Here is a 121896-nt window from a genome sequence, read left to right as displayed (position 1 = left end):
GAGAAGAATACACTATCACCTCCAGGGTCTTCCTTTCCCAACAATGCACACCGATATGGATCACTGGGAAACAGAGAAACCCAAATTGAGGGATATTGCACAAAATAACTGGCCAATATTGAAAAATGTCGATGTCATGAAAGTCAAAGAAAGACTGAGGAACTATTCCAGAGTAAAGGAAACTAAAGAGACATGATCCAAATAAAGTCTTTTTTTGATATAGTGAACATTGAGCAATAGGCAAAATCTAGATAATGTCTGTATTAAATTATACTACTGCATAAATACTAGTTTTGATAACTGTACCATGGTTAAGAAAATGTTCTTACATTTCCATTGTATCCACAGCTTATTCTCAAACAGTTCAGGAAGAAACATGAACACACATGCACAGAAAATGCAAATGTGGTAAGATACTAATATTTGCTGGATAAAGGATACAGGACAGTTCTTTGTCCTGTTCTCATGTATTTTCTGTAACTCTGAAATGATGTCAGAATTAGTTAGAAGTGATGCATGTACAATTAACAGTTGCTTATTAACATATTAATATACAGCCATGTGAGTACAAATAAACACAAACAGTTATGATGAGAATATGGGGGAAATAACTTTTTGAAAATGAAGATTTTTTTTTTTAATTAAGATATGATTCAAAGAGTACCCATACTGGAAACACATGGAGAATAAACACAAAGCAATTGTAAAACACCATCTTATGTTCAGTCATAAAAATTAAATAAAATACTATACTCTAAGGGTGTAATGAAATTTGTATACACCTTATTGTTCTTATTGATGTCAAGTAGCACAAAGTATTTAAAGAGTATTGTACTTTCGTTTCTAAGCACTAGTTTTGGAGGGTGCACCCGGTCTTGGTTATGGCACATGGGATCTAGTTCCATAACCAGGGATCGAACCTGTGCCCCCTGCACTGGAAGCACAGACCAACAGAGAAGCACTGGACCGCCAGGAAGTTCCCTCTAAGCACTAGCTTTTGGTAACAGCAGTGAGGACATATGAAGACATTCTTTGTACCATACACTGACAGCAATAAGAACAAATGTCAAAAAAATGTTTAATAAGTTTTAGCCCATCAACACAGTACCATGTTGTCTTTAAATCATGAAAACTACAGAAACAAAAAATATATACATTGTATGCAAAAGAAACCATGTCTGATAACAGTATAATTTTTAACAAAGAAATCCTTTAATGTCTGAAAAATGAAAACCAGTGGTATAAGGCGGCAGGAAAAGCTGGAGGTGATAGATGTGTTTATAGCATAGACTGTGGTGATGGTTTCATAGGTGTATGCTTATCTTCAAATCATCAAGCTGTATGCACTAAATATGTAGTTTTTTGTATGTTACTCCGTCAAAGTGGGTTTTTTTTTAAACCAATTGTATTAGGCAGTGAATGCAATTAATTATGTATAATTATAATCCTTCAGTGCTCTGATTTCTCCCCAAATTTATAGTAATCCTTAGCTTTGACTCTGGCATTCTAGAATCTACTCCAAGAGGCATCATAAAAATTCTAGTTCTCAAAACAGTTGTGAATGTTTTAAATTTCATTACTTTTATTGAAAACAATTCATGGAGGGTGTATTTCAGCTGTAACATTTAGGAGAGATTTAGGAAATCAAGTGAACGATGGATAGCAAGACACAGGGCAGAGGTTGGAAGGTTTGCTCCAAGACCGAAAGATACTCAAAGTCCTGAAAACCTTTTGTTCTGCAAAATATTCTTGACACCAGTTGTGCTCACAGACTGCCCTGGTGCCGGCTTTGGGGAGGATCTCCCCCTGGGAATCTGGAACCAGGAGAGGGATGAGAAACAGACAGGTTAAACTCTCACGGGGAATTTGAGCTGAGGAACAGGCTGGCCCAACTCCCTAAGCAGGGAAAGGTTTCCACGGCAGTGCCAAATCATATATCCTCAGGTTTGGCTCACAAGGCAAATTTTCAAACAAATCAGAGGACTCAGCTGCCAAGAAAGTCTGTCCCCAGCTCATTAGACTGATAGCAAGTAAGTCTACCAACACCAGTGCACCCGTCCGTGGGCAAAGGTTCACTCCGGACCAACACTCTGGATAATCTCCTACGTGTCTTTCTTCAAGACCTCCCTCATTTTGTCACAATCCTTTCCATCTATTTGTTCTTATTCCCCTTCCCCTATCTGATGTCCAAAGACATCTGAGGGTTTGAAGGGGAAAGGCTATGTGATAAATTTCACTTTCAGGATTCTGGAACTCTATAGTTGTGAGGGAAGGCCTTTCTGTTCCCTCAGGCTTCTAAACTGCTTTTGCAAGGGTAATCTGATCTGGGACAGGTAGCTACCATTATCTGGGAGTTTGTTACAAATGCAAGCTCCTGGACCCCTACTAGGTCAGAATCGACTGCCGGGCCCTACTCCCAACTGTGTTAGCAAGCCCTCCAGCTGATTCTGATGTTTGCAAAAGTACAAAAAGCACTTGGATACATCCTGTTAATATTAGACAACCATGCAGGAAAGTAACTTAGCTATGTTGTCAAAGTGCTTTCAAAGACCCCCTAAAATCCAAGTATTTTCCTATTTCTTCCAAAAGGCACAAGATTCCTTTCGTATGGATGGCAGACCCCTGGCAGACCATGCTAGTTCAAGGCTCTCCTGCTGCTGCTAAGTCACTTCAGTCGTATCCGACTGCATGTGACCCCATAGATGGCAGCCCACCAGGCTCCCTTGTCCCTGGGATTCTCCTAGGGCAAGCTTTTCTGTAAACAGCCACATTTTTCTGTAGATACAATCCATATCATTTCTGTCAATATTCAACTCTGCCACTGCAACAACAGCCACAGACAATACACAAAGCAATGGGTATGGCTGTGTTCCAGTAAAGCTTTAATAATTAGAGGCAGCAGGCTGGATTCTGCTAAGAGCCTGAGGTGTGCTAACTCATCCTCGGGTTCTAACCTGATGCGGGAACCCTGGGGTCACTGTAGACACTCCCCTGAAAAGTCCCAGTTGGGCTGCATCTACAGGCATGCAAGCTTTGCAGTTGCCGAGTCAGTCCATAAGAGGGAGTCCGGAAACAGCGTCGCAGCTATCAATGGTTTAATAGATGGGGGAGCTTACACACCTGAAGAAAACTCCTGGAGCAACAATCCATCATCTGTAGCAGACAAACAAGGTGGCGAGCAGGACACAGTGGTGGCAGTGGTCTTCACTGCGGGGGAGGGGGCAAGACTACCTTTTAAGAGGTGGTTGGAGACTATATTTTACAGGGAGAATTGACCTCACGTTGGCTCAGTTACCAGGGAAACCAGCAGCTGAGACCCATCCCGTACAGCCCCTCAGGTTAACCACCATGAGGGCAGATGTTTCCCTTTAATAAACTAGCAGGTGGAGGCATTCTGGCTCAAGGATTAGAACACTCACTGGCTGGGGCAAGGGCGAGCACATTTGTTCCAACACAGTGTCGGTGCAGCAGGGACTCGCTCATCAAGCAGAGGATGTACAGACAGCAAGAGCAGCCGTCTTGAGTGGCCTGACCATACACTCCACAACCCTTACCCCCTTAAGTCTGCCCCTCTTATATGTGATATTCCTGGGGTCAGGTATGCAGAGGTGCACCTCCACCCAATAAAACAAGTGCAACACAGACAACAGCAGCTGAAGAGGATCAAAAGTATAAGACGTGGGTAAATTTGGAAGCAGGCACTTACTGGGTCCATTTTTCATGGAAGTCCCGAGAAGGACATCTTGCTGTAGACCCAGCAGAGGCCACTGATATCTCCCAATCTGTGAGCAGCTCCCTCTGCTCAGACAGGTGAAATGCCAAGATGTTTAGCAGGCACGATACAGGGGAGATCACGACCATTAGCCAAATCTACCCTCATCCCGCCCAGCTACCCTCAGTCCCCAGACTGTGCCAAATACAGGCAAAGTGGTAGAATAGATTGTAAGGTTAATGTAATAAATGGTGCCTCCCTCCAGTAAATGCCTGCCTTCTCAGGCGAGCCAGGTATAAGACAGGTGAAATTTGTCCCTTTCTAATCCTATTCCCCACAGGGGACTTACCTGTCAATTCCAGAGCCATTTCTTTTATAATACGTTCCCAAGGGCAGAAATTGTGGCGAGGGCAGAAATTGTGGCAAGGGCAAAAGTGAGTTATTGTCCTGACCGGTAGTTGACAACGGTCCCTTTGGGGGTAAACAGTTGAACTCGGATGGTGTTGACTAGTTGCCTCTGGGTTAACATGGCATAAGCACTGGGACAACTAACTGTTCCTGGGATGTTGCGTTATAGTTCCTAGGCTGGAGTTAGCCTCCTGGGCCCACAGGTAGAGAAATTTTCCTATCTTGGTTATTGAAGTAATCCACTCATCCTTTCAACTAACCTGGCAGCCATGGGTGGGTAGAAATGCCCGTGTGTCATCTCCACTGGCTCATATCTGAACTTTATGGCCAGTGAAGTGGATTTCTCGGCCACTATTATGTCCACAGGGCATAATAGATGCCAAATAGTGGTTTTTGCATTGCTCGACAACTTGAGTAGGCCTTTTATAATGTCCCTCATCTGTTATAATACTTTATAGACTACATATAATTGCTGTTCCAGCACACTGCATCACTGCTCTGTCCCTTTCCATAGCTGGGAACAGAAGCTCAAGGGGACTCCAATTATTTTGCCATTGCACAGACCTGTACCAGACTCTTCCAGGTAACTGGCCATGTCCAATTCCAATTCATGTCCTAAGTTAATATCCCTAAAGCCTGTATTGTTCAGAGGTGGTGGGTTAGGGGTATGCTTGTCCTTTGTAGGTAGTTCAGATCCCTTGTGTTATGTTTGTGTTCACCAGCCATCCCCCTGCAGTTAGTCAGATGAGCCACAGGCATGGGGCTGCTCTATAAACTGGTAAGAGACTAGGTTTAACAGGATATCATCAATGCAATAAAAGACAGAAACCATCTTTCATGGCTAGTCAACTGCCACAGGGCTCCACACACTAGTGGACGGCCACCCTGAGATTCCTCCCAACCCCCCACAACTTTTCATTCCCCGTCCTTACATCTCAATGGTCACAGGAGTACCCTTAGCCTCCTGGCTATTTTGTGAATTGTTGGGCTACTAGCCTTGTGGATGCCCAGCCTTGGGACCAGAAAGAGCCCAGAGACAGCAACAAAGACATTTAAAGCTTATTGGACACAGGGATCTTACATGTCCGAAGCAAGGTCCTAGAGCAACACCTCCACCATGTGTGGCGGATAGTGGGCATAACCTGGTGGCAGCCCTCACTTACCCAGCAGGGAGGAGGCTACCATTTATTCAAGAATTGATGTCAGGTTGCCTCATCGGTTACCAGGGAAACCAGCAGCTAGACTGGTCCCTTATAGCCCCTCAGCAGCCAGAATACTTGTCACACTTACCTTTTTCCTCAGATATATTAGCCAGTGTTCACTTTTAAGGCTTTGAGATTTATAAGGCTTATATGTTAAGGTTTTACCAAAACTTTAAGTTTCAACCAAAAAAGCATATATTCTGAATCAAAAGCTATTTCATCATTACACTAAAAAAAATTTTTTTTAATAGACATTTAAAAAAAAGAGACATCTAGGGACTTCCCTAGTGGTCCAGTGGTTAAGATTCCACACTTCCAATGCAGGGGGTGAGAGTTCAATCCCTGGTTGGGGAACTAAGATCCCACATGTCATGCAACCACCAAAAAAAACAAAAAACAAAAAAACTCTATGCCTGTGGTGATAGTTGCACAACACTAAATACATCAAAAGTCACTGAACTGTGCAAGGAAAGCTACTGAATTATATGGTATGTAAACTATAACTCAATAAAAATTTAAAGACACATCTAGTTAGAATAAGCAGTGTTAACAAGACTGTGATTTTACCTTAGCATTTTATATCGAATCTAACATGTTGCATGTTTTCCAAATACATTTCTTGCCTAATAGAAATGGAGGTGTATTCCGATCAAAAGAAGAGATTCTTGTAATCCTGTCCCCAAGTTAGTTTTGTTTGAGATGTCATCCTTGCCCAGTTCACTTATTAGTACCGATAATCCCCATCTTTGATTTTACCTAAAACAACAAAGAACTTTCAAAAATATGAAATCTTATTTCAATCAGTGCATCCATAGTTCTTAGCCTCTCATTGGGAAGCTTCAAGATGTCCTTGAATAAGATCCTGAACACGGGACAAAATAATCTCATTAGAACTGTTGCAATTTTCTGGACCATATGGTGGGTCTATAGTCAAGACCCCAGCCACACAAAGAGTCTTTTGTGAATCTCTCTGTTCGGTGATGGGGATGTGATTCTTCTCCAGCCATTTCTTCAGGCTGTTCTTCCTCTTTTCCAGATCCTCAGGGCTGTATGCTTTGCAGTCTCCGGACATGAACAAATGCATCAGCTTCTCTCTCATGCTATGGTCCCCTTCATTCACAATTTCAACAGTCTGTACAGCATGTCCCATAATTCCAGTCACAGACATGCTGCCGTCTTCAAGGAAGTTCACGAGGACAATACTTTGGAGGAAAAATAAGTTCAGACCACAGTTGCAAAAGAAAAACGTAAAGGCCCATAAAACTAGAGAAGCAATGAAATGAGAGCATCAACCCCAACAGGTCATTAGAACAATAGGGAATGTTCTCTCTGTTTTAAATTAATATTCTCACCACCAAATGTTTTCACTTGTTCAGTATGAATTCTCTGAGGGTCCTAAACATCTAAACCTTTTGTCCAGCTAATCATTGTGCTGCTGCTGCTAAGTCGCTTCAGTCGTATCCGACTCTGTGTGACCCCACAGATGGCAGCCCACCAGGCTCTGCAGTCCCTGGATTCTCCAGGCAAGAACACTAGAGTGGGTTGCCATTTCCTTCTCCAATCCATGAAAGTGAAAAGTGAAAGTGAAGTCCATGTCCGACTCTTCGCAACCCCATGGACTGCAGCCTACCAGGCTCCTCCGTTCATGGGATTTTCCAGGCAAGAATACTGGAGTGGGTTGCCATCATTGTGGGATGTAGTTAAAGCATTACTTTAAAAGTTATGAATGTTTTAATATGTATTAGGAAAGAAGAGAGTACAGATTTAACTTTTAGAGTTCGGAAACAACTGAATAACTCCCCTTCAGAGCAGACCAAAGAAAATAACACAGCACAAAATTAATGAAACAGAAAGCAGAAGAGTCAAGTCAGTAACAGGATCATCAAAGCCAAAAGCTGGTTCTTTGAAAAGGGTATGTAAGTTTTACAAAACTCAGGCAAGATTAATAAAGAGAGAAAGAAGGCACACATAAATAGTATTAGGAATAAGGCAGCAAAAATTAATAGTATAAAACATTAAAAACACATTTAAACCAGTAATTTTGACACTTAGAAAACTTCCTAGAAAATATGAATTTCTACTACTGACTCAAAAAGAGAAAGAGAGAATGTAAATAGTCCTATAACTTTTAAAAAAAGAAACCTGAAATAACCAGTTTAAAATCTTCCCATGGTGGGGGGTGAGGCTGGCAGGGGTTGAGAGGGGGAAAGGCCCAGACAATTTTACCACAAAATTCTATAAAACTGTCAAGAATCAAACATTTCCAATCCAACCAATCCAATTCTCCTAAGGACTATAAAAGGGAGATTATGCCATAACTCATTTAATGAGGTTAATATAACCTTGATACCAAAAGCAGAGGACAGGATTAAAAAATAAAATTATAAACTAATCTCACTTATGAATACAAATGCAAAAATCCTAACTAAAATACAATATATATATGATATGATATGATGCAATGTGACATGATAGAATTTCATTTCTGTGGTACTGTCCCCCCAAACCTCTAATCCCAGTCCATACAAACCCAAATTGAGAGATATTCTATTAAACACCTCACCAAAACTCTTCAAGAGTGTCAGGGTCATGAAAAACAAGTAAATTTAAAAAGGACTGAGAAACTGTCACATATCAGAGGAGACTAAGGAGACACGGTGATTAAATGTAATGTGGGACCTTGGACTGAATTCTAGAATAGAAAATCCTTGGCTTGGAATCCATAAAAAGGCCACCAGTGGAAAAACTGATAAAATCCAAATGATTGTAGTTTACTTAGGGAAAATTTTTAGTTCTGACAAATGTTTGATGGTTGTGTAAACTGTTAATATTAGGGGAATTTAGATACACAGGTACTCTCTGTACTTTCCTTGCAATTTTTTTGTAAATCTAAAATCATTCCAAAATAAAGTGCGAGTGTATCACTACCTTTAAAGTAGCCTTGCAAAAAATAATTCTGATCCTAATCAAACCTCTAGATATGAATAACAGTTTATAAGAAATACAAACGATAAAAGAACATGTTAAACTACACCATGATAATGCAATGAGCTAAATTCAGAGTGTGTTCAATTTGAAGACAAATGACTCCATTTCTTCAACAAAAAAGAACATGGAAAACCAAAGGGAAAGTACAGAGTTACAGATTAAGATTCTTAAGAGACATATCAACAAGCTGACAGGCCAACATTAAAGAGATGCTTTGGAAACAATCAGGAAAACCTGAACTCAAACTAGGAATTAGCTAATATTAAAGTTACTATTACTTTTGTTAGGTGGTTATAATGGTATGTGGTTACATTTATTAAAGAGTCCTAATCTGTTAAGGAGCTCAGCCCTGGGATTTCTTTGGAAGGAATGATGCTAAAGCTGAAACTCCAGTACTTTGGCCACCTCATGCGAAGAGTTGACTCACTGGAAAAGACTCTGATGCTGGGAGGGATTGGGGGCAGGAGGAGAAGGGGACGGCAGAGGATGAGATGGCTGGATGGCATCACTGACTCGATGGACGTGAGTCTGAGTGAACTCTGGGAGTTGGTGATGGACAGGGAGGCCTGGCGTGCTGCGATTCATGGGGTCACAAAGAGTCAGACACAGCTGAGCGACTGAACTGAATCTGCTAAGAGGTATATTTAAGGATTTATGAACAAAATTTAGTCAGTAATAGGCTTTAAAATATTTGGAAGGCGGAATAAGATTAATGTTTATTATATTACTCTCTTCACAATTGTGTATATTTGAAATTCTCCAACAAAATGTGATTAAAAGAAGTGTCCCATTTCTACAAACTTGGCTGGTCTGACAGAAATCTACAGTTTGACAGTATTTAGGTTCAAAGGAAATTAAGCACTTATATGAGAATAAGCAGTCTTTATTTATCGGCTTTGTATGGATAGGGCTTCCCCGGTGGCTCAGACGGTAAAGCGTCTCTGCCTGCAATGCGGGAGACCTGGGTTCCATCCCTGGGTGGGGAAGATCCCCTGGAGAAGGAAATGGAAACCTACTCCAGTACTCTTGCCTAGAGAAGTCCATGGACTGAGGAGCCTGATAGGCTACAGTCCATGGGGTCGCAAAGAGTCAGACATGACTGAGTGACTTCATTTTTCTTTTTAGTATGGATATAACATATAGGCAGTGCAAAGGGGTGATTTCAGGGAAGCAGGACTCGTACTCACTTGGCAGAGACTGGGTCTGTGGTTAAAACCCATCCTTTATACTCCTTGTCACTGGCTGTTATGCTGACCGCTTTGTAAGTGTAATCTTGCCATTCTAACGGGCCTTTCTTCATCCATTCATTCATGGCTGCCAGCTGGCTAGATCTAAAACAACCACCAGTTAGGATTAAGATATATGTTCCCCCCAAGGAAATGTCTTACCCGGAATCTCCATTCTAGAGGTAGAGAACACTAGCGATTTGCATCATCTTCCATATCAGAAGAAGTTAAATTTTACTGTTCAGTCTGAAAGCCACGGGACCACGAGTTGCCGCGGGGACGCGTCTGGAGTAATTTATCTGGCACACTTGTATCTCAACTCCCAATCTCAGTTCCAGACCGTCTTGACGTTAGCTTCGACCTCTAGTCCGCAGATGCTCAAACCCTTTAACTCAGCTCTCCTTTCATCAAAAGAGCTCACTCCACACCACTATTAACCAAAACTGAAAAAAGGAAACTCTAATATCCACCCAGTCCCTCTAAGTTTTCGCTGGATACCGCCAAGGAGAGGCCCCCAGATCTGTGACAATTTCATCTAAAAACTTGTTCAGAGATGCGTAAACGAAGCGAGAGCAGCCGAGACCCACAGCCGCATGATACTAAGAACTGTACTCAAACCAGGGAATACTTAACGTGTAATCCTGACAAATGAGAAAAATACCAGTTAAAACTCCTAGCACCGCCCGATTCTCTTAAACCACGCTGGGAGGAAGGAATCGCTAGGGCTGAACCCGCCCGAGCCCAGCGTGCTTTGCTCCATGTCGTCACTTCCTTCCCCCAGAATTCTCTGTTTTGTAGTCCGTGCCCTTATCACACCTCTAAGTCTGAGTTCGCAGACCTGGGATGATAAAAGTAGGGTGCAGGGTGTGGGCGGGGGATAAGATTTTTTTTCCTGTAATAACAAGAAGCTTGTTTGCGAGGGTCCCCCCATTCACTGCCATTACTGATGGACATTTTAAAATAAAAATTTTAAGACTTGTGCCACTTCCTCCTCTGGAGTAGAAATGGAATTCCAATTTTGTCATGAATCAATCTTTCATGTATATCCTAAAACTCTAGAAGTGTGAGGTGACATTGCCTTGGGGCAGAGATATAGAACCAATATATTTCCTGTTTGCCCTGTTGTAAGCCAGTTAAGATGCTTACTCTTTGATGTGTCTTTGCTACAGTCCTGATGCCAAAGCCTTTGGCTGTGCGGATCACAATAAACTGGAAAATTCTTCAAGAGGTGGGAATACCAAACCAACTAACCTGCATCTTGAGAAACCTGTATACAGGTCAGGAAGCAACAGTTAGAATTGGATATGGAACAAGAGAATGGTTCCAGATAGGAAAAGGAGTACATCAAGGCTGTATATTGTCACACCACTTATTTAACTTATATACAGAGTACATCATGAGAAATGCTGGGCTGGAGGAAGCACAAGCTGGAATCTAGATTGCCAGGAGAAATAGCAATAACCTCAGATATGCATATGACACCACCATTATGGCAGAAAGTGAAGAGGAACTAAAAAGCCTCTTGATGAAAGTGAAAGAGGAGAGTGAAAAAGTTGGCTTAAAGCTCAACATTCAGAAAATGAAGATCATGGCATCTAGTCCCATCACTTCACGGGAAATAGATGGGGAAACAGTGGAAACAGTGTCAGACTTTATTTTTGGGGGTTCCAAAATCTCTGCAGATGGTGACTGCAGCCATGCAATTAAGATGCTTGTTCCTTGGAAGGAAAGGTATGACCAACCTAGAAAGAAAGAAGAAAGAAAGTGAAGTCGCTCAGTCATGCCTGACTCTGTGACCCCATGGACAGTAGCCTGCACCAAGCTCCTCCATCCATGGGATTTTCTAGGCAAGAGTACTGGAGTGGGTTGCCATTTATGACCAACCTAGACAGCATATTAAAAAGCAGAGATATTACTTTGCCAACAAAGGTCCGTCTAGTCAAGGCTATGGTTTTTCCTGTGGTCATATATGGATGTGAGAGTTGGACTATAAAGCTGAGCGCCGAAGAATTGATGCTTTTCAAATGTGGTGTTGGATAAGACTCTTGAGAGTCCCTTGGACTGCAAGGAGATCCAACCAGTCCATTCTAAAGGAGATCAGTCCTGGGTGTTCATTGGAGGGACTGATGTTGAAGCTGAAACTTAGAGCTTTCCTGATGGCTCAGATGGTAAAGCGTCTGCCTGCAATATGGGAGACCGGGGTTTGATTCCTGGGTTGGGAAGATCTCCTGGAGAAGGAAATGGCAACCCACTCCAGTATTCCTGCCTGGGTAATCCCAGGAACAGAGGAGCCTGGTAGGCTACAGTCCATGGGGTCGCAGAGTCGGACACGACTGAACAACTTCACTTCACTTCAGTTCACCTGATGCGAAGAGCTGACTCATTGGAAAAGACCCTGATGCTGGGAAAGACTGAGGGCAGGAGAAGAAGGGGATGACAGAGGATGAGATGGTTAGATTCCATCACCGACAATGGACATGGGTTTGGGTGGACTCCAGGAGTTGCTGATGGACAGGGAGGCCTGGCATGCTGCAGTTCATGGGGTCACAAAGAGTTGGACATGACTGAGCAATTGAACTGAACTGAGTGGGGTACAGAAGCTGGAAAGAAAAGCCTAGGATAGGGCTGAATTAACGCCCACATAGAAAAGAGCAAGGGACTTGCTTCCATCACAAATCTGTGGTCATGTACTTAGCTGGCTTCTGGAATGGTCCAGAATTTTTCCAGACTATGATCCTGAAAAATGGTGCAAGGTGGTAAATTTTGAGCTCCAAATCTGCAAATGCAGATTAAAAAAAACTGAGTTAGAGGACTATCAAACAATACAGGAAACACCAACAGTTAACCAGTTTTTCCCTCACAACTTAGGATTTGAGTTCCATATAATCCTTGAAGTGTACTGTTTCTAATGTTATCATGTCAAATAATCCTTACCCAAACCTTCACTCAGGTTTCCCTGGTGCCTCAGACGGTAAGCGCCTGCCTGCAATGCAGGAGTCCTGGGTTTGATTCCTGGGTCAGGAAGATCCCGTGGAGAAGGAAATGGCAACCGACTCCAGTACTCTTGCCTGGAAAATCCCATGGACAGAGAAGCCGGGTAGACCATGGGATCGCAAGGAGTCGGACACACTGAGCAACTTCACTTCAACCTTCACTCATTGAATGATTGGCTTATGATATTAAGGTAGCTTTTGTAGATAAGATTTTGCCATCTAATCTATAAAATTTAATCTAACCTCTAAAGTGAGAGTGAAGTCGCTCAGTCGTGTCCGACTCTTTGCGACCCCACGGACTATAGCCTATCAGGTTCCTCCGTCCATGGGGTTTTCTAGGCAAGAGTGCTGGAGTGGATTGTCATTTCCTTCTCCAGGGGATCTTCCCGAACCAGGAATCGAACCCGGGTCTCCTGCATTGCAGGCAGACGCTTTACCATCCCTTTTTCAGGAGATCTTCAGGAATCTAACCTCCAAGTCCTCTATAAATCTACAAAGAACTAATATAAATAGCAATTATTATTGTTATTGTAATGTGAAGGAGAATATTTGAATTCATAAAAACTCAGCCCCAAAGAGATATTTGTGACAATGGGTCATGTGCATTTTAAGCCTACTGTCTATACTGCAGAATGAAAGACTTTGGCCTCTATTTTATATATATAAAATTCTACAGGCAGTTGCTAGCCTCAAGCTTAGCCATCAAGTTAGCCCCTTTAAAGCCATGAGACAGGGCCACTTCCCTCCCTTCTCTCCCCTCTCCCTTTAGTCTCCTAACTAAAGGCTCATTACCAGATTTGCTGATACAAATCACTGACTTCTAGCAAACTGAACCCAGCCCATTACCTACAGTTCAGTTCAGTTCAGTCACTCAGTCGTGTCTGACTCTTTGAGACCCCATGAATCACAGCACGCCAGGCCTCCCTGTCCATCACCAACTCCCGGAGTCCACTCAGACTCACGTTCATCGAGTCAGTGATGCCATCCAGCCATCTGTGGTCCCTTTCTCCTCCTGCCCCCAATCCCTCCCAGCCTCAGAGTCTTTTCCAATGAGTCAACTCTTCGCATGAGGTGGCCAAAGTACTGGAGTTTCAGCTTTAGCACCAGTCCTTCCAAAGAAATCCCAGGGTTGATCTCCTTCAGAATGGACTGGTTGGATCTCCTTGCAGTCCAAGGGACTCTCAAGAGTCGTCTCCATCACGACAGTTCAAAAGCATCAATTCTTCAGTGCTCAGCCTTCTTCACAGTCCAACTCTCACATCCATACATGACCACAGGAAAAACGATACCCTTGACCAGACGGACCTTAGTCGGCAAAGTAATGTCTCTGCTTTTGAATATGCTTTGTAGGTTGGCCATAACTTTTCTTCCAAGGAGTAAGAGTCTTTTAATTTCATGAGGGCAATCACCATCTGCAGTGATTTTGGAGCCCCCAAAAATAAAGTCTGACACTGTTTCCACTGTTTCCCCATCTATTTCCCATGAAGTGATGGGACCGGATGCCATGATCTTCATTTTCTGAATGTTGAGCTTTAAGCCAACTTTTTCACTCTCCTCTTTCACTTTCATCAAGAGGCTTTTTAGTTCCTCTTCACTTTCTGCCATAATGGTGGTGTCATCTGCATATCTGAGGTTATTGATATTTCTCCCGGCAATCTTGATTCCAGCTTGTGTTTCTTCCAGTCCAGCGTTTCTCATGATGTACTCTGCATAGAAGTTAAATAAGCACAGTGACAATATACAGCTTTGACGTACTCCTTTTCCTATCTGGAACCAGTCTGTTGTTCCATGTCCAGTTCTAACTGTTGCTTCCTGACCTGCATACAGATTTCTCAAGAGGCAGGTCAGGTGGTCTGGTATTCCCATCTCTTTCAGAATTTTCCACAGTTTACTGTGATCCACATGGTCAAAGGCTTTGGCATAGTCAATAAAGCAGAAAAAGATGTTTTTCTGGAATTCTCTTGCTTTTTTGATGATCCAGCGGATGTTGGCAATTTGATCTCTGGTTCCTCTGCCTTTTCTAAAACCAACTTGAACGTCAATAACCTCAGATATGCAGATGACACCACCCTTATGGCAGAAAGTGAAGAGGAACTAAAAAGCCTCTTGATGAAAGTGAAAGAGGAGAGTGAAAATGTTGGCTTAAAGCTCAACATTCAGAAAACGAAGATCATGGCATCCAGTCCCATCACTTCATGGGAAACAGATGGAGAAACAATGGAAACAGTGTCAGACTTTGTTTTGGGGGGCTCCAAAATCACTGCAGATGGTGACTGCAGCCATGAAATTAAAAGATGCTTACTCCTTGGAAGAAAAGTTATGACCAACCTACAAAGCATATTCAAAAGCAGAGACATTACTTTGCAAACTAAGGTCCATCTAGTCAAGGCTATGGTTTTTCCTGTGGTCATGTATGGATGTGAGAGCTGGACTGTGAAGGCTGAGCACCGAAGAATTGATGCTTTTGAACTGTGGTGTTGGAGAAGACTCTTGAGAGTCCCTTGGACTGCAAGGAGATCCAACCAATCCATTCTGAAGGAGATCAGCCCTGGGACTTCTTTGGAGGGAATGATGCTAAAGCTGAAACTCCAGTACTTTGGCCACCTCATGCGAAGAGTTGACTCATTGGAAAAGACTCTGATGCTGGGAGGGATTGGTGGCAGGAGAAGGGGATGACAGAGGATGAGATGGCTGGATGGCATCACTGACTTGATGGACGTGAGTCTGAGTGGACTCTGGGAGTTGGTGATGGACAGGGAGGCCTGGCGTGTTGCGATTCATGGGGTCGCAGAGTCGGACACGACTGAGCGACTGAACTGAACTGAACTTGAGCATTCTTTGGCATTGCCTTTCTTTGGGATTGGAATGAAAACTGACCTTTTCCAGTCCTGTGGCCACTGCTGAGTTTTCCCAATTTGCTAGCATATTGAGTGCAGCATTTTGACAGCATCATCTTTCAGGATTTGAAATAGCTCAACTGGAATTCCATCACCTCCACTAGCTTTGTTCGTAGTGATGCTTTCTAAGGCCCACTTGACTTCACATTCCAGGATGTCTGGCCAAGGGGCAACCCATTACCTAGACAAGTTCTCAAACAGGCCCTCTCCTGTATCTTGTCCTCAGTGAGTTCAGAGGGTGTGGCTTTTCCTTTCCCTGGTCAACTCTTGCCCTTGTTCCCCCTGGAGCCTCTCATCCCCAGTTGATATCCCTTCTCTCACATTCTCTGCTCCTTTGGCCGTGCCATGTGGCACATGGGAACTTACTTCCTTGGCCAGGGATTAAACCCATGCCCTCTGCACTGGAAATGTGGCAGTCTTAACCACTGGATCACCAGGGAGGTCCCTAAATTTTGTCTTTTAATTTGAAAGCCTTCAGATAGGTTTTCTCTCTTCTTTATAACTAGTTTCCACCAGTTTTACTATTTTACACACTTGGCTGATTCGTATGTTTAACATTTCCTGCCTAATTCCTATGGGAAATTTGAGTTTTTGACTCTGGAATAGTCCCTCCTGGTAAATGAATAAATTAGCAGAGTAAATTATACCTTAATCTCGTGCGAGTTTGGTGAGAATCAGTCTCAGTGTGTCTAGTCAACTGCTGGGCCAGTTAAAGGCCAGAACCAGGACTGTGGGTAGCAATGTCAAGGAAATGCCAGTTGCAGGATTTCTAGTTGGATCTCCATACAGACTTCTCCAGGTGATTTCAAGAGCTCATTGTCATCTGCCCCCTTTTCAACCGTGTCCTCTGATACCATTTTATAGCTTGTTGTTATTCACATTTATATTTTGGCAGTTACTGTAGGCTGGCTCATTTAACAATCCTTTCCCACAACCTCCTAATGAGGCTTGAAAGCTAAAAATCTTCAGCTTCCCATGACAGTAAAAGTGACCACAGGAATACTTCTGGCCAGTGAGACATACATGGAAGTACCTAAGAAAGCTGTCCCTTCCAAAATAAAACAGAAAATTATCCTAAGGAAGCGAAAACCTTTTTGATCCTTTGATCATTTCTCCTCCAGCCCGCCTGCACATGCGGTAGCCACTTTGCACCAAGGAGATATACATAAGAGCCTCATGCCACACAGAAAGATAAAAGAAAGAAAAAGATCCACAGCAGACCTGAACTACCTACCTTTCTATTTATTTTATTTGGGACAAATAAACTCCTTTCTGTTTAAACAAAATCATTTTCTAGTTTATCTCCCTAATCAAATCCCCAAGAGAGAGAGCCTGTTTTATCTTTATATTCTCAGTACCTTGTTCAATGCCTGCATATAACAGGCATTCAGCATAGATTTGTTTAGCCAATTAATAAATTTGCTGTTCTTTGGGAAAAGCTGGGACAAAACAGAACACCATAATTTAAGCAAAGAGTTACTTACTTCATAAGAGACTAAGATAACTAAGAACAGAAAAAGCAAATTGACAGGTCAAATTTTAAATTGGCAAAGCAGTTAACAAAGGGACCTTTGCTTTTTTCAAGAAAGTAATTTAAATCCACTGCACTGAAGACTACAGTATATTACTATCCTTACTAATAGTAGCAGTAGTAACAATAAAAATGCTATTAACTCAATTTTAATGAACATATAAATCATTATCCTTATTTTATAGCTAATGAAACTGAGGCACAAAAGCTCAAGGTCACATAGCTAGTTAGTGACAGAGCTAGAATACAAACCCAGGCAGTCAGGTCGAAGCCTGCCCTCTTAACCACTGTATCATACTAATTAAATAATAGGGAATAACTCAAGTATAATTTGTCACTTAAAAGCCTATTTTTAGTTAGTGAGGAACATGCTTTTCAAAGTAAGTGTTCTAAAATATCAGTTTCCCATTGTGCTCCAGTTGGTTGTCTGGATACCCAAAGTACTAAGTTAATGTGTTTCACCCACGTGTTCTAGCAAACTAAACTCTCCCAGCAAATTCTGTCTCCAAGGGTAACTGCAAGAAGGATATACTCAGTCAGATATAATATTTTGGAAGTTAGGATTTTATCCTTAAAGCAGGTAAAACCATAAGAAGCCCCATTCCTACAGCTGCTGTTTACTCTCAGTGTAGCTTATGAACAGTGACAACAGCTTAGAATCAAGTGGCTTAATGACGTGGAAAAGCTGACCTTCAGAGGAATTATACCTTATGGATGGCAACTAAAGAGAGGCTATGCAGTAACCAAACTCTTCCTCAGACAACCTAGTCTTTTCTTTTTTTCTATCCAGTGAATTTATCCTCTTGTCCTCCTTCAATTATTTTCAGAAGATTTATGTGTGTGTGGAAGGGAGGCCTCTTTCTTCCCTATTTTGTGGCAATTATAGGCCCATATTCGAGCTTCCTAATGAAAAAGGATAAAATACAGCACTGATCACACAGGGGAAGATACTGTCTCTGGTATAAAAAACCAACAAAAAGAATTGTGTACATGGGAAAACCATTCAAGAGTCTATGCTATTCAGTACATCATTGTTTTGAAATGTCAGTAAGATCTTAAAGTCTTTTTTCTTTCTTTAATAATTAAATAAAAACATTTACAGGGCACTGGGATTCCTGGTATAGCTACTTCCCCTATTTTATTTGAGAGCTATCTACATTATTCAGTGAGATGTTTAAAAAATATTTTTTTTTTCAAAAATGTTGCCTAATTTAATTGGTAAATTCATTACTTATAAGAGAGCCAGTATGTTTTAAAATGTACATCATGGAGTTAGAAGATGGCGGAGGAATAGGTCAGGGAGACCACTTTCTCCCCCACAAATTCATCAAAAGATCATTTGAACACTGAGCAAATATCACAAAACAACTTCTGAATGTTGGCGGAGGACACCAGGCACCCAGAAAGGCAGCCTATTGTCTTCAAAAGGAGGTAGGACAAAATATAAAAGATAAAAAAAGAGACAAAAGAGTTAGGGACAGATACCCATCCTGGGGAGGGAGACTTAAAAGAGGGGAAGTTTCCAAACACCAGGAAAAACAGCGGGTCTGTGGGTAGTTTTGGAATCTCAGAGGGCAACATAACCGGGAGGAAAAAAAAAATAAATAAAACCTACAGATTACGCGCCTAACTGTAACTCCCAGAGGAGAAATAGCCCAGACACTCACTTCCCGCCACCAGCAAGCAGGGGCTGAACAGGGAGGCACAGGCTGCACTGCTTAGGACTGGGCCTGAATGCCTTGAGGGCAATCTGAGGGAGCTAATGTGAGATAGCAACCCAAACTGTGGGATAGCCAGAGAGAGAGAGGAAAAAAAAAAGAGAGAGAACTTTCCCATGAAAAGCTCTAACCTAAGGCACTGTCAGCCCTGCTCATAGAACAAAGGACTGAGCAAATACCAGAGGAGAGCTAGCTGGCAGCAGACCGGCCCATCCCCCGCCGGAGGCAGGGAGGCAGGTGGGTCACAGCCAGAGCCAGAAGGCAAGGGGCAAAGTCGGTCCCAGAGATGGCATCCTCTACCAAACTGCAAGCAGGCTCCCAGTTAAGTCTTCCTGGGATCCTGGACGGTTGACATCCACCAGGAGGGTTGCAGCCAGAGATCAAATCCCCAGAGGAGACACACGGCACACCTGAGACAGCGCTCCCGCTGCACACGCAGAAAACCCAGCAACTGGGACCGGGGAGGTGATAAGACACACCACCCGACCTGGGGAGAGTGTGCTCACCAAGCACCTGGTCGCCTGAGCTGCTCAGACCTGGGAAGGGCACAAAACGAAGGCCCAACCAAGTCTGTGCCTTTGTGGAGTACCCGAGAAAACCTGAACCTGGGCAGCTTAGACCTGGGAAGTGCATGCAACCTAGGGCTCGCTTAGACAGTTCCCCTGCAGAGTAACCTGGAGCCTGAGCAGTGTAGACCAGGAAAGCACACACGCCGTGAGCGGGGGCAAACCCAGTGTGCCCCAGATACTGTGAGCACTCCCCACACATGCCAGTGATATTTGTTTGCAGTGTTCCTCCCTCCCTGCAGCACAACTGAACAAGTGAGCCTAAATAAATGACCACCTCCATCCCCTTGTGTCAGGCGGAAGTGAGACACTGAAGAGACTTGCAAACAGAGGAAGCCAAAGTACACCAAGAGGGAACGGTTTTGGAAGGGGCAGGTGCAACAGACTAAAACCCTACATTAAACCCTGGGTTTTATGTAGCCTTCCACTGGCTACATTGGAAGGGACCTATAGACCTTGAGAAGTAGAAGAAGGTGGAACAAGGAACTAGCTGAAACTGAACTGACCATACACTGCCCTCAACAGCTCCAGAGAAATTCCTAGATATATTTTACTATTATAATTTTTTAATTTTTAAGTTCTTTATTACTCCTTTTTCATTTTTAAAACCTACGATTACCTTGAGAAAAAAGACCCTATTTTTAAAGCAAATTTCATATTTTTGTACATAACTTGTGATTGTTTTGTTTTGTTAATATTGTATTTTTGAGAGTCTAACCTCTACTCTAGATTTTTAATCTTTCCTTTTTGGTATTTGTTATCAATTCTGTACCTTTAAGAATCCAATCTTCAGTATCCATTTTTACTTAGGAGTGTGATTACTGTGTTGATTGCTCTCTCCCTTTTTGACTCTCCTTTTCCTCCCCCAGATCACCTCTACCTCCTCCCTCCCCCTTCTCTTCTCTACTTAACTCTGTGACTCTCTTTGGGTGTTCTAAGCTGTGGAGAAAACTTAGGTAACTGATCCCAGGCTAGATTGGTTTCTCTCCTTTTGACTCTTCCTCCTCTCCTCCTGGTCACCGCTATCTCCTTCCTTCCTCTTTTCTACTCTGAAGAACTCTGTGAACCTCTCTGAGTGTTCCAGACTGTGGAGAGCAAGTAGGGAATTGACTACTGGCTAGACTGCTCTCTCCCCTTTTGATTCTGGTCACCTCTATCTCCCACCTCCCTCTTTTCTTCTTCATGTAACTCTGTGAACCTCTCTGGGATTCCATCACTGAGAATCTTTTCACCATTAACCTAGATGTTTTATCATCAGTGCTGTATGGATGGAGAAGTCTTAAGGCTACTACAAGAATAAGACTGAAAGCCAGAGGCAGGAGGCCTAAATCCAAAACTTGAGAACACCAGAAAACTCCTGACTCCAGGGACCAACAATTGACAAGAGCTCATCCAAAAGCCTCCATACCTACACAGAAACCAAGCTCCACCCAAGTTTAAGAGCAAGACATACCAAGCTAGTTCTCCAACAAAAAAGGAACATAACCCTGAGCACAAAAATACAGGTGGCCAAAAGTCACACCAAACCCACAGACACCTCAAAACTCACTGCTGGACACTTCATTTCACTCCAGAGAGAAGAGATCCAGCTCCACCCACCAGAACACTGACACAAGCATCCCTAACCATGAAACCTTGAAAGCCACTTGGCCAACCCCACCCACAAGGAGGAATGTGCACAATAAAGAGGAACCACAAACTTCCAGCATATAGAAAGGCCACCCCAAACACAGCAACCTAAATAAGATGAAAAGGCAGAGAAATATTCAGCAGGTAAAGGAACATGATAAAAGCACACCAAACCAAACAAAAGAGAAGGAGATAGGGAGTCTACCTGACAAAGAATTCAGAATAATGATAGTAAAAATGATCCAAAAAATTGGAAACAAAATGGAGTTACAGATAAATAGTCTGGAGACAAGGATTGAGAATATCCAAGAAAAGTTTAACAAGGACCTAGAAAAAATAAAAAAGAGTCAATCAATAATGAATAATGCAATAACTGAGATCAAAAGCACTCTGGAGGGAACCAACAGTAGAATAACTGAGGCAGAAGATAGGATAAGTGAGGTAGAAGAGAGAATGGTGGAAATAAATGAAGCAGAGAGGAAAAAAGAAATGAGACAACCTCAGAGACCTCTGGGACAATGGTAAACACCCCAACATTCGAATCATAGGAGTCCCAGAAAAAGAAGACAAAAAGAAAGGCCATGAGAAAATACTTGAGGAGATAATAGTTGAAAACATCCCTAAAATGGGGAAGAAATAGCTACCAAGGTCCAAGAAACCCAGAGAGTCTCAAACAGGATAAACCCAAGGCGAAACACCCCAAGACACATATTAATCAAATTAACAAAGATCAAACACAAAGAACAAATATTAAAAGCAGCAAGGGAAAAACAACAAATAACCCACAAGGGGATCTCCATAAGGATAACAGCTTATCTTTCAATAATAACTCTTCAAGCCAGAAAGGCATGGCAGGACATACTTAAAGTGATGAAAAAGAAAAATCTACAACCCAGATTACTGTACCCAGCAAGGATCTCATTCAAATATGAAGGAAAAATCAGAAGCTTTACAAACAAGCAAAAGCTGAGAGAATTCAGCACCACCAAACCAGCTCTTCAACAAATGCTGAAGGATCTTCTCTAGACAGGAAACACAGAAAAGGTTTATAAAATCAAACCCAAAACAATAAAGTAAATGGCAATGGGATCATACTTATCAATAATTACCTTAAAATGTAAATGAGTTGAATGCCCCAACCAAAAGACAAAGATTGGTTGAATGGATACAAAAACAAGACCCCTATATATGCTGTCTACAAGAGACCCACCTCAAACCTAGGGACATATACAGATTGAAAGTGAAGGGCTGCAAAAAGATATTTCACTCAAATGGAGACCAAAAGAAAGCAGGCGTAGCAATACTCATATCAGATAAAATAGACTTTGAAATAAAGTCCGTGAAAAAAGACAAAGAAGGACACTACATAATGATCAAAGGATCCATCTAAGAAAAAGCTATAACAACTATAAATATATATGCACCCAACATAGGAGCACTGCAATATGTAAGCAAATGCTAACAAATATGAAAGGGGAAATTAACAGTAACACAATAATACTGGGAGACTTTAATACCCCACTCACATCTGTGGATAGATCAACTAAACAGAAAATTAGCAAGGAAACACAAACTTTAAATGGTACAATGGACCAATTAGACCTAATTGATATCTATAGGACATTTCACCCTAAAACAACAATGAATTTCACCTTTTTCTCAAGTGCACACGGAATCTTCTCCAAGATAGATCACATCCTGGGCCATAAATCTAGCCTTGGTATATTTTTAAAAAATGAAATCATCTCAAGCATCTTTTCTGATCACAATGTGATAAGATTAGATGTCAACTACACGAAAAAAACTATTAAAAATACAAACATATGGAGGCTAAACAACACACTTCTGAATAACCAACAAATCACAGAAGAAATCAAAATATGCATAGAAACGAATGAAAATGAAAACACAACAACCCAAAACCTATAGGATTCAGTAAAAGCAGTGCTAAGGGGAAGGTTCATAGCAATACAAACCTACCTCAAGAAACAGGAGAGAAATCAAATAAATAACCTAACTCTACACCTAAAGCAACTAGAAAAGGAAGAAATGAAGAACCCCAGGGTTAGTAGAAGGAAAGAAATCACAAAAATTAGGGCAGAAAAAAATGCAAAAGAAACAATGGAGACTGTAGCAAAAATCAACAAAGCTAAAAGCTGGTTCTTTGAGAAGATAAATAAAATAGACAAACCATTAGCCAGACACATCAAGAAACAAAGGGAGAAGAATCAAATCAACAAAATTAGAAATGAAAATGGAGAAATCACAACAGACAACACAGAGATACAAAGGATCATAAGAGACTACTATCAGCAACTATATGCCAATAAAATGGACAACTTGGAAGAAATGGACAAATTCTTAGAAAAGTGTAACTTTCCAAAACTGAACCAGGAAGAAATAGAAAATCTTAACAGATATATCACAAGCACAGAAATAAAAACCATAATCAGAAATCTTCCAACAAACAAAAGCCCAGGACCAGACGGCTTCACAGCTGAATTCTACCAAAAAATTTAGAGAAGAGCTAACTATCTTACTCAAACTCATCCAGAAAATTGCAGAGGAAGGTAAACTTCCAAACTCATTCTATGAGGCCACTATCACCCTAATATCAAAATCAGACAAAGATGCCACACAAAAAGAAAACTACAGGCCAGTATCACTGATGAACATAGATGCAAAAACCCTAAAAAAAATTCTAGCAAACAGAACCCAACAACATGTTAAAAAGATCATACATCATGAACAAGTGGGCTTTATCCCAGGGATGCAAGGATTCTTCAATATCCGCAAATCAATCAATGTAATGTACCACATTAACAAATTGAAAAATAAAAGCCATATGATTATCTCAATAGACGCAGAGAAAGCCTTTGACAAAATTCAACATCCATTTATGATAAAAACTCTCCAGAAAGCAGGAATAGAAGGAACATACCTCAACATAATAAAAGCTATATACAAGAAACCCACAGCAAACATTATCCTCAATGGTGAAAAACTGAAAGCATTTCCCCTAAAGTCAGGAACAAGACAAGGGTGCCCACTCTCACCACTGCTATTCAACATAGTTTTGGAAGTTTTGGCCATGGCAATCAGAGCAGAAAAAGAAATAAAAGGAATCCAAATTGGAAAAGAAGAAGTAAAGCTCTCACTGTTTGCAGATGGCATGATCCTCTACATAGAAAACCCTAAAGACTCCATCAGAAAGTTGCTAGAGCTGATCAATGAATATAGTAAAGTTGCAGGATATAAAATCAACACACAGAAATCCCTTGCATTCCTACACATTAATAATGAGAAAATAGAGAAATTAAGGAAACAATTCCATTCACCATTGCAATGAAAAGAATAAAATACTTAGGAATATATCTACCTAAAGAAACTAAATACCTATATATAGAAAACTATAAAATGCTAGTGAAAGAAATCAAAGAGGACACTAATGGATGGAGAAATATACCATGTTCATGGATCGGAAGAATCAATATAGTGAAAATGAGTATACTACCCAAAGCAATTTACAAATTCAATGCAATCCCTATCAAGCTACCAACGGTACTTTTCACAGAGCTAGAACAAATAATTTCACAATTTGTATTTGTAAAAAACCTCGAATAGCCAAAGCAATCTTGAGAAAGAAGAATGGAACTGGAGGAATCAACCTGCCTGACTTCAGGCTCTATGACAAAGCTACAGTCATCAAGACAGTATGGTACTGGCACAAAGACAGAAATATAGATCAATGGAACAAAATAGAAAGCCCAGAGATAAATCCACACACCTATGGACACCTTATGTTTGACAAAGGAGGCAAGAATATAATAGAGAAAAGACAATCTCTTTAACAAATGGTGCTGGGAAAACTGGTCAACCACTTGTAAAAGAATGAAACTAGAACACTTTCTAACACCATACACAAAAATAAACTCAAAATGGATTAAAGATCTAAACGTAAGACCAGAAACTATAAAACTCCTAGAGGAGAACATAGGCAAAACACTCTCCGACATAAATCACAACAGGATCCTCTATGACCCACCTCCCAGAATATTGGAAATAAAAGCAAAAATAAACAAATGGGACCTAATTAAAATTAAAAGCTTCTGCACAACAAAGGAAAGTATAAGCAAGGTGAAAAGACAGCCTTCAGAATGGGAGAAAATAATAGCAAATGAAGCAACTGACAAACAACTAATCTCAAAAATATACAAGCAACTCCTGCAGCTCAATTCCAGAAAAATAATCGACCCAATCAAAAAAACGGGCCAAAGAAGTAAACAGACATTTCTCCAAAGAAAACATATAGATGGCTAACAAACACATGAAAAGATGCTCAACATCACTCATTATCAGAGAAATGCAAATCAAAACCACAAGGAGGTAACATTTTATGCCTGTCAGAATGACTGCTATCAAAAAGTCTACAAGCAATAAATGCTGGAAAGGGTGTGGAGAAAAGGGGACCCTCTTACACTGTTAGTGGGAATGCAAACTAATATAGCCACTGTAGAACAGTGTGGAGATTCCTTAAAAAACTGGAAATAGAACTGCCGTATGACCCAGCAATCCCACTGCTGGGCATACACAATGAGGAAACCAGAATTGAAAGAGACACATGTACCCCAATGTCCATTGCAGCACTGTTTACAATAGCTAGAACATGAAAGCAACCTATATGTCCTCTGGCAGACGAATGGATAAGAAAGCTGTGGTACATATACACAATGGAATATTACTCAGCTATTAAAGAGAACACATTTGGATCAGTTCTAATGAGGTGGATGAAACTGGAGCCTACTATACAGAGTGAAGTCAAAAAGAAAAACACGAATACAGCATACTAACGCATATATATGGAATTTAGAAAGATGGTAATGATGACCCTATATGCAAGACAGCAAAAGAGACACAGATGTAAAGAACAGACTTTTGGACTCTAGGAGAAGGTGAGGGAGGGATGATTTGAGAGAATAGTGTATACTGAAACGTGTATATTACCATATGTGAAACAGATTGCCAGTCTAGGTTCAATGCATGAGACGGGACACTCAGGGCTGGTGCACTGGGATGACCCTGAGGGATGGGATGGGGAGGGAGGTGGGAGGGGGCTTCAGGATGGGGGACACATATACACCCATGGCTGATTCATGTCAGTGTATGGCAAAAACCACTACAATATTGTAAAGTAATTAGCCTCCAATTAAAATTAAAAAAATAAAAATAAATGTACATCATTTACCTTTCCTTTGTCAAGAATATGCATCACTCCATTTGCCAGTCTAAAACATTCCATTTTATAGGTATGGAGGAGGGAAGAGGAAAAAGTAATGGCCAATTCCTTTCTTCCTTGTTACTGGTCAGATTCTTAGCAGTTGCCTCTTCTTGGATTTCTTCCACAAAGAAATTGTTTTTCTACTTGTTAATTACCAAGCTGATAGCAGACACTTCACTCATAAAAAAACAAAACCACACTTGTGTTTAAATCACTTTTTCTTTAGCTATTTGTTCAAGGGCTATGTGAGCCCTAAACTGTAATCGGGCTTCCATGGAATAGTCTTTGTAATTTTTTATGTTTTCTAGGGTTTTTATTGCACTGGCATAATCTCCTTTTAGATAGTATAGAATTCCCAGTTCATAGTAAGAATACGGCACCAAATAGTGGTCATATTTTAACAATTTCTCCTTTTGAATGACATGACTAAAGCAGTACTCAGCCATTGAATATTTGCCTAAGTACTTCAGACACAGACCTTTCAGTAAATTTAATAAACTTATGTCATCTACGACATACTCTTTATTTGGAGTTTCTTGTAAAAGTTGTTCTCCTTTGTCAATGATTGATAGCCAGGTTGAAATAAGCTCTAGTTTTTTGCCTATGACTCGGAAACCACTCCAGGCATACATAAATTCCAGAATGGGCTGTGCTGTAAACCAGCCTGCAGTTGTCGCATAGCGCTGACCCTTCTCAGCAACAAACTTTTCTATTGGCACAGAAGTTCCTAAAATTCTGATTCTCAGGCTATCCACACTTAGGAAGAGAGAGCTCATGTCCTCACTTACTGATTTTGCAAAATCAGGAGGAAGCACGGCCAGTAGGGAAGCTTTAGCGAAAGAATATACTGACTTGGACCACCTGCTGTTTTGAACCAGCACATGAGCATAGTGGTAAGCCTGCTTCCATTCCAGCAGAAAAATGTGGCACCACATAAGTTCCCAGTAACAGAGGTGATGAAGCTGCTTCCATTCATCCTGAATAAAAATGCACTCCTCTAATGTTAACTGGGCATGTTTAAAATATCCTTTCAGCATACTAAAACGTGCATGAAAAAATTTAAGTATGACACAGTTTGGAAATTTCTGAAGGTAGATTAGGAAGAGATTCTCCACAGCAGAACTATGGTTCTTTTCAACACTAAAAGCTATGGAGAGATAATTGTAATAAAACAGTAGAATCAAAACACTAAAGATATTATTTATATGGGATTCAGATGCACTCTCATGAAGCAAAGTCAAGCCTACTTCTCTATCACCAGAATATCCAACAACATTGAGTAGTTTAAGTGTCCTTGGTGGCACAAGTGATAATAACAAGTTGAATACTCCAAGTCCAAATTTTATGCCTCCAACCAGGTGTCTGTAGGTTTTGCTTTGGTAATCAGGTATCTGTGTTAATATTTGTTGACAGTCTTTGTATATTTGGTAACTTAACCCAATGTTGATCCCACTTTTAAGAAAACTAAGCGTACTGTCATCTTGTATAAACATTACAGTTGATTTCAAGATCAAACACTCAGCATAACAGACTTCTGCATGCAATTCCTCTTCTTTAATAGCCTTTACTCCCTGCCTGCTAACTAGACGAGAAAAACTTATCATCCTAGATTTCCTTCGGAAATTGTTACAGACTCTCAAAGCTTCCTTTGTGGCAGTCATCCCAATCTCTATATCCTGCGGATCAAAAGTCAAAAAGGCCTTGACAACCATAAGGATGCTATAGATTAGAGCATGGTATATGCTGTTTTTTGACCATGGATAAATGAGATGTATGGCATCAGAGAATCTGTTATTTAGAAATAAATACAATCCTGTTGTGCATTCTTCCAAAGAAGATACTACATCCATTGTTGCTGCTGCAGGGATAATTTCATAGGCGTCTTCAAACTTGTCCTCCTTATTTTCTTCCTTACTAAATGATGTCAACCCATGCTCCATATCATCTCTCTTATTCAGAGTAAACGACATATTCGTTTCTTTACTTTAGAGATGTGAAGTATCTGAAGTATAGAGATGTGGCCTCAGTGAGGGTAGTTCCTGATCTCCTACCTGGGGTCACTTCTTCCACGGCCTGAAGTCTTGCTGTTATAATGGAGGCAGACTTAGAGCTGTGAGGTTCAGTATCAAGATATTCTCATCTATGTCAGACAAAGGGGGGGAAAAAGATAATTTTATTTACCTAGAAGATGAATTTCTGAAAAGTTAAAATCATTTGGAACATACTAAAGAAAACATGCTCTTTTAGAACACTGAAGCATATCCTTTGTAAACCAAAGAGGTCCTTTGTGAACCATCCCTCCAATCTATCGTTTTCATAAGATCATTCTTTTGTGTATTTTTGTTGTAGAAATGTACAATGACTGCTGAACAAAGGTAATTAATTCTCTGTAGGAAGACCTTGGGAGCAAGAATCTGGCTGAAAAGAGAAATATATTTGCATATGTTTCTAGTTAAGACTAGAGGAAAGGGTAAGCTGTCCAGACCAAAGAATACAGATTATGAGAATTAAAAATCCAACACCTGTTATTCTTAGTACCACTACTGTACTTGCATATATTTTCACAGAAAACTAGGTCTTGATAAAATATTATGGTTAGTTATAGAAGACTTTGGAATGGAAAGTGCTGTGTAAATTAGAAAGATTTCCTTGCATTGTTGCAATTAGGAAAAAAACTCAAATGAAACAGTTTTTATCACAACATTACTATAATATCTTGGTCAGAAGGTGGGGTGGATGTGGGCACAATGGAAAACCAATTCCAAACAACAAGCTACTTAATATATTCATAATAATAGGTCCAATTAATCTATTCTTAAAAATAGAAACGGCCAAAAAAAAAGAAACCGCAAGCAAAATGCTTCAATAGTAATTTTCACAATGTTTTACAACAATTAGAAACATAGATTAAAATGTACTTTAATTTTGTATTTTTATATGTTAAATGACAGGAGGGGAAAATGAAACAAAGGAGAATAATCAAAGGAAAAGAAAGAGAAAAGCAGAAGGGATACAGATTTTTATACAGTGGGAAGAGAAAACAGAGGGAAAATATGTTATATATTTAAAAAATAAATAAAGGGAGATGACAGCCTCAAAGATACTACTCTACTTAAATTGCTTGTTTTTAAACCTTAAGGTTTAGTTATGCTTCAGTATTAGCAACTATCATCACTATTCATTGTAAAGCTAAGTTAATTACACATTTATCTAAAAGGCTCGGCTCTGAGCACATCTTTCACGTCTGTCTTCATCACAGAGTACAATGCCTGCCTCTTACTCATTAAACTAAATGAATATCATATGACTATGACAGTTTTTGATTTACTAAGATAAATTCAGAATGAAATAATCAATTGCTGTTAAGACTGTAAGAGTCTTCACAGACATACAGAAGAGACTGAGAAGATGGGAAGTGGGGGGAATGGACTGGAAGTCTGGGGTTTGCACATGTATAGGCTTCCCAAGTGGTACCAGTGGTAAAGAACCCACCTGCCAATGCAGGAGACATAAGAGACTTGGGTTCAGTCCCTGGGTTGGGAAGACACCCTGGAGGAGAGCACAGCAATCCACTCCAGTATTCTTGCCTGGAGAATCCCATGGACAGAGGAGACTGATGGGCTACAAGCCATATACATATACACATATATAAACACACACACACATATATGCTGTGTGCATGCATGCTAAATTGCTTCAGTTGCATCTGACTCTTCGTAACCCTATGGACTGAATTCCTTTGGTGCATAACAGAAATTAACATAACACTGTAAATACTTCATTTAAAAACTTTTTTATAAAAAGCAAAAGCTAAACTTGCAGCAACAGAGAATAGAATGGTGGTTATCAGAGGCTGCGAGATAGGGAAACTGGAGAACTGTCTAAGAGTATAAACTTGTAACTAGTAGATAAATAAATCCTGGAAATCTAGTGCACAGCATAGTGATTACAGTCAACAATATTGTATTATAAACTTCTAAGTGTCTGAGAGACTAGATTTTAATTGTTCTCACTACAAAATAGAAATGATAATTATGTAACATGATAGACGTGTTAGCTAACTCTACAGTGGTAATCATACTGCAATATCCAAATATATCAGATCAACTTGTTGTAAACCATAAACTTACACAATGTTTTATGTCAAGAATATATCAATTAAAAATGTATGGTTCTGAAAAAAATCTATAAGAGTCTGAAAAATTTAACAGTGAATACAAATAACTGAAGTTCTTAATATAGTAAGAATTGCCATGAATCAGTTAGATAGAAGAAACACTCCAACAGAAAAATCAGCAAAGGACAGAAACAAATTGCCAGTGAGCATAATGTTCAATTTCACTGTAAATCAACAAAATACAAAAGAAAAAAAAAATCCATAAAAAAACACAAACTTGGTAGGTTAAAAATATGATAACATCCAATATTAATGAAAGTAGAGAATCAAATACCCTTGTAGGTTAATTAAGGAGGTGTATAAATGGCCATAACCCTTTTGGAGAGTTATTTGGCAACATGCTTTAAAACTTTTATATTTGTTAATATTCTGACTCTAATTTCATCTATGGAATTATTCTAAAGAAACAGTCAAGATGGGATGGTGGGATGATTTGGGAGAATGGCATTGAACCATGTATAATATCACATATGAAATGAGTCGCCAGCCCAGGTTCAATGCATGATACTGGATGCTTGGGGCTGGTGCACTGGGACGATCCAGAGGGATGGTACAGGGAGGGAGGAAGGAGGGGAGCTCAGGATGGGGAACACGTGTATACCTGTGGTAGATACATGTTGATGTATGGCAAAACCAATAGAATTTTAGAATTAAAGAATTTTTGAATAAAAAATTTAGAAAAAAAAAAAGAAGGAATAGTCAGGGATGTGCATCTATGCAAGTTGTATACACTTCAGCATTATTTGTAATATGAAAATGAAAATAATCTAAATTTCTTACAACAGAAGATACTCATACAATTGAAATCTATGCAAATACTATAAGATTATACAATATTTAATGACTTGGAAAATTGTTTATGTATAATACACTATATTAGTTCTCCAAAGAAACAAATCCAATACCAGATATCTGGCAATAGCATAAACATATAAAGGCCATTATGACAAATCTACAGCTAACATCATCCTCCATGGTGACAAGCTGAAAGCATTTACTCTATGATCAGGAACAAGACAAGGATGCCCAGTCTCACCACTTTTATTCAACATAATTTTGGAAATCCTAGCCATAGCAATCAGAGAAGAAAAAGAAATAAAAGGAATTCAAATCGGAAAGGAAGAAGTAAAACTGTCACTGTCTGCAGATGACATAATACTAGACATAGAAAATCTTAAAGATGCCACCAGAAAATTACCAAAGATCATCAATGAATTCAGTAAAGCTGAAGGATACAAAATTAATATACAGTAATCTGCTGCATTTCTGAATAGTAACAATGAACTGTCAGAAAGAGAAATTAAAAAAAATTCCCATTTACCATTGCATTAAAAAGAACAAAATACCTAGGAATAAATCTACCTGAGAAGGGCATATTTATATCTCTATACTCAGAAAACTGTAAGACACTGATGGAAAAATTGAAGACAACACAAACTGATGGAAAGATATACAGTGTTCTTGGATTGGAAGAATTAATACTGTTAAAATGACCACACTACTCAAGGCAATCTATAGATTCAAGTACTATCCCTATCAAAATACTTATGGCATTTTTCACAGAAATAGAACAAAAGAATTTTTTAGAACAAATAATTTTAAAATTTGAATGGAGACACAAAAGACCCCAAATAGCCAAAACAATCTTAAGAACGAAGCTGGAAGAATCACACCCTGACTTCAGACTATACTACAAAGATACAGTTATCAAAACAGTATGGTACTGTATCTCCCTTGTGGTCCAGTGGTTAAGAATCTGCCTGCCAATGCAGGGGACATGCATTCGATCCCTGGTCCAGGAAGACTCCACCTGCTGTGGGGCAACTAAGCCCATGCACCACAACTACTAAGCCCACACTCTAGAGCCCATGCTTTGCAACAAGAGAAGCCACTGCAATGAAAAGCCCATGAACCACAAACTAGAGAGCAGCCCCTGCTCGCCACAACTAGAGAAAGTCCATGTGCAGCAATGAGTGCAGCCAAAGCTAAATAAATAAACAAATAATAAAATTTAAAAAGAAAATAGTATGGCACTGTCTCAAAAACAGATACATAGATCAGTGGAGAATAGAATAGAGAACACAGAAATAAACCTGTGGACTTACTGTCAATTAATCTATGACAAAGGAGGAAGAATATACAAAGGAGAAAAGGCAGTCTGTTCAATAAGTGGTGCTGGAAAAACTGGACAGCCACATGTAAAAGAATGAAATTAGAATATTCTCTTACATCATACATAAAAATAAACTGAAAATGGATTAAAGACCTAAATACCTGAATATAAGTCCAGATACCATAAAACTCCTAGAAGAAAACATTGGCAGAACACTCTTTGACATAAATTGTAGCAGTATTTTTTTTGAGCTATCTCCAAGAGCAAAAGAAACAAAAGCAAAAATAAACAAATGGAACCTAATTAAATGTAAAAGCTTTTGCACAACATAGGAAATCACTGACAATACTAAAAGACAACTTACTGAATGGCAGAAAATATTTGCAAGTGATATGACTGATAAGGGGTTAATATCCCACATATATAAACAGTTCATACAGCTCAACATCAAAACAACAACAACAACAACAAACAAACTCAAAAAACCTAATTTTATAAATGGACAGAAGATATGAATAGACATTTTTCCAGAGAGGAAATGCAGATGGCCAACACACACACATGAAAAGATGCTCAACATCATTAGCCATCAGGGAAATGCAAATCAAAACCACATTTGATTTGTCAGAATGTCTATCATCAAAAAGTACATAAATGAGAAATGTTGGTGAGGATGTAAAGAAAAGGGAACCCTGTTCAAGTTGGTGGAGTTGAAGGATGTGCACTCATCTTCTCCTGCAAGAGCACCAAAATTGCACCTAGCTATTGAATAACCATTGACAGAAGGGTGCTGGAACCCATCAAAAAAAGATACCCCATGTCCAAAGACAAAGAAGCCTCAGTGAGATGATAGGAGGGACACAATCACCATAAAATCAAAATTTCAAACCCACCAGGTGAGTGAGCCACCAACTGGAAAACAAGAGTACCAAGGAAATCCTCCTACTGTTGTGAAGGTTCTGAACCCCACATCAGCCTTCCCAGCCAAGGGATCCAAAAATGGGACTGGGAATTCCCAAGGAATCTGACCTTGAAGGCCAACAGGCTTTGATTATAGGACTTGCACAGGACTGGGGGAAACAGAGACTCCAGCCTTGGAAGCCACAAACAAAATCTTGCCCACACCAAGACCCAGAGGAAAGGAGCAGTGACCTCACAGGAGACTGAACCAAAACTACCTGATAGTGTTGGAGGGTCTCCTGCGGAGGCATGAATTGGCAGGGGCTCATCACAGGGATGGGGGCACTGGTAGCAGCAGTCTGGGAAGGTCCCCCTTGGCATAAGCCCTGTTGGAGGTGGCCACTAACCCAACCATAGAGCTCCTAGACCCCAGGGCTGGGTAGCCTCAGGCCAAACAACTAACAGGGAGGGAGTGAAACCTAACCCATCACCAGATAATTTGATTAAAGCTACGTTCAAGCTGGTTTTAGAAAAGGCAGAGGAACCAGAGATCAAATTGCCAACATCCGCTAGATCATCAAAAAAGCAAGAGAGTTCCAGAAAAACATCTATTTCTGCTTTATTGACTATGCCAAAGCCTTTGACCATGTGGATCACAATAAACTGTGGAGAATTTTGAAAGAGATAGGAATACCAGACCACCTGACCTGCCTCTTGAGAAATCTGTATGCAGGTCAGGAAGCAAGTTAGAACTGGACATGGAACAACAGACTGGTTTCAAATAGGAAAAGGAGTACATCAAGGCTGTATATTGTCACCCTATTTATTTAACTTCTATGCAGAGTACATCATGAGAAACGCTGGGCTGGAGGAAGCACAAGCTGGAATCAAGATTGCTGGGAGAAATATCAGTAACCTCAGATATGCAGATGACACCACCCTTATGGCAGAAAGTGAAGAACTAAAGAGCCTCTTGATGAAAGTGAAAGTGGAGAGTGAAAAAGTTGGCTTAAAGCTCAACATTCAGAAAACGAAGATCATGGCATCCGATCCCATCACTTCTTGGCAAATACATCGGGAAACAGTGGCTGACTTTATTTTGGGGGGTTCCAAAATCACTGCAGATGGTGCTTGCACCCATGAAATTAAAAGATGCTTACTCCTTGGAAGGAAAGTTATGACCAACCTAGATAGCATATTCAAAAGCAGAGACATTACTTTGCTAACAAAGGTCCGTCTAGTCAAGGCTATGGTTTTTCCAGTGGTCATGTATGGATGTGAGAGTTGGATGATAAAGAAAGCTGAGCGCAGAAGAATTGATGCTTTTGAACTGTGGTGTTGGAGAAGACTCTTGAGAGTCCCTTGGACTGCAAGGAGATCCAACCAGCCCATCCTAAAGGAGATCAGTCCTGGGTGTTCATTGGAAGGACTGATATTGAAACTGAAAATCCCAATACTTTGGCCATCTGATGCTAAGAGCTGACTCACTGGAAAAGACCCTGATGCTGGGAAAGATTGAGGGCAGGAGGAAAAGGGGACAACAGAGGATGTGATGGTTGGATGGCATCACCGACTCAATGGACATGGGTTTGGGTGGACTCCGGGAGTTGGTGATGGATAGGGAATCCTGGCATGCTGCAGGTCACAGGGATGCAAAGAGTCGGCCATGATTGAGCGACTGAACTGAACTGAACTGAGCAAGGCCCTGCCCACCACAGCAAGACCCAGTTTTCCCATCAGTCCCTACCATCAGGAAGCTTACCAAGTCTCTTAGCCTCCTCCATCAGAGGGCAGACAGAAAAAGCAAGAAGAACCACAATGCCAAAGCGGCTAGAACAAAAACCACATTACAGGAAGATAATCGAGATGAAAAAGCAGAAAGTTATGTCCCACATGAAGGGACAAGACAAACCCCCAGAAAAACAACTAAATGAAGTGGAGATAGGCAACCCTCCAGAAAAAGAATTCAGAATAATGATAGTGAAGATGATCCAGGATCTTGGGAAAATAATGGAGAAGATGCAAGAAATGCTTATAAAAGACCTAGAAGAACTAAAGACTAGATAAACAGAGATGAATACTATACTAGAAGGAATCAATAGCAGAATAACAGAGGCAGAAGAATGGATAAATGACCTGGAGAACAGAACGGTGGAAATCACTGCCACAGAACCGAACATAGGAAAAAGAACAACAACAAAAAAATGAAGACAGCCTTAGAGACTTCCGGGACAACATTAAGCACACCAACATTCGCATTATAGGAGTTCCAGAAGGAGAAGAGAGTGAGAAAGGACCTGAGAAAATATTTTTATAATAGCTGAAAACTTCCCTCACATGGCAAAGGAAATAGTCAACTAAGTCCAAGAAGCACAGAGAATCCCAGGCAGGATAAACCCAAGGAGGAACACACTGAAACACATAATAATCAAACAGACAAAAGTTAAAGATAAAGATAAAATATTAAAAGCGACAAGGGAAAAATGACAAATAACATACAAAGGAACTCCCATCAGGTTATCAGCTGATTTCTCAACAAACTCTACAAACCAGAAGGGAATGGCACAATATATTTAAAGTGATGAAAGGGAAGAGCCTACAACCAAGAATACTCTACCCAGCAAGACTTGGCTGGGTAGAGTCTGGCTCTACTCTTTTTGTCTGGCTATTCTCCATTCAGATTTGATGGAGAAATCAAAAGCTTTCTAAACAAGCAAAAATTAAGAAATTCCGCATCACCAAACCAGCTTTACGACAAATGCTAAAGCAGGAAGCACAAGAGAAGAGAAAGACCTATATAAAATAAACCCAATTAGAAGAGTAATAGGATCATACATATCGATAATTACCTTAAGTGTAAATGGATTAAATGTACCAACCAAAAGACACAGACTGGCTGGGTGGATGAAAACATGTGCATGCATGCACTTCCACTTACTACATCACTCTGCTTGACACCTCCCCCCAGTTGTATATAATTATTTTATATTGTTAGGTTAACCATGCCCCCATTATGGCTTGCAATTATAATCATCCTTTTTGATTGTGAAAGCTGGTAAACATCATTCTATATCACCAAAACTACCATTTGACAGAAAAACCTGTAATCACTTTTTAAAATCCAGATGTATATCAGAATTATCTTTGAATTTTTTGAAAAATACAAATGCCCACATATTGCTTTCTTTTCCTCCAAAGCTCCAAATATATTTCTAAAGAGCTGCCATGTTTAAAAACAACTGGACTATATGATGATACTTTACTTTTATCTAGCTTCACCTTTTCTATTTCCTATTCAGTGCTCCCATTTCATTTAGTTTAAGTTTTCCAATTTCTCCATCTCTTGTTTTCTTTGATGTTATTTCTCAAGCCTTTATCAAGCACAGTAGAAAAATACTTGTATACATATATATATAAATATGTATAATATATATATTTTAGAAAACTTGTGAGTTTTTGCCTAAAAAATTTATGACATCTTGATTCCACTTGGTTGACTTAGTATGAATAGAATGATAAATTCTAATTAAAAAATATATATGCAACAAGCAACAAAAGTTTAGTGTTCAGCTCAGGAAACTACAGTCAATATCTTATAATAACCTATAATGGAAAATAATTTGAAAAATAATATATGTTTATATGTACAACTGAATCACCTTGCTGTGTACCTGAAACACTGTAAGTTAACTATATTCAATAAAATACATATATGTTAAGGAAAAAAGAAAAGGGAACCCTGGTGGGAATGTAAATTAGTGCAGCCACTATGGAAAACAGCCTGGAGGTTTCCACAAAAAAATAAAAATAGAACTACCATATGATCCACTCCTGGGTATACACTAGAAAAAACCAAAAGTACTAATTCAAAAAGATACATGCACCCCAATTTTCAAACCAGCATTATTTACAATTGCCAAGATATAGAAGCAACGTAACTGTCCATCAATAGATGAATGGATAAAGAAGATGTGATATATATGTATGTATATATAGGCTTCCTTGATGGCTCAGACGGTAAAGAATCTGCCTGCAAGGTAGGAGACCTGGGTTTGATCCCTGGGTAGGAAAGATCCCTTGGAGTAGTAAATGGAAACCGACTCCAGTATTCTTGCCTGGAAAATTCCATGGACAGAGAAACCTGGTGGGCTACACTCCATGGGGTCACAAAAAGCTGGACACAAATGAGCAACTGAGCATGCACACATATGTATATACATATATTTATACACACTGGACTACTACTAGCCATAAAAAGAATGAAATTTTGCATCTGCAGCAACATGGATGGACTTGGAGGGCACAATGCTAAGTGAAATGTCAGACATGGCAAGACAAATACTGTATGCTATCACTTATATGTGGAATCTAAAAAATATAACAAGCAAGAAGTAGATTCATAGATACTGAGAACAAACTAGTAGTTACCAGTGAAGAGAGAAAAGGCGGGGCAGCGTTATAGGAGTAGGAGATTAAGAAGTATAAACTATAAGGTATAAAATAAACTACAAGGATGTACTGTACAACATGGGAAATATACATACAATACAGTTTTACAATAACTATAAATGAAGCTTAACCTTTAAATATTGTGAATCACTACACTGTACACCTTTTCCCTATATAATATTGTATATCAACTATACTTCAATTTAAAAATGATTTTAAAAAAAGAACCATTCTAGAATATAGTAATTTTTATTGTTGTTGTTGCTTTAAATACCAACAGTGTCCCACAGGAAAATGGTAGTAACCTGCAGGTTTCACAGGCAGATTTTTATAATGTAAAACAAATGTTTCACTACAACTCTCAAAGAGTTGAGAAAAAGCCAAAACAAGTTACTTCTAGGAAGGCAGTGTGGTGCAAAAGAAATCTCTATGGACTGAGAATCAGAGGTTCAGATTTGGAACCTAAATATCTATCTATGCAATGTGATAATGCAATGTGAAAGTCTCTCAGTCATGTCCAACTCTTTGTGACCCCATGGAATATACAGTCCATGGAATTCTCCAGGCCAGAATATTGGGATGGGTAAGCCTTTCCCTTCTCCAGGGGATCTTCCCAACCCAGGGATCAAACCCAGGTCTCCCACATTGCAGGAGGATTCTTTACCAGCTGAGCCACAAGGGAAATGCTTTGTAAATATTAAATGAGCAACAACCATGTGAAATAGTTTCTTAGTAGAATTAATTAATTCTACAAATATTGAGAATGTAGTGCTGTGCAAGCCAGGCACAATGCCAGACAACAGGAATGCATCAGAGAGTAAAACAAAGTCCCTGCCCTTGAGGATCTCACACTGTATCACAGAGTAAATGAAGAGGTTAGAGGTGAGAAGAGCTATGAAGGAAGATAAAGTTGAGTAAACTGTGTAGAGATTGCGGGAGAAGGGCACATTATAATGTTGAAGCATTATTACAAAAGTACTATATTTGTTTATAAAGACACAAAACCTGCAAACAACACAGAAGACCTCATTGTACAGTTAAATGATGAAGGCCCTTTTCTATCTTCAACCAAATTTCACTTCCCAGAGGCAACCACTTCTCCCTAGATTAACTATCCTATTTAATTCCTCCATTATGACTTCCACTTAAAATATTTATATTTATTTATTTTTAGATCATATTCAATTTTTTACTAGAAGCAATTCAGGTCGTAACAGAAAAAGTTTTTTAAATAACCAAAACCATGGAAACTACATTCATGATACCACTCACCCACAGACAGTATCATTAAAACCCATGTTTTCTTTTGCAAAATCTTGAACCTAGAATGACAAGTAGAGCCACATGTTCCAATTAACACAACTACTAAACAGTGATTCTCAGTTCAAACTTGGAACTCCTTTGTCTCCAAGCCTCTCAATTTAAAAAGAAAAATTATAAGACATTGTAAAATACAGAAAAACAAAACAAGAAAACTTAAATTATTTTATTAATATAATTTATTTTTACAAAACCAGAATTACTGTGCATGCATATCATTTTAAAATCTGCTTTCTTAATTACATAACATTAACATTTTTCTGACATTGAAGAATTCTACAATGTGGTTCTTAATGGTCATAATATATGTAACCAATTTATGTGCCATAACATTTAATTACCCCTTCATGGATCACAGCCTTGTTGTGGTGAACTGGTTGGCATAACTCAATGAAGTTATGAGCCATGCCATACAGGGCCACCCAAGATGGACACGTCATAGTAGGGAGTTCTGACAAAACGTGGTCCACTGGAGGAGGGAATGGCAAAACACTCCAGTATTCTTGCCACTAAAACCCCATCAACAGTACGATAAGGAAGAAAGATATGACACCAAAAGATGAGCCCCCAGATTGGAAGGTGTCCCACATGCTACTAGAGAAGAGCAGAGGGCAATTACTAATAGCTTCAGAAAGAATGAAGGAGATGGGCCAAAGTGGATACGATGTTCAGTTGTGGATGTGTCTGGTAGTGAAAGTAAAGTACAATGCTGTCAAGAACAATACCGCACAGAAACCTGGAATGTTAGGTCTATGAATCAAGGTATATTGGACATGGTCAAGCAGGAGATGGCAAAAGTGAAACATTGACATCTTAGGAATCAGTGAACTAAAATGGACGGGAATGGGAGAATTTAATACAGATGACCATTGTATCTATTACGGTGAGCAAGAATCCCTTTGAAGAAATGGAGTAGCCCTCGTAGTCAACAAGAGTCTGAAATGCAGTACCTAGGTACAATCTCAAAAACAACAGAATGATCTCTGTTCATTTCCAAGGCAAACCATCAATATTACAGTAATCCAAGTCTATGCCTCAACCACTAATGATGAAAAAAACTCAAGTTGAACAGAGAAGCTGTTGCAATGAGAAGCCTGCACACTGCAACTAGAGAGTAGACCTCACTTATGGCAACTCGAGAAAGTCCTTGCACAGCAACAAAGACCTAGCACAGCCAATAAACAAAACAAAACAAAAACCAGAAAACCAGAAAGATTGCCAGGAGAAATGTCAACAACCTCAGATACACAGATGACACCACTCTAATGGCACCAGGTGAAAAAGAACTAAAAAATCTCTTGATGAAAATGAAAGAGGAGAGTGAAAAAGCTCACCTAAAACTCAACATTCAGAAAACTAAGATCATGGAATCTGGTCATATTAACTTCATAACAGACAGATGGGGGGAAAGTGGAAGCAGTGACAGATTTTATTTTCCTGGGCTCCAAAATCACTGCAGACAGTGATGGCGGCCATGAAATTAAGACACTTGCTCCTTGGAAGAAAAGCCACGATAAATCTAGACAGTGTATTAAAAAAGCAAAGGTATCACTTTGCCGACAAAGGTGCATCTAGTCTAAGTTATGGTTTTTCCAGCAGTCATGTACGGATGTGAGAGTTGGACCACAAAGAAGGCTGAGTGCTGAAGAACTGATGCTTTCAAACTGTAGTACTGGAGAAGACCCCTGAGAGTCCCTTGGACTGCAAGATTAAAGCAGTCAATCCTAAAGGAAATCAATCTTAAATATTCACTGGAAAGACTGATGCTAAAGCTGAAGCTCTAATATTTTGGCCACCTGATGCAAAGAGCTGACACACTGGCAAAGATCTGGATGCTGGGAAAGAACTGAAGGCAAAAGGAGAAGCGGGCAACAAAGGATGAGATGGTTAGATAGCATCACCAACTCAATGAACATGAATCTGAGCACATTGTGGGAGATGGTGAAGGACAGGGAAGCCTGCTGTCCTGGGGGTCACAAAGAGTCAGACAAGACTTAGCAACTGAACAACAACAACATTTAACCAATGCTTTATGTTTGATTTTCAAATTATTTCCAACTTTTGAAAAGATAATATCTTACCAACCTTTTTCCAGATAAATCTTTATGTGCATCTATGGTTAATTCCAGGAAGATTACTAGTCCAAAATATACATGTAACTTAATAATTTTAAAACACATCGCCAAATTGACCTCCTCAAACGTATTATTTCATATTCCCATTAGTGTGTGTAAGTGGCAATTTCCCTGCACTCCTATTAGAAATAGCATGCTGTTTTAATTTGCATTTTTATTAAGGACAGACATTTTTCCTGCTTCTACTTTGATTTCTTACTGTTTGATTTTTTCTCTATTTTTTATTGGGTCAAGTCATGCTTTGTTCTTTTCTAGATTCTGGATCCTTGAATTTGGAGAACTAGCTAGGTCTGAAAAAATTGAGGGACAGAGAGGACACACTTTTTGTATCAAGAAAACACATGAGTTTTTTTTTTTTAAGTTCTTAGCATTCTTGGGAGGGATATTTTAACAGAAAAAAAGACATAATAAATAAAGGATGGTTTTCCCCAAGAAAGAGCGTTGGCAATAGTTTATATTTTTCTGAGACTGGAGAAATTTTCATTCAAGCTTAGACAGACTGACTGTCTTTGTAGTAGGATTTGGGAACCACTGCACTCATCATGCTGCAATTCTAGGTTTAGTCTCATTTGAAAAATGAGGTGGTTAGACTAGTGATCTGGTAGAGAAGTCCTCTTATCTCTGAATTTCAAGGCATTTCTTTCATATACAATCTTACTTTAATTATCTATTTGAGAGTTATACCATATGTATTCACTCGTCAGAAGCTTTGAAATAGATTTTATCCATTTTAAAAAGTTTAAAAAATTTATTTCACTGCACCTAGATGCAGCATGCAGAATCTTTTAGTTGTGGCATTTGAACACTAAACTGAGGCAAGTGGGATATAGTTCCCTGACCAGGGATCCAACTGGGCCCCCTGCAATGGGAGTGAGGAGTCTTAGCCACTGGAACACCAGGGAAGTCTCTAAAACTTTTTTTTTTAATGTTTCATTTTATGTTTTTGACTGTGCTGCTTGCAGGATCTTGGTTCCCCAATCAGAGATTGAACCCACCAATGGAAGAGAAAGTCCTAACCAGAGGACCAGCTGATAATTCCCTATATATACGGATTTTTTTACGGTATACCTAATCTCATAGAAATTAGCCTCCAAGGCTAAATTTGGTAATAAAAGTGACAATTTCCACACTGCTCACAAACATCTATCTCCCCATTCCACAGGCAAATACCTTTGTATAGAACCTTTAAGAAGGTTTCAGGGTGTGATTTTGGGATTCCTGGGATTACTTTTCATGAAAAACCTTTGAGTTTTTTCATGTTATATGCGTCAGATGATTTTTCTCTATGTGCATTTAGTCAAAGAAGTGACAACTGTTCCTCCTGCAGTCATTGAGTGAAGAAAGACATCTTAGGAGTGGCCACTGAAGGATGGTCATCACCATGTTTCAGAGTTTTGTCCCCAACTTTGCAGAAATTTCAATTTTGTCCAAGTGCCCAGATCATATCAAATTTTTAGATAGTGTTAAGTGCTAAACTCTAAGCTAGCCTAGCTCTAGTTATGACATTAAGCTGATCAAGTCACTTTCATTAATAGTCTTCCTTAAAGAAGGAACAACACAAGTGATTGGTTTAGGGCTTGATGACAGTTAATAGTTTCATACTTTTTAACACAAAAGGCATTCCTCAGAAAGCCTCACTATTCCTGGATTGCTCCAAATGCCTAAATCATCAATTTAGGTAGTATTTGTATCAGTGGGGCACTCTTGAATCACAACTTCCCTCTTCCGAGTTTACTCCTTCAGTTCAGTTCAGTCGCTCAGTCGTGTCCGACTCTTTGTGACCCCATGAAGCACAGCACGCCAGGCCTCCCTGTCCATCATCATCTCCCGGAGTTCACTCAAACTCACATCCATCAAGTCGGTGATGCCATCCAGCCATCTCATCCTCTGTCATCCCCTTCTCCTCCTGCCCCCAATTCCTCCCAGCATCAGAGTCTTTTCCAATGAGTCAACTCTTCGCATGAGGTAGCCAAAGTATTGGAGTTTCAGCTTTAGCATCAGTCCTTCCAATGAATATTCAAGACTAATTTCCTTTAGGATGGACTGGTTGGATCTCCTTGCAGTCCAAGGGACTCTCAAGAGTCTTCTCCAACACCACAGTTCAAAGCATCAATTCCTTGGCGCTCAGTTTTCTTCACAGTCCAACTCTCACATCCATACGTGACCACTGGAAAAACCATAGCCTTGACTAGACGGACCTTAGTCAGCAAAGTAACGTCTCTGCTTTTGAATATGCTATCTAGGTTGGTCATAACTTTCCTTCCAAGGAGTAAGCGTCTTTTAATTTCATGAGGGCAATCACCATCTGCAGTGATTTTGGAGCCCCCAAAAATAAAGTCTGATACTGTTTCCACTGTTTTCCCATCTATTTCCCATGAAGTGATGGGACCAGATGCCATGATCTTCGTTTTCTGAATGTTGAGCTTTAAGCCAACTTTTTCACTCTCCACTTTCACTTTCATCAAGAGGCTTTTTAGTTCCTCTTCACTTTCTGCCATAATAGTGGTATCATCTGCATATCTGAGGTTATTGATATTGATACTGATATTCTCCTGGCAATCTTGATTCCAGCTTGTGCTTCTTCCAGCCCAGCGTTTCTCATGATGTACTCTGCATATAAGTTAAATAAATAGGGTGACAATATACAGCTTTGACGTACTTCTCTTCCTATTTGGAACCAGTCTGTTGTTCCATGTCCAGTTCTAACTGTTGCTTCCTGACCTGCATATAGGTTTCTCAAGAGGCAGGTCAGGTGGTCTGGTATTCCCTTCTCTTTCAGAATTTTCCATAGTTTATTGTGATCCACACAAAGGCTTTGGCATAGTCAATAAAGCAGAAAAAGATGTTTTTCTGGAACTCTCTTCCTTTTTCCATGATTCAGTGGATGTTGACAATTTGATCTCTGGTTCCTCTGCCTTTTCTAAAACCATCTTGAACATCTGGAAGTTCACGGTTCACATATTGCTGAAGCCTGGCTGTTCTGTTGTTCTCCTCTCCCTCCTATATGCTTCAGTACTAACTGCAGTCCAGTACTTAGCTAATGAGAAGTTAATTTCTTTATACAGTATGAAAGACTTATAAACCTGCCTCTAATAATTGTTTCTTCCCAGAATTTAAAGATATTCCAGAGGCAATAGCAGAGTATGAAATGTTAAGAAAAGGAAGTTGTGGTTGAACACGTTTGGATTCATCTCAGGACAAACATACACAGAACATACATAAATATATATTAAATGACTCGTGTTGGGGAAATTCCCTGGAGGTGCGGTTAGGACTTTGCATTTTCACTGTTGAGGGCCCAGGTTCAATCCCTGGTGGGGGAACTAACATCCTGAAAGCCTTGGGCAGGGGAGGGGAACCACTGTTGGTAATACTATTCTAAAATAAAGATTATCTCTTACTAAAAAGTAATACACGTAGCACAAGGTCTAAAATTGTTTTTCATGTTTTAAAGTTTTCACATCCAAGTAAAATGATGACAATGACTTAAAAGTGAAACTCAAAATAAAGCTAGATAAAAGGTGAATACTTTTTTTTTTAATTCCTTTGTTTTGTTTCATTTTATTATAGGCAGTCAACATTAAATCCTCTTTTAGTATTTCCTTCCATTAGAAAAGGTGAATATTTCTCTGTTTCTCTGGAAACACTGAATCTAGGGAATGTAGATACATTTTGAAAGCTGCAGCTTTCAAAAGAATTACCTCTCCCTTCATAAACTAATAATATTACTATTTAACAACAGAAACTTAAGATTTTAAAAAGTCATATAGGAAATATTAGAATACTTGTTGAATTAACTTTCACATTCAAATTGAAACTGGGAATTTGACCTTAAATTAATTCAGAATTCTAGAGGCAAGAAATTTATGTGAAAATGACTTAAAAACAATCAGTAGAAATAAAAGAACTGTACAAAAAAATCTCCCTGATTGGACTGACATTTAGTTGAAAAGAACTGTTCTTAAAGAGAAAGTTTTCAATATAACAGGGTGCAAAAGTAGTACACAGTACTGTTATTTTTTTCATGGCAATGAGGTTAGCAAAGCCCAGCCTAGGAATCGTCCCTCCTTTAATGAGAGAGACAGTTACAGAATCAGACAAGTCAGTCCAGGTTTACCACTTTCCCTTTAATGTGCTTGAAATCAGTTTGCTGTAAGTTGGACAGCTGCTTCTTTTCATACTGTTTACACTGTTATTTGCTCAAAAATTCTTTTGTACAGTACACTTTGTATTCAAAGCCCCCAAAATATTTATTGAAGTCTATGAGAAACTATGCAGTATAATAAGCACTATCTTTTTTTTACCTATGCTTTGTACCTATGCTCTTTCTATTTAAAGTATATATAAATGAGTATGTAAAGGATCGGTATTGCTTAATACTTTTAGGAAGAACTCTGTTAAGTAGGTAACAAAAAAAAAAAACAAGGGAGAACAAACATGACAAACGATGAAACTTCTATTTTCTCACTAGAGATTTTCTTGAGGTAGACCAATTCCTTCCATAATTTGAAAAGTTATGGCAATAATGTAAAATCTTAGCATTACTCTCAGAGAATTCATTTTTTATTTACCTGAATACATGCTAATTTAACTAAGTTCCCTTTCTCCTGTACTGCGTATCCCACATCTATACATACCAAGTGAAGTTACAGCAGATGAAAAAGGAAAAAAAAAATAGAAATACCTAAGAATTTCCTCTTGTATTGCGGGACATTTGCAACTCATGTATTCCAAGTATTTACAGTGCAATGCTTTTTTTTAATTGGATGGTAAAAAAGTGAAATCTGTATTTATAGAGCTGGTGTCTGGCAAATACACTGTATAAAATTGAAACTGCACTTTTAAGCGATTCTAACAAAGAAAAGATTTTCATTTATTTGATATATAGAATGACTGAGCAGCAAGGCTGCTTACTCAGAGACAACTTAAGAAACTCCCCATCCTCAGGATACAATATTAGTGGATGAGATGTGGTACTACAGTGCAAAGCAGAAAGCACTAGAAAGGGGGCACAGATAACACTTTGTGCGTCAAATGCAAATGGTTTCAGAATTGCCACTACCACAAATGATTTAAAGATTTAGGGTTATGTCACGATTTCAATAAAAGGAGGTGGGTGGGGGGACCCTCTACTTCTTTGTCCTCCTGACTCCGAGAACTCGGACCATGTTGGGGAAAACTGGTGGCCGGTTCGGAAGGGGCAGAAGGGTCGGTTCAGGGCTGCCGGTCCCTTGGGGGCGTCACCCCTTTTGAGGCCCATGGTGGTTTCGAGGACCACTACTCAGACAGTCGGGGTGTAGGTGGTTCTCACCCTGGCCCAAGCTCCCGATTACCTCTGACGAGCCCCAAAGATCAATGAGTAGCAGTCGAGGTCAGGTCCCCCAGCAGAAAGGCGGCGGCAGCAGCAACATCAGCGGTTAAATCTTACAGCCTTTCATGAGGCCTGAAGGAAGACTACCACAGCTAAGTGTCCCTAGATGCGAGGGAGGGTAAATGAAGGCGGGGGGGAGGAGAATGAGGGAAGGAACATGAGGGGAACACAGGGAAAAGGGGGGGGAGGGCGGGACAACGCGGGGAAGGGCCAAGGGTTTACAGACAGGATCTCCGCGTTGCCACGGAAACGTATCCCTCCGCCCAGGATTCGCGTTTCAACCCCATCAGTTCCCTACGCACCGCTTCTCTGCTGTTTCCGCCCAGCTCCTTTGTGCCGCGCAGAACGTCGAGATGACGCATGCGCAACGGAACCCAGCCGCCGCATATATAAGCGCGAACCCAGGCGCTTCCTCGTAGTGCCGCCGGGACCGTTGGCGTGTGAGGCGGTTTGGTTGGTTTTGTATTGATCGTTCTCTGGGCGCTGCGAGCTGAAAGAGCCCAGCTTGCAGGCCAGTCATCATGTCGCGCTACGGGCGGTACGGAGGAGGTAAGAGGCTGGAGGCCAGGAAGGGAGGTTGCTGTGGGTGTAGTGAGTATTTAGAGGTCGTGAGGTTGGCGCGGCGGTTGGGAGACGGTTATTCCGCGTGCGTAATGGCGGCTTCGGCGCACACCATACGAAGCTGGAGGCGGCGGCCGCGGGGTTTCGCAGGAGGACAGCGGGTGGCTGGGGTAGGTCTCCGGCGGGTATCTTTCAGTTCTTGGGCATCTTAGTCTCCCGCCCGGCCCGAGCCAGCCCCTCGATCACTGTTTGTTGTTGCCCTTCTTCGAGCTGCCCGCCTGCCCGCCCGTCCCCCACCCCCCCCCCGCCCTCGGCTGCCATTTTGCGCACATTGACGACCATGGTGGCGCATTTCTTTGGCGCTTTCCCGCCACTTTAGCTGACAGATGTGGTCGCAGCCGTAAAAGAAAGGATGAATTTAAGACTTAAAAAACTGGCAGCTTCGAGCTGCGCATTCTCGTCAAACGGTCTGATTGCTGAGTGGGAATGGAAGCGTGATTTTTAAGTCTGGCGGCTGGTTTTTCTCTCTTGGCTTTTTCGAGCACGGTTTATGGCTTCTGAGGCGGGGAGCTGGAGTCACGGGCGAGCCTGCGCCTGGGGCGCCTGCTGCAGAGTACTGGAGTCGGCGCAGCCCCGCTCCCGTTCCGCCTTCCGCTGGGGCCCGCTCACCGAGAACGCCGCTGCCGCCGCCGGCCCGCGCGTTCTCGGTGTGCCTGGGGCTGCCGGGACTCAGGGGCGGGACCGGGGCGGAGTCCGCTCCACGCCTCGGAGTATCCTACCACGCTGCGGTGCTCGTATTTGGAGGTTTCCCGCGGCCCCCTCCCCCCCGCCTCCATTGAATGTTAAGAAGTTGGTCGTACGCTTAGCTTTTCAGAAATGTTACGAACTTCGCTGGTTTAAAGACTAACATTAGTCCTTGATAGAGTATTAAATATGTTTTGCACTGTTAAAGATGAATGTAAGCAAAAAATTCAAACTTGGGCCAGATTATTTGCATAACGTGCACTCTTTCCTTTGCGTTTTTTAAACAGAAACCAAGGTGTATGTTGGTAACCTGGGAACTGGTGCTGGCAAAGGAGAGTTAGAAAGGGCTTTCAGTTATTATGGGCCTTTGAGAACTGTGTGGATTGCCAGAAATCCTCCAGGATTTGCTTTTGTGGAATTTGAAGACCCTAGAGATGCAGAAGATGCAGTTCGAGGCCTGGATGGAAAGTAAGTGAGATCTTGGTGAGAATGTTGCTGTGTCAGGCTTGAATTCTGTAGTCTGGAGGAGTTTTTAAATAATTAGCTGATCACTTTATGAAGACAGGAAATGAAAGCAAAAGTGAAGTTTGAAGGACTTATATAGTTGGAGCTTCTGAGGGCAAAGAGAGTGGTTGGGAAGTTCTAAATATAGAGCTCACTTTTTTTTTTGGCGTTACAGTTTTGTTGTTGTTTTTTGTAGAGTTATTTGTGGTTCCCGAGTGAGAGTTGAACTATCAACAGGCATGCCTCGGAGATCTCGATTTGATAGACCACCTGCCCGACGTCCCTTTGATCCCAATGATAGATGCTATGAGTGTGGCGAAAAGGGACATTATGCTTATGATTGTCATCGCTATAGCCGCCGAAGAAGAAGCAGGTATTTATTTTAATAAAGGAATGGTTAGTGTACTAGTTAATCAAGTAATTTTTTTATTAGCAAGGCACAAACGTATTTTTCTGTAAACTTGAATGTTAATTGTTACAGGTGTATTTTACAATTTTTGTTTAATTAAAGAAATGTTAATGTATTAATAATCAACCTGGTCAAAACCTTTCAGGTTTCTTCGTTTGAGTCAGTCGCCTTGATTCAGAATGTCACGAGCCTTATGATATCATGCTGAGGCGCCTTGCAAATCCGACAATTAAGATCCTCCTAGACCTTGAGGTGATCAGCATAAGAGGCCAGATCCCCTCGAGTCATCTACACCTAGCTTCACCTTATTCTTTAAAGGGCAGAAAATTTGAGACGGTGATCGCCGTAACAGTAAATTTGGCTTACAATTGGGGGCCCCTCCGGTTTAGAAAGAGGAACACCAGATTGACCACATTCCCAACTAGAAAAATCTTCTTGCGTCAATCAAGCCTCACCTGGCTCATTTGGCTGTCAGTTTGATCGTCGTGTAGATTGAAGAAAACATCTAGATGCAGCGATCGGCTATAGATACTTCTAGATCGTCTAGATCTACTAGACCATGGGCCAAAGAGGGTCGACCTGCAAACTTGCAAGGTTTATTTTAAATACACATTACAGTGTTTTATATTATGTTAATCTAAAATGTAATTGAGCTTTTAACAAATCTTTTTTTAGGTAGTTTAAAAAAAAAAAAACGACAACTAATAGGCCCAGAGTTTATTTCCAAATGAGACACTAAATTTAAATAGTTTTGAGATTTGGTTTCAGCAGAGGCACACAGACTCTAAGAGGAGTTGCCATCTAATATTATGTTTTTTTCTGACTTGAAAAATAGGTCACGGTCTAGATCACATTCGAGATCCAGAGGTAGACGATACTCTCGCTCACGCAGCAGGAGCAGGGGAAGGAGGTGAGAGATCTTGTTTAAATTTCAACTTGTAAGTAGTGGTGAAGTTTAATTGGAATCAAATTGAAATTACTTTGATTTAATGTTTAGGTCAAGATCAGCATCTCCTCGGCGATCAAGATCTGTGTCTCTTCGTAGATCAAGATCAGCTTCACTCAGACGATCTAGGTCTGGTTCTATAAAAGGATCGAGGTATTTCCAGTATGTAGCACCTTTTTTCCCCCTTATTTGTATTTGGATTGTCCCGTCTTAATGACAGCGGTGGAGTACGGACCTAATTGAAATGGAATGCTTCAGAAGATATTTGAAAAAAAAGTTGACTGTGAACATGTCCAAATGAAGAAAAGTCCAACTAAAGATTTTAAGGGCGTTACAGAGGTGATAGAGGAGGGTCTAAGGCATAAATCCTCAAATCATTCCAGGGAGCACTCTGGGTAAACATGTTGGAAACTTCTGGAGTCGGCTTGTATCTGTTTAGATCTACTCTCATTTACCTATAAGTCAGTTTATAGACAAATGATAATAGCACTACCCATTAGAACCAGAAAGAGATTTAGAAGCAAGTTAAAGTTTTTCTTTTTTTGAGGGTTGAGACCATGGAAAATTTAGGGTAATATACACATAGATTGAATGTGGCTTGTTGTTAGACACTGAAATTTGAGAAGTTAAAAATCAAATTAGACCCCTCAGCATTTTTTTGTTTTCAAAGGTTATGGAAATGGATAACATTCTAGATAATGAAAGGAATTGACAATGCTACTCTTGTCAGCGGTAGGGAATGCTACTGAGAATTATTGGTACTCAGCAGCAGCACAGTCTTTATAAATGCCATGATTCAGAAACTTGTCCATCTGAAAAACCTGGACTCCAGATAAATGCATTTAACTTGGTTGCAGGACCTCAAGATGTCTATGTCAGCCTTATTTGGTTTGTATTTACAGGTTGATGGTCCTAAACCATCCATGATAGTTTGTTGATCCATGAACACAGCTTTACCCAGTCATAGGAGTTTCCATTCAGGAGGTTGATACGATTCTTTTAACACCAGTTTTCTCAAATACCACAAATCTCTCTTGGATGCTACATTCTGTTTAAGAATATTGTACGTCTGTACAGAAACTCATGATAGATTTTTGAAATGGTAGTTCCAAGTCTTTGTCCAGTCTTAGACTAATAGGGCATCTTGGACAGTTTTAGCCCCTTCCTATCCTACCTTAAAAGGTACTCAGAAGGTATTTAAGGAAATTCTTCTTGTGGACTAATTGGTATAAATGTGTTTGCTCTTATTAAGATCCCGGTCCAGGTCGAGATCAAGATCCAGGTCTCTTTCACGGCCTAGAAGCAGGTAGAGTAAAAATCTCATTGATGATCTTTTAGTTATATGGCACCAATATCCAGAGTTCAAAGTATTTTTGAATTGTTGAAATTTGTTAGCTATGAGCTTAGAAGTAAGTTGACGAGGAGCACAGTTTTCTTATTAGTAAACCAAACTTTATAACTTGCTTTATACGTGGCCTGTTCTAGCTGACTTTCTAGGCAAGGGCATATCAAGCTATAGTGAAAAGTTGGTGAATTTGGGGTTATATTAAGAGGCATACATACATTATTATACATACATTATATATGTATCAATCTATACATTGATAGATGTATGGAGAAGCATTCTGAGATCATTGTGCTTAGAGTATGAAAGATTATTTTATGAAGAACAAGTGTTAGAAGATTGACTTTTAGCCAAAAAACTGGTAGGGTTTTTGTTTCCAGTTTAACTGCAGTGTAGTTTAAGCTCAGGACATTTTGGGGGTTCATTTTATTGTAACTGAAGGGGTTGGATAGAACTTTTCACACAAAAGTAAAACACAACCTTTTCATGTTTTGACAGCCGATCAAAGTCCAGATCTCCATCTCCAAAAAGAAGGTAAGCTAAACAATTTGTTGCCATATCTTAACTGTCAAGTGTGGCCTCTGCAGAATTTTGCTTACTGCGTACTTCCCTGAGCTCTTTGGAGAATTGGTGCTATATGTTAAAATATTAGAATTTCTTAGATGACCTCCCCCCCAAATCTCCAAAAAGCAAATAGTTATTTTTACCTAAGTTTTGTAAGATTAATTAGTGAAGAAGCTGTTAAACCTTACAGAGTTTTTTTAAGACTTCTGCTATAGGAACTTAACTACCCTTTGGCCACCTTAGCATTTCTTCGTTTCACCCTGACATATATGCGAGAAGAGTTTTGTTAGACACTAATTGGTTCCAAACTTAAATATTTTTTTCTTTTTAGTCGTTCCCCATCAGGAAGTCCGAGAAGAAGTGCAAGTCCTGAAAGAGTGGACTGAAGTGCTCAAGTTCACCTTTTAGGGAAAAGTTATTTTGTTTACATTATTATAAGGGATTCGTGATGTCTGTAAAGTGTAACTTAGGGAGGGTATTTCAACCATCTAATCAAAATGGATCTGGATTATTACTCTGTAAATTTACAGCAGTAATATAATACAAATTTTTGTTGAATGTATTAACATCCTATGGTCTGAAAATGTGGATTTTTATTTGGCACATTTAAAATAAAATGTTTCTAATTAGATTCTTGATTTGTGTTCAATATTAATACTCCTTAATTTGGTATGCTTCAGGAGTCAACCTTGGTATTAACTGTATTCATACAGACCTACATTTAAAATTAATGATATTAAGTCTTAAAACATAATTAACATTTATATATATATACACACACACACACTTGGAAAATTCCTTTTTACCCTTAGAACTTTGGGTCAGATGGTAAGAACTTGAGTTGGGTCTCCCTAAACAGCATGGATGATGCATCATGACAAGTCCCTAAGTTCTGTTAGAGTTGGTATCACATGTTATCAATAAGGCTAATTTCTTATGTCAGGCTGTAGGGACCACTGACTTGCTATAAGTGAGCACACCACGAACTAAGTAAGAAGTAGTTGGACTTGATGCTGGAGAAGCTGGATTTTACAAAAGCCTACTAGAGGTTATCAGGCTGTTAGATGGGGTGGTATCAAATTAGAGCTCTCCATTCTAGAAAGTTATACTCAGGGTTCTTTTGTTTTCAAACATTAACCAGTTTTATATCCGAACTTGTGCATGTTAGAGAATTGTCTGAGTTTGGAACAAAACACCTCTATGTAAACCAGCTTTGCAAAATTTTCCAGCCTAGATATTCTCTTCTGTTTCTTCAAATGAATTGCCTTATTCTGAGCAGAGATATTAATTCCCAGGTTAGGTTTCTTCAGTTCCTGAAAACCAACATAATCATCTTATTTTGCCAGGCTGGTGCAAAGTAATTAAAGATGTCAGAAATGTTAATGAGACTAAAGCAGTTGTGTTAACCTATATTTAGCAACACCTCACTGTAGTTACTTTTTGGCAGCATCTGATAGACTTCAGAATATTAGCACCAGTAGATTGTTTATTTGGACTTTAAGCATCATAGGGCAGTGACAGTTAATTTTGGATTTTCTGGTCAAGCTTTTACTGGGTGTTCTCTAGCCTTGGTGCAAAAAAATTTTTTTAGTGCTGATGGCACAGCTATCTGTCCTTGTTTCTGACACTCAAACTTACTGGATAGCATTACAATTGGGAATACTGATCTGCCTCATATTTATTGGTTTGAATGATCATTAGTATGTTCAAAGTTTGGACGCTTTTGTTTTTGGAATTTTGACAACTGGCTGCTGTTACATGGTTTCTGTAAAGCTATGTGTAATCATCAGGCTTGCTTATTGCACTTGGTCAGCTTTACTTGTTCTGTATTATATAAAGATAAGTTTACTCAACAATAAATCTGCAGAGGATAAACAGTCCTGATACTCAATTTGTGGAAGTGGGAGTTCTGAGCCAAGAGTAGGAATCATTAATTCTGTAGCTTTGAGATGGATTACTAGCAGCATCCTAGAGATTAGTTATGAGAGGATAAAAATATGGAAGAGAGGTTAGGGGCAAAAAATGAATTTAAAAAGCACAGAAAATTCTATTTACCCTTACAGGAAAGGGAGTACAGGGTATTTAGGTCAAGACCTTTTTTGTAGCCGTGACAACTCCGTACCCACATTTGTTATTCCTTTTTAAAAAAAAAAAATTGCAAGGTTGGGACTACTAAGTGGATTGTGTGTTCGATTTGAAAAATGCTGGTTCATATTTAACTCCTAAATTAATAACCTGGCATTATTAACCTGGGAGCTGATTAAAGATGTCTTTGCTTTGGACATAGCACCTTACTTGGCACTCTCTCCTGGGTGTAAAAGTAAGTAAAGCATGACTTAGGACTTTACTTCTATAGTTCTCCTTCAGGCTTTGAACTAAGCTAAGTATCAAGGCAAAGTGCAATGCTGTGTTTTGCCATGTCTCCTCCATTGAGAAGAAAATTTGAGGGGTTCTTAAAATAATACTGATTTGTGGCTAGGTCAAATGAATGATTGTGTGTGTGATTTTCATCATTGTGTAGCCTATCTTGAAGTCGAGTGTTTTCCAGGATATAGTAAGCTAAGTAGGAATTGAAAGCTGTAAAGCTGACATGTTGGCAGTGAGTTTTCAATGAAGGACAGTAGCAGTGAATTCACTAGATGTGGCTCTGAGCAGTTAATTGCTTGGAGACCTTTACAGGGGAGGGTTGTATAGCCTAGAAGATGTTTATGTAATTTTATAGCTGGGAAGATGATGAAGGCATGGTTAAAGTAGAAATACTGGGGGCTTGGCTGGTGTTGGTGTTAATAACTTGGTTATTTTCTTTCCAGACTTAATGGGGAAAAGATGCTGGATAGAAGGGTTATTCTAGAACACAGAATGTAGTAGCCAAATAACTCTTCAGCCCTCAAGGCCAGTTGCCAAAGCTAATGGCTTTTCCCATTTGCCACAGGCTGCTAGCCCAACCTATTTTCCATTTCATTTCACTTTTTGATTTGGTGTATATAGCAAGAAGGCTCTACCCCTGACTCTGAGCCACCCAGTTAGATCCCCAAAAGCAACCATTGTCATTTTTACATAGATATTTTTTTCTTTTTTTGGCTGCACTGTGTGGCTTGTGGAATCTTTTTTGCCCAATCACCGATTGAAGCTGGTACCTGGCCATGAAAGCTCTGAGTCCTAACCACTGGACCGCCAGGGAAGTCCCACTCTCCTTTTTTTCTTTTTAAAAAAGATTATTTATTTATGGCTGTGCTGGGTCTTGGTTGCTGCAGTCCGGCCTTCTCTGGTTGCGGGAAGTCAGGGCTCCTCTAGTTGCAGTACATGAGCTTCTCATTGTGGTGCCTCAAGAGTGCAGGCTTAATAGTTGTAGCAGTGGGCTTAGTTGCCCCACTACATTTGGGATCTTCCTGGACCAGGGATCGAACCCATGTTCCCTGCATTGGCAGGCGGGTTCTTTACTAATGAGCCATCAAGGAGACCCTCCTTTTTTCTCTTAACACAAATACATAAGCCTTGTTTTTCTCATTAAATATCTTAGAGATCTTTTACATAAGTAAAAATGGCACTTTTTAAAAGTTGCTTACTATTAAGTTGCTTGGATGTTGCATAATTTATGCATTAAACTTTTGTGCTCCTTCAGTGTGCCAGGTACTGTTAGCTTTGGATTATAGAAGTGAGCAGTCTTTGTCTTCATTGAGCAAAAGTTCTGGAAAGGAAAGGAGCAACCACCAGGTGGGTAATAAATGATACAGAGAATAATGATACGGAGGGATAGGAGATTGGTTGTTTTTGTGTAAGGACTGGTCCAAGGAGGCCTCTGATGGTGACATTGGAGCAAGTGAGAGCCACACCGACTTCTGAGGCACAGTACAGCAAAGGCCTAAAGTAGTTTGAGTTGGAGGCTAGGAGGCCAAGAGGCAGTGAGTAGAGGTAAGAGATGGTTTAGGAAGGAGGATGTAGGATTATAGATCGTGTTGAACTTTGTATGCCTTGGAAGGGACTCCCTGTTTTCCTTGGAGAGTTTTTGCGCTACAAGTAATAGCAGTTTAATCAGTTTTCTATTCATGGATGTGAGTTGTTTCTAATTACTATTATAGAGCTGCAGTGAATAACCTTACTCAGTATGTCACGTGTAACCTTGTGTATGTATCTAGGATAATTCCTAGAAGTTGAATTGCTGGGTCAGAGGGTCTGTGCATTTATATTTTTGCTAGTACTGTTTGTCCTGGTGGAAATGTATAGGAGAGCCTATTTCTCTCTAGCATTGCCCATTTGGTACACATGGTGTAGCAACATGATGGGCTGTCAATGTTGATTTTTACCAATCTTGTGTTGAAACATGGTATCGCAACATAGTTTAATTTTGTGGTAAAATACATGTTTTCCCCCAAGGTCTGTAAATCATCATGCATTCAAACCTTGTTTAGGTTCCCTTGCTCTCAACACACCGACCTCTATCGCAGAACACTGGGCTTGCCTGTTTGCTTCTCTGCAAGGCACATGGTGATAGCAGGTACCCCGTTCTGTTTCTTCACTGCCTAGTGCTTATTAACACTTACATGTCTGATGAATGACTTCATGGATGAGTGAATGCATTCTAATCTGTTAACCCAAACAAAGTTAGAACTGTCTTTATAATTAATCACCATTTCAATTAAAAGCCCATATTTTCAGTTTAGTAGCCTATCAGACTTCTGTTTGCATCTGCTTGCAGGGGATGTAGATTCTTAGGCTGCTGTTTACAATGCCCAGCTCTACTCTGCAATTCTAATGCTAGGGTTGTGCCTCATCTGGGTTAACACTGAGAGGCTGAGAGTTCTCTGCTCAGAAAGAGTAGAAAATTTCTGTGCAGAAAATTCTCTGCTAGGAAAGGTTCAAACTTACTTCCTCTCCTCTTTAAGAACTGGTGAGCCCAGGTGAGCCTAACCTACATAAGGAAGGTCAAATCATCCATTTCTTATGACAGTCAGGTGCCTAAGTTTATGTCTTATCCACCTCTAGATTCCCTGGGATCTAAGTGACTGAAGCTTGAAGAAGGCTGGATGTGATCCTATTAAAAGACTTTATCTTGGTTAATAACATACCTTCAAGAAATCTGAGTTCTAGAAAATGAATCCTTTTCACTGCCAAGGATCAAAAAGTCTAGCTCTAAAGAAATATGATCAATTTGGCAGAGGTAAAGGGAAGATAGGTCTGTTTGTCTTGGTCATTGTCCGGAGGACCATCACCAGAGTACCTGGGCCCCTATAACAAGTTATGAATTCTTTGCCTAAGAATGGGTACTCTGTGACATTTTGTGTTACAATGGCTGAGCTGAGTAATTGCAACAGATGAAGTGCCACAAAGCTTAAAACATTTCATCTCTTGCCCTTTACAGAAAATGTTTGCAAATCCCTGATTTACACTTCCCTCTTTTTTTTTTTTTTTTTTTTTTTTTTTTTGCCATGATGCAAGGCCTGTGAGATCTTCCCTGACATTTCTCTAACTATTTAGTCTTCAACATAATGGTGCCAGGATTGTCAGTCTGGTTGCTGGTGTCTTAACAAGACATACTTTTGGTCTGGGAAGATTGTTTCTCTGACTCAGTCTTGAAGTGCTTCCTGAAACTAGAGTAAATTCTAGCTAAACACACTAATGCACTTAAAATACTAGTGAATGTGGAGACTCATTACTATGAGGAAAGCTTTTACTTTATGCCAGGGCCAGTGGTTCTCATCCCTAGTTACAAATCAGGATCACCCAGGGATCTTTAAAAACAATGTAATGAAATCAAAATAGCTGAGGGTAGCTTGAGCATTAATCTTCTAAAAAATCTCCCTTGTATGCCACAATTGAAAACTACTGCTGAAGGGGTTAGTTCTAGCCACCTCCTACTTCACTATAACATAATTAGACAGACTGGCCTGGCTTACTGCTATTATCATAAGAGAGTTAGCAGCACTCAACGTGATTCAGAGGAAGATTCTACAATACATCCTCTAGGATCCTTTAACCAACTGACCCTATGGAATGGAACCTTTCAATGAAAAAGGAGTTTATATTAGTACCACTAGAGGTCACTGTGCTCAAGAGAAATACTCATTTTTTAAAAAGGTAACATTCTGTTCAAGAAATTTGAAGGGCTGTTTATCAGAACTGTTTGGGTTTTGTCCAACACTAAGTGAACTCCAAACATGGCCCCTGGTCACAATAATTGCTTATAATTGTTATAGCTTCGCGATGTGTTAATTGTTTTATTGTCAAATATCTCTAGTATTACTGCTTGTTTAAAGGTCAGATTTTCTGATATTAATGTAGCCACTCTTCCTATTTTATGGTTACTGTTTTTATGGTATATCTTTTCATCTATTTACTTTCAGCTTATCAGTGCATATACAGTTGACCCTTAAATAGCACAGGTTTGACCAGCATGGTCTTCCCTGGTGGCTCAGCCGGTAAAGAGTCTGCCTGCAGTGTGGGAGGCCCAGGTTCAATCCCCGGGTCAGGAAGATCCCAGAGACGGAAATGGCAACCCACTCCAGTATTTTTGCCTGGAGAATTCCATGGACGGAGGAGCCTGGTGGGCCTGCAGTGCGTGGAGTCACAAAGAGTCGGACACGACTAAGTGACTAACACTTGACCAGCATGGCCTACTTACACACAGATCTGAGTGCCTAACACTTGACCAGCATGGCCTACTTACAGACATGTTTTTCAGTAGATGCTGTATACCTACATGATTGGCAGAGGTAGAACCACCGGTGCAGATGGCTGTAGTTGCATGTGGGTTTCTGACTGGGTGGTCATGGTGGTGGGGTACTTCCAAGACAACTGGAATTAGTTGCCAGATCTTGACTTTTAATTCAGTCTTACAGACTGCCTTTTGGTTTAAGCAATCTACATATAGAATTATTAGTATGGTTGGGTTTATGTTTGAGGTTTATTGTTTTCTGTATGTCTCCTGTCTTTTTACCATTTTGTATTAAATATTTTTTTAGTGTACTATTCAAATTCCTCTTGATTTTTTTTAAACTGTATTTTTTAGTTATCTCCTGAGTGGTTGTATCTTGTTACTGTTCAGTCACAGTTGTGTTCGACTCTTTGTGACCCCATGAACTGCAGCACACCAGGCTTTCCTGTCCTTCACCATCTCCAGGATCTTGCTCAAACTCAGGTACATCGAGTTAATGATGCCATCAACCATCTCATCCTCTGTTGTTCCCTTTTCATTCAAATCAGGTGGTCAAAGTATTGGAGTTTCAGCTTTAGCATCAGTCCTTCCAAGGAATATTCAAGACTCATTTCCTTTAGGATTGACTGGTTGGATCTCCTTGCAGTCCAAGGGACTCTAAGAGTCTTCTCCAACACCATAGTTCAAAAGCATCAATTCTTCGACGCTCAGCTTTCTTTATGGTCCAACTCACATCCATACATGATTACTGGAAAAACCATAGCTTTAACTATACAGCTGGACTTTAATTTATTACAGTCTCCTTCAGATTAATAGTCTGGTAAAATCCAGAAATTTTGCTCCAGTATATTTTCCCAAACTTCCCTCCCTGTGCTATATTACATGTTACAAACTCGATGACATGGTGTTTAATTATTGCCTCATACAACCTTCTGTCTTTCAAAGAAAAGATGAGAAAATTTACCGTTTCTGGTATTTTTCCTTTCTTTCCATGGGTTTGAGTTACTGTCTTAATTCCCTTGCAGCATTAAAGGAAGACTTCTCTAGTATTTCTTGTAAGTAGTTCTGCTAGCAGTGAGTTTTCTGATCTGGAAATGTTTTTATCCCACTTTTGCATTTGAAGGGTAATTTGGGGGTTTAAACACATTGTGCCTTTTACTGCCTCCTGCCCTCTGTTGAAGGCAAAAAGTCAGATGTTAATTGTGTTGGTGGTCTCCTGTAGTGACGAGACTTTTTTCCTCTTGCTTTCAAATTTTTTCTGTCTTCAGGTTCATTTATTTTTTTTCCCTGCCATTTTAAATCTGCTTCTGAGCCTCTGTAGTTGGAACTGTCATTGGTTATTGTACCTTTCAACCTCAGAATTTTGCTTGGTTCTTTTTTTAATAATCTCTGTTCAGTATTTTGGCTATTTCTAAAAGAACATTCTTGTGTTTATTTTGAAGCTCAGCTTTGTAGGGGTTGCCCTGCGTCTGCATAGCTGGCTCAGTGGTCAGCAACTGGGTAGTAGTGCTCACACATTTCAATCCAGATTACTGTCCTCTGCTGATGGATCTGTGTGAAGGTAGGGAGTGGATTCAGTGTTCAGACACTTTTTCAAATCTGTTTTTGTTTTTGCTTTTTGCTACGTCCTTTTAATTTCCTTTGTGTGTGCCTGCTGCATCAGAGTTGGCCAGGAGTGTGTGTGTGAATAGCTTGACCCCCTCTGGTCTTTGCTGTGCATGTGTAGCCTCTGATCACCCAGAAGTGTGCTTGTTCTAACCACACACAGTTGCAACCTCAGGCTAGTAGAGCCATCAGCCTCCCTGCTTATAGAGCACCAAGATCACTATTTTTATTAACAAAGCAGTTGGGTATGGATATGACCTACCACTCCAAACTGAGAGAACCCTCCCATGCCCGAAACCACAGTGGTAGCGGTCCCCTGGTCTTCATGCTCTGTTTCGCCCTGGCAGAAGCTCCACTGCAAGTGAGCTAGGGAAGTAAAGGGAATGGGAGCAGCCCCAGGCAAGGATGCCACAGTCTTACAGTTTCTACTCAAAATTCAGCAGTTTTTCAAACAAACATGTCTTGTATGTTTTGGGTTAGTTGCCAGAGTGACAAACCTGTTTTGTCTCAGTTTTTTTCTGCATTATAGTTGCTTTTTTGAGGAGAGAGTTTGCTGACCTCACTTAGCCACAGCTGGCAGTGCTACCCAGATCATCTGAGACATTCATTATGATTTCAGTAATTGAATTCGAGAAGCTAGAACTTAAAAAGGAGAAGAAAAAAATTCCTTGATTGGAAAAGGATTGCAGTCCTGTCCAAACTCTCCAAATAGCCCAGGGAACTAGATCCCACATGCCACAACTAGGAGTTCACATGCCACAACAAAGATCAAAGATCCCACATGCTGCATGCAACTAAGACCTGGAGCAGCCAAATAAACATTAAAAAAAAAAAAGCCCATTGCAAACTTCTGATTCCGTTGTTTCGTTTTAAACAGCTATCGGTTATAACTGGTGATGGGACTGGCTAGGGAGCAGGGTATATGCTGTGCTTTCTGTTTTCTGCTGGTAGTTTTTCATGTTCTACTTTTTGCAAATGATCCATTTATTCATTGATGCTAGCTAGTTTCCTTTAGTCTTCAGAGATTAAACTTGTCATTGGTCACCTAACAGTCACAACAGTTCAACGTCCGTAGCATACATCTTAGACTTTATAGCAATGATCGTGCAGATTATTTAATGTTAAATCTTACCTTGTTAGGCAAAATGGGTGGGAACTGGAAAAACGAAAATCTCAGTCAGTGATAAGAACTTGTGTCATGAATTTGAAACAAAGGAATCCATAGATCATTGAACTGAAGTCAACAATATGCTCACCTGTGAAAGACCAGAACTCAGAATAATACAGCACTAGTTTGGTCGTGGGTGGGGGGATGTATGGTAAAGAAGGCATGGACTTCTGGGGACCTGGAGACTTACTCTTGGTGGGGGTTGCATTTGAGTAGATATTTACAACAAGTCTTTAATAATTCTATAATATATGGTGTTTTCCATACCAAATAATACCATGGTTGGTTTTCACCACATTAGTTGTACTCTTGGCCGCTTTAGTTTCTGCCTGCAGACTTATACTCATCCTCCACATAATTACAGTCTGTTCCCTTTGCCTCAGAGGTGAGAAAACAGGCCAAGTGAAATTAGACTGTTTGCACATGTAGCAAAAGCCAGGAGCAAAGTCAGTGGTCAGGGCTCCCAGCTCTGTCATGATGCAGTTTGACATCATCTAGTTGTTCCTGTTAGTCTTGTTTTCCCCAAAGAGATTTGTGATGTTCCTAAGGAACATACTACATCTTGGACATCACCTCTTGAACTGCTTAAAAGACCCTGGAGAGCACGGTTAAGTGCTTAGGAAATTCATGTCAAAGTGAATTAAAAAATAAACAGTATCTTCTAAAAATAAACGGGTGGCAGAGGACGAGATGATTAGATAGCATCACTGACTCAATGGACATAAATTTGAGCAAACTCCAGGAGATAATGTAGGATACTGTACTCTTATAGAAGATACTGTAGCCTGGTGTGCTGCAGTCCATGGGCCCAGAGAGTCAAACTAGGCTTAGCAACTGAACAACAACAAAGAGAAAGGGAAGTGTACAGGAAGCTCCACAAGCTGCTAGTTAGATAGTATTCCCAGCTAGGGCTGGGACTGGAGCGCATAGCAGAATCCAGAACACACGGTTTATATTTGATCCATTTCCCAAAGGTTCACGCCTGACAGAATGAAGAAACTGGGAATTTTTTGAAGGTGCAGATTTTGATTTTATTTGATTATTAGTGTATAACAGTATAAAATACATTTCTTTAAAAGCCACCAACCCAAACCCATCACTGATGATTCAATTAGGAAAGGTGGGAAGCCCAGGCTGATCTATATAACATGTGCTCTCCAGTGCAGTTTGTAGTTCTCTCAGTTAAGGCCCTCTCCTCACACTAACACTGCTCCTGTCTCCAGTGACTTCCTTCCTATGCCTTGGCTGAATTGGCCTTCTCAGTTAACTGTGAAGGCAGAGAATCAGATTTACAGATTCTTTCTGGACATTTTGATCTTGCATCTTAAATCACATCATCTATAAAGCTCAAACAGACTCACACTTCTTTTTATAAAAGTGAATTTGGGAAGAAAGCCTGGCTAACAGGATTAGACTCCTCTGTGCCCATCAGTTGATGCTAGGGATGCTCCTGAAGACGAGTGGAGGCAAAGAAGGGGACTTGAATTTGCACATTTTTCATGCAAATAACCCGATTTAGAGTCTTGGTTAAAATTTTCCCTAGTTCAGTGTCTTTAGGTGAGTCATTTATCCCCTCTAAGACTCAGCTGACTCTCGTCTCCATCATCTGTTGCCTTATTGAGGCAGACAGGGTCCCTCTGCCACCAGGCTGAATGAGCTAAGTGACCTGAAAATGCCATAGGATGCATAGGGCAAGGTGATGTGAGCTAGAGAAAGGGGGGGAAAAAAGGACTGAGTAGGATCAAAGAAAGAAAGGGTGGAAAGTAGACAAGAAAGAGGCAGAATGGACAGATGGAGCCAATGCATGGAGCCCAGGTGCCACTTCTGGGCTAGGATCAAGGCTGAATGATAGGTCACATGGGTGGTTGGGTACCCTTCACTTCACAGAGAGGAGAGCTGGTCATTAGACCTGGCCTGGAGCCAGTCTTGGGGAAGGAAATCAACATTCAGACCTGACTACCCTGACTGCTACCATTTGTATGATTTTAAATCACAGGATCACTTTGAAAGCCTCTAAATCTTCAACTCATCTCTTCATAGGAGAGTCAGGCTGCTAAAGGGGTTCTCAGCCTGGCCTTGGAGCAGGACATATCTTTACATTTCCTTAAGCCACAGAAAACTTGAACCAAGTGGTATGGTCATACTCCTCACCAGGCTTCAGCAACACAGGAGGAAAGTGGGGCTGTGAAGAGGAAAACAATACAGGTTACACCTTGCCAACCCAGGTTGCACCGTTAACCATTCAGGATGGCTTCTGGACTGGTCTCTAGACCAGTTCTAATGTGAACTAGTTGCCAGGGTAAGAACTATTTATTATTGGTTTGCAATGAGATAAACTTGAACCAGCTTGAAAATCAACCACATCACTAAACACACTTTGTCACAGCAAGACTTTCTTAATGAAAGAAGAGGGGTTGATTTACATTCTGGTGCAGGCTGCAAGTGTCTTATTATGGGCTTGAACTTTGAGGAGCATTACTCTAGGCAATAGCTGGGAAAGAAAGGAGAAAGTGAAAAGATGAAAAGATTTGGAGGATCATCTTAACAGTGTAGTTGTATAAAATAAGTAAATATTCATAAGGAGAAAGGTTAAACTGAGTAAAGGCTTTGAAGGTACAAAATAAAGTTTTTTTTTTAATATGTAAATGCCATGTTAGTAACATGGCTAAGAATTTCCTATGTTTATCTTGACTTGGAGAAGAGAACACACATAGACTTTTGAATCATACAGATCTGACTTGAGTGTTGTGATCTCCGTCATCTGGTATGACCTTGGACATACCACCACTCTAACAAGCTGGCTTGTGGACTTACCTGATTGACTGCATCAGGCCAGCTCTGAGTTTCAAGGCAGAATCCGGAGTGCTTGGGGTAGACTGCTCCACTCTTGCCCTTCAGCGTGCCATCCAGGAAGTTGCCCGTGTAAAACTGGACCCCAGGTTGGGTGGTGTACACTTCCAGCACCCGCCCGCTTCCAGCATGATGGACCCTAGAGATAAAGCCAGACCACATATACGTAGATCCAGGGTGAAAAAGCAGACAGGGAGAAGCTGGGAAGCAGCTTTGAGATAGGAGTCAGACCCAGCCACGCAGCGAGACAGGATATGGAAGAGACAAAGATGAGAAGAGCACGGTAGGAGATTCTCGCAGCCTCTCAGGGGAGGTGTAAGTAGGTGGTTTGCTTTCTTTTTTTTTTTTTTAAGTAGGGGGTTTTGAGGATTCACAGTAGCACCTTCCCACTCTGAGCTCAGCTTCCCTGGGGAAGGCAAAAGTGACTCACCCTAGTCAGATATGTTTGTGTGTCAGGGGAGCCACGTTGGACAGAGGCAGTTTTAGGGCTCTGGGGGGAGACTGGAATAATTTCTCATAAGGAGCTGGAGCTCTCTGCTTGGTCTGACAAGACCACCAATTATGTCGTTTGAAAGAGAAGCAATGCTTTTCTAAGTTAAACTACCTGCCGCCCTGGGGCTAGAGCAGGCAGGGGGCTCCTTAGTCAGCTATCCCCCCAGAACAGGCTGCTAGACTGTTCCCTTTTTCTAAAAAAAGAAAAGCCTCTACAGAGGAGAGAGTACCCACTTGGTCTTATATTGGGGGTCAAAGGGATATACATAAGGCTAGGTCTCTCACAGCCTTATCAAGGTAAAACATCCCACAGTGAGGTTCAGGGAAAGATGTTTAGAAAGAGAAAGGCCAGGGATTGAACAGCCAGAGAAGGCAGGAGTGGCAAGAGGTCTCCTCAGGTGGAGGTCGTCTGGGGAGGGATGTGAATAGGAGGCACAGAGGAGAGTGGGCCGGAGCTAGAGGAACACGACTGGGGTTGGTGCTGGGGCTGTGAGGGAGAGAAGGCTTCTGAAGTTCTTTCTGTTTCTATTAGCGCTTCAGTCATTTTCTCTGCTTTATTTAAGGTCCGTCCATTCTACAAACATGTATTGATTATGTGCTAGTGCCAAGCATGGTGTTAGGTGTCAAGGGATTCACAAAGATGAGATGATGTGAAGTACTCGGACTTTAGTGAGGAGAGTGTGGACACAGATGCTTATCAGACAGGCTGGAGGTGGGGAGCACTATAGGGGAAACGTAACCTCCAGCTTTCCCTGCAAAGAAGCAGAGCATACATCATGAGTCAAGAAAGGACGAAGGACTCCGAAGTTCAAGGAAAGCAGAGGTGACTTTAGTCAGGAGGAACTGGCACTTCTAGTGGAAGAAAAAAAGGCCTGAGAGATGGGGCAGAGATGGGGAGAGAGGAGACAAAGAGACAGAGTGCCAGGCAGGGATAAAGGCAGATGGGGGGCGGGGATGAAGTCACCCGTGGAACAGGAGCTTTGAAAAGACACTAGAGTTGTGGGAGACAGTCCCCTGCAGCATAGTAACTGGCATTAATAGGGCCAGAGGAAAAGCTCCTCGAATAGGAGTTGGGATCTCTTCCCAACAGAGACAGCAAATGAAAAGTACCTACCGTGCACAGAAACGCTTTTCTTTAGATCCCTTCAGACAGAAATTGTGGTCAAAGCCATTCACGTGGAACTCCTGCAGGTGTTTTCCAAGCTCCACTGGCTTCCTCAGGTCAAATGCCGTTCCTTGCACTGAAGCAATTTCTCCTGGTGGGAAGAAGCAGAAAAAGAGAGTGATAAATGCCTGAATAAAATCTTTATACCCTAAAGACCCTACTGGTTCTACCCTCCCAGCCTTAATTTCAATTTGTAAAGGAGGTGGGAGTCAGATCTTAAGAAGAATAAATTATTAGATTTCCTTAATTGTAAGGTGTTACTGACAGCAAGATGATAAAGTTCAGAATCACTCAAGTGTGGAAAGAAGTACAAAAATCAAGGAAGCACTTAATTTTCATTAAAGGATAAGGTGGGTAAGGGTTGTCCTAACTGTTGAGTCAGTTACCTTGTTGACATTTCTTGCTTTAATTCTGAGATACCCCAGGGCTCATATCCAAGCATCAGCACCTGGTACTGGCTAACTAGATGCTAACAGTGGCCCTGAGATTAGTGATTTTCAAACCATTTGGTGCCATTATTGCCAAAGTGACACTGGTAACCACTCTTCCTCAGTCACTTCCCTGAGTGGTCTTTATACTTGAACTGTAGGGGGAACTGTTAATAACAACACTGGGACAAATGAGTTAACCAGGACAGTCTGGGGCAAACCAGGATGTATGGTTGCTCCACTATTAGCCAGTTTTAGAGTCAAAGCTTTGTGTCTCTAGGAGTGATTCTTGAAGGTGTTATAGTTGGCAAGCACTGCTCCCTTCCAATGTGTAAGCCAGATTCCTCAACCTCTAATAGGTACATTTGTTCTTATCAAGGTGAGACATTCTGAAGCCTCTTTACGATGATGTGCATGGGAGGGACCAGTCCTGGGGAGGACACTGCAGTATGAAGACCCTCAACCTTTCAAGAGAAAAGTACAGAAGGAATCTGGATGGAAGCCCCATCTTGGTGGTTATTACACAACAAATGATGCCCAGTCAAGAACATCCCTTCGTGACATCACAGAACTCAAGGATGCTGGGACCAGCAGGATTTTCAGAGCTCGTCGTTTCCAAACTACTCATGTAACAGATGAGACTAAGACCCACAAAACTTTTGATATTGTCAAAAAAACAACCTGTGATGTTAATACACACATTTCATCAGTTTATTATAAGATACTTTCATAATTTAAAATCTCTGAAATCACATCATATCATGTTTTAACTGGTAGAGATTTTGTTTGTTTATTTCATGGTATGTAAAATAAGGGCTTCCCCAGTGGCTCAGCAGTAAAGAATCCACCCGCAATGATCCCCTGGAGACAGAAACAGCAACCCACTCCAATATTCTTGTCTGGGAAATCCCATGGACAGGGGAGCCTGGCTACAGTCCATGGGGTTGCAAAACAGTTGGACACAACTGAGTAACTAAATAACAACAATCATGTAAAATAATGGTGAAGTTTACAATTAGTGGCATTTTAGAGTTGATAAAATATGTGAAAATAGTTTACCGCATCTTCTGCTCTGCTAAAACCACTAAGGAGAAGTCTGGCCTTCAAGGGTAGAAAAGAGGAATCAGAATTATCTTGTGAGTGAACTTTCTAGAGATACAAGGGAAAGAGTGAATTTCTCAATAGACAATCCTCTAGACAGGGTTTGCCAAAAGACTGTAACATGGATTTTACGTTCTTCTGAATCTTGTGCCATTTTGCTTTATTACCTTTCATTCTTTTCCCAACCTTCAGGTCAGTTCTTTAGATGTTAGGCCGAGCATCAAACAAGCTACACAAATATTTTGAATTGCGCTCCATTAAGAAAGCTCAAGGAATGTGGGGGACGCTTCCCCCCATAGGCATGTTCCTGGAGTGTGTAAAAGCCAAAGCAATGGGCTCGGTGCCATTCACTCAGTCACTCTTTTGATTGATCAACACTTATTCAACACCTACTGTATGCCAGGCACTCTGATGGGCAGAGATGCCACATAGATGAGACATGGAACATATCTTTTTAAGCTGCTTGCAGCCTTAAGGAGGAAATGGACATATAAGCAATTCATAACCACAGTGTGCAGAGTGCTCCAGCAGAGACAGCTATAGGAGGAAGATAGGCAGTGTGAATGGGCTGGCTTAGACGTGGCAGACTAGGGAGATTTCATGGATAAAAGTTTAGCAGTTGAGCTGAGACTTGAGGTGAGGTCATAGTAGGCTGAATGGGTGAAGAAGTTTGAAGAATAACTGATATGGAGAAAGATGGCTTAAGTACAAGGTGATTTGTGTGTGTTTATCATAGCAGTAATAGCAGCAAAGGCAGTAGTAGTAATAGTAACAGTAGTCGGGTAGAACCTGCCTCAGATAAGGAAAGAGGTTAAGCTAAATTAGATGACATCACTTCTCTGGGCCTGGGGTTTTTCATCAGTGCAATGAATAAATTGGACTAAATCACTGACTTTCAACCCCTACCCCATTCCTGCAGAATTTATTGTTAATATTCAGAGGGGAGCTCAATAAACACACACACACATAAAATAAATATACATATATAGTTGACCCCTGAAAAACATGGGTTTGAAATGTGTGGTCCACTTATGCGTGGATTTTTTTTCAATAATATTACAGTACCACACTGTCCTTGACTGGTCGAATACTTGGATTTGGAGGGGAGGGCCAACTGTCAAGTTATAGGTGGATTTTCGACTGCATGGAGGGTTAGTGCCCCTACCCTCTGCATTGTTCAAAGGTCAACTGTACACAACATAAAATACATATATATATAGGGACTTCCCTGGTGGTCCAGTGGTTAAGAACCTACCTGCCAATGCAGGGCCACAACTAGAGAAAGCCTGTGTGCAGCAACAAAGACCCAGCACAACCAAAAATATGGAAATAAAGATTTACAAATACAAATATATATAAGCTAGAGTGAAGCCAGTACAGGCTCTGAGCAGCTCAGCTAGAAAACCCCAGGAACAGATAATAGCAGAGGTCTTTGCCATCTTACCCTAGAAGTATGACTCAGCAGTGAGAAGCCCCTGGTCCTAGGCTCTTTCCCCAAATACAAGGAATCCTAGGTTCCTCTGCAGCAGGCCCACCAATCTGGCCAATCTTGAGAGGAAAAGCGGAAAGGGACAGAGCCTCACACACGATACAGTTTAGTCCTTTTAAAAGTGTTGTATTGTCCCAGAACTTTATATTTTAGAGGCAAGTACAGACATTAGATCTTTAACATATTCTTTCAGGATGTGAGTCATTTTTCCTTTCATGTGGTCAGATGGAGATGTTTTAGGAACTTGGTTTCATCTGTTTTTTGAGAAACAGTGGAGCTAGAATCTTAGAGGCTAAGAAAAATTAGGAACTTGTATCTTACCATTAAAAAAAAATTAAATAGGTAAAAAGAGAACTGATTTTTAGTCATTTAAAGCATTTGGTTCTGTTTCTGTGAGTTCCTAAATACTATGTAACAGGGATGTCTGCCTTTGGGTGAAAAGAGGGTATTCTTTTTTCAACTCAGAACTTCTGCTCAGAAATGTATTCTTCCTGATGAATGAGGAATGGGGTCTTTGAGTTCACACAGAGCTGCAAGGGGGCCTGGAGTCCAAAGCACCTGAGAGAGACAGGGAGGCCTGGCCAAGACCATTCCAGAGTCTCGTGTCCATGTTCAACCAAGAGAATCTTTCTCTTACCAGAGTCAGCTTTAGGAAAAGTTAAGTAGTATTCTTGAAAACATCCTTTAAAAGCATTTATTTCCTTTGTCTTGGTTCTACTTTTCCAAAAAAAATTCTTGAGTAGGTAATATTTACACATGTAATCAGTTTAAAAGATGACAAATGTGAAAGGTACAAAGTAATGCTCTGTAGTGTAAAGAAGTTCTCTCTTTTCCGTTCCCCACAGACCCAGCTTCTTTCAACAGAAGCAACCACTGCCACTTGTTTCTCACGCAGCTTCCAGAGATGTTACGAGAATACCCAAGCATCTAGGTGCATATCCACAAAACACAGCCTGTTTCCACCTTGACCTTTTCACTCAATTTATCTCGGAGACTGTTGCTAAATGTATGCCTGTATTTCATTGGACAACTCCACTGCACTCGTATTTTTCTCCATTTTTCTCTGATAATCTATTTAAAATTTCTTTTGGGGCTCACAATTGAAAATTTATATATTTTCCTAGAAAATTATCCATTTCGTCTATATTACTCTCATGTTTATTTGCAGAGAGTTGAGAAAAGAAATAATTTATGATCCTTTCAGTTCCATCTGTCTGTGGTTATTTGCCTCTGCTCGTATGTAATTCTGTGGACTGAATATGTTATCTACTGTTATATTTATTTTATTGGGTTATTTTCCCCCTCAGTGAAGTGGCCCTTGGATTTATGCACTACCTTTTCTGATTCTTTTCAAAATTATAGTTTCTTTTATTTTTGTTAATTTTTCTTTTGTTCTCTTGGATTTATTTTTTAATTCTTTTTCAAATATCTTGTATTAGATGCCTAATTCATTTAATTTCACAAGTTGTAATTAACATATAAGTAGTGCTAAAATTTTCTGAGTATTACTTTAATTATAGCACATGTAGGCAGTTTCATTACCGATAATTATAATATTATACTATTTATTTACTATATAGTCCTATATATTATGTATACATTTCCATTATACATAATTATTTTTCTGATATCCCTAATTCTTGGGTTTGGCTTCCTTTAAAAAAAGTTTTTTGGTTTTTTATTTTTACTTCCTTTTGTGTTTTTTTTTGGCCACACCACTCAGCATGTGGGATCTTAGTTACCTAACCAGGGATCTAACCCGCAGCTCTTGAATTGGAAGGGTGGAGTCCTAACCACTGGGCCAAGAGTGAAGCCCCTTGACTTCTCTTTTGATCCAAGAATTATTAAGAGTTCAAACATTTCTAAGTCAATATTGGCTGCATTGTATTTTGTGAAAGTGCTAGAGGTTTTCTTCATGGTCTTAGATACAGCCATTTTGGGGTGAACTTTCATTGTGAACTGCACCCTTTATCATTTCCAAGTGTCTTCCTTTGTGTAACCGAAGGCTTTCTGTCCTGAAATCAGTCTTTTCTGATATTCAGATTGAGACCCTCTGCTCCTTGGGCTTTCACTTGCTTGGTTTGCTTTCGAGTGCTCATATTTTGAACCTTTCAAACCAAGTTAATCACTTGGTTTGTACATGGCATTCTGTTGGGGTTTTTTGTGTGAGACTGTTTAATAGCAGCTATTAAGATGACATGGACTTCCCGGATGGCACTGGTGGTAGAGAACCTGTCTGACAATGCAGGAGACGTAAGAGACATAAGCGACTTGGATTGGACATAAGATCCCCTGGAGGAGGGCATGGCAACTCACTCCAATATTCTTGCCTGGAGAATTCTGTGGACTGAGGAGCCTGGTAGGGCTACAGTCCATAGAGTCACAAAGAGTTGGACATGACTGAAGCAACTTAGCATGCATGCATGAAGAAGACATATGTATATTCTAAGTGTTCTTTGTCACTGTGTTTATGAACTCTAGTTGCTTTTTAAAAAAAAAAAACTTTTACAATATGGTCTGTGTTTGTGAGATTAAAAGATGCTTACTCCTTGGAAGAAAAGTTATGAGCAACCTAGATAGCATATTCAAAAGCAGAGACATTACTTTGCCATCTAAGGTCCGTCTAGTCAAGGCTATGGTTTTTCCAGTGGTCATGTATGGATGTGAGAGTTGGACTGTGAAGAAGGCTGAGCACTGAAGAATTGATGCTTTTGAACTGTGGTGTTGGAGAAGACTCTTGAGAGTCCCTTGGACTGCAAGGAGATCCAACCAGTCCATTCTGAAGAAGATCAACCCTGGGATTTCTTTGGAAGGAATGATGCTAAAGCTGAAACTCCAGTACTTTGGCCACCTCATGCAAAGAGTTGACTCATTGGAAAAGACTGATGCTGGGAGGGATTGGGGGCAGGAAAGAAGGGGGAGACTGAGGATGAGATGGCTGGATGGCTGGATGGCATCACTGACTCGATGGATACGAATCTGAGTGAACTCCGGGAGTTGGTGACGGACAGGGAGGCCTGGCATGCTGCAATTCATGGGGTCGCAAAGAGTAGGACACGACTGAGAGACTGAACTGAACTGAACTGAATAATTTAGAAACTTTTATTTTTGTTTTAGTGGTTACATCTATATACAAGAAACTTCAATATAATATACTCAAATCTCTGTTTCTTAGAATCTTCTGAACTCCTTCCTCCCCTTTTCTCTGCTTCCTGAGTTGGGTTTCTGACACTTTCTAATGTAACTCTAATAATGGCACTTCTTTTCCCAGTAGATGGTGCTAGAGATACAATATAAAGAGCTTACTTTACAAATATCCACACTGAGTTCAGTCAAGTCCTCTAAACCCTGAGCAGTTCTAAGGGCTGAACTTATCGGATCTCTAATGTCAAATCCTGGGTGGTAGTGACCCCAACGGGGTGTAACTACTGTCCTCTGAAGTCTGGGTGACCAACCACCTCCTGTACCAATTTTAAAAAAGACAACCGTTAGAATGGGAAAAAGCAGCTGTTTTCATGGGTTCAACAAGATTTCAATCTTACCAACATATATTCCAAGTGATCATTTATGTTTTGCTTTCTTTCCTAACTTTAAATGGTGCTCACAATATTTAGTGCTTTCTTAAAGCCATATTTGACTCAAAATCTAACCCTTTTAAGATAGTCCTAATGTGATTGCCTGAGTCAGTCAAGATTATTTACTTTTCTTGAGTTTAAAGAAAAAAGAAAGTCATGGAATTTTCATGAAGGAAGCACCCCAGGTCACCTTTCATGTCTATTAACCTGATATTGTGCCGTCTACAAATCAGTGTTCACTTTAGCTTTTCTCTCTGTAAAACAAAGCTGCTGTTATTTGTTGCCCTCCACGTTACATGGAAATATTTGATAAATGATATCCCTGAACATTTTCAGGGATATGAAAATTCAGGAAGATGGCATAAATAAATGGGCCAAATTTCAGGAAATACATACATATATATAACACAAGCAGAGCATAGAGAGGGTAAGAAATCAAGAACAGCAGAGAAGTCCTGACTCAAAAATTAGACAATGGGGATAATCCTAAAATGAGATTTTTGCTAAATGGGAAGAAAAAGAGAAGGTTCCAATAGAATTTTTCCCAGCCTTATGCCCTGACACACTCCCTCATGTGCTTAGTGGTAAGGCATATGAAAACTTTAGTATTTGTCTCCCAGATTCGCTATGTCTTTGGACTCTTTGTTATAACTGGAATGAGCTTTCTGGCCCCCCACACCATTCTGGCAAAGTCCACTAGGGTATTTAAGCATGCTTATTCTCCAATGCTGTTTCCTCTGTGAGGGAGTATATCATCCACAGCTAGAACTGACCCGCTTTTTTACTTTGTTCATCCTACTTTGAACATACTTCCCCCCAAACATTCATCACATTAAGGCATAACTCTAGGATTATATCAAGCTATATATCTATAGGGAATGTGAGCCCCTAAAGAGCAGGGACTGTATGTGTCCTACTGATTTTTGTGTCTTCTGAGCATTAAGCAGAGCCTTTACTTGATTGAAAACCTGATGAATGGATCAAGTAAACAGACAAAAACACAGGGGCAACTGTGAATGTTGTAGCATCCTGTGACAAAGTCAGAATGAAAGGTTTAGAAAGAACCTTAGGAATTACCTCATCTAGTCCCCTCGCTTTGCAGATGAGGTTGGGACCCAGACAGCTAAAGGGACTTGCCCAAGGTGACACGTCTCCATTGTGTCAGAGTCTCCAGGCCCCCTACACAGGCACTTTTCACCTCCCCTTGGATGGACTTGGCTGCAGCACCCCCCACCCTTAACCCTAAATACTCTTGCTTTTTCTAAGAATTTGGAAAATGAATGTGCAGTTCTTTCAATTTGTGTTTATCCGCATATGTGAGTTCCTGCTCTGGTGCTAAGCGTAGAAGGAGATGTCAAAATAGCTCTCTCAGCAACGCTGAGTGTACAGAGAATGAAGCGGAAATGAAAAGGGTGCCTTCAGAGAGGATGTCACATCACCAGACTTCGGTTTTGAAGCCACCAGAAAGCTATGGTGTCAGCAGAGAGAAGCTGTTTTCTTTTTCTTTGGGCCACACGCCAAAGGCATATGGGATCTTAGTGTCCCAACCAGGGATTGAACCTGCATCCCCTGCATTTGAAGCATGAAATCTTAACCACTGGACCACCAGGAAAGTCCCCAAGAAGCTGTTTTCTGATGAGGATTTCTTACTATCCTGAATAAGGTTGGATGTGTGCTAAGGTCTGAGCAGCAATGCCTGGCAGCTGCTGGGCCCTGACCCAAAGATACGGCATTATAGCTCTGGGACAGGGGAGTGGCCTGAGGCAGTACTTCTGTTTCCGCATTCCAGGGAAAGTCTGATTGCAAGCCCAACTACGGACCCACTTGAGGTTGCTGTCATGAATTCTGCGTGAGACGATAGCTTTATGGTGGCAGCTACAGAGAGTATGGAGGGGTAGGACTAGTCAGGGCTGGGCTTTGTTAGGAGGACACAAGTGCACAAAGAGAGGGGACGGGCATTGAGAGCATAGGAAAAGGGCTGACCCTAATAATGGACTTTTGATCTCAGTAGGGAAGGAGGTGAGGAACAGTGAAAGGGTGGTAGGATCAAGTGACTACAGGCTCTTGTAGCACTGAAGAATTATTGAAGCTGAAACAGACATCTCACATTATGATAATAGAAGGCAGCGATAAGAGGTAGTGACAAAGTCGGGGGTATGACCCACAGACCATAGGAGTGAGTAGCTGCAAAGCTTGGAGGACAAGATCATTGCAAGAGGATGTCAAGAAGCTGAAAGGTCATGGTATCATCAATAAAGATAATAAAATAATTAAGAATTATGACAAGAGTGTTGTTGGAGTGACAGTGAGCCAGGAATAAGGTCGAGTCTATAGAGCAGCTCAACAAAGAGAGCTCATGGGGGTGTCACTGTAGCAGCTACAGCTGCCTCATTCTTGCAAGAAGAGAATGTGGGCCTGAGCAGTGGAAACAGGACTCTCTAACATTCCAGATCTCTGTCACAAGGCCTGAAATCTTCCTCTATCTGCATTCCTGATAGAGTTATAATTGCCTGCTCTCTGGAAGTAAAGGAAAAAGTCACCCTTTCTGAAACTCATCTGTCTTGATTCATACCTCTTCTCTCAAATGAGGGATTCTTATAGGAACTTGGCCTTTTCCCCATGACTGCTTGTGGCATACTGCATTTTTCAAAGATGGCCACTCCAGGATAGAGCCATCCCACAGGCTCTACTTACAATGTGATGCTGACACTCCTTCACCAAGACATGGAGTCTTGTTTCCTCCCTTAAGCCTGGATGGACCTTTGTAACTGCCTTAACCAATAGAACGTGGCACAAGTGATGCTGTGTGATTTCTGAGGCCAGGGAACAAATACAGAGTGGCTTTGGCTTGGTCCTCTCTGCCTCAGAACATCTGCTCTTGAGCCTGGCTGCCAAGTTTTAAGGAAACTCAAGTTGCATCAAAAAGCCATGTCAAAAGGGGTATTTTGGCTGACAGCCTCCAACCAACAGTCAGCATCAACTGCCAGACAGGCCAGTGAATGAGCTTTCTGATGATCCCCATCCTGGCTCTCTCATTTTCCAACAGAGGTCCTAGACATCAATATGCAGAGACAAGATATGCCCTGTCTAAATTCCTGACCACAGTAGAGATAATAAAGTGTTATATAGCAATAGATAACTAGTATACTGCCTTGGGATGTTTTCACCTCTTGGCACTTGACAAGTCCTGACAGGAGGTGAATTTATCCCTCCCTGCTATTTTTACATAGTCAGAAGTCCCTTTAGATGATTCTGCCTTAAGAACACTAACCCTTGCAATTACTTTTGGATAGGGAAGAAACAAATATGAATTTGTTAGCTCACTCTTTTCTGAGTATCTTTTATGTACCAGGCATTAATCTGACCTCAGGGGGTCTTCCCTGGTGGTCCAGTGGTTAAGAATCTACCTCGTAATGTGTAGGTTCGATCCCTGGTCAGGGAGCTAACATCCCAGATGCTGCGGAGCAACTAAGCCTGGACGCTGAAACCACTGAGCCCACGTGCCCCAGCTAGAGAATCTGAGAACCACAAGAGAAGATCTTGCATGACCCAATGAAGATCTCGAGTGCTTCAACTAAGACCCAACACAGCCAAATTAATGGATTAATTAAACTAAAAAGAAACCACAACTGACCTCATGGGACTTGGACTCTGATGAAAGAGACAGACGAAAAAATGAAAACTTACAGGAGAGTCTGACAGAGGCAGTGAGTGTGGTGTTCAGAGGACCCTGATGGAGCAGGGAGCGGCAGCACCTAGTGCAGCCAGTGAGGTCGGGAAAGGTTTTCCAAAGGTGTGTCACAGGGCTAATCTTGAAAGGCAAGTCAGAACTGGCTAACTTGACAAAGGCGCAGGACTACCATCACCTGTGAATGACAAGAGTGGTCACGTGAGTGTCACTCCGGCAACCACAGCTCCTCATTCTTGCGAAGATGATGTATATCTGATTGCTGAAAACAAGATTCTTTACCATTGCAGATCTCTGTCACAAGGCATTAAATCTGTCACAGGAATGGACTCTTGTCCATATTTGGGGTGAAGGCAAGACAGTTATGTTACACGTATCCTATGGGCTCCTAGCTCTGACAGTTTTTTGGGCAAAAGACTTAAGAAAAAGAGCAGAAGGTAAATTAGTCCTTATGAACTCCTGACTAAACACTGACTACTGAAATGATATTCTGTGTAACATCTGGACATGAACACTGTTCTCCGTAACTGACTGAGAAAATTCATCTGGGGTGAATTTTAATTCAGTGCTTTTAATTTCCCATCATCTGAAATAACTCTTTTTGCTACCTGGTGGCCCTAGTGCCTGACTCTGAGAAGATAAACAGATGGTCACTGCAGGAGTCACTGGCTCTTCATGTTTATTCATTTTTTAGCCCTCTCCTTTTTGGCAGGTCCCCTTTCTAGCTTATCTCACACAACCCAGTAACATAAGTGCAGAAAGAAAACCAGAATCCCTCCAGACAGTCCTCAGCACAAGTAACTCCTGTTTATGATAACAATTAAAAACCATTTTGAGAAAACAGAAAAGAAAAGAAAATCTGGCCATAGACATTCTAGAAAAATTTTGAGGGGGAGGGTAGGTGGGAAGAAATTTTCTCTAATGATTTTTTTCTCCCTTGAAAAATAAAAAATAATTAAGTATGTTATTCAAAAATTATTTTCTATGATTTGTCCTATACATTGACTTATGAATCTATGTAAGATATCTTAGGATTTAGACAGACTTACCAACTGACCTTCATAAATTTCTTTGCCTCTGTAAAATTCAATTTTCCCACTTATAAAATGGAGCTAACAGTGTTATCTACCAAATACAGATACTATGATTTTTTTGTTCTTTTTTTGTTTGTTTGTTTTTGTCTGAACCATGCAGATTGCAGGATCTTAGTTCCCCAATCAGGGATCAAACCCACGGCCTCGGCAACGAGCGCACAGAGACCTAGCACTGGACTGGCCAGGAAGTCCCCAGGCACTGTGATGTTTAGGTGAGAGAATGCTATGAAGGGGGTTGTATCTCTTGGCTAGCACCTGGCATATAGTTAGTGCTCCCTCTGTCTGTCACACACACACACTCCAGAAACTCAGAGAACAGAACAAGTATTCATTATGATCTTTAAGTTATTAATACTAAAGGAAAGTACACTACTTCCTCCATAGAGCACTGACATTTTCATTTAAAAAGATTTCTCTTTTTTGAAACTTTCTCTCTTAGTGATTTTTTAATCTAAAACAATGGTTTTTTAAAGTGTCTCTGAATCATGGGCTCCTTTGAGAATATTCTAAAAGTTACAGGCTCTCTCTGCAAGAAAATGCACGCGCGCGCGCGCACACACACACACACACACACACACACACACAATGTTCTTAGAACCTCCAAAGTCCAGTGATAGTCCAGTGATACATGCCTGGTTAAGAATTTCTGATCTATGTAGCCTGGTGAGTATTTTCTGCCTATCCTACTTCTGGTCACAAACAAGCTGCCCTCTGACGCTAAAATGCACCTTTGGAATGTTGCAGTCCCATAACCTGAGGTGTTTAGTCAAGAAACGCAGACTGAGCGTCTCCTGGCAGATTCCTCCTGTAGCAATGTCGTAAAGGCCTTGTGCATCAGGGCCTCCTTCCAGACTGTTTATGACTCCTCCATATTCTTGCAGCATGGACAACTAGTATGTGAAAGGACACAGAAGGTAGTCTTAATCTTAGCGAGTCAACAGCCCAAAGAAACTGCAGGAAAATAACGTATCTGAGAAAGTGGAAATTGCCCCCATGACAGCTGATTAAGCAAATTGTCCTCTTGGTCACAGGATATATCAGAAGTCTTCATCACCAATTGTTATTACCGGCTTCAGGAGCATCCTGTTCACTTGTTGGGAAAACTCAATAGATGTTAGAATGGATTTTAGAGTCAGAAAGGCCTGGATTTAAATCCCGGCTTTCTTTGCTATAAAAAATGGTGGAGTAGTAATACAGTTGCTATTAGGGACCGTAGCCAAGGGTAATAACAGCATAGACTTTGGAGTTAGGGAAACTTGGCTAGAAATGTTGACTCCACCAATGACTTACCCATTTAACTTTGTGCAGGTTACCTGACCTCTCCAAACGCCCATTTTTTCCAAACAAGGCTTAATTGAAGCATAACGCCTATTTCAAAGGGTAATTCAATGAGCTAAGGCATGTATATATGCTTAGCTCAGTGTCTGGTACGTATTAAACACACAGTAAATGGTGACAATGATGATGATGGTGGTGGTCATGCTGCTGCTCCTGCTAAGTCATGTCAGTCATGTCCGACTCTGTGCAACCCCATGGACGGCAGCCCACCAGGCTCCTCCGTCCCTGGGATTCTCCAGGCAAGAATACTGGAGTGGGTTGCCATTTCCTTCTCCAGTGCATGAAAGTGAAAAGTGAAAGTGAAGTTGCTCAGTCATGTCCAACTCTTCACGACCCCATGGACTGTAGCCTACCAGGCTCCTCCATCCATGGGTTTTCCCAGGCAAGAGTACTGGAGTGGGGTGCCATTGCCTTCTCCGGATGGTGGTCATAATAATAGCTAATACTTAATAAGCTCTTAACTAAATTTCAGGAACTGTTCTATGCACTTTACATGTATTACCTCATTATATCTTCACAACCAGTGAGGTAGGTCCAGTTATTACCTCTGCTTTACACATAAGGCCCACAGAGGTAAAATACATTGTTCAGCATCACAGAGCTGGTGAGAACTGAAGCCTAAGCAGTCAAGGTTTGTGTTTGTGTTAACTACTAGTCAAGGTTTGAGTCTGTGTTAACTACTGTGTTTTTCTGATCGTGATGAGTCAAAATCAGCCCTTTTAAATAGCCAGTCATGGTCGGACCAAGAACCCAATTCACTAAGGCCAGTGAATTGAGTCTATTTCTCTGGCTCCCTTGCCTGCTCCGTAAGTTTCAGCCCCATGGTGGGGGACCTACTGCCCAGGAGCAGATGCATTTCCAGGGTCAGAGGACATTGATCCAGGAGGGTCTGGGAAGGTGGTCTTGAAAGGACTTACCTTCCCAAACCCTCCTGCATCCACTGGACTTCAGCCCTTAACTGCTCTGGCGTGAGAGGGACAGCCCTTCTACCTGACCACACAGAGATACAGTGTTTGGGGTTTGCTTGAGGATTTCAAAAGGTGAACACACTGGGGCAGAAGCATTTTCCCGCATGCTTGTTTTGCTGCTTCAGAGGCTCCAACTACAAAGCGGGACCAGGAAGCCCAGGCTCACAGGAAAACCCTGGCCTTCTGCTCTGCCCCAAGAGTCACAAGGCTTCCACGGCCATGGTCCACAGGAAGCCACAAAGAGCGGCAGGGAGAGGTGGGCTGACGTCCTTACACCATGGAAAACACAGTCACTGAATACAGAGAGCCAACTTATGTTAACAGCCTAGGTCAGAGAACGGAACCTGTGAAGGAGAGGGGAGGAACCAGTCCAGTCTTTCTGGTCAGGTGACCCAGTGGCTGTGACAGGAAATGGCTTTATGTGGGGGATTTAGCCCCTCTGATCTCCATCAGTGCTTCACCTTCTCACAAATCACCCCACACAAACATGCCAGCTAAGCCTCAAGGCACACGCCTGTCTCCCTCATCCTGAATCTGCTGCCCCAAGCTCCTCTGACAGAAATGCTGGTTCCATTATAGCTGTGTAGCCTTCTTTGGCTTAGTCTGAACACAGAATTTCTGTGTTTGTACTAGTGGAGCTGGAGGCAGGCAGCCTTGAAACACAGGGCCAGCCGCTCCGGTCTCACTACCTGTAAGAGGTGGTCATTATCTTCTCTGTGACAGTGTGCTCTACATACCCAGAGTTCTATTTTGTCTTTGCACCTGTCCCTGCCCACAAGGATAACCTCACATGCTACAAATCTGGGAGCAGTTCTCTGTCCTGGGAAGAATTCTGGAACGGAGACATAAAAGGAAAGAGGAAGCACACTCCCCGGGAACCAAACGCAGTTGCATTCAAATATAAACCACTGGCTTCTCAGATTGGGTCACATGGCCTGTGGCTCAGGGAGCTCGGAGGGATGAAGCATCCGGGCTTCAGTGAGCAGAGTCTGCAGGGAGTCATCAAACGGCCTCTGATCTGTGGCTAATCTAGATGAAGATACAGGAGGTATTTTTCTCAAATGATGACAGAGAGCATGAAGCTGGAAGGCAGATATGCTTGGGATAACAGAACCAGGAATCCAAAAGAAAGTATAAAGTGGGGGGGGAGGGTAAAGCACTGAGGACAAGATGAAATTTATGGACAACAAGAACAGATAGAGTCCTGCATGTGCCTGAAAAATAAAAACCCAAACCAAAGGATACCACCTAGGTTTAGATTATAACTCTTAATCCTAGGTACAAAACAGTCTGAAGTTCTATTTCCTCAGTAGTGAAAATGGGACACTGTAGCCCCTCCCTCATGAAGTTGTCATGAGGATTAAGAACAGTTAATACAGGGAAAGTGCTCAGCACAGTGATGTGATAATGGTTGTGATGGTGACAGGTAACATGTAGACGGTTCTTTGTACAGTGCTTCATATCCAGGCAGTATGGTTCCAGAGCAGGTGGTTCTTAACCATCATATTATACTAACTCTCATAAAGGTTAAATCTAGTTAGTGCAATTATTACCAACTAAGGGAGAGATGTGGGCTTCCCTGCTGGCTCAGCAGTAAAGAATCTGCTTGTGATGCAGGAGACATGGGTTCGATCCCTGGGTCGGGAAGATCCCCTAGAGAAGGAAACAGCAACCCACTCCATTATTCTTGCCTGGGGAATCCCATGGACAGCGGAGCCTGGCGGGCTACAGTCCATGGCGTGGCAAAGAGTCGGACACGACTTGGCGGCTGAACCAGTAACCAAGAAGAGATATAGCTAAGCCACAGTAGGTGTGAAAACGACTTTAAGGATGTGGTTGGCAGTCAGTTCGATGGAACTTATGTAAAGACTGTAAAGGGGTGTTGACAGTTCTTGTTACTGTTTGCAGCAGAGGCATCACAGGATGACCTGAGGATGTTCCACCTCAAGAAGAAATGACTTTGAGGTGACAGGACAGCTGCCTGCTAAAGTTATGAGCCTGCTCTTTAGGGACCCAAGGCCCAGAACTAAGCCAGGTGGGGGTCAGCGCTAGGTAGACAGATTTCAGCTCAATGTCAGGAAGGCCTTTCTGACATGCCGGCCCAAGCTGGGCAGTGAGCATCCTGTCCAGTGTCAGCAAAGCCTATGGTTCTGAGATTCAAATACTCGACAGGTGAGCAGTGGTTGGAGAAGACAGGGTCCTGTCCAGCTGGGACATTCCAGGGCTATAGGTACAATGGCCCACATGACAAACACAATGCAGGAAGTTGTTCCCTTCGGGGGCACCCTGTGATATCTGGTTAACTCTTTCCTCTTTTTTAAATAAAAATCTCAGCTTGTCTTACCTAAGGAAGCCATTGACGGAGAGCAGTTCTTTCCAGAATGAGCTACAAAGAAAAGATTTTTGTAAGAGAGGCCCAGGGTCTTCCGGGGTGGTCCAGTGGCTGAGAATTCACCCTGCAATGCAGGATCCCTGGTCCAGGGAGATTGCACAAGCTGCAGGGCAGCAAAGCCCATACACCGCAACTACTGAAGCCTGAGTGCTCTAGAGCCCATGCCCCACAACAGAAGAAGGCACCGCGCATCGCAACTAGACAGTAGCCCCCGCTCACCACAACTGGAGAGAGCCTGCAGGCAGCAATGAAGACCCAGCGCAGCCAAAAATAACCCCCCCAAAAAAAAGCATTGACGTGTGAAGTGCTAGAGCAGAGTGGAGTATAGAGGTAGCTAAGGGGTAGCAGGAGGACTCAGGATTGTTAAGGAGAGGAGTCAATGGGCAGAAATAGGTGCCCAAAGTGGGGAAAGCAATAAAAGTTACAGGAGGTTACACAGAGTGGTGTAGAGCCTTTTCAACAGCTACTCAAACCAGGGAGCATCAGCGCAGGTATCACCTGGTGCTAGTTAGAAACAGGCTCCACCCACACCAAGTCAGAGTCATTGACAAGTCTACCAGGTGACTTGTGTGAAAGACAGTGATGTGGAAACATCTAAGACAGACCCAGCCTCACGTGCGCTGTGCTTTCGTCTCCAAAAGAAAAAGAAAAACAAGGTGGGGCCGGAGGAAGACCTGGAGTCTGGTCTCCATGGGGATGGCCCAGCTGTGCCTTCCAGCCCAAGCTGCTCCAGTGATGTCTGCATCTTCAGTCGGATTCAGAACTGTCAGCCAAATCTGCATAAGGAAGCCAGCGGTAATGGGGCCTGTGGGCACAGCTACTCATCTGACACCTAATTAAGCCATCTTGACAAATCATCTCTAGAATGCCCGTTATTATTCTAGGAAATGACATAAAGAGAATGATAATTAAAAGTAACCGCCTCGGAGTGAATTTGGACTTCATTCCAGTGGTTGGCAAGTCAAGCACCTTGGGATTTTTTTTTTTAAGGTAACATTTCTATAAATTTTCATAGATCACACAACCTCAAAGCTTGTCTCTGCTGCAGGTTTTTTTCTCTTTCCTTTGCCATTGCTTTGAGTTTGCAGCTTTATTCTACTGCTGTTTTTTGTCTTTTTTCCCCACTGAGAACTTTTTGATCTTGACTTACAGTGGGGGAGGGCACTGCTTCTGGATATTCCATGCCATCTGAAGCAGAAAACACCGAACACCATCACATGACGTTTTTCAGGTGAGAAGGCACTTTTACACTTCACAGATGGGCCCGTGTGAGGCCTGTTCATGCAGAGGATTTTTCCACCCCAGACTTCCATCCGGATGGTATCGGGGATTTGAGCTGAAGTTCACCCTCTGCGTTCCTGCTAGACCCGCTCTCCTCCTGAGCATCGCTGTGTTCCCCTGGTCTTCAAGGTGTCCGTCAGGGCACTCACATCCTTTGTCCCCTTCCCTGGGCCCACTTGGTCAGTAACACCTTTGCTGTCCGGCCTTACGTCCTGTCCCCTCCTGCTGCTCCTCCTTCCTGACAAAATGCAACGAGGGATCATCCCACAATCCACCTTCTCTGCTTCTGACTCCAGCTACTGAGAGAAATGGAGAGAACCCCGAACCAACTGCGGCCACCACAATTTCACAGTCTCTGTCTTCCCCTGGATTCTCAGCAGCACTTGCAAACATTTCACTCCTCTTCAGGCAGCTCTGCTCCTCTCCCACCAAAACCTTCCTCTTCCTTGATCCTGCATTTCCATCTTAGGGAGGCACCCGCTTCCCTCATTTCAAGTTGTTTAAATGCAGATTCAACACCAGGGGCTTCCTGAGCTCACTTAGGCAGCTTTTACAAGTTCAGATTCCCTGGCTCTACATTCGAGCAAATGAATGAGAATCTCTAGGGCAGTCCCGAGATGCCGCATCCAGACATTGCCTTAGCTGGGAACCACTCGTTGGGCTACATTCCCTGACCCTCTCGCCTCACTTCCAGTTACTCACCAGTTGTCAGTCTGGCTTCTCTCCTCACACGCTGAGAAAGGGGCAGCAGTGATAGCCACTACGGCCCAGGCATGCTGCCCAGGTTTCCCAGGACCTCTCTGCGAACTGACGTGGCTGGTCACTCCAAGACAGCTGGATACCTTTTCTCTTTTTTTTTCGCCTTCTTCCTCTGACCGTCTTCCTCAGTGTCATTAGTGTGAGTCTTTCTTGCACTTGAAATAAGTTTGGTGGTGGCCTCCAGTTTCCCTGGGTTCAGCCCTCAGACCCCTTGACCATCTCAGTCTATGGTTCCTCCCTGGGAAATCCATATGGCTTAATCTACAAAACACATGCTGAATTGCACTCCTGCTTCCACTTCTCTCCTAACGTATCCATTCATCCAGCTCCTTGCTGGACATCCCCACCTGGTTGCCCCCCAGGCATCTTAACCTCAAATATCCCTGAGACCAAATCCACAGTTCCCCCAGCCCCTCCCCTTCTTCATTCCAGCCCTGTGCCAGCTCCTCCTCCTCTATCCTGCGCTACTTAATATCTCTTAATATCTCCACTTCTGCTGCCCGGGAGCTGTCCTAGAAACCCAGACACCATCCTATAGCCTTCCTGCTTCCTCATTTACTACATGTCATTCAGGCTTCCTAACTTTTACCTCTTAAATATTGCAAGACTACACTTCTTCCATCTGACTTCTCGTTCTGGTCAACCTGATTTCTTGCTTGGTCTACTGAAGTAGAGTCTTCATCAGACTCTGTCTCTAGTCAAGCCCCACCCCCGACAGTGGCTGGGGCGATATCTGTAAAATGCCAGTCTTGCTAGGTCCATCCCCTGACTTAAACGCTTCAAAGTCTTCCAGGATTGAAAGATAAAATCCTAGCTCCTTAGGACGGCACAGAATACCCATGGTGACTATATTCAACTACCAGGCTGCAACCAGGGTCAGGCAATCAAGGACCCAGGGTTCAAAGCTTAAGCAGACACTCATTCTTAGGTTCTGACCCTGCACCTTCATGGCCCTGCAAATGAGTGCTGCCTTACATTTTGCACCGTAAAATTGCCTCACCCTTGCCTCCACCCTGCCCAACTGTCTCTGCAGCTTTTGACTTAACAGTCCACCCCCTACTCCCACCTTTTGTGCCTAGTACTCTTACTCTCCTTGTTGCTAGACCCTCACAGACACACTTCTCAAAGCTCAGAGTGATATCAAGAACGCCTCTTCCAATCCTACCTCTACGTTCCCTTAGTTCCACAGGCATCACCGCTACCACTGCCCTGACTACATCAGTCTCCACTCCCTGTGAGCTTCTCAAGAGCACAGATAGTGTTTCTCTGGCTAGAACCCCAGGCGGCACGTAGCAATCAGCAGGTGTTCTACCAGTGTTAGCTGAACTGAATACAAGCCTGCTCTGAGAACTCGCTTGAGTTAGCCTCAGACTCACAGCTACCTCTCATCCCCTTCAGAATGATCTCTAAGGACTGCTATGCGCCAGGTATAAACTTGAGCCAGACCTCCGAGGGCAGAGGGGTGGCTGTTAAACCATCAGCTTAACCATCAGCTTAAAGGGTGGTAGTCAGAGTTCTAGCAAACAACTCCCCTTCTGACAAATTAACTTGATGTTGGTCTGAACTTTCCAGAGGAGTTATACAACGTCTGGCCAAGCGCTATTTCTGAGCTTTCTTCCTGCCAAATTTTCACCATGCTGGCTCATGCTTGACAATCTTGTAGCAGTGATATTTTCTAGCAGGGAACACGAGTAACTTTGGGAGTTATTCTGGATCTCATAAAGTTGTTCCCGAGGCCATTTTATAGAGTGGGTTTCAGTAATGCATCCCCCTGGGGGGTATTGTTGCTGCCAGGAGAGGTCCTTGGAGTTTCTGTTGTTGAACTTCCTTGAGTACCATCTAGGAGGGATCTGTCATAGACAAAACAGCTCTAGGGTACAATAAAACTGTAGCCTTATTTAGGGGCTTCCCTGGTGACTCTGACAGTAAAGCGCCTGCCTGAAATGCAGGAGACCCGGGTTCGATCCCTGGGTCGGGAAGATACCCTGGAGGAAGAAATGGCAACCCACTCCAGTACTCTTGCCTGGAAAATTCCATGGACAGAGGAGCCTGGTGGGCTACAGTCCATGGGGTCACAAAGAACTGACCATGACTGAGCGACTTCACTTTCACTTTATTTCTGTGGGGATGCACCCTGTACTATGTGCTATGCGCCTGTGCTATGTGCCATGTTCTCCATACAGCCTGGGTATACCTAATTTGCTCAGCCTTCTACCTTCCCCAGGGCTGTATTGTACCTGGCACCTAGTACGTGATATCATCTAGTGACAGAGCATGGGAGGAGAAACTCAGGGGCCAGACTTGGACCTGGAGGGGCTAGTCTCCAGAATTACATAGCTGAGGGTAACAAACAGAACACCATGCTCTGGCTTTCTGCTAACAGGGAGGCCCAAGAATAATGGGGTGGATAGTCTATCCCTTCTCCAGGCGATCTTTCTGACCCAGGGATCGAACCCAGCTCTACCGCACTGCAGGCAGATTCTTTACCATCTGAGCCACAGGGATGGGGAAAGGAAGGAGTAATTGATAGCATGTGCAGGGAGGCTACTTCTCGGTTTCACTTTTCTGTTTAGCATAGATAAGTTTTCTAGCTTCAAGCCAAAGAAACCCAGCCTGAAACTCCCTTCTAGCTCCCTACTTTGGATCTATAACTACTAAAGAGCATCTGAGGTAGACGTAGGCTTAATGGAGAGGAAGATAAGGGAGCCTGGGCACGTAAACTCTGTAACAGATTATGTCATTACAAACCCCACAGAGCAACAAAAAAGCCACTGTTTCCAGGAAGTAGGGGAAATATTTCTAAGGAGGAAGTGTGGGGCTTGGAGAGAGCGGGGGTCTGTGCAGCCAGGAAGGGTTATAAGGTGGTCCCTGTGGTTGGGAGGGAGGTTCTCCAACAGGGTGAGGCATGAGTGAGGCACAGTGGGTGATGCCCCAGGGAAGCAGCTGGTGTCTGGCCTGGGAGCCATGTAAAACTTTTTTTTTTAAACTGAAAAGTATTAGAAAGTAAGATTTGCATTTTGGTTAGATAACTTTAGCAACTAGATGGAGGACAAATCTAGAGAGATTTTTCACCCCCAGTTAGAGAACTGTTGCCCGCATTCATCTGCTCTTTTGCTGATCCCAATTTATGAAGTTTGTAATACAAGCCAGGCACTGATCTAGAGAAGAAAAGATAGCCTACATCAGGACTCAATAATACATATTGAGGAGATGGATTCAAGAAATACTTTGTTGTTGAAAATCATCAAGACCTTGGAGCTTCCCTGGCGGGCCAATGCAGGAGAAACGGGTTCGATCCCTGGTCCAGGAAGATCCCACATGCAGCAAGGCAACTAAGCCCATGTCCTACAAATACTGAGCCCATGAGCCACAGCTACCGCAGCCCTCATGCCCGAGAGCTCATGCTCCACAGCAAGAGGAGCCACTGTAACAAGAAGCCTGCGCACTGCGACGAGAGAGCAGCCCCCTCTCGGCAGCTAGAGAAAGCCTGTGTGGAGCAATGAAGACTCAGCACAGCCATAAATGAATAACATTTTTAAAAAATCATCAGGACCTAGTGACTAACAATATGGGGATAGGTGGGAGGAGGGACTGAAAAGGAAAGAGGAAGCATACTGATGGATGGTTGGAACTAATACTATGTCCAGAGGATTTTTAGAGAATACTCTGTATGACACCATCATGATGGATACATGTCATTATACCTTTGTCCAAACCCACTGAATACACCACATGAAGAGTGAACCTTAGGGAATTCCCTGGTGGTTTGGTGGTTAGGACTCTGCTTCCACTGCAGGAACTAAGGTCCTGCAAGACGCATGGCACAGCCGAAAAAAAAAAAGCAAACTGTAAAAAAAAGCAAACTGTAAATTGTGACCGTTGGGTGATAAAGATGTGTCAGTGTAGGTTTGTCAGTTATAATAAATGCACCGTCCTGGTGGAGGGTGTTGATAACAGGGAGGCTATGCCTATGTGGGGCTTCTCTGGTGGCTCAGGGGTAAAGAATCCACCTGCCAATGCAGGAGACACAGGTTTGATCCCTGGGTCAGGAAGACTCCCTGGAGAAGGAAATGGCAACCCGTTCTAGTATTCTTGCCTGGGAAATCCCATGGACAGGAGAACCTGGCAGATTACAGTCCATGGGGTCGTGAGAGAGTTTTACATAGTTCAGTTGCTCAGTCGTGTCTGACTCTTTGTGACCCCACGGACTGCAGCATTCCAGGCTTCCCTGTCCATCACCAACTCCCAGAGCTTGCTCAAACTCATGTCCATCGAGTCAATGATGCCATCCAACCATCTCATCCTCCGTCATCCCCTTCTCCTCCTGCCTTCAATCTTTCCCAGCATTAGGGTCTTTTCCAAGGAGTCAGTTCTTCGCATCAGGTGGCCAAAGTATTGGAGTCTCTGCTTCAGCATCAATCCTTCCAGTGAATATTTAGGACTGAATAAGTTGGACACAACTTAGCAACTAAACAACAGCAACATGCATATGTGGGAGTAGAGGGTATGGAAAATATCTGTACTTTCTGTTCAATTTTGCTGTGAACATAAAACTTCTTTAAAAAAGATTAAGCTTTATTAAAAAAAAAAAATCAGTAGGACCTGACGATGATATTGAGTGGGGTGGAGAGGTGGGATGAAAAGGTAAGAGGAAACCTATCGATGGAGGGATGAAACTAATACTATACCCATTACTTTAGAATTATATAAAGTCCAAAGGAGTTTTCTGTAAGAAGCTGTGCAAAGATTAAAACACGTAGATCAAAACAGTCTTCATTTGCACTATCTTTGAACCAGGAGACTACTTTGGGATTTGTTATTTCTCCAGGTCAGAGACTTAGACCTGCCCTAGGGAAGTAATTATAAAATCAACTGAATCGTAGGTTGAACCCAGAGAGGTTGAAATAAAATACAAACGTCTTGCTGAGCTTCTCTCCGCAGCCTCGTGGTAAGCCTTTCCTACCAGTTCTAATTTTGTCAAAATGGGGTTGCTTTCATGTAATTTTAGAAGGAGTTTCAAAAATGGAGAGCAGCAAGAACTGCAAGTGAACACAGATGGGCTGGGGGACAGGGTGGATTTCATTTTATAAAAATGAAAAGTATCCATCTCAAGGAAGAGAATAAGATGAGACTTTACTAATGTTACTTTAAGAGGCAAATCAAATCATTCACTTTGTTAACTTAATTCCTTATCTACAACTACGAGTAAAGAATAGCAAAACTAGAAGAAGAAGAAAAAAAAAAAGCTGTGTGCTCTAAATGCCTATAAAGACACATGCTTAGTTCTGCACTGTGCTGTGTGCACCATAAAGTCTTGCTGGGCAGGCAGCCCAGATCGCCTCCAAGTCTCACAGTTCTGTAAGGCAAAAGGATGAAATATAATATTTACAACCCTGGGAATGAATTAATCCCTGGAGAAAAGAAGGGCTGAATTTTCTCACCTGCTCACATTCAGCTGGCTCAGAACCTAAGCAGGGCACCAAGGACCGGTTTCTTCCTGTTGCCACAGGGCAGGACACCAGATTCAAGCCTTGAAGCTAACTATCTGACCTGTCAGAGCTGGGTCTTTGTGGACTTCCACCTGTTCTTCCTGGTAAATAGCTTCGAGGAGTTTCACCTCTGGGAAACTGCAGGGACAGCCCTGACAACAACATCAAAAACATTCTCAAGACTAGCTGAAGATGCCTCAGGTAGCAGAGCACGCGCCCATCCTAAGCAGTAGCAAATGCTATATGGGCTGCACATTTTTTTTTAAAGTGGAGAAAAACAGCTGCTCAGAAGAAGCTAAGCTCCACTAACTGCTGACATGCAAACCCAGCTTTGACAGCTGAGCTGCAGCTCTGCTCCTGGTCTACAGGTGAAATGAGCTCTCAGCCTTGCAGAGACCTATTGGTGCAGGAGAGAGGTGCCTGTGAGCAAGGACCAGGCCTCACACTTGCTGGGGCATTTCTGGTGGGTTTTGAGGAAAAGGACAGCCTTCTACCAGAGCAGAGAAAGGGGAAGAATGAAGAGGCCACATAGTGCAGGCTCTTGTCTTCCACGCTTTATTGACAGACAGGGCTGAAGGCATTTTATATGTCCTCCCAAAACTGTCAACAGGAAGAAAGGCAGGAGGGAAACAGGTGCCCAAGGCTGCTGGAGGTCCTTGCGCCCTGCCTGTAGTAGAGGTCTAAAGGCAGCTACAGGACTTCCCTGGTGGTCCAGTGGTTAAGAATCCGCCTGCCAATGCAAGCGACACGGGTTTGATCTCTGGTCTAGGGAGAGTCCACATGCCGTGGGGCAACTAAGCCTGTGCACCACAGCTACTGAAGCCCTCGTGCCCTAGAGCTCTTGCTCTGCAACAAGAGAAGCCATTGCAAGGAGAAGCACACACGCTGCAGTGGGAAAAAAGCCCTCACGCAGCAACGAAAGCCCAGTGGAGCCAAAAATAAAATTAGAAAAAAACAATAAACGTGGCTATAAGTTTAAGATGAGGGGATCTCATCATATTATGCTTGCTTTGGTTCCCTGAAACTCTGTCAGGGTATTCCTTTCCTCTCTCTGAAATAGCACCCAATCAGTAAGACTGAGAAGAACAAAATGGAGGACAGGACTTTACTTCTACCCCAAACATACTTGAGAGGAAGGTTCCTTTTTACTGAGTAGCTCAGCCATAGTATTACAACTACTGTACAGTAAGAGGTGTTACTTTCTCATACAATGGGTTTTCCTATTACCTGAAGAGTTACTTACTGAGGGTCTATAACCAAGGTCAAACACCCCCAAAGTTTAAATCTGCATAAGCATGTCCCTTAAGAGCCCAGCTTACAGCTTTTATGAAGGAGTTTAAAAACAAATATAAATTAACAGCCACAAAAGATGGAGACTTGGCCTCTACCTTTCTCTCTCTCTTTTTTTCTTTGTAAATATTTTGAACAAACTTGTCTTCTGTTTTCTTTGCAGAAAAGCAGATATAAACTGACAAAAAGGAGAAACAGGAAGGAAAATGGTGAGAGAAGTGGGGAGGCCACCTGTATAAAAGGTGGCAGAAGAATGAGAACTGATAACCATCCAAAGCTTTATTTATTTAGTTCCTAGCTTTCTGTTTCTTGGCTATATGGTGATCCTGGCTATCTATATAGTCAAGAAACTAATTGACTTTTCTTTTTTCCCCTCTCTTTTCTTCCTTTCCCGTCTCCCAGAACGTTCTTTGACGTCTAACCATTCGTAGGCTACAGGTCGAGTTAAGCGCCTCAGTTTTAATACCAGACTGCCTGGGTTCGAGCCCCAGCTTTCCACTGCTCTTTAACTGAGTGCTCCTCAGTACATGACTCAGACTCCTTGTTACAGTTCTCACTTCCATTAAATAAGAAAAATGAGCAGAACCTGGTTATAGGGTTGTGGTATGGATTCTTTATTTATAAAGTGCTCTCTGAAATGCCAGCCATGATTATTATAAACCCTCACCTCATCTCTCAGGGGAACAGTATCTTCCTTTGCTTCAACACAACCGCAGTCTCTGCTGCTGCTGCTAAGTCGCTTCAGTTGTGTCCGACTCTGTGCGACCCCATAGACGGCAGCCCACCAGGCTCCCCTGTCCCTGGGATTCTCCAGGCAAGAACACTGGAGTGGGTTGCCATTTCCTTCTCCAACGCATGAAAGTGAAAAGTGAAAGTGAAGTTGTTCAGTCATGTCTGACTTTTCGCGACCCCATGGACTGCAGCCTACCAGGCTCCTCCATCCATGGGATTTTCCAGGCAAGAGTACTGGAGTGGGGTGCCATTTACTGTATATCAGTTCCCAGAGCTCTTAATGAGTGCAGCTGGTCTAACAGGTTTCTTGTAGCATGTCTCAAGAAAGTGGGCTTGGGGTTCAGTGCAGCCCAGTTCTGGCTGAATACCTGGTACACCTGTGACTCTGTCCTAGGTAAATTGCGCTTGAACCCCAGGCAAGCTTAGGGTCATCCATGGTCAACCCAGGATTGCAGCCGTACCAGAGCCTGGTGCAGATCTGACCTGGCCCCCACAAACCTCTACTGATTCATCCATAATTTTCTGCCACCAAAAGCATGCCCTGAATGCTTCAGAAGCTCAGCACTTCCCTGGGGACAGCCTTGCTGTTTCCTGCACTGCCCATTCTTGTCCATCTCCATCCAAAACATCTTTCTCCTTCTCATTACCTGGCAAAATTCTACTTGCCCTTCCAAGATTTATTTCATTCTCATTTCTTCTTTCTAGGAATTACATCTATCTTGACATTATTTTCCAGGTTAGTGGATAATATTCTGGCTTGACTCCTCCACCAGTCAATTTCTGGTGAGCCCAGCTACACCGGGGAGGCTTTTTTTTTTTTTTTTTCATGTTGCAATAAAAGCACATATTGGGCAAGAAAAATTTATTTCTAAGAAGAAGCATATTTCAGTGACTGTTTAAACCATATAACACTCCCAGAACAGAAACAAAAACTATCATGAAATTTTTAATCTTCATCCTTAGAAGTCCATCATCTTCAGAGCCAGGTAAACAGAGCCTCAAAACTCACCATCATTACCAAAATTGGGGAGGCATTTCGGAATGACCAAATGACTTTGGACTGGCCTCAGTTAAGCACTTGCCTGTGGGCTTTTGGTCAATGTTAAGAGTCAAATAAGGGAGAATGGATACATTTATATGTATTCCGAGGTACTTTGCTGTCCACCTGAAATTATCACAACAGTGTTAATTGGCTCTACTCTAATATAAAATAAGAAGTTTAAAAAAGAAATGTAATCTGAGCTCCTACAGATTTCTTCTTGGCTGAAAGTGGGCCAGACATGTAAAATCTTATATCACTGAAGGGGAGAATAGAAGTTACTGCCCTTTTTGGAGGAAGTTCCAAAGTAACAATAGTTGTTTCTTAAGCATTTCTGAGAAAGAAGGAAGAAAATATCCCTTAATTTCAGTTTAAGTGCCACTGGGCAAACAGATATAATCTATGAGGGGCTGGCTTAAAGTATGATTATGCAAAAGAAAATTATAAATTTTTCATGAGCTCTGAAGTTGTTGCAACTTATTTACATAACAGAGTTCTAATGAATTTGAAGGATGGTGAAGATGGTAGTAAAATGATATACTAAGAGCCTTATAGAATTACGGACTGTAAGAGTTATAAGTGACTTTATAGACTAATTGTTCATTCTTAATCACGAGTATGGGGCTTCCTTGGTGGCTCAGCGGTAAAGAATCTGCCTGCCAATGCAGGAGATACAAGTTTGATCCCTGGGTAGGGAAGATCCCCTGGAGGAAGGCATGGCAACCCTCTCCAGTATTCTTGCTAGGGAATTCCCATGGACAGAGGAGTCTGGTGGGCTACAGTCCATGGGGTCACAAAGAATTAGACACAATGAAGCAACTGAGTACACAGTTGCTTCACAAATACATCACAATCACAAATACATCACATGATAGAATTTTCACTCGTCCACAGAAAACTTAGATAGATTTGGATAATCACTTATCACATTCTTTTACAAAGTAAGACAAATTCAATTTAAAAGGTCCTTCTTTATTCCAAGATTAAATTTTTCCCATTTTTGTGGTGTTAATATATTCTTTCTTTTATGAAAAATGGTGACTATGAATGGTAGTTTTTTTTAAAAAAAATGTAGCCTATTTAACTCTGCTTCTTCTTATTATCCCAATCAGTTAAAATTTTTAAATCAAAATATAACATGCATATATTCCCAATTAATTTTAATAGCTCTGTATTTGTAATAGCTTTCTAGCTTGGCAAAATGAAAAGTTGAGCAACCTGAGATAAATTTCCCTAATTTTTAAAAATAAAATTTATGGGTATGATTTATAAAAATTTATGAACCCTGATTGAGTTGAACATCCTATTTGCAAAAAAAAAAAATGGAGTCTAGAGAAGTTAAACATTAAAGCATTATACATGCACTGAAGGTCCCGTAGCCAGTCAATAGCCAAGCCAAGACTGGAACCTGGGCTCTTGCCTCCTGAAAGTTCAGAGCTCTACAGCCTACTCAGCTTCACAGGTGTCCAGGATTAGTACAGAGGGGAGAATTTGACCTAAAGCTACTTACAGTGCAGAACTGTGATGAACATGAGTTTTACGTGGTCGATTAGATTACATGTTAAGTTGTATTGTGCTTTGCCACAATTATCTCTTACAATCATGACAAATAATCTTCACCTGGCATGAATTATGCATTTTTGTGTGTGATTTTCATCTGATCAAAACTCAGTAGGATAACATAAAATTTTATAAATATACAGAAAGAAATATGCCTTTATTTTATCACCTCGCTCGTAAGCTACTTAGCTCATTTTCTTACTTATCAGTCACAAAACAGTAGCTGCCACTATTTTTCCCTTGCAGCTCACAATATAAGAGTTCCAGTCCAATAATTCTGCATCTAGGACAAGATGAGCCAGCTTACTCAAGCCTACCTATTGAGCCATGTCCTTATCAGATAAACATGTTATCAGACCAAGGTAAATATAAAAAAAAACCTGGAGCCAGGAAAACATTCAACTCTGTGATGCCAAAAAACGTAATCAGGGGAGCTGATGAAGAAAGCATTTGTCTTTCTAGACTTCTGCTCTGCCTTCCCTTCATCCTCTATTTTTGTTTATTTTAGCTTTCTTTGATGATGCTTTTAACATTCAGCTTATCTCTGATTTTAACAAAATCGCAATAAGAATATGTACCTATTGCTTTGGGGGTAATTACTCCAAGTTAATTTCTATAACCTGCCACAAATAATAGTACCCCTGCAGGTCATCTTGTTGCCATCCATCTGTCCCCTGGAGCCAGATGGGGGTACACATATGATCTAGTACAAAATTACACTCATCAATCCTGGAGGTAACACATGAACCAAGGTTTCTTCTTTCTTTTTTTAAACAGAGATAACTCGCATACCATTTCAAAGTGCACAATTCAGCAATGATTAGTGTATTTACAAGGTTGTGCAATCATCACCACTATCCAATTTCAGAATCTTTCATCTCCAGAGATTTCATTATCGCTCCCCATTCTCCTCTGTCCCCAGCCCCTGGGAAACCACTAATCGACTCTCTATCTCTATGGATTTCCTATTGAACGAAGGTACTTTTGATCCCAAATAATAATAATAACCAAAGTGACCTCAATTCAGTTAACCCAGGAGACACACAAACACACAGATACACACACCCCCCCCCCCTGAAATTCCTCTCTGGCAACACCTCACCTTCCCTTCTAATATGCAGGACTCCTTCTTCCAAGCCATTCCCCTGTATTTCAGAGGTGATATACCTGCATTTATCCTACTCAAGATGCAAGCCATCCCAGCCTTTTCCTCTTCTGTCAAAAAAACCATGACATGTTCTATCAGGGTCCTGCATTTGTAGGGTAATGCTTAGGTAAGTTCCCCTCTGCTAAGGTGCTAAGAAATAACAGATTAACAGTTTAGTGGAGACCTTCTGAAGTCTAAGGCTCAGCTGGGATGACCATCTGACCCAGTTTGTTTGGGACTATCTCAGCGTATGCCTATTGCTTGGCTTAATTATTAACAGCATTCCCTTTCCCTTTTAAAATTGTCACGGTTTGAGCGTCTAACTACACGGTCTCCCAACCTTACCCAAAATAAATGACTAATCATGGTAACTATGAGCACTGTGTCAGGCCAACAGGGGAAATATAGTTAGGGAAATGAAGTTTTAATGTTTCTCACATTGCACCCTAGCTCTGCATTCCTATAAAAGGTTTAAATTCACCAACCTGTAGGAATCAGGACTTCATCCACAGGCAAAAAAGCATCAGCTTCTATAGTGACTTCATGGTCATATATATTTGGGGAACCCTGGTAAAGAAAAAGTAGAGAAAGAAATGAAGATTTAATGCTCAGTCTTATATATTTGCTTTACAAGTTCTCTTACACAAATGACTTCAAGTATTGACGAAAACTTCAGAAATCTCATGTGACCGATGAGGATGACTAATATGTTCATTTAAGTTAGGTAGGCAGGGGCTCAGAATAGTAGCCGATACATCTGAAAGAAGATTCCAAGAGTGATCCCAGCATGACTTTTCTGAATGGAATGATGAAAGTGAAAAGTCAGAGAGACAATGGCGGTGTGAAGGCCTTTAGGGTTTTCACTTATTAGCAGAGGGGTTTCTTCTACTCTGTTCACATGCCAGGCAAAGAGAAGAGCAAGGGTCAGTGACCTGTAACACACAGGTGCTGGGTGTTCAAAGCACCGCCTGTAGGCTCACTCGAGGTGGGCCATGTCTCCACTTCTCTGGCCTAGTTTCCACCCAGAAGTCCCCCACTCCCTGCCACAGAGCAGAAGACTGAGAGTCAGAAGTGGGGTCCCAGCTCCTCCATAAAGACAGCCTGCCCTCCTGGCAGAGTCCAAGGCTGGTACATTAAGTGTTAGTTGGTGGTCAGAAAAGCCTGGGGTCTAATCCTGGCTCCCAGTGAGTGGCCCAGGGAAGTCACTAAACCTCCTGGAATCTCATTTCCTTCAGCATAAGACTGGGCTGATGCACCCATTCTGTCCAGGGTTCTCATGGGGAACAGTTTGGTCAAATGGGCTTGCAAACTGGAAAATACACATATATGCTTCCAACAAGAAGGATCATATTTTAACAGCAGTATTTTTTAGTTAATTTTTAAAATTTTTATTTATTTATTTATGGCGGTGCTGGGTCTTTACTGCTGCACGAGCTTTTCTCCAGTTTCAGAGAGTTGGGGCCACTCTTTAGCTGCGGTGCGAGGGCTTCTCACTGCTGTGGCTTCTCTTGTCGCAGAGCGCAGGCTCTAGGGTGCACGGGCTTCAGCATCTGTGGCGCAACAAGCTCAGTACTGTGGTTCCGAGGCTCTAAAGTACAACGATAGCTGCGGTGCACAGGCTGTTCCTCTGCACCATGTGGGATCTCCCCGGATCAGGGATCTAATCTGTGTCTGACGCACTGGCAGGCGGATTCTTGACCACTGAACACCAGGGAAACCCTAATAGCAGTGTTTTAGAGCTTCCCAGTGAAAGATGTGGGATGGAAAGCAGCTGAGGGCTTTGCTGAGTGAATGCTCAAAAATAAACTACACCGGTAGTTTCCAACTGGGGATGATTCTGCCCCACAGCTGTCCTGAGACATGTTCGATTGTCATGACCAGGGACAGTCATGCTCCTGGGGAAGCAGTTCTTGGAAGAGGCCATGGATTCTGTCAAACAGCCGACCACGCCCAGGACAGCCTCCCCACCCCCACAATGAGGAATTATCTGGCCCAAAATATCAACAGTGTTGAGGCTGAGAAACCCTGAGCTGAGGTAAACTGAAGGCTCTGCAGTTTCCTGAGAAGTAGGCAGAAAGAGGCAGTGCGCTCTGGGTATAAACTGGAAACAGACGCTATGGTGAGATGGCCTCAGTCGCACGATCAAATGGAATCATCCTGAGGAGAAAGGCCAAGATTTTAGAGGCCCTGAGAATTAACGTCTAACCATGACAGAGACTAGCTTATTTACACCACCAAGAGGCTGTTTCTGAGGAACTAGGATCCTCTCGATTGTCCCAGTGGTCAGGGGTAGGAGTGGGTGGGAAACAAGGCTGGAGCAGAGGCCTCTGCCCACACCTTCTTAGCCACTTCTTTCGACCCTGATCTGACCTGGGAAGGCAGGTCCAAGACGGTAGCGGCCTGCATCACTGCCTGTAGCTGTTACAGCCTAGAAGGGTCTCTCTCCTGTGACTTCCCTGTGTTACCATCTCATACCTCGGCTACTGAGAGCACCGAAGAGGCGCCTGGGACTGAGGAAGAGAATTTGGGACTCTTTCTTTGGCTTTAATTATTTTTTCGATGCTCACCTCCAGGTTGAGTAGCATTCCACTGTATGAATATATCACTTGTTTATCTGTTCTCCTATTAACAGACTTTTGGGTTGCTTCGAAATTTTTTTTTTTTTTACTATTATGAATAGTGTCAGGAATTTCCTTTCACTTTTTTTAACAATAGGGCAGGAAGAAAATGATTCCATATGAAAGTCACAGACCAATAAACTGAGTCCAAGATGTTGAGAAGAAGTCTGGGAGGAGAAAGAAGGGAACACTAACTAGGCACCCACTCTCTTAATTGTTGAGTCACTAAACAGCAGTAACATTCCTTCAGTAAAGAAAGCATGCTTTTCAGTTTATGCCTCTCTTACTTGGGAATAATGCAATGTCTCCTCCAGTGGAATATTACTGTTGGATTATTTTCTTTTCCAGGCTGATGAAAACTTGGCAAGGAATGCTGATTCACAAACAGAACTGAGGCCCATCTCTGAGTTCAGTGTTTGCTTTCGTTAACTTTGGTTGCTACTGTTTGTGTTAATAATGTTAACCATTTAGAGCTGACTATGGCTAGGATGGGGGATTAAAGACCTTTTTGTGCATCGCCATGACCACCACCTTAATTCAGCTCTAATCACCTCTAGCAAGATAGACACTGTTGGTTCCTACCCAAAAGCCATCTCCATTATTAGCAAACACCCTCCTTTTCCCCTGGCAGAACACTGACTAGTTGATTCATCCTATATGAGGATATATTCAGGGATAGGACCCCCAGCTGGGCCCCAGAGAGCAAACTTTGTCTAATTCCCTCGCTGGTGATTGGGTTAAGCAGAGCGTAGGACACAATCTGGCCAACAAAATGTGAGGAAAGTCTGTTGAGGAGCTTCTGGAAAAAGTTGTGTTTCTTCTTAAAAATGGAACATTAGAGATATGAAAAAAAAAAGAGTAGGTCCTTTTTTTAAAATCTCTGGATGTGACTATATGAAAAGGTGACTCGTGGAGCTGTGGCAACCATTTTGTAATTATGAGGGGATAAGCCTGAAGACAAAAACACTGAAAAAGCAGAATGGAATGATGGAAGAATTTGAGTCCTTGATAACATACCTACACAGACATACCAGAACCATAACTATTGCTTTTCATCTCAAATTGCCCCAGGCCTGCTTTCATAGCTCTTAAGACAAAGTTTCAGTTTTGTTTTTTTTTTTAAGTTCACTTACTTTTACATTAGATAAGAAAGGAAAAAAAAAACCTCAACTAATCTACAATCTACATACCTTTTCCATTCTTTGAAAAACACCATGCTTTCCTGTCTCTAGGCCTTCAACATTGAAACTTAGAAGTGATGAGTCAAAGCTTGACCCCCCAAGTAGGACAAAAGTTAGCTTATTAAATTTAAAAGACAAACAAAAAGAAAATATATATGATGAGTTGACTACTTTAAATATTAAGTTTTGAGCTATTTTTCCTGGGGAGGGTTTAAAACACACAATAATGTTTTTCCGGTGGGACAAGAGATGTTCTGAAAATACAGACAGACCCCTTGACCCCAGGCTGATTAACTGCCCATCAACTCCTACGTGTCTGCTCCAAAGGCTGGTGGCCCTCACCGACCCCCACCCCTGAAGCTAATGGCTGTGGATCTGAGCTGTACTTACTAAAACAGCACACACAAGGGAGTTTGCCCTGACCACTTTTCTGTGTGGGGTCTGTGATCTGGGAAACTATCCAGCCTCTGGGGAAAAAAATTTAGAAATACCTGTCCCTCCAAGTCCTTGTAGGATTGGAAGGATGGAAAGTTCTGGTCAGGAGGGTCCTCCTCTCGGGTAAACAGAAAGAGCCTTAGTGAACCTTACTTCCCCATTTTGGGTCCTTCATTGGAACACAGAGGCAGATGTAATACTTCACACCTAATTTCTCTTTCTATTTCTGAATCTATTCCTTTAGACCAACCCCTTGGTTACAAAAATGTGGAAAATAGTGAAACATCACCATTATCTGCTACCCACATAATACCATTAATATTCCGTGTTATTTCTGTGAAGTTTCTTTCTGAACTTATTTTTTAAAGTGGGGTTTTATGCTTATGACTGCAGTCTCTTATGGCCTGTGCATATTTGTCTTTTTTTTTTTTTGGTTTGTCTTTAAGATCTCAAGAAGAATGGTTCTTGAACATAAGGAATGAGCAAGTGAAGAACCGTCTTTCTTATCTTCAAAGGAAGAGCTTTCGAAATTCTGTAAGGACAAATTAGCTCATGCTATTTGAAAAGATTCTAGAAAAAAATCAGCAGATCATCAGCAAACTCCTAAAAAGTATAAAAATGCAAGGTATTACTAGCTGCCTGTGAACATCATCTTGTGGTAGGAAATCATGCCAAAGTGATTCAAGTATAGTGAACAATGATGAGCTTCTCAGGTGAAGAGAAAGTCATAGACAGAATCTAGAGTTTAGCTAAGTCTTTTATTCTGTGTCATGTAATAGCTTCCTCAATAAGCTAAAATATTGCCATTAGGGGGGAATGAGGTAGTTTAGAAGGAATTACCTAAGAGGGGCTTTCAGTGTCTTCACACCACTCTTTAGGTGGGTTTGTACAGTGGGAGCACCCCAATACTGGCAGTATTTCCTAAAAGGGGCTGGGCTAAGTACGTTTCCAAGGATCCAATGTGGAAAATGCCTTACTTAGAAGTAATTTTTAGGGGAGGGGGAGGAGTGGAATAGGGGAAGAAAATGTAAGCCCTTGTCATAGTTAGAGGAGAGGGAGTTCTTTTTTTTTTTCTTTTAATATTTTAATTTATTTATTTGGCATGCAAACTCTTAGTCACAGCATGTGAACTCTTAGTTTTGGCATGTGGGATCTAGTTTCCTGACCAGGGATCGAACCTGGGACCCCTGCTTTGGGAGCTCAGAGTTTTAGCCACTGGACCCCCTGGGAAGTCCCAGATGAGAGGGAGTTCTTGAAATAGCTAGTTTTACCTGTCTGAGCATGTGGGCAGCACAAGCTACACAATGTATTCCCTTCCCCGTAATTTCCATTTGTTGAGCAGCTACTGTGAGTCAGATGCTTTGCTGGGTGCTCTTCCTCACTCAAAGGGTGACCCCATCTCCAGAGTAATTCCCTAGTGGGTTCGTCTCTTCAGTCACAGCCCCACCACCCCCAGGTCATTCCACAAAGCTCACTGCAAGAGAGAAGAGGCAAGTGACACTCCACACTACAGCAGGTGAGCAGAGGCAAGTTCACTTACCTGGCCTGCCAGGTTGAAGTAAGAATGATTGGTCAGACTGACCGGGGTGGTCTGACTGGCCTGTGCTCGGTAGTTGACCACAAGCTCGCCACCATCCAGCGTGTACGTCACCCAGACTTTTAACTCTCCAGGGTAGCCTTCCTCACCGTCTGGACTGACCCGTGAGAACTCGACACCATTTGACAGCACCCGAGGAGTCCAGAGGACCTGGAAGAAAGTGTTTTCAAAGCTATTTAAGTCACTCCAGTGCCGAGCTAAATGCCACATTGCAATATTTAAGGACAGCTTGGAACCTAAAAAATAAAACTAGTGAGGATAACAAAACAGAAGCAGACTCACAAATAGAACAAACTAGTGTTACCAACGGGGTTACCATAAGGATAGAGGATTAAACGTACAAACGTCTATGTATAAAATAAATAACCTACAAGGATATATTGAAGAGCATGGGGAATATAGCCGATAGCTTCCCTTGTGGCTCAGCTGGTAAAGAATCCACCTGCAATGTGGGAGACTTGGGTTTGATCCCTGACTTGGGAAGATCCCCTGAAGAAGGGAAAGGCTACCCACTCCAGTATTCTGGTCTGGAGAATTCCATGGACTGTATAGTCCATGGGGTCACAAAGAGTTGGACATGACTGAGAGACTTTCACTTTCACTTACAGTAACTTTATTTATTTAGAGAAGAGGTTAATTTTTTTTTTGGCTGCATTGGGTCTTTGTTGTTTCACGGGCTTTTCTATAGTTGCAGCGAGCAGGGGCTATTCTCTAGTTGCAATGTGCAGGCATCTCACTGCGGTGGCTTCTCTTGTGGCAGAGCATGGGCTCTAGGCATGCGAACTTCAGTAGCTGTGGTTCCCAGGCTCTAGGGCACAAGCTCAGTAGTTGTGGCACACGGGCTTAGTGGCTCTGCAGCATGTGGGATATTTCAGCACCAGGGATTGAACCTGGGTCTCCTTTACTACTGAACCATCAGGGAAGACCCTATAATAACTTTAAATTGAATATTATCTTTAAAAATCATGAATCACGATGTTATACACCTGAAATTTGTACATAATCTTCTATGCCTTATCGAGTGCCCATTATGAGCCCAGGGACTTGCTAGAAACATCACACACACTATCTTTTCTGTCTCAGGACTGACTTAAAGTGGGTACCATTATCCTCATTTAAAGATGAGAGAGCAGAGGCTCAGAAAGGATAAACTGCTTGTTCCAGGCCACACAGCTAGTAAAACGCTGGATTTGAATCAAGTGGTCTAATCCTAGAGCCAGAGGACAAGGTAGCCAGAGACCTCCAGTCCCTTTGGGAAGCCTGGGATCACTAGTAAAGGGGACCTTTGCTGACATGAGACCTTCATTTGTTGGGTGCTCATTAGCCACTGACCTGGTGCTTTACATAAACCATTTGATAAGGATTTGGCTGAACCCACTAAAATTACCATTTCTGTAGGTCAAAACAGTTGTGCACTGGCAGTTTCATATGGGTACAACTAATATTATTACCTGCATTTTGCAGATAAACAAACTGAGTTCAGTGGTGTTAACTTGCCCTTAATGTGGGAGGTGTTAACTCTACCTCCCACATTCTAGAGGATGGAGTAGAACCCTTTCACACTTCATGCAGTTATTTAAAGGGAAAAAAAAATCTTGTTTAAAGTCACACATGTAATGAGTGACAGAGCTAGGGTTCAAACTTAGCCTGACAGTCTACACTATTCCACAGCCTTACTTTCAGTGAAAGCTTAATCCAATCTTCATTTTTAGCAGTGGAGTTGAGACCAGACACTGTCATTCGAAATAGACTTGGAAGACAGTAACTTGTGTGGGCCATAGGAGTGGCCCATGAGCCCAGGCTCTGCCTACCCACTCCTGACACGGCCTGCGTCTCTCACTGACACTACATCTGCCAGGAAGTGGAGCCCGGTAGGAAGAGAGGTCTCTGCCTTCACCTACAGTGAAAGCAGCTGGTATCTGAAACAAATTCAGTGACCTCGGGAAAAAATTAATTTTACACCCTAGTTATCTTCTGGAAATGGTGAACTTTTGAGACACTTAAAATATAAAACCTGGTATATGTGTGATTAAAGAAAAAGGTCAATTGAAGTCAATCCTAAAGGAACTCAGTCCTGAATATTCATTGGAAGGACTGATGCTGAAACTGAAACTCCAATACTTTGGGCACCTGATGCGAAGAACTGACACATTGGAAAAGACCTTGATGCTGGGAAAGATTGAAGGCAGGAGAAGGGGACAATAGAGGACGAGATGGTTGGATGGCATCACCAACTTGATGGACATGAGTTTGAGCAAGCTCTGGGAGTTGGTGATGACAGGAAAGCCTGGTGTGCTGCAGTCTATGGGGTTGCAAAGAGTCAGATATGACTGAGGGACTGAATTGAACTGAACTGAAAGAAAAGGGAATCCCCCAAATGGGAAATTTTATAAATAAAATATGTGAAATAAAATGGTCATAACTTGCTACCTAGTTTTTCTCCTTTAGAGAAAGGACACAATGGAAAGATTTTTGTGTAAGTCAGTATCATCAGATAAAGTGGAAAGTACAATTCCTGTTCACAGGAGAATTTCCCTGATTCAGTAGTTTCCAAATTTTCCTGAAAACTTCCAAATTTGTTTCTCTAGGCCTACTTACACCATTTCTAATCCTGTCAGGTTATTCAAATTTCATCTTTAAAAAAATGCATTGGTATAAATAAGAAAACAATTACCTGCAAACCGACAATTATGCAGTAATTGTTGAGATCAAACACAACTGAAAGCAAAGTTCATGTGACGCTGCTCATGTTGCTCCATGAAAACCTCAGGTCCCAAAACTTTCAATGGCTTCATGATTATATTCCGAGTCTTTCCCCACCCTCTGCGGGCTGTTCCACAGCCACTCTCTCAAATATCCACTTGTTAAATGACATGCTATCTTTTCTTGAAGAACAGTTCAACTCCAACCTCCCTAGCTGCCATTAATACAGCTCCTGTAGCACACCTCTGGCATCTATATTTTGGGGCTCGTTATTCATGTAACTGTTATTCATGTAACTTACTACATGATACTCACTATCCTGGAGGATCAGGAATCCCCATCCTATTATGCCGCCTGGTTCACAGAAGAGGCTCAGTAAACACTCGGCAGAGAAGGATATAAACACTCACTATCTTATGTGTTTGTTCCTACAGGGCGTGTAGGACCTGTAAGGGGCGTGTAAGTAACACCACAGAAAACTCCATGTGGAACAGAGGCAGCAGGAAGAAGCTAAGACAAGGGGCTGAGGCTCCTCTGAAGACCCCTGGCCAAACAGAGCTGAACCTAACTTCCTCTGGTTGGGGTTTGCCCATGGACCTGGCATATTCCAGAGACCCTCTGCCCCAGTATTGCCAGGACAGAAGCCATCCTCTGCCTTCAGCCGTCTCTGGCATGAGGAGTTTCATCATGGAGGAAAGGGGAAGTAATGGGGCTGTCTGGCTCTAAGCCGCAGACAGCTGATGGAACAGGGGAAACAGAGAGTGACCAACTTCCTTTGGCAGGATAGGTGGCGATTAAGAGGTAGAAAAGAAGAAATTGTGATTCTTAACATTGCCATAAATGTTCCTGTCTCCTCTGGCTTTTCTCTAGGAAGTCACCTGGGTGGTATAATTTAAAGGAAAGCTAACTACCAAAATTACCTCTCTGAGATTAGACTAGTAAGAGAATCGCTGCGATTAACCTGCAGACTCCCACACAGCTAGGAAAGAACAGGAAGCCAGGCATTCCCACCTCAGGGAGAAGCTGTCTGATCAATTTGTTTTCCTAACCTGGTTTTCCAGGGATTCGCTTACGGGATGGGAGTTAATGTGGAAAGGGGGAACTGGGGAGAATCTGACGTCACTTTGAGGTGTGAGACCCTTCACTGGAAGGGTAGCCTGGATGGGGCAACACAATACATGCCAGTCAGGGTCGGGGGGGAAGAGCTTATAGACCAATACTAGCGGGGTGTTGGGTTGGGGGTATGCAGGTGGCTGTGGCAGACAACTGTAGTATAGAAATGAGGGCTTTGGGTCAGGCAGCCCAACTTAGGAGTTGTGCGGCCTTTCAGGGCCTCACATTTCTCATCTGGTGATAATACGGGGTTCTAATAACGGTGGGAGATAATATATGCAAATGCTTTGTGCAGGAAGTGGTGCATATTGTCTTTAATCCACTTTTCTGTTCTGCCTAAAATCAACTCTCTGATCCCAAAACTGTGAGATGGGCGTTCAGTCCCTGTCTTTTCTAAGTCAAAGGCTGTCATCTTTCCACTCAGGGGCTCCCCTGCCTACTATAGTCAGATGAGCTAGAGAAAGGTGGGCCGTGGAACACAGCCAGCAATCTCCTTCCCCTCAGGCCCAAACCATGGAGCAGCCTCTTTCCTGGATCACCTTACCACACGTTGACTCTAGGGCCTAGGGCTGTGCCTGGCAAAGGCAAGGCATGCTTGAAGGTACTTAGTGAGGTGTGCCAGGTGAGGACACTGTGCAATGACTTCAACTCACCTTGTCAAACCCTTTGACTCCTCCATGCAGGCTGTTGGGCCCGTTGTTAACGGCCAGTTTATACTCCTTCCCATCCAACGTGAACGTTCCTTTGGCAATTCGGTTGGCCACCCTGCCAACCACAGCTCCAAAGTAGGGCTGCTTTTGGAGGTACCCTGCAAGGATATGGGATGACAGTGATTTTAAAACCTTCAAACCAAAGATGAGGCTCACACTGCTGCCCACCACTTCCTTTTAAGGGCAGCTGTAAGTATTAACAACACGGGCATACCACGTGTGCATGGAAGCAGGGAAAATTTGTGTTCTTTACACACGACCCTTCTCCTTTCCAAAAGTAATTCATATTTTTTACAAACATTTTAAAAGACTAAAGCACAAAGAAGAAACTTAAAGCATCCTGAACTTATCACTAGAGAACCCCTGACTGTTAATATTTGGGTTTTTTTGGCTGCGCTGGATCTTTGTTGCTGCACATGAGCTACTCTCTAGTTGCAGTGCACCAGCTTCTCCTGTTGAGGAGCATGGGTGCTGGGCTCTAGGGCACACAGGCTTCAGCAGTTATGGTGCTCTGAGTTAGTTGTCCCACAGCATGCAGAACCTTCCCAGGTGAGGAACTGAACCTATGTCCCCTTCACTGGCAGGCAGATTCTTAACCACTGGACCACCAGGGAAGTGCACCATTTATATTCTTATGTATATCTATATTGTTTATTTCTTTTGCTTGTTGTTTTGGCCATGTAACATGGCTTGCAGGATCCCAGTTCCCTGGTGGTGGTGGTGGTGGTGGTGGTGGTGGTTTAGTCACTAAGCTGTGTCCGACTCTTGTGAACTGTAGCCTGCCAAGCTCCTCTATCCATGGGATTCTCCAGGCAAGAATACTGGAGTGGGTTGCCATTTTCTTCTCCAGGGGATTTTTCCCAACCCAGGAATTGAACTCGGGTCTCTTGCATTGCAGGCAGATTCTTTACCAACTGAACTACAAGGGAAGCCCCACCAGTTCCCTGATCTCAGATCAACTGAGTGCCTCCTGCAGTGGAAACTCACAGCCCTAACCACTGGAATGCCAGGAAATTCCCTCCTACGTAGGTCTGCATATTTCCTTTAATATTTGAGCATACGTGTGCATATGCTTTTCAAATGGGCGTCTTTCACTTAGTAACATGCATTTAAGGTTGCTCCATATATTTTTGTGGACTGATTTCTTTCTAGCACAGCATAATACTCTGTTGTCTGGATGTACCACAGTTTACTTATCCATTCACCTATTGAAGGGCATCTTGGTTGCTTCCAAGTTTTGGCAATTATGGATAAAGCTACTATAAATATTCATATGCAGGTTTTTGTATGGACATATATTTTTAACTCCCTTGAGTAAAATACCAAGGAATGTGACTGCTGAATCATATGATAAGAGTATGTTTAATCTTGCAAGAAACTGACAACTATCTCCCAAAGTAGCTACACCATTTTGTATCCCCAGCAATGAATGAGAGTTCCTGTTGCTCCATGTGCTTGCCAGCATTTGGTGTTGTCAGTGTTGTGGACTTTGGCCATTCTAATAGGTCTCAATGTCGTTTTAATTTCCCTTTCCCTGATGACATATAATGTGGAACAAATTTCATTTGCTTTCCAGGAGCTCGAAAATGTGAAAAGCAGGACTTCTGTTCAAAAATCATTTAGCTACATCTCCTTTTGACTCCTACCTTGATTCATTCAACTGGTGTACACCAAGCCCCTACTCGTTGCCAGCCACATACTTGGCATCGGAAAGAAGAATAAATTCAACAGCAAACTGCATCATGGACTTGCAAGAATTCTCTCAGAAGGGACCACTTTCTGGCAACAATTAATTAGCCCATCAGTAAGAAGCACTTTTCAACCCTTGGTTTAGATGAAGAGTTTTTAAGGATTAAACAGTGAGGATAGCAGAAATGACTGCTCCTAACTGTCTCTGAGAAACTCTTTAGAACAAATGGACTTTATATTATTTTCTTATGTTACTAAGTTTTTGTTTTTTTTTGGCTGCATTGGGTCTTTGTTGTGGCATGGCAGCTTTCTGTTGCAGCACACAGGCTTTCTCTAGTTGCGGCACAAGAGCCTCTCCTCGAGGTGCTCAGGCTTAGTTGCCTCTCGGCATGTGGGCTCTTAGCTCCCTGACCAGGTATAGAACTCGAGTCTCATGCATTGGAAGGTGGATTCTTAACCACTGGACCACCATGTAAGTCCCTATTACTAAGCTTTTAAATCAAATCAAAATTACAAAAAGTGACAGTCCCCCAAAGTCTGAATAGGGCTAAGAAGCTTGTTTTTGAAATGCAGAAAATACTATTTTCCAAAAAATAGTAGTAGGGTAAAGAGGGTAGTTTCTAGGTCAAGCCAAGAATGCTGGTTTAATCTAGTCAGTAACTGATGTAGTTTGGCCCCAGGTAAAGAGCATGATGGTGTGATCACTCACCTAGAGCAAGACATCCTGAAATGTGAAGTCAAATGGGCCTTAGAAAGCATCACTACGAACAAAGCTAGTGGAGATGATGGGATTCTGGTTCAGCTATTTCAAATGCTGAATGATGCTGTGAAAGTACTGCACTCAATATGCCAGCAAATTTGGAAAACTCAGCAATGGCCACAGGACTGGAAAAGGTCAGTTTTCATTCCAATCTCAAAGAAAGGCAATGCCAAAGAATGCTGAAACTACCACACAATTGTACTTATCTCACACGCTAGTAAAGTAACACTCAAAATTCTCCAAGCCAGGCTTCAGCAATACATGAACCGTGAACTTCCAGATGTTCAAGTTGGTTTTAGAAAAGGCAGAATACCAGAGATTAAATTGCCAACATCTGCTGGATCATGGAAAAAGCAAGAGAGTTCCAGAAAAACATCTATTTCTGCTTTATTGACTATGCCAAAGCCTTTGACTGTGTGAATCACAATAAACCATGGAAAATTCTTCAAGAGATGGGAATACCAGACCACCTGACCCACATCCTGAGAAATCTGTATGCAGGTCAGGAAGCAACAATTAGAACTGGACATGGAACAACAGACTGGTTCCAAATAGGAAAAGGAGTACGTCAAGGCTGTATATCGTCACCCTGCTTATTTAACTTATATGCAGAGTACATCATGAGAAACTCTGGGCTGGAAGAAGCACAAGCTGGAATCAAGATTGCCGGGAGAAATATTGATAACCTCACACATGCAGATGACACCACCCTTATGGCAGAAAGTGAAGAGGAACTAAAAGGCCTCTTGATGAAAGTGAAAGAGGAGAATGAAAAAGTTGGCTTAAAGCTCAACATTCAGAAAACTAAGATCGTGGCATTCAGTCCCATCACTTCATGGCAAATACATGGGGAAACAGTGGAAACAGTGTCAAATCACTGCAGATGGTGACTGCAGCCATGAAATTAAAAGACGCTTACTCCTTGGAAGGAAAGTTATGACCAACCTAGATAGCATATTGAAAAGCAGAGACATTACTTTGCCAACAAAGGTCCGTCTAGTCAAGGCTATGGTTTTTCCAGTGGTCATGTATGGATGTGAGAGTTGGACTATAAAGAAAGCTGAGCACGAAGAATTGATGCTTTTGAACTGTGGTGTTGGAGAAGACACTTGAGAGTCCCTTGGACTGCAAGGAGATCCAACCAGTCCATCCTAAAGGCCATCAGTCCTGAGTGTTCATTGGAAGGACCGATGTTGAAGCTGAAACTCCAGTACTTTGGCCACCTGACGCATAGAGCTGATTTATTTGAAAAGACTCTGATGCTGGGAAAGGTTGAAGGCAGGAGGAGAAGGGGATGACAGAAGATGAGATGGTTGGATGCCATTACCCAATCAATGGGCATGAATTTGAGTAAACTCCAGGAGTTGGTGATGGACAGGGAGCCCTGGCGTGCTACAATCCATGGGGTCACAAAGAGCTGGACACGATTGAACAACTGAACTGAACTGATGTAGGGTAAAGGGTAAAGAAAAAGTTTGTCCCTCTTTTCTGGGCAAGGGACTGGCCAGAATATGTTAATAAATGGGGTATGGTCTTCTCCACTCCTCAAACATCCCAAAGATTCCAGCTATGACATCTACCTCAGACAGCCCAAACCTTAACAAGAGTGCCCTAAAAGTCTCAAAATAAAATTGCACAGGATTCTCGGACAAACCCTCACACCCTTAATGACCTTCTTTTGGCCTTCTGAGGAAAATCAACACTAGTTTAACTGACAAGCACTTTAAACATCCCAGATCTTTTATATGTTTTACAGTCGCTGCTGGTTGTCCCAAATGAATCTCCATGCTATTCTGTGCAGTGTTAACAAAGTGAAATAGGACGTTTGAGGAGTGTGAAGGAAGATATTTGGGCGCAAAGGAAGTAAAGACGATTAAAATTATTAATTGTTCAATATAGTCAGACACAGTCACAGCCAATAGCACATTCAATCATTATCTATTTGTTTCAGGTGAGGAAATAGTTCTAGAGAGGTTAAATAATTTGCCCAAGGTCACAGAGCTATAAGGGACAAAGCAGAGATTTTAAACTAGGAATCCTTAACACTTCTAAAAGGACACTCTAGGGCATCTGTAATATGAAACTGCAGCCTCTAAACTGGTCCCTTTTCCCACCACCACCTCTTATAAACTCAGGTCTTCTAAAAGCATTAAGTTGATTTTGTTTCTAATCTTTTCATAATACCTCTCATGGCAGTAATAGCTGGGTGTTGGTGGCAACTGGGGTGAAGATGAAAGGAAAGGAATCGTGCTGATTATCTGGGTAGATTATTTCTACCTGTAGCTCATAAGCAAATACTCTCACCAAGGTTTTGAAAGAAGTCATAATGACAGCAAGTGGGACACGCAGATGAAAAAACATTGAAAAATATTTTCAAGGGACTTTCCTGGTGGTCCAGTGGTAAAGAATCAGCCTTCCAATCCAGGGAACATAGGTTTGATCCCTGGTCAGGGAACTAAGGTCCCGTATGCCTAGGGGCAACTAAGCTTGCATGTCACAACTAGAAAAGCCTGCACACTACAATGAAGACCCAGCAAGTCAAAGAAGAAGAAAAAAATTTTTCAATACAAAAAAATGGCAGAAAAAAACCTCACAGGAGGCATTACTGATTTTTCTAGCCTATAACTAAAAGATCCTACGATTTACCTCTTTAGAATTCTACAGAACAAAGATTTCATTTCCTAGGGAGTATGTAAACTATTCTGATCTCCATTCATGGCCATCATCCACGTAGTTTATATAATCTATCTGGGAAATCAGAGAGTTCACATCTAACCTGGCAATTACAAAAGGACCATGTCTCATGGAATTATCCATGCTCAGCTCTTCCCTGTGGCTCAAAACATTTTGGGGACATAGTAATGTGACGATAAACCCTGACTCGGTCACATCTTATTGCTTTAAATTATTTGGCCCAGTTTGTTTCTATAATACTTACTCAGACATTCAAAAACTATACAGTGAAAATCCAGCCTTCTTCCTATCCCTGTACCACAGCTACCCAGAGTTCCTTCTGAAACACAACCTCTGTTGCCAATTTCTTAACATAGGTTTTAATACACTAGAATTGATCAAAATAGTAATATACTGCCATTCACACTATTATGATTGAGACAATTATGCTTCCCATAATGACATATATAAAGTTCAACCCTGAAGATGGCTGAACATATCAGAAAGTCTTCCCATAATAAGGAAAAAAGAGAAGCTAAAGGCAAAAGAGAAAAGGAAAGATATACCCATTTGAATGCAGAGTTCCAAAGAATAGCAAGGAGAGATAAGAAAGCCTTCCTCAGTGATCAGAGCAAAAAATACAGGAAACAAAAGAATGGGAAAGACTAGAGATCTCTTCAAGAAAATTAGAGTTACCAAGGGAACATTTCATGCAAAGATGAGCACAATAAAGACAGAAATAGTATGGACCTAAAAGAAGCAGAAGATATTAAGAAGAGGTGGCAAGAATACACAGAAGAACTAAACAAAAAAGATCTTCATGACCCAGATAACCATGATGGTATGATCACTCACCTAGAGCCAGACATCCTGGAATTTCAAGTCAACTAGGCCTTAGGAAGCATCACTATGAAAAAAGCTAGTGGAGGTGATGGAATTCCAGTTGAGCTATTTCAAATCCTGAAAGATGATGCTGTGAAAGTGCTGCACTCAATATGCCAGCAAATCTGGAAAGCTCAGCAGTGGCCACAGGACTGGAAAAGATCAGTTTTCATTCCAATCCCAAAAAAAGGTAATGCCAAAGAATGCTCAAACTACCGCACAATTGCACTCATCTGACACACTAGCAAAGTAATGCTCAAAATTCTCCAAGCCAGGCTTCAACAACACATGAACCGTGAACTTCCAGATGTTCAAGCTGGATTTAGAAAAGGCAGAGGAACCAGAGATCAAATTGCCAACATCCCCTGGATCATCGAAAAAGGATGTTCCAGAAAAACATCTACTTTTGCTTTATTGACTACACCAAACCCTTTGACTGTGTGGATCACCACAAACCGTGGAAAATTCTTAAAGAGATGGGAATACCAGACCACCTGACCTGCCCTCTCAGAAATCTGTATGCTGGTCAAGAAGCAACAGTTAGAACTAGACATGGAACAACACACTTGTTCCAAATTGGGAAGGAGTACGTCAAGGCTATATATTGTCACCCTGCTTATTTAACTTATACGCAGAGTACATCATGAGAAATGCCGGGCTGGATGAAGCACAGGCTGGAATCAAGATTGCAGGGAGAAATATCAATAACCTCAGATATGCAGATGACACCACCCTTATGGCAGAAAGTGAAGAACTAAAGAGCCTCTTGATGAAAATTAAAGAGGAGCATGAAAAAGTTGGCTTAAAACTCAAGATTCAGGAAACTAAGATCATGGCATTCGGTCCCATCACTTCATGGAAACAGTGAGAGACTTTTTTGGGGGGGGGCTCCAAAATCACTGCAGATGGTGCTTGCACCCATGAAATTAAAAGACGCTTGCTCCTTGGAAGAAAAGCTATGACCAACCTGAACAGCTTATTAAAAAGCAGAGACATTACTTTTCCAACAAAAGTCCATCTTGTCAAAGCAATGGTTTTTCCAGTAGTCATGTATGGATGTGAGAGTTGGACCATAAAGAAAGCTGAGCGCCAAAGAATTAATGCTTTTGAACTGTGGCATTGGGGAAGACTCTTGAGAGTCCCTTGGACTGCAAGGAGATCCAACCAGTACATCCTAAAGGAGATCAGTCCTGAATATTCATTGGAAGGACTGATGCTGGAACTGAAACTCCAATACTTTGGCCACCTGATGAAAAGAACCGACCCACTGGAAAAGAATGTGATGCTGGGAAAGACTGAAGGCGAGAGAAGGGGACGACAGAGGATGAATTGGTTGGATGGCATCACTGACGCGATGGACATGAATTTGAGTAGGCTCTGGGAGTTGGTGATGGACAGGGAAACCTGGTGTGCTGCAGTCCCTGGGGCCGCAAAGAGTTGGACACGACTGAGTGACTGAACTGAACTGAACTCTCATAATGACATATATGAAGTTCATCCCTGAAGATGGTTGAACATATCAGAATGTCTTACTTGATATTCTAAACACTTCTTTGTCTTTTGAAAATAGCTTGCTTTCCTTTTTAAATAAACCATTAAATTATCTAAATTATAGCATAAGGTTGAAAATGTCTCTCAATCCAGCACCTGGAACACTTCACTATTTTTTTTGATGTGCCACACAGCTTGCAGGATCTTAGTTCCCCGGCTAGGGATGGAAACTGTGCACCTTCCAGTAGAATGGAAGCTCGGAGTCCTGACTACTGGACCACCAGGGGATTCCCAGTGTCTAGAATATACTTTAGATGCTTCGATTTGACCTGGCATTTTGTGGCACCAGTCATGGATGCTGACAAAAGAATGCCATTTAACTTTCTCAAGATATGTTAATAACATGGGTTGGGGGGCAATACCGTCGATAAAAGCTAGATCACTGTAATCCAAGGGGATCTCTTTCTTTTCTCCCTTTTAAGAACATTTGGGAATAATACTTTATTTCACCTCCTGCTGCTGCTGCTGCTAAGTCGCTTCAGTCGTGTTCGACTCTGTACGACCCCACAGATGGCAGCCCACCAGGCTCCCCCATCCTTGGGATTCTCCAGGCAAGAACACTGGAGTGGGTTGCCATGTCCTTCTCCAATGCATGAAAGTGAAAATCAAAGTGAAGTCACTCTGTCGTGTCTGACTCCTAGCGACCCCATGGACTGCAGCCTACCAGGTCCACCGTACACGGGATTTTCCAGGCAAGAGTACTGGAGTGGGTTTCCTTCACCTAGACTCCCACAAAACTCAGAGACTCACAGAGATAACGTATTCGACATTACTGCACTCACAAAATTGGCACTTCTATGCCTACTAAGAATCTGGTGCTTCTCAGGTGCCATATCATCATCATGGCACAGTTTTCATATGAATTGTGCAAAGATGCCTTTTGTTTTAAGACTCATGTGACTCATATCAGAACTAAAATTAAGAACTTTCCTGGTGGTCCAGTGGCTAAGACGCCACGCTCCCAATACAGGGGGCCCAGGTTTGATCCCTGGTCGGGAAATATACCCCACATGATGCAACTAAGAGTTTGCATGCTGCAACAGAGATCGAAGATCCTGAGTGCCGCAACCAGGACCCAATAAAACAAGCAAATAAATATTATTAATAAAAAAAATAATTAAAACTAGTAAGAAATGAGTGTGTGTACAAGTGGAAGGAGGGGAGGGGAGGGTAGATACCTTCTGAATGGTGATAAGGCAGAGATGGAAATGAGGTGATAAATGCAGATACCACTTATCATCTCCAGTGCTTTATAGGCTCAGAAATTCTAGGTCATCTATCCAATTCTTCTTGGACTCCATGGGCAATTTTGCACCAGTTAAGTAATCTCTGTGATTCTGTTTCCACGGAGCAAATGGTTATGCTAACAGAGAGATGACTCAGCAAAAGTGATTCTAAAGCATTCTCTTTTGTCACTTGTCAACTCTCTTGCCTTCTGACTCTGAGGACAGGAGATAGAAACATCCACCCCAGAAACTGAAAGGGATGTAGAGAGTTAAAAGGAAAGTGGAGCTGATTTTCCCAGCCCCTGCACCTTCCTACCACTGAGTCTCCCTATAATAGGCTTGCTGAAATTACCAAAGAAATTCTGCTGAATGTTACCTACACCTTCTCCAAGCCAAGCTGTGGAGGCTCCAAGGTAGTTAAAGACAACCAACCAGAGGGCAAGGAATAGGATCCTCAGGAATATTTAGGAAACATTTTTGTTAAGGAAATGAAGAGCCAATTTCAGTCTGCTAAGGGAAAACCAATTCTGTTTTCTGTTGACCTCCCATCCTGGGCTATGTTGCTAAAGAAGCAAACAGACAGAAAGATACACACCTAAAGGAAAACCTCAAACCTCCTCTCTAACAGATTTTATCCACACGCTTACCACTGAGCAGAGAATTAATTCTCAAGCAGTTGCCCTCTGCTAACTTTATTTTGAGCTCTTTTTCTCTCTAGCTATTCAGTGTGCCCAGAGACAGCAAGCACTATGTACATTTTCCTTTGCTCCAGTGAAATTGCAGTTTTAATTATTCGTTTATGCCATTATTTGGCTAAGGTCTATCTCCACATCTAAACTGCAAGCTGCATGAGGGTGGAGACCTGTCTCCTGGAATGAGATAATTGAATCAGCAACGATTGAATGCATGAATTAATACACGTTCTTAGCTATAATGTATTTCTGCAGAATAAAATCTATCCCAGTTATAAGGAGACTCATTTCTCGACAGTAAGTTGGTCTTCCATGTTCTTTCAGCACATGGTTATTGAATAGCCAGGGGGTGTGGGACACCGAACTCCACAGAACAAAGCAGGTAAGCTTCTGCACCCGCTGAGCTTACCTTACCGAGCATTTCTGAAACAACCAGACCTCAAAGCGAATCTGATCAAGCAGAAAGGAAGTAGAAGACGCACGTCTTTGATTTTTTTCCCCCCTTCTTCAGAAATGGCAAGAGCTGGGAGCCACAACCCCTCCAGCCTGTACGTCTCCTCTCCCGCCCTCTGGGATCAGGCAGTTCAAAGATCGCTCCAGGGTTGCTGAAGTTTTTATCTTTCCCTCAACTGACTTTTTAATTAAGGAAAAGCCTGAATGTATAACCGGAAGCTAACTCCTAGGGCAGTTTCTGTTCACTTTGTCTTTTCCCAAACACTGGATCGCAACACACTGAGTCAGCTGGATCCAAGCGGTCACAAGCTCGGTACTTCCCCTCGGTCCCCGCATTCCTGGCTGCTGGTGTGGGGCAGTGTGCGCGGCGGGCCTGGGCCCCGTCTGCAGCCCGGGACGGAATTCAACCCACCTTCCAACTCGTCAAAGCCGAGCACCACATCTGAGGCTCTGCCCTGCCTGTCTTTGACCTCCAGGGCTGTGATGGTGCAGCCCCAGGAGATGATGTCCACTCTCAGCTGGTCTGACTGCAGCTGGAACTTCTCCACTGTCCCTGCTCCCAGGGGCAGGTCTCCAAACACGGCTCTGGTCACCGAAACCATGCTGAGCTCAGGGTGTGCAGCTGCTCCAAGTCCTTCGAACTCCCGCTGCTAAACCTGGAGCCGCAGAAATTTACTGGAGAAGGGGCGGGACGCGGCTCACACTCCTCCCCTTTCTTGACTGGATTTTAGGGAGTGACCACTCCTGCAAAAAATATCCTCTGGGACTTCTCTAAATCATTCCTCTGCCTGAGGGGAGGCAAAGTTTCCAGCTAGGCTGGCAATTTCCAGTCAGTTCTTTTCTTTTGGAACCCTGACTGCATTGCATGTTGGGAATGGTAGTTTTTGGAATGTGAAATTGCATTTTGGGGCCTGTAGTCTTTCTAAACCGAAATCCTGAATCGGCTGTGTTCTACCGTTTTTCGGGCACGAGGTTCTCAACGAGCAAAGATTCATCCGTTAATGGTGGCTGACTTTCAGATAGTGAAAGTGAAGTCGCTCAGTCGTGTCCGACTCGTTGTGACCCGGTGGACTGTAGCCTAGCAGGCTTCTCAGTCCATGGGATTTTCCAGGCAAGAGTACTGGAGTGGTTTGCCATTTCCTTCTCCAGGGGATCTTCCCCACCCAGGGTTCGAATCCGGGTCTCCCGCATTGTAGGCAGCCGCTTTACCCTCTGAGCCAGCGACTTTCAGATAAGACGCTGAAAAATGAAGAGATGAGAATTAGGAATAGCGAGGGGAGGAGATTTGGGGGGGAATTTTTGATTTTTAACTCTTTGACCCAGTGGGAAAGAAGTACAAAGCTAATTCAGAAAAGGGGTAAATAACTGCAGGTTTCTCTGGACACTGACTGAGGATCCATTCTGTTTGTCCCACACAAACAACTCTGAAGGTGTTTCTGCTGGAGCCACTGCGGAGGGGCTCTCCAGACTACCAGCCTGGAGTAGCAGCCTGCACAGGTTCCCATGTAGAGATTAGGACATAGTTTATATAGAGGAAGTCTCTGACTTTCTTTTCTTCAGGGAACTGGGAAAGGACCTTGGGTATATATACCCACTCTTATTCCTAAAATCCAAAGTTCCTTTAAAAAGGGATTAAGGATAAATATTTGTTAAGGTCCTAATAAATGTCTGATACTGTACTTTGCTTCCCAGGTGTCTCAGTGGTAAAGAATCCGCCTGCCAATGTAGGAGAGTCAGGTTCCTTGGATCAGGAAGATGCCTTGGAAAAGGAAATGGCAACCTACTCCAGTATTGTTGCCTGAGAAATTCCATGAACAGAGGAGCCTGGTGGACTACAGTCCATAGGGTTGAAAAGAGTCAGACACAATTGAGTGAGTGAAAATGCAGTACTTTTATTATCTCCTTTCCAGAAGCAGAAAAATGTTTTAAGTATATGCTGCTAGAAAAGACACAGAGGTCATGGATAATTGTTATGCTTTGATGTGCCTCAGAATTATCTATAAAGATTAAAAAAAATACATATCCCCAGGCCCATATCTGGAGTTTCTGATTCTGTGAGTCTAGGGTGAAACTCAGGAATCTCCTTTTCTCACAGATTCCTCATGGTATTTTAATGCAGTTTATCTGGAACCAGACCTTGAGAAATATTGCTCCAGGTTTTGATGACTAATCTCAGATGGTTTTGGTTTTTCTTCCCCTACTAATGGCAGAGGACTAAGATAGAGATATGAAAGGCCTAATTAGGCTGTCAGATAAAATATAGGGGCCTGGTATTTCTTTCCTAAATCTGTCCAGACAGTACTGGGCCTAGGAAGGGGAAGGATTCTGGAATCCTAACACCATGTTTTACTCGACTGTCTGTATACTCATCTCATCTTCGCTTGATACTGCTTTTGTTTTGGTTTCTAGATACTTCAGAGGGGATCCAAGTAGACAATGTGTGATCAGTTGTTCAATCGTGTCCAGTTCTTTGTGGCCCCATGGACTGTAGCCTGCCAGGCTCCTCTGTCCATGGGATTCTTCAGGCAAGAATACTGGAGCAGGTTGCCATTTCCTTCTCCCGGGTATCTTCCCGACTCACTGATTGAAACTGGGTCTTCTGCTTGGCAGGCAGATTCTTTACTACTGAGTAACCTAGGAGGCCAGCTAGACTATGGTGAAAGCCAAAATACACCTATGTCTAGAGAATTGGGAGAATTGGGATCACGCTCTGGGAATCAAGTGCTAATAAAACAAAACTGTCTCTCAGTCATGTCTGTGTAGTTTGAAGGAATATTTAACATTCTTGTCACAAAGCCTCAATTCTCATTCATGAATCAAGGGAGTTCTGATAGAAAAGGGAAAAAGAGAACTTGTAACAAGCTTCAGTGAAGCATAACATATAATAACAAAAAGACCCAAACAAGTCAAATTATAGACTGTACTGCACTTACACAATAATGGCTAGGCACTGTTAGTGCTGCTTCATCAGAAATTCTCATAAACTCTGCCATCCTCATCTGCCCACTTAACATTTATGTCTGATTCATACATAAGCCCTCTGGCAATGCTGTATTAGCAAGGATGACTTAGAATCTCTTCTGTGAGCAGAAAGACCAAATTTTCTTTTCTCAGCCACCGGTTCTCAATGTTCTGCCAAGCTCATGTTGTCACAGAAATAAACAAATGCATTTGGATGGCCAAAGCCAAGTATCACCGTGGGTGTCTTGTAACTTGGCTTGGTAGAAAATGAAACATACCATGATGCCTCTCTAACAACCTAAATTTTCCTTTAGGTTTGAACGGTTTAACATAGCGTCCCACTTTGTGCTAAGTCAGCTGTCAGGCACAAATCTTGATTTTTCTTACCAAAATGTCTTATTTTCCTAGTCCTACAGTAATAGTTTATAGGAATATCTGTGAACTTAAAAAAAAGAAGAAGCCATTTAAATCTAAAGAAATATTCTCCATCCCAAATGTTGGATTGGGTTAAAAACAAAGTAGTAATTTTGAGAGTGAAGCACTGTCATATTTTAGGGGATATTTATTTTTACTTGGAGGGTAGAGGCTAAGGGTTTGGTTATGAGACAAAGAGTGTAAGAATTGTGATAGTTATGTCAAAGAGGAGTTACTTACAGAGAATACCTTTTCCTTCCACCAGAGAGTGAGGTATAGGGAGAAGAGGTCAAGAATAAGGTCTGTTTTTCTTCACAGATGGAGGTTATTCCCCAAAGCTGAGTGCTAGGAAAGTCAGGAATGAGGAATCTTGGTCTCTGGGCCCCACCTCCTCCTTCCACACAGAAACTGAGGTGGGCCCATCAGACCCTAAGCCCATGAAGATCAAGGCTCCAAAACCTTAAGCTGTTGACAGGCTGCTACTCACAGGAAACTCTCTGAGATACAATAATACTAAACTCTCTGAGACATAATAATAGCTGCTGCTGCTGCTGCTAAGTCGCTTCAGTTGTGTCCAACTCTGTGCGACCCCATAGACGGCAGCCCACCAGGCTCCTCCATGCCTGGGATTCTCCAGGCAAGAACACTGGAGTGGGTTGCCATTTCCTTCTCCAATGCATGAAAGTGAAAAGTGAAAGTGAAGTTGCTCAGTCGTGTCCGACTCTTAGCGACCCCATGGACTGCAGCCTTCCAGGCTCCTCCATCTATGGCATTTTCCAGGCAAGAGTACTGGAGTGGGGTGCCGTTGCCTTCTCCGATAATAGTAGCAAACTCTCCAAATTTCCTGGTGATCCAGTGCTCAAGATTCTGCACTTTCATTCACGTAGCCTGCGTTCGATCCCTGGCAAGGAGCCAAGATCCCACAAGTTGGGCAGTATGGCCAAAAAGGAAAAAAAAAAAGATAGTAAACTCTGAGATATAGTAATAAAACCAACTCACAATACCTCACAGTTTGTCAATAAGGAGACCTAGAATAGCTTTTCAGTCAGACTGATACACAACCACCCTCCTGTTTCTTTTCTCCTTGCTCAGAATTCCAATAATGTTTTTCATTTCTTTTCATCAGACACTCAGTATGTGCTATCTTCGATCATTCTTTATCTCTCCATGAATACATTTTGTTGTTGTTACTTTTTACTCAACTATTAGCTCCCTGAGTCAATTTTTTGGGACTTCCCTGGTGGCTCAGATGGTAAAGCGTCTGCCTACAATGCGGGAGACGCAGGTTTGATCCCCGGATCAGGAAGATTTCCTGGAGAAGGAAATAGGTCAACCCACTCCAGTACTCTTTCCTGGAAAATCCCATGGACAGAGGAACCTGGTAGGCTACAGTCCATTGGGTTGCAAAGAGTTGGACACGACTGAGCAACTTCACTTTCTTTCTTTTCAATTTTTGACTTACATATATATATATATATATATTTGTAACCCAAACAACACTATATTTGGTTTCAGATGAAAACTACTTGAATCTGGAAGCCACACATACCTGGGAGAATGGCATCAAGCTCAAGAGAGGTAGGCTTCTTCACAGTTCAATTCATCTCCATTTCATCAACGATTTTGGAAATAGCTACTGGGGAAGGTATTACGGAGACTGGTAAGAAGTTGTTGAGGAAGATAGATTAAACTTTGCTGTATGACATGTTCATTTATCAAATAGTCAATGAATATATACCGGGCACTGTGCTAAGTGCTAATTGTACATTAGTAGGTAAAATAACGACCCTTGCTTTCAAGACATTTACAATCTAAAGTGAGGTAATGTTCATCTCTATCCTCCATAAAAACGTAAGTAAAATCTTCAAAATTCAATTCATGAATTTAGTCAATGCCAGATGAAACAAAGTACTGAGACTGGCCTCAAGATGGCTGTAATTTCAGGCCTGCCCAAAGATGATCCACCATGTTGGGAATATTTTAGAATTCCCTAGCTCCACGCACAATGACAGGCAATTTTAGCTGCTCAATAAATTACTATTGAATGAATACGTGATACACATACTTATATGCTATGCTTTGTCACTCAGTCATGTCTGACTCTTTGCGACCACACGGACTGTAGCCTCTGTCCATGGGGATTCTCCAGGCAAGAATACTGGAGTGGGTTGCCATGCCCTCCTCCAGGGGATCTTCCCAACCCAGGGATCCAACCCAGGTCTCCCGCATTGCAGGTGGATTCTTTATCATTCTAGTGCCAGAAAACCTGAGTTCATGAGGCACAAGCACTTACTGTCTGGGCAGTTTATTCAGCCACTCTGGCCTCAGTTTTCTCATCTATAAAATGGGAATATCACATGATTGACCCATCCAATTATTAATCGATCACTAGTAAATAAAGTGTTAAAAACTTACTGAGCACCACACTAAGCACCCCTATGAGTCAACACTATTATCTCACACAGAAATTGAGGCTTAGAGAGATAAAGTAACTAGTTCAAGATCATGTGATTATAAGCCAGGAAACCAAAATTTGATCCTGGGCAGCTTGACTGCAGAGATAGAGGCATTTGGCCACTTCCTTATATGTTGCTAGTATTATAGTCAACTGATAACATGGGTTCCAAAGCACTAACTAAATTCTAAAACATTACATCAATGTAAACTAGTCATCTTCTAATTTTATGGTAATTACAAGTTTAAAAAAATCAGTTTCTGAAAGTAGGTTCAAGATGGCATTGTATTCACTTACTATAGTTAAAGAAGGGCCCAAGGAGAAGAACTAGTCTTTGGCACCCAAAGACCTTGGAAACAAGACACTCATCACTTCTGGACCCTTTATATATTCATTTTTTATTTGTTATTATGTCTCCTGCCAAGAAAATGAAGCTCCAAGAGAGCAGGAAATCCCAGTACCTAGGACAGATTAGTAGATAACTAAAAAATATTTGCTGAGTGAATGTTTGAGAGCTAGAAAGGATGAGAAGCATCTCTTACATTCATACAAAGCTGGTGAAAGTCTCAATTCATATAACCACTCTGGAGGATAACTCATCAATATCTAGTAAAGTCAAATTGCATGTAACTCAGCAATGGTCCATAACCCAACAATTATATTCCTTGTAATATACCATAGATGATCTTTTGAGTATAGATACAAGAATATTTATGGCCGTAGTATGCATAAGAGTGAAAATTTGCTAACAAAAATGAAAATTTATTTTTGTTGGTGTTTTTAAGACTTTTTAAT

The 121896-nt window shown here is 41.8% G+C and overlaps 4 protein-coding genes across 11 annotated transcripts; 1 reads left to right on the top strand and 3 right to left on the bottom strand.

Moving 5' to 3' along the window:
- On the bottom strand, window positions 331-26175 carry GEMIN6 (gem nuclear organelle associated protein 6). 2 transcript variants are annotated; one of them, XM_013967565.2, is made up of 3 exons: window positions 26116-26175; window positions 9498-9641; window positions 331-6524 (listed from the first exon to the last, which is right to left on the bottom strand). In XM_013967565.2, the coding sequence occupies exons 2-3, from the start codon at window positions 9620-9622 to the stop codon at window positions 6149-6151; spliced, it is 501 nt and encodes a 166-aa protein (XP_013823019.1). In that variant the 5' UTR covers window positions 9623-9641; window positions 26116-26175; the 3' UTR covers window positions 331-6148. The 2 variants fall into 2 exon arrangements, with proteins under 2 accessions (XP_013823019.1, XP_005686574.1); XM_005686517.3 differs by lacking the exon at window positions 26116-26175 and adding an exon at window positions 10198-10427 and having other exon boundaries at window positions 5851-6524.
- LOC102185091 (tetratricopeptide repeat protein 39B-like) lies at window positions 26313-46778 on the bottom strand. Its single transcript, XM_018055144.1, has 2 exons — window positions 46576-46778; window positions 26313-28288 (listed from the first exon to the last, which is right to left on the bottom strand). The coding sequence occupies exon 2, from the start codon at window positions 28116-28118 to the stop codon at window positions 26355-26357; it is 1764 nt and encodes a 587-aa protein (XP_017910633.1). The 5' UTR covers window positions 28119-28288; window positions 46576-46778; the 3' UTR covers window positions 26313-26354.
- Window positions 46905-52464, top strand: SRSF7 (serine and arginine rich splicing factor 7). Of its 6 annotated transcripts, XR_001296248.2 has the most exons (9): window positions 47028-47162; window positions 48206-48386; window positions 48619-48795; window positions 48977-49083; window positions 49667-49741; window positions 49829-49930; window positions 51030-51083; window positions 51621-51656; window positions 52018-52324. XR_001296248.2 is itself a non-coding variant. In XM_005686514.3 (8 exons), the coding sequence occupies exons 1-8, from the start codon at window positions 47135-47137 to the stop codon at window positions 52070-52072; spliced, it is 684 nt and encodes a 227-aa protein (XP_005686571.1). In that variant the 5' UTR covers window positions 46905-47134; the 3' UTR covers window positions 52073-52464. The 6 variants fall into 6 exon arrangements, 3 of the variants coding, with proteins under 3 accessions (XP_005686571.1, XP_005686570.1, XP_005686569.1); XM_005686514.3 differs by lacking the exon at window positions 48977-49083 and having other exon boundaries at window positions 46905-47162; window positions 49829-49906; window positions 52018-52464; XM_005686513.3 differs by lacking the exon at window positions 48977-49083 and having other exon boundaries at window positions 46905-47162.
- Window positions 62118-116116, bottom strand: GALM (galactose mutarotase). 2 transcript variants are annotated; one of them, XM_018055142.1, is made up of 8 exons: window positions 115684-116116; window positions 105289-105443; window positions 100763-100969; window positions 95474-95555; window positions 81644-81685; window positions 65568-65709; window positions 63926-64100; window positions 62118-63293 (listed from the first exon to the last, which is right to left on the bottom strand). In XM_018055142.1, the coding sequence occupies exons 1-8, from the start codon at window positions 115871-115873 to the stop codon at window positions 63216-63218; spliced, it is 1071 nt and encodes a 356-aa protein (XP_017910631.1). In that variant the 5' UTR covers window positions 115874-116116; the 3' UTR covers window positions 62118-63215. The 2 variants fall into 2 exon arrangements, with proteins under 2 accessions (XP_017910631.1, XP_005686568.2); XM_005686511.3 differs by lacking the exon at window positions 81644-81685.

The sequence above is a fragment of the Capra hircus genome, chromosome 11 (genome assembly GCF_001704415.2).
Source record: "Capra hircus breed San Clemente chromosome 11, ASM170441v1, whole genome shotgun sequence".
Taxonomy (NCBI): Eukaryota; Metazoa; Chordata; class Mammalia; order Artiodactyla; family Bovidae; genus Capra; species Capra hircus.
This window is presented reverse-complemented; position numbering and strand designations above follow the sequence as displayed.

What these genes read in the sequence shown, in the direction of transcription:
- GEMIN6 (XM_013967565.2), bottom strand. Translation starts at nt 9,622, where the DNA reads ATGAATGAATGGATGAAGAAAGGCCCGTTAGAATGGCAAGATTACACT. An exon ending in ACAGACCCAGTCTCTGCCAA is followed by an intron (nt 6,525 to 9,497) that starts GTGAGTACGAGT and finishes TTTCCTCCAAAG; the next exon opens with TATTGTCCTCGTGAACTTCC.
- LOC102185091 (XM_018055144.1), bottom strand. Translation starts at nt 28,118, where the DNA reads ATGTCGTTTACTCTGAATAAGAGAGATGATATGGAGCATGGGTTGACA.
- SRSF7 (XM_005686512.3), top strand. Translation starts at nt 47,135, where the DNA reads ATGTCGCGCTACGGGCGGTACGGAGGAG. An exon ending in GTTCGAGGCCTGGATGGAAA is followed by an intron (nt 48,387 to 48,618) that starts GTAAGTGAGATC and finishes TGTTTTTTGTAG; the next exon opens with AGTTATTTGTGGTTCCCGAG. An exon ending in TCTCCATCTCCAAAAAGAAG is followed by an intron (nt 51,657 to 52,017) that starts GTAAGCTAAACA and finishes TTTTCTTTTTAG; the next exon opens with TCGTTCCCCATCAGGAAGTC.
- GALM (XM_018055142.1), bottom strand. Translation starts at nt 115,873, where the DNA reads ATGGTTTCGGTGACCAGAGCCGTGTTTGGAGACCTGCCCCTGGGAGCA. An exon ending in ACTTCAACCTGGCAGGCCAG is followed by an intron (nt 95,556 to 100,762) that starts GTAAGTGAACTT and finishes TTTCTTTACCAG; the next exon opens with GGTTCCCCAAATATATATGA. An exon ending in TCCGTCAATGGCTTCCTTAG is followed by an intron (nt 65,710 to 81,643) that starts GTAAGACAAGCT and finishes TCTTCCCACCAG; the next exon opens with GAGAAATTGCTTCAGTGCAA.